At 38.1% G+C, this 144,179-nt stretch overlaps 1 long non-coding RNA gene across 1 annotated transcript; it reads right to left on the bottom strand.

Annotated features, from left to right (window-relative positions):
• Window positions 1-42,863: 42,863 nt before the first annotated feature.
• On the bottom strand, window positions 42,864-125,383 carry LOC123282290 (uncharacterized). Its single transcript, XR_011499367.1, has 4 exons — window positions 125,254-125,383; window positions 46,235-46,401; window positions 45,048-45,223; window positions 42,864-43,533 (listed from the first exon to the last, which is right to left on the bottom strand). It is a non-coding gene; the product is annotated as an uncharacterized lncRNA (long non-coding RNA).
• Window positions 125,384-144,179: the final 18,796 nt, after the last annotated feature.

The raw sequence follows: 144,179 nt of genomic DNA, 5'->3' as shown, positions 1-144,179 counted from the left end.
ATAGATGTATGTGGATGGACATCATTATGTTTCATCTTTTGTCTCAGCTTCTCTACAAACAAGCCAAAATTACCTGTGGCTCAAACGAAAGAGTATAAACACTCACTTATGAGACTCGGGGTCAGTTATGCTAAACCCATCTCTCCACACGAAGCTCTGAAATCTTCTTGTGAAGTTTCTACTTTATGGATCTTACATCTATGTAGAACTAGAAAGATAATTTTTAGTTGTTCTTTAGAGTGACTGAGTAGTGGGGAGAAAAATGCTTCCATAATGGAAGTGGACCTCAGGAGCTACAAAATTGTCCTGAAATGGTAAGAATTTTCTTTCCTTGTCTCAGAAACTTTTCTTCTTTTAGGCTACCTGAGTGTAGGCAATAAATAAGATGGCTGAGGCATAATGATATACTTAGACAGGAGATGGCATCTTTGTATACATGATCAAAATGGTAAAGGAACCAACCATAGGACAATAAGTGCATCTGGTCACTAAAAGTTCCAATTCTATAAGGCACCTGGAATTCAGCACTCCCTGTGGCCCGGCCCTATATTGAAAGCTTTACATATACTTCCCATTTGAATCCTACAAACAACTCAATGAGGTAGGTGCAATCATTATTGTCCCCATTTTATAAATGTGGTGATCGAGTATTTAAAGGTTTGGGCATCTTCAGTCCAGCAAGGGAGACAGACATTAGACTAGTAATCACACAGACAAGTACATGATTTTAAGCTGTAGTAACTTTAGAGCTATGGCCAGTAAAGGATAGATGAAAAGAATTGGAACTCTCACTGCTTACGTTTGAATCCTAGCTCTGCCACTTATTAGCTGTGAACTTGGGAAAGTCACTTTAAACAGTCTGTGCCTCAGTTTTGTCATCTATAAAATGGGATAATAATGGTAACATGTGTGGATTAAGAGCATTTGTATACTTTAAGTGCTTAGAAGAATATCTGGCCTATAATAAGCCCTAAATATATGTTAGCTATCTTATTATTATTCTCTTACGTATGAGAAAACAAAGACAGAGAGGTCAAGTAACTTTGTCAAGGTCACACTACTCATGGTAGGGAATAAAGACTTGAATCTGTCCATGTCATATCTCAAGACCTGCTCTCTTTGGTTGTGCTCCTCCTGAAACATCAGCCCTAACCAAGGGGAGAGGTGGTCCTTCTGGGCAAAGTGGGAAGGGAGCCATGATAAGATGAAGAAGCAGTGTGGGTGGAGGCCCTCTTGCTGTGATCTCTGTTGCTACGAATGGCAGGAGTGACGATGTCAGTGTGTGGATGTCTCCTCGACATGAAGGGAAGATGCCCTCCTCTGACCCTTTGCCATCCTCTAACATCCCTTGCATTGTCCCAATCCCAACCTAGTCTATATGAAGCAGTCTGGGGCACAAAATGCACCCAATTCACCATAATTGTGAGTAACTGCTTTGGCAGGCAGGTGGCTAATGTGATATGGTCTTCAGTCCTCCAACTAGGGCTCACTAAAAGTCTCAGATATTGCGTGACTACTTTCTTCACTAAATCTAGATGACTTTAAACCATTTGAAATTTATTTCAAAAAGTTTCATTTCAGAGCCTAGTATGTTTGACTTTTCTTTCAGAGTAATGTGACGGTTGATCTAAATTCTCGATGTTAAGTTTATAGTTTTATTAGATGAGATGAATAATTAAGCAAAACTTATCTGGAATGAAATTCTTTTACTTGAGTCTGTCTTTACTCCTAAATTTTCAAAAATAAAATTTTTCTTCATGTAGTTTCTTCCAATAAGTCAAGTGCCTTATGCAGTGATCCTAATTATTTTCAGTGTAAATATAATATTCTTTAGAGTATATTGCCTTTGGATGAGATTTGTTAGGATAGGATTTGTCTTCTGCTTAAAAGTTTGTAAAATTCCCAAGGGGTGGACAGAGAGCATGAAAGCAAGAGAGAGAGCGAGAGAGAGAGAGCATTTCTATTTTCCATAGCGCTTTATTTTCCACCACTTACTAAGTATGATGCCATTTAAACTCTCTGATCTTTGAATTTTCATCTGTAACATTCTTTGACATCTTTTCAGGGTTATTGTCAACTCCAATTAAATAATGTCTAAAAAATGTTTTCATAAACTCTATATAATTGTATAAATAATTACTATTCTTCAGTAATGTAAGTACTCAACAATACTTTAGTAAGTAAGCATATACAATGGAATGAAGTTGTCTAGTTGACAATTAAGATTCAATCTTAGTCTTTAGAGAATGACATATGGCTTTGATGTGATAGGTATAACAACTTTGCATATCCCACTAAGACGTTCATTTATGTTTCTGATATTTGCCTATGCTCAAACTACTGCTCAAAACATAGTGATCCACCACAGCAAAAGAATATATAGCCACTCTCTTAAAGGACTTACAAGAAAAACACGGACACGCACAACCACAACACAAAGTTGAATGTCAAAAAATGCCATAAGGTGAGGGCTGTAGCACAGTTCTGTGAACATTTTGCATGGGATTGGGGGCCAGCAAATTACTTCCAGTTGGTAAGAGCAGAAAATGAAAATGTCCTGCCATCCTTTGTGAAGAAGAGGGGCTTGCCAGGGCTATGACTGTAAAGGTATGAAATGTGGGTGCTGGAGATGAGGAGAGAAGGGAGGAAAGGATGAGTAGAGAAAGGTATTCTAGAAGAAATGGAGTCTGTGAGCAAAGACATGAAGGTGGGAAAATTTTAGACTGTTCTTTCACAAAGGATGATCTGGGGATTTCCTGATTTGTAAACTGGTGAACAATTTGCATGTTCTTTCGTGGGTTCTTGTGGGAAGACGGAATGATGTGCAAGCTCATAGATTTTCATTTTTATGAGTAAGAGCAAATTATTGCTGACTGAATAAGTGAATGACTAAAGATGACTAATATTTGGTATATGTGCATCCAAATTTGTAAGTTGCTAGAATTTCCTTAAGTCTATAACTCTATCCTGCTAAGGAGTCTAAGTGCCAGGATCAAGTTTCTACTGTCCTTGTAGACATCCAGATAGTTGGATGTCCTCCCACTCCACCTCCCCTCAGTTTTCTCCAGAGGTAAAATAGTCATTTGTGCATCTTAGGTGTTGTCTTATGTTGATCCAGGTTTTCAAGTTTTGCTCTTTTATTATTAATTCTTTTTAGACATTCATGTTTTATGTTTTGATTCTTGTATAATTGCTGGGCTTTTACCCTTTTGATAACTATTAAATTTCTTCTATGTCTTATCACCAACTTATTTTCTTCTGGACAAAGGGAATGGGTGACATAGATGGGGCTATGGGTCCTTTGTCCAGTCATAATATCTCTCTCCTGTCCTGTGCATAGCATTTGTTTTACCACCATGTCCTGCTGCCCTTGGGCAAATCTTATCTTTCATGAAAGAAGCTGATGTATAGGTAAAATATAAAGCTCCTGATTCTCTGGACTAGGGGCTGGCTAATTATGACCCATGGGTCAAAACAGTCTGCTCTCTGTTTTTGTATATAAAGTTTTGTTGGAACACAGCCATGCCCACTCATTTACATATGATCTGTGGCTGATTTGTACTACAATGGTAGAGTTAAGTAGTTGCAACAAAGTTACAGAAATCTTAAATGTTGCTCTTTGTCCCTTTACAGAAAACATCCTCTGACTCCTGCTCTAGATCTTAGGAATGAAGCTATTTCCCAAATGGAAATCTGATAGCTAATTTGGGGGAAAAAAGTCATATCTGGGTGTTTCTAAGAGGTCAATCAGAGTCGGTTGTGGTAACTCACTGAGTGTTCCTTCAAAGCTCAGAGTGATCTGACCGCTTTCGGAAAGACTAGTTACACATTCTCTTTCATTCTGAAAGGTCACAATCAAATCTTTGTTGATGAAACAGAAGTACACAAAATACAAGGGATTACTTGATGAGTGGTAAAATGTACCATCTTAAAATTAGTAATCCTTTAACTTTTCAGAGTTTTCCTACTTTTTCTAAATTCCTCCCTTATTTACATCATATTGGGTCATCCTCTAAATCGACCTTTTTGTCAAGAAATTAACTCATCCTGAAATTCCCCCTGCCCACCTTCTGTCATCCTCCTCCTCTGCTTATTCCTCCTTCTCTTCTGTTTTGTCATGCATACACGCGTGGCAGATAATACTCATATGTCTTCTTGTACAATAGGATGTCTAGGTGTTTTTTGATAGCCTTGAGGATGATTACAAATCTTTGGGGTTAGAGCCCAAGTCTGGGTTTAATCCATAGGATATTATGTAATTAATAGAAGTCTGGCATAAGCTTTCTTCACTTTCAATAGAAAAATATCTTAAGCACAATAACCTTGTGAAGTATCTACCTAAGATTTCAGGACATTGAGTGGCTTCCTCAAATGTTTGTGAATTGGCTGTGACTGCAGCTCCAGCTGACACCATGCTGTTCCCCAGGGTTTTCAGGTAGGGTGCTCATTTTGTTCACATATGTTCTGACTTCTTACAGTGATGTCACCAACTTTCACCCTGAAAAACATTGTAGGCCACTGGATTGAATAGCTGAAAGTCAATTTTATATTCATATCATTTATGTCTGACAATTCTGTAGCTAGATTGAGTATATGACCCAACTAGTTCCTAAATTGGGCTTAATCTATTATTTTAAAATTATTACTTTAGTAATTTTATGTTACACACAGTTCACCAAAATTGTGAAATATTTCAGATCATATTGGGAGGTATTTCTGGTTTATTGGCCATGTCAAATGGCCAAGAAAATTGTTTACTTTTCACTTGAATTTTTATTTAAAAATTCAAATTTCAAAACCAGTCTAGATTTCCCAGGGGGTGTTTGCTTAAAGTGGATTCCATTTAGAAATACTTCATATATTTCTAAATTAAAACAACTAACCTGCAAAACAAAAATTTCGGAATAGATTTAGATTATTTTGGCTGATTTTTAAAAAGTGTGCTACATCTACTTATATGAAATCCAACATTAAAATTAATTCCCAAAACTTAGAAACCCAGAATTCACTCTAATGGTGTTTTGTGGTTAGGAATAAAAGATGCCCCAGTAAGGAAAAATGCATGGTTCTAATTATTGTGGGGTTTTTTTTCTTTTCTGAGCTGTGTTTTTCCATGACACTTCAATATTTCTTTTGCAAGTGGTCAGCAATTTTATTAACAATTGTCCAACCTACTCAAACAAAAGCAACATTATCAAATTATGAAGAAAGTCTTTGGAGAAAAAAAATTAGGCTATGGGTAGGTTACTCAAGAGGTTTGCAAAATCATCAATGTTTGAACTGCCCTGAACTAAACTGAACAATTTTAAGGGAAGTGGGTGAGTGACTTCTACTTTCTAAGAACAGCTTCCAACTCCAGTTTAGGAGCATAAGGAAATTGAGAATATACTTGATTTTGCAATACAACTATTGTCTTTGCTCAGGATTATGAAAAAGTAGAGGATGCAATCAAAATAGAGTGCAAATTACTAGAGTAAATACTTAAATTACAAGCTTGGCTCACACTAGTTTTCAAATCTTTGATTTGGTGAAATTAAATTTTGAATGCTACAATTCTGAATTTTCACGACATTTTCCTGAAGGCTTTGGAGTAACAAATGAAATTTTAACACTGTGAGTGACTCTCATCTGACACTTCACATGGCTTGTTCTTGGAGTTCACAGATTAGCTTCTTTTCTCATGGAGTCTTTGCTCCAAGTCTCCTGGCTCAGATCCATGCTCCTCTCCATGCTGAAAATGACCCCTCTGTGAACTTTGTGCAACTACTGTAGATGATAAAGGATGAGGAAGAAGTAGAGATAGTCGGTCCCTTTCTCAAGCAAGGGAAACTGACCCCCATGGTTCTGGCACCAGCCTCGAGCCTATCAGGGCTCCTGAGGACTTAACAGAGCAATTAAGAGCCCTGACAACCTCTTTTTAGACTTTAGGACATTAGCTGTGGACATATTACCTTCCAGAGTCTGTCTAATTGTACAACTGAGGCAAGACACTCCAGGTCATTTGCCTATATGTCCCTTTACCTGCCACTGATGTGGTGGCACCTGTGCAGAAGCTGGAATTTCATAGCCACATAGCATAACTGGAGAGACCACTCTCCAGCCTCAGAGGGGAACATCCATAAACACCCTCTTGGTTCAGCTAATAATGTGTAAGATAATGAAGTGGAAACTTAAGAGTGGTTGTGTGCATGTGTGTGTGTTTGTGTTTGGGATGGGGGCTCAGAAACCCAAAGAGGAACCAGAGCACAGACCAACTTTGGTCTTCTAAGAGCACAGGCTCAGTCATTAGCATTCCTTTCTCCCATAATCTGGAAGAGGAGATATCAAGGCCAGAATACTCCCTGAGTGATGAATGCCTGGCCCTGGGGTGGCCGGCCACTCACAAGACAGCTACTTACCTGCTCTCCCTCTTAGGTTCTGAGAACTAACTCCTAACCTCTGGGGCAGGGATTCCAAGGAATAAGAGGCATGGTTGGAGATTTGGTTGGAGGCCAGCTGGACTTTCTGCCAAGATTAAGATCTTCGAACAATTGGAAGAGACTTTGGTACTTTCTTACAAAACCAAACATACTCTTACCATTTGAACCAGCACTTACACTCCTTGGTATTTACCCAAATGAATTAAAAACTTATGTCCACACAAAAACCTGCACATGGATGTTTATAGAAGCTTTATTCATAATTGCCAAAACTTAGAAGCAACCAAGATGTCCTTCAGTAAATGAATGGATAAATAAACTACAGTACATCCAGACAATGGAATATTACTGAGCACTGAAAAGAAATGAGCTATCAAGACATGAAAAGACATGGAGGAAACTAAAATGCATATTGCTCAATGAAAGAAGTCAATCTGAAATGTCTACATACTGTATAATACTAACTACCCTCTGGAAAAGCAAAACTATGGAGACAGTAAAAGGATCAGTGGTTGTCAAGGATTAGAGGTGAGAGAGGGATGAATATGTGGAGCATAGAGGATTTTTAGGGCAGTGAAATTATTTTGTATAATATAATGGTAGATATATGTCATCATACATTTGTAAAAACCCATAGAATGTACAACACCAAGAGTGAACCCTACTGTAAACTATGGGCTTTAGCTGATTATGATGTGTCAACGTAGCTTCATGGATTATAACAAATGTACCGCTCTGGCTTGGCATGTTGATAGTGGAGGAGGCTGTGTGTATGTGGGGAATTTCTGTACCTTCTGTCCAATTTTGCAGTGAACCTAAAACTTCTCTTAAAAATAAAGTCTTTTTAAAAAAAACCCTCAAACAGTCTTTAAGCAAAAGCTGAGCCAGAGGCCCCAGGATGGGCGGGAGCCAATGCTGGGAGGGATGGGGAGGTTTGAGTTCTCATTGGGCCTAGGGAGCCTGAGGGAAATATCACCCAAATGGACTGGGCAGCTTTGTGTGAGGGGGTTGCTTTTCTTAATCTTTGTCAAAGGGAGTTGCCCAGCTCTGGGTAAAGATCCAGGTCCAACCTCTCAGTGGGGGGCATTGGAATTGGAAATACTTACTCTTGGCTGAAACAGATAGATTTACAAGCAGAGAATGTGGAAGGAGAACTGTTTTTGAGATTTTAATTTGTGGCTTGCTCCTCTTGCTTTCTTTTCTGATTCCCAGTGGGTAGCCAGGCATTTTGGATTCCCACGCCCCAAGAACTTTTGCTGGGGAGAATGCAGGAGCTGATGAAGTCAGGCTTCTGTTTGTTTTGTCAATTGCAATTTCTTCATGAAACCTGTGAAGGGTCCTGGGTAGGAAGGAAGTTAGGGGAGAGCATCCAAGACACAGATGCAAATGAGGATTCCTGATACTGGAAAGGGGGCAAAAGTCATGGCACTCACTTAGTGACAGCACCCAGGTCTGCCAAGTTCTGCCCCATAGCAGTACCCTGGGTGCAAAGCAAGACCACAAAGGGATGACTGCATGGCATGCTTGAGAAGGCTGCACTTTGGTATATGATTGCCTGGCAGAGATTTCTTGTTCTGGGATTGAGGCAGCAGAGCTGCCAACATGAAGAGTCCAGGCGCAATGGGACAAAGACGTTACTAGTGACCAGGGAGGAGTGTTTAAGACTGTAGGACCTTTGTCAGATTCAATAATAGCTGAGATTGAATTGATTCAGAATCTGTTTTACATTAATTTAGAGAAAATAAACACCGTTTATAGGACATTAGAAGTTCTGTTTGCAAATTCTTACTCATCACATCTGCCTACATCATGGACAATCTCTTACAAAATGTGACACAGGGCAGTTCCTTAGAATTGCTGCCCTCAAACATCTCCATTTCAAAGAATGGTCTTTGCTAAGTGTGCATAACTAAGGCGCCATTTCTTTAGCTCGTCCAAGAAAAAGAACACCAAAGACAAGGTCTCCATAGCCTCCAGTTAAGAAAATTCCTTGCAGCTTTAACGTGGATTTTTTTTCATGTTTCTATTTTTCCCATCAAAGTTTTAAAATTTTAGAGTATTGGTTTAGCGCAATAATGATGATGTTAATAGTCACTGGTGTGCCGGTAAGGCCACTGTCTTATGAAATAAAACAACAGAAGAGAAGAAACAGATCTCTCATGTACAAGCATCTCCAATAATTTATATGAATACATTACCCCTAAGGAATTTCTTACTCCTTAAGTGTGCACTGTGCATAGTGACTTCCTTCCAAAAAATATAGTTTGGAAATGGGGAAAGAGAGTAACTTTACAGTGGAGAAACCTGACATGCACTACCTCAGCCAGGTGAGCAAGGTTAACAGTAATAGTGACAAATCATGTTGATAGTGCATACTCTTTGTATGATGAGCTGAAAATGGCACTTTACTTCTGTCATCTTCCTTCTAAAAACCCATAACCCCAGTCTAATCATGAGAAAAACATTGGACAAATCCAATTGAGGGACATTCTACAAAATACCTTCCCAGTACTCCTCAAAACTGTCAAGGTCAACAAAAACAAGGAAAGACTGAGAAACTGTCACAGATAAGGGGAACCTAAGGAGACAAGATGACTAATTTAATGCGGTCCTCTGGATGAATCTTAGAACAGAAAATGGACATTGGGTAAAAACTAAAAAAATCTGAATGAGGTCTAAACTTAGTTAATAATAACTTATCAATATTGCTTCATTAGTTGCGACAAACATAGCATACTAATGCAAGATGTTAATAATAGAAACCGTGTGTGGGATCTATGACATCTTTCTGCACTGTCTTCTCAATTATTCTGTAAATCTAAACAATTTTTTAAAAAGTTTATTTACAAAATATAGCAGAATGAATCAGAGTGAAATTGACCAGTCTAAATGGATTCTCCCAATGTTGCACAAAAGTCCCAAAAGTTTTGAGAAGGACATTCAGATCATTCATTTCTGTGGATAAATTGATATAGTTTCTTTAGGTCAGAGAGCTCCAGCCCTCCAGATGAGATATTGTGGTGGGTAAGTATTTTATGCATTCCATAGTTTATTTTTCATAGAGCCGTATAAAATTAGATTTAGAAGTTACTTTTCAATTGTTCTAGTGCACGTCTTATTTTACAGAAATGCACTTTTTTTTCCATATCAGTCTATATCCTTGTGAGAATATAAGGCTACACAGCTAGGAAACTGCAGAATTAAAATTAGAATCAGGCCAGTCCTGTTTCCATTATACCATGCTGTCTACAATCAAGGTGGTATTATGATAACTCAGCATTATTTTAATACTCTATGATCACAGGAAGCTTCCAATCTACACTCAATAATACTAAAATACTTTGAAGTAATAAAAACCCAAATATTTTCATCACTAGTTTCTTCTTCTCTCTTTCATCCTTTAATATTCTATTATTTTTTCATTAACAACACATACACATAGAGTGAAAATTTAATACCAAAAGGCTATAACTAAGCCTCTGCCTATCACTTCAAACCTCTCTGTCCCATTTTCTGGAAGAAACCACTTTAAACTCTTTTAGGTGACTGTTCGTTCTAATAGTTGCTTCCATATTTCTAATAATGGGTTTATACTGCTGTATCTCAATTTCAAGATTTCAGATGTCATCTATGGATATTTTAAGATAGATAGGCATTTAACTTTTAACACCAGCACCACCTTTTCTCTTCTATTCTTTCAATATCTATAGCACTAATTTTAGTAAATTCAGTAGTGAGTGCAATTATGGGTTGCATTATGCCCTCCCAAAAGATATGTCGAAGTCCTAACCCCTGGTATGCATGAATGTGACCTTATTTGGAAATAAGATCTTTGCAGATATAATCAAGTTAAGATGAAGTCATTAGGGTAAGCCTTAATCTAAAATGACTGGTGTCTTTATAAGAAGAGGAAAACATCATGTGAAGATGAGACATATAAGGGGAATGGCATGTGACCACCTAAGTGGAGACGAGTGTCATGCTCCTGCAAGCCAAGGAATGCCAAAGATGGCTGGCCACCACCGAAAGCTGGGAAGAGGAAAGGAAGAGTTCTACTCAGAGTTTCAAAGAGAACATAACCCGCCGACACCTTGATTTTGGATTTCTAGCCTCTAGAACGGTGCAAATAACAAATTTCTGTTGTTTAGGTCATCCAGTTTATGGTATTTTGTTATGCCAGCCCTAAGAAATTAATACAAGTGCTTAGCTCATTTCCTTATGATGAATGACATCATACTTTCACTTGCATAATTTTTATATACATCCTTTTCAGAATGTTCAACTGGACCATGTGTTCCCTCAAGTCCTCACACTCTTCATGCAAGCCTCTGTTCCAGAAGTTTCTGCCCCTTGCTTCGATTTGACAGTTTTCTATCTAAACCTGCTCCATAATTATTACCTTAGGATTTGGTTTCACCACTTTTTTTGTATTGAAATCATTGTTTCCTGGGTTCTGTGTCTTCTTTTATTTTTGTTTTTGGTCCTCATTTTGCTGGTGTGCCTCTTCCAGTAATTTCCTAATGAAGAGTCATGGGAGGTAAAAGAGTTTTGAAGGCATTTCTCCCTAGGCATCTAGCATTGATGTTGCTAGTGAGAAGACTGTTGGTGTTCCGATTCTGTTTCTTTCCGTATAGCCTCTTTTTACCCTTTTGCTTTAAAAATCTTCGCATTATTCCTATAGTACTGAAGAAGTGTTGTGATGATTTGCTACCCTGTGGCTTTTTATCCAATTATGTGCTGGGTACTTCAAGTACCCGGTCTTTCTGGAGATGAGTATCCCTTAATTCTGGATCCCATTGGTTTCTTTTGCTGCTAATATTCCTATGGGTAGCACCCTTGTCTGGTGTATCCTCAGTGCTTCACACAGAACTTTCAGCATACTCAGCATTCAATTAAATTATTATTGAAGGAATGAAGCACTGTAATATCCTTTGAATTGATCCTTCAGATATCTGTAAAAGTTTTGATGATGACAAGTATACAAACAAACAGCAAAATCCAGACATGGAATAAGTGGCCTAGTTAATATTTGCATTAAAACAATAGAAGAAATAGGAGGAGAAGCTATATAAACCTCAGGTAAGGTGGTTCCAAAAAAAGAAAAGAAAAATTTACTTCCACTGGAAGAGGAGAGAGCTGACTTATTGATCACCTTCTTCAAGTATGGGTATCATCCCACATTACAGTGTAAGAAACTAGGGCTAAGAATGTTCAAGTAACAACTAGGAAATGGCAGAACTGGAATTTGAGCCCACGTGTTTTCATCTGTTCATTTATTTAACTTATTTTTTTGCTATGGAAGAGTTGCCCTGAGCTAACATCTGTTGCCAGTCTTCCTCTATTTTGTATGTGGGTCACCACCACAGCATGCCCACTGACCAGTGGTGTAAATCCATGCCCAGGAACCAAACCCAGGCTGCCAAAGCAGAACGTGCCCAACTTAACTACTGGGGCTGGCTCCTGTTCATTTATTTAACAAGTACTTTCGAGGCTCCATTCTGTGTCTGTGGTGTGCCAAGGCTGTTTTAAGTTACAAACTCATGCCTTTTCTCCAGTCTCTATTGTCTCCAAGCAGTGCAGGTAATGGGAACATGTATAGCCTAAAATAATATAGCAGGGGGAAACTGTGAAGAGACAAAATTAAAATTGAATACTGGCTTTTATTGCAAAACTTTGCAGTAACAATAGAACTGAAATGCAGTGACAGTGGGAGAAATAGAAGGGCTAATAGAAAAGTCTGATCATTCCAGGTAGAGCTTCTCCCGACCCTGCTGTCTTCATTGTTTCCTCTTTAGGGCACTCAACAGTGTTTGGGGGCATATCAAAGATGCTAAGAAGTACTAAAGAAATGAAAATTGTATAAATGATATGTAACTGTATTTTGCAAGTCTATTTTCTTACAGAGCTTCCTACCTTATTTATAGATTGCAATTTATATTACGCAGTAAGCTTATTGTGTAGAACACCCTTTGGAAAGCACTTTTTAACCAAGGGGTTGCATAATGCAGGTAGAATGTAAGCTTGCGAGAGCAGGCACTGGGTTTCTAGTGCCTGGCACAGTTCCCTGTGCACAACTGGAGCTCACTAACTAGTGAATGAATGAATGAATGGAAGAATTGTGAACAGCTTGGAAGGCTAATGGATATAAGTGATTATTGTTTTTGTTGCTTTGTTTGCTTATTTTAAAGGGTAGGGAGCTCTCAGAAAGCCGTTAAAATGATAACTATTAGGCAGCTGCTTACTTTCCCTAGCAGTATTCAGAGAGGATGAGATTAAATACTCCTTTGTTTGGTAACTTTTCTCTCAGGCCTCAGAGGTGATTTCACTTACCAAAATAAATAGAGGCTTCTCTTTCCCCACCGAAAGATATTACAGGTTAACTGATTCTTAAAACACTGCTTTTAAAAGGAACTATCCCAAATGGATCAAATTTGGAAGGTGTTTTGTTTATCTGGCACATGGAGAAGTGGCAGTCAGCAAACCCATATAAAAGAAGATGAAGATCCCTTATCTGGATGGAATTTAATTAAAAATAAACAAGAAGATGGCTACTATTTTAGGATAGCATAACCTCTTACTCCAGTTTAATTTCCTTTCAAGAAAGAAGATGATATGAAATCTCTACAGATTCCAGCGTATTAAGGCGTATTCCACATCACATTATCATTCCCAAGGGTTGTTTTATTCCCTCAACTTTCAATTCTTTTTTGTCAAGTCATTTTTCTTCAACACATGAGTTCCATTAGCTGATTCAGTTACATCCTGCCCAGTATCTCTATCTAGTTAATTTTGACAACACCAAGAGCTGGAACTCTAAACCAACAATTCCAAAAATAGTTTCTTTGAAAACAAAGATGCAATCACAAATAGATTGGATTGAAAAGTTCCCTGGATAATGTCTTATGAGGTTCCTTTAAAAAAACAAATGTAATGAGCAGACTCATCATACCAGAGGTTCCAAGAAGTAAACCACAAAAATGCATTTATCTCTTCTGTTGTACTTAATGTAAATTCTTAGCATGGACACTTCATTTGGGTCTGTCTTTATTGTACATCTTGCCTGTCTTGATAATATTGGACTTAAATGTCAGGCTCCCAAATGATGCTTTTCTGATCTCATATCACCATATGAGTGACAAGTAACAGTACTCTTTGAGATATGATCTTTCAATTAGAGAATATTTTGTATGAATTTGAGAAAACATATGCATTCTTTGTGGTAACCTTAAAGGCATTTTGGGGCACCTGTCTTTCATCCTTTCTGAGTAATAATAGCACATATTTATACATTTATGGAGTTTTTACTGTGTGACAGGTATTATGCTGTGCTTCTAACTTGTAGTATATCATTTAGTCTTGACTATAATCCTATGAGATATGGACAATGATTTTTACTATTTTACAAATATTGAAGTGGCAGAATGGGGGGGGATGATTGCCAAAAGTCATGGAGTTAGAATTATGAGTTAGTTGGCAAGCTGAGATTAAACCAAAAATAAAAACCATCAAACAAAACAGAAAGTTTGACTCCAGAACTTGTTCTCTTAACACCATATACAGTATTTCTTTTAAACCTGTTCCACCTAGAATTTTCTTCTAAATCTGACCCTAGTATCTGGGGGAAATCTCTTTTCTCACTCCCTCCAATTTTTCTCTCTTTGATCCACACCCTTCGCCATCCACATCCTCCTTTATTTCCTAATAAATCCCAATTGTAGCAGCAAGAGAATCTTCAATATCAAATCCAACAAAAATGACAAATTAGATGTTATTTTTTAAAAAGTGCCACTAACGTCCCCAGCCCCAAAAGCAAGCATTGCGTGTAGAATCACCATGAAGAAGCTCATTTATTTCCTAAAATTAAGCTAGGTTTTCATTAATAAATAGCATATAAGAAAAAGAGTTTAAACTATTTCTTTAAAAAAAATCTTTCTCTACAGTTTACTAGTAACACAATGGTAAGGCTGCTTGACTTTCCACTGAAGATGTATATAATGGGGAGTGGCAGAGGGGAAAAGTGGAAAAATAAATTGGGATCATAATGTGAGGAACCTTGAATGTCAAGTCAGGCAGTCAGATTTAACATTTACTGAGTAGAAAGACAGTTAGCAGAAAATACAAATAATTGATTTAATCCAATTAATGGTTAAAGAGACAATATATATCTTTTTTATTTGAAATTGTGTTTCCAACATGATCATTTTCTATGTTTACTACTCTTAACCTTATAATGAGTTTCTGAGAAAATAGGTAGGCTCACCTCATTTGATGCAATAGATATGATCTTGAAAAAAGAATCAATGAGTGTGACACTGGGCAATTAAACTTTTTGGGAGGGGGATTTTTACATCAGAGAAAATTAAACAGGAAAATGGTACAAATATAGCATTATTTTAAAATGAATTATTTAATAAAAATTTTCCTCTCATAAAGTGAATGTAGGAGAGACTGTTGACTGTTCATCAAACAGAGTTGGATTGTATGTTCCAGACTCCCTTGCAGTTGGGTCTGGACTATTAGTGAGTTCTGGTCAATGGACTGAGAACACAAGTGATGTGTCCTACTTCTGGGTCTGGCGCATAGAAACCTCCCATGCTCAGCCTCTGTGTTCTTTCCCCTTCTGCTGGCTGAAAGCAGATGATAGTGAAGCCTGATGTCATAGTGAACCATATAGAAGAACCATATAGTGAACCTTGAAGAACCATATAGAAGAGGGCCAACTCACTAAACAGAACCACACGAGCAAGGAGCAAACTCCATCATGTATTTGTGCTCAGTTGGCACAGCAGTTAGTCCACCTTAACCCATAAAGTATAAATCCACCCCTTTTCCAGTCACCCAGTTTCAAAACCTCAGTGTCATTATTTACTTCTCTCCCTTTAAATATTTTTTAAAACTTTTTCTTCGTTAATATTGTTGACATTGATTTCTTCCTTTATATTCCCAGTGCCACCCCTAAGTTCAGACCACTACCTCCCATATTTTAAGCATCAAAGAATATTTCCAAGCCATTTCTGTCCCTTAAATTTCTTTAATCCGTTCCATCCATCATCTTACCAGAACATTAAACATTGCTTTCATCATTTCACATTGAGGTTTACACTCTTCAAAGATGTACTATTGTCAAAAGGACAAAAATCCAGATTCTTCAGTAAAGATTTCACTTCCAAGAGGCAACCTACTTTTCCAAACATTTTCCGTCAATCTCCAACAGAATCCTCCTGATTCAGCTACTGTTTTCCACCTACGACAGACTCTTTCTCACAACCACTTGTTTGTTCCCACATTTCCCCTCCAACTGAATGTTATTTTCTTTTTCCCCACTTCTGAAAGTCTTAACTAACATTTATGTTCCATCTCAGACTCAGTCTTCTCCACGAATCCTTTTAAGCTCCCTCTTCTGGAAAGTTATGTTTTTCACCCCAGCACTCCTATAGGACTGATTGTTTATCCTGTTTATGATGTATTTGTAAAACACTTCCTTGGCTTGTTAATTACCTTTTCCTTCAATGTGAAAACAGGATTCAGTCTTCAAGGTAGGAGCTTTCTTCCTTAACAGGGTGTCTCATACACTTCAACACAACCCCTTAGTGTGCTTTCAACTCATAAGCATACTCATTTCCTCCGAGGCATCCACAACCAGCTTCCAAATGGTAGGTTTAAGAGGGCTTCTAGTGTCTATCCAAACTTTCTTCTCTCACATAACCTAGATCTTGGGGTTGAATCTAGGCTACCTGTTTAAGATGCAGTAGACAATATGACATATTTCATTAACTCTCTACATCAAAGAGAAAGCCCAAACATAGATCCTTCCATTTTTTCAAAGTCAATTTGCTCATTACTCTTTAGCAAACTCTAAGATAATACACCCATGGTTATGTGGGAGTGACAGCAGGACTCCATCTGCCTACGGAGTCTCCCTCCCCCAGAATAATAGATGTAAACACTTGACATATGTACATTCATCCATTCAGCTTTTTACCCAAAATTAATAAAGTTAGCTCCCAAGGCGAATTTCCGTTTCATTCTATAGAGATGGATGCTAGTATGTTTTTTAATTAACATTTTCACAAGTAAGAACAAAACAAATCTCTCATAGCCACAGCAACTAGTTACACTAACACTCATGCATACCCACAAACTTATTAGATTTCATGTTTACCATTTACTTATTAATTTAGGTTTACTATTATTGACAAATCATACCTACTGTTTATTGAGCACTTACTGTGCCCTAGTTATTATTATGATATTTTACATATTTGCTCTCTAGTCTTTATTGTAACCTCCTATAGAAGACACCATCAGGTGCTTACTCAATAATCGTTCTCTAGCCCACTTTTTCCTGCTGATAGAACCCCAAACTTGTTTGGAGAAGAAATGTCACCAGATCCAGAGAAAAAAATCACCATTTCTCTGAGCCATCATAAGGATCTAGTCAGTTTCTGACTTTCCTGCCTCGCTTCTAGCCCAAGGTGGCTGAGTAACACAGTCTAGCTAACAGGACAACAGCAGGAATGTGCTAAGCATTTCTGGAAAAGGTTTTGACTTACTGGTAAAAGGAGATAGATACTTCTCACCTCCCTTTTTCCTTTTGGTTGTCTTGCATGGACTGTGATGTCTGCTATGTAGCAGCCAGTGGCAGTTGTGAGGCAATACCGTTAAGGAAAGATCAAAATAATTGCAGAGTTGTCAGCTATTAGCCCCTGACTTCATGCCAGTAGCCACCTACCTCCAGACTCAGTTGTATTTGAGATACTTCTTCCAGCTAAGATCGTTTACATTTTCTGTTAGTTGCAGCTGAAAATGCTCCCCACTGATTCACCTTGCAAGATGAATATCATTACCCCTTTCACTGATGAGAAAACAGGGGCTCAAAGAATCTTGTGTAATAGTAAATGCTGTTTTTTAATTTAAGATATAAACTAATATATCTACTATGTTCTTGACATTGCACCAACTGCTAGAATAGACAAATATGACATAATCCCTACAAATATGGATTACACAATCTAGGTTCAGCATAAGGTTTCATCATAAACAAAAATTTGTTTTAAATTTCATTTTCCTTCTTCACATCTTGTCAATCTGAAAAATACAATGGTAATTTCAGCTTGATTATAGAAGAGCACAATTTCTGAGGAAAAAGAAACTTAGAGCATGTCTAAAAGTAAGGAGAGCCTAGTCTGAAAGCAATCTTACAACTATGTTTAGGTACTAAACTTATTAACCTGAGTGACGACACATGGTCTACCAAGAATTAACGAGAGCAGTTTGTTTGGCTTTGGTGAGTGCATACCTGAACCACAGAGATAAACTTACTTCCTATCCCATGCAATGTGTTTTTCTAGGCATTAGTGCCAATCATGATGGCTCAAACCTCTCTCCTGGTTTCAAAGCTTCCCTTTCTTAAGTAGGAGACAAACTGTCACTTTAATTTTTAGCAAATTAAAATCAAGTAGGGCTGCCTGGCCCCAGTTTAGAGAAAATTGTTTGCATAATAACAACTTATTTCCCCCTTTTAAATGGTGGACTTCTGCCTGATATCTAAATGCTTCTATAACCTTTTAAGAAAGTGGAGTTCTCAAATCTCAAGCTTATTGGGTTGCAGCTGGCACCTGAAGCTGGGGGCACTCAGAGAGCTGGTTAATGTCAGCAGCCATAGGACTGTCAGGAAAAACAGGCTGAAGAGACACTGTTTTACTATAAGTAGACTTGCAAGGCATTCCAAATTTCAGCTCCTCAACCCAATGGACCAAACACCTCTGACTACCTCATATGTGGCCTTGCTGAGTGCTTCCATATTCAGGGGTTAAAAGGATTGAAGCAAGTGACCTATAATGAAGGATGAATCGGGACAGCCTCTCAATCTCCTCAGAGGTACTGTGGTGAACTGGCCTCGGAAGGTCTTTGATGCTGCCTTTGCATACTGTACATGAGCTTTCTGCTCACTCATTTCCTCTGCACTTTGGTAGCACAGCATGAAGCCTACTATTAGAAACAAGGTTTACTGCTGCCTTGCAAACGTTTATTGGGTAGTATCTAAAGCATGGTGTCAAGTTATAGCAATGTGCAGTTCCGGGAAACTTTTTCAGAATTTTAGTGTTTCAGAAAATGGTCCTCTGAGAATTCTTCTGTTTCAGAGACTATATATATATATATGTCCTCACATATCATCTGATTACTTGGTAGAAATGTACTATTCTTCTTTCAAGAGAAATATCTATTTCTAAGATAGATCCTTCTTGGACTTTTCAAGTAGTGTGCCTCAGAGCCTCTGGATATTTGCCATTTACCTGAAGATATTACTTGCCTTTATTTATGCTACGTCAATGACAGGACTCACATTTTAATCCCCAAGATAATTTATTTGGCGTTGCTATCTTCTCAATCGAGCTGTAGCTCCTCTAGTTCAGAAGAAAATAGTACGATATCAACTCCAAGCGGATTTGTTTTTAATGTGGCAAGAGGAGAAGAGAATTTACCTTTAATCATTGGGCTGGGAATGTATACTGTGACATCTAACTATGGCTGTGCAAGTCCTCTTTTCTTTCCCCACATCTGCGGAAAGCCGTATACAGGGGCTTGCAAAGGAAATGTTTATTGATTGAACAGATGATGATTAAACAGATCAATAAAAGCTAAAAAATATTATTAATCTATGTATTTGTTTCTTATTTGATGTTTAAAAACTTTGCCAATTGATATGCAGTTGTCTTTCATAAACTATTTATAAAGCACCATACTGGATGAAGTAATGAACAAGATGTGGAGGACTTATTCCCTGAAGTCAAGGAAGACTCAGTTCAGTTGGGGTGAAAAATGAACACACAAGGAAAGTGAATACCATTCCAGTCCTTTGAGGGCGTGCTAACCCCTCCTGAACTTCCCATTTTGATCACTAGCAGTTTCTCCAATGAAAATTGTTCCCTAGTCCCACTGAGCCGCTTGCTCCTGCCTACTTCTGCCATCCTCTCCCTCACCCTCAGACTAGACTGGTGGTAGCCCCAGCTACCTCTTCTCTCCTCTTTCTTTCTTCCTTCTCCCATTTTACCTTCCTTATTCCAGGTTCTCAATTATCCTTTAGATCCAACTCCCAGCTTTGACTTTGATATCTGGTTTCTTTGGGTTTCCGTAGTGCCTTATCCTCATCTCTATTCAGGATCAGCACATTGTAAAAATTCAGGGAGATTTATTATTATTATTATGCACATTATTATTCTAGACACCACCACCCTAAGAAAAAATAAGCGACATCTGAAGAGACCATCTTCCAGCACCAAAATAAAGATGATGAGGAATAAAACAATGTTCTCCTTATTTACCAAATGACATAGTTGAAGGGCCTAGATTATTGCAATGCCTCAGTAAAGAAATTACTTGTTAGAACACTAGTTATATAATTAATATCTCAACTACAGTGCTATGGATTGACTTGTGTCCCCCAACATTCATATATTGAAGCCCTAACCTCCAATGTGATGGTGTTTGGAGATGGGTCTTTGGTAGATAGTTAGGCTTAAATGAGGTCATGAGGGTGGGGCCCTCATGATGGATTGGTGCCCGTATAAGAAGAGACACCAGAGAGCTTGTTCTCTCTCTCTTCTCCACGTGAGGACACAGAGAGAAGGCAGCTGTCTACTTATCCAGAAGAAATCCCTCACAAGACACCAATCAGGCTGGTGTCTTAATTTTGGACTTCTAGTCTCTAGAACTGCGAGGAAATAAATTTCTCTTACTTAAGCCACCCAGACTATGGTATTTTGTAATGACCGCGTGAGTTGACTAAAAGACATACAACCAAACAGAGCCCATTAAAGGTAGTCTCTGGTAGGCAGAAAGATTATCTTTTTAAATGGGTCACTGAAAGCTCTCACTTCATGGGTGGTAAATCTTAGATTGAGGTTCTTAAATTTCAGACAATAGAAACAAATGAATTAATACAACAGCTTCCTAACATCTTTCTGCTTCCAATGTTACTCCCTTCAACTGTTCTTCATGCACTGCATCCAGAGGTATGTGCTGAAAGAAAAATTTGGACCATATTTATCATTCTTCTACTTAAAACCCTTCAGTGGTGAACTATTGTCCTATAGTATAGACTGCCATTGCAGTTGACTCACCTGCAGTAATCTGGCTTCCCTGTGGGCCTTTGCATAGGCTGTTCACTCTTCTTGTAATCTCCAATTCCCTGCTCCTCTGTCTCCTCCACACTCTTTAATAACCAAATTCTACTCAGCCTTCAGAATTCAATCAGTACATCACGTTTTTGGGAAACCTCCCTTAGTTTCCTCAAAGTTTGGAAGATGTCTATCCCCTGTGATCTCAATTCATTATAAACATCTCCTTTAGTTCTCTATGTCTTAGAGTGACTGTTGACTGTCTTTCACACTATGTTATAATCTGTTAGAAGGCAAGAACTATTTCTTCTATTCAGTGTATACCTAGAGCTTAACCCAGTAACTGGCATTTCTGTGCATTCAAATTTTCATTGAGAACATGATCAAATGAGTCATTTATCTCCCAAGTCTTTCCGATTACTCTTGCTTCTATGACTCGTGGTCACAAGCTCAAGACTGGTCCCTACACTTGAGGATTGTATCTCTATCATCTGCGTGACCCTTAGATTTATATCCTCTTTTGCTGTATCCTCATCCTTGAGTTCCTGTTATTCTCTGGCTTTCAGATATCAGCACAGTGTGAGGAGCTGTTTATTCTGACATAAAAGTTTGAGACAGGAAAGGAATAGATCCAGGGAGAGTCTCTGGTCCTTCTGACTTTATCCTTCATTCCCAGAACAGGACAACTCTTTTCTTAGATTTTATTCTTTCTCCGTTTTTACTCATGTTCCCTTATCATAATTAGATGAGATTTATATGAATTAATTGCCTGGATTAATATAAATTCAGACAACAGAATCTCTTTCAGTACTTCTTAATCTTACCAAACAATACATACTACACAATAAAAAATTGCAAATATTTTTACTTTAGCCTATTCTATTGGCTCCTAATAGAACTTTCCTTTAGATGCTACTGTGACAATTAAAATAATCCAGCTATTTTCAAAACTATACCAGTAGAAACTCACTAGAAGTCTATTGACCCAGTCAAGTTTGATTGACTAACGGACTTTAATGTTTATGAAATTTTGTAATGTTATGTTTGATGAGAAGGTTTTCCTTAGGAGAAAATGCACTTTTCAAAAAACTGATCATATTTAAACAAGCTAGTTCTAGTTTCAAATATGGTACTAAAAACCAAACCAAAACAAAACAAAACATTCAATTTTTATTTAAGATGGTGAGAAATATGGTTTCTTTTTGTCTGGGATCTGATTCAAGTACCTCAATTCAGCTTCTTGCAAAACTAACTAAACTAAAACTCAAAGGAAAAATTTTAAAGATGATTTTTATAGCAATGACATCATTATATAAAATGTTGGCATTTCATATTTTCCAAACAGAAACTTGGAAATAACAGAATACAAGTTAAATAAAAAAAGTTGATACTAATCCAATTCTCTATTTTTCTTTCCATTTTTTTCTAACCAAGCTTTTTATTGCCAGCTTTTACTTTGCATAATAATATATGATGAATTGTCCAAGAAAGACCCAGTGGGTACATTTCTCTTAGAAATAAGCTTCACTGTGTAATATGAGGCCAAGTTCTAGGGCAACATGCTTATATAATCATGTGAGATTTTCTTTATTGTCAAATGATTGACCACCCTGGACATTTGTCAAATATGTAAATTCATGGAGGCCCTGGTCACCAGAAGATTGAAAACACAAATAACTCTATTCCATTCCATCCCTATTTTTATATAAACACCAACTCAAAACACATACCCTACTGGTAATAGTAATAGAAATATTATCTTGGTATATTAAAGCTACATAGTCAAGATTTTAGTACTAATTCATTTAATTACTCTGAATCATTATACACATGGTCTAGAACTGTGAAGTTTAAAATATTTTGCTGGAAAATTTTCTAAAAGAATTTTGAACAACACTGAATTCTCTTTACGTTTTTGTTAGACATACGAAATATTTCATTGTAATTTAAAATAATTTCCAAAAATGCAATTCTCATTGTAAATATTACTATTTTAAAATAATTTTATAAAAATGATCCCAAAAACTGAAATACATTTTCATAAATAATTTTCAAATGTAAAAAGGAAAGAGTTGTTGGAAATGCATCTCTTCATAGATGTATGGGGATCTCCCTCATTCAATTATTTAATGGATACAAGGATGAACACGATTTATTGTCAGAAGGAGGGTTAAGTGGAAAATAATAAGAAAAAGAAGAGAAAGCATTGGGCCACTAAAAAGTGTGGGACTTACAAAAGATTATTAATTATTTTTGACTAAGAGCATTATTTATAGGAGAATCCATAACATATTTTTATTAAGGTATGCTAAATCTAATAAATATACAGTAAAGACAATAAGTAGAACAAAGGTTGATATGAAAGTAATTTTGGAAAAAAATCAATGAAAATATTTCTCTAATTATTTCAAATAAACGGTTAAGAAAAGACAAAATGTTAACTAACACCAATATATATTTCTTTTATTTAAAATGTAATATTGATCTGTAAGAAATAATTATGAAACTTTTTATATCTTCCTTAAAATCATGCAAAATATTCAACTGAGCTACAGACTGAGACATGAAATGAATCAAAAGTATTCACCAGACTCTTTCCTTTTATTTGGAATGGGGAAAATGAAGAGAGGGTGTGTTTTAAAGTAGAGTTGAATTTCCCAGCATGCTTTTTATGCATGTTGACTTTTCTAATCCTAAGATAGTTAGATAGAGGACAGGTAGATAGATAGCTGGATAGATAGATAGATACATAGATGATAAAGGCACAGAGCCTTGCATGAGTTTGCTGCCTGGATGACATCAGACATTGCAGGATTGAATATTTCTTATTGATGATTCTTGCTTTGCTTCCACAAGTCTATCCCCCAGGGCAATGAATTCTTTGGCAATACTTGTGAAATTGAAGAGGGAGGTGTTTAAACAAAGTTAACACTATTGTGATTCTAGTATAGAACTCTACAAATATGCTGAATTCAGACTATTTCAACAAGGGCTCAAATAACCCCAATTCTTCAGCATAGGCTTTGCTCTTAGCAGCAATATAGTTAAGACAAGGAAAGCTATGAACCTCTAATGTGAGTTTATGGTGTGTTATTAAAGGAGATTTTTCAGACACAAATATTACATAATGTTCCTTATTTCCTGCCCTGGAGAATTTTACACCCAGTAGATTGTACCACAATACGATTCAGGATGGATGAAAATTATACTTTGGTACACAAGGAAAAGAATGATTCTGTAAAGGGGCCTGAGAATTGGAGAACCTGGTTGATGTTGTGAACACAAGAGAGTTCTCAGACATCAGTTTTAAGGAAGAGTAAACATATGGAATTTGAAGATCTAGAAATTTTCTCCCTTAACGCTATCTATCACTATATATCTCCTTGGAATGTCTCTCTAGATTCCCAGGAGTACAAATAGAATTTATTAGTCTATGTAGTCAGAAAGTTTAGAGGTAGAGCAGAGATCAGGGCTGATTTGATTTAATACCAGCTGAGTTCAGGAAACTACCAATGGAGGAACTTGCAAACCCCCGTCCCCTCGTGTTCTAGGGGTGTAATCAACCTTAGGTTATGGAGAGTCCTTCTTTCAAAATGTCAGCCTTCAACACTTCCCCCAAGCTGGATAAAACTAAGCTCCATTTGGGAGGGTGGTTGCCTTAAATATGATTCCGACTTCTTCCATCTGCCATCACTCCAAGAGAGAATAGAAGAAAACACAAAGGACTTCAGGGAGATCAGATAGCGGGTGGGTAAAAAGACAACTTACTTTTTAAAATACATTGTTTGTTATACTAAGAACTTCATTTTTACTGTTTTTTTAATCCTTATTAATTTGCAGTCTGATTTCAAGGTCCTTGACCAAAGAATCATCTCTCATGTAGGTCTTTCCCTGAGCACTGCGGAGTCAACTTTCTATCCCTTGCTGGCAGAGAGGACCCACTTTTTGCCAGGGATGCTGACTCTCACTAGTGCTGGCCCTCATCTGCTGTCACTACAACGGGATTTTGGCAATAGCACCTTAAACGGACCACAAGAAAATTAATATTAAAATGAAAAACAAAAACAAAACATGAAACATTTGAGTGTACATAAAGGGATTTTACTTGAAATGATAAAGTACCTATGAATGGCTTATTTTTTAAAATTATTTTATTGAGGTCGTCTTTTTTATCTATTTTTATTATGGGTTATTTTATTTATTTTGTATAAAAATGAGTTTAAATGGCTCTGAAGTTCATTGCCTTTTATATTTGATGCTGGCTATGGTGTCATCCAAAGGTATAGTGTGGCCAAAAACCTTCAGGTGTAACCCACTGCTCTTTCCACACTCTGTGCTAAGACCCCTGGATTTGATCTTGCGACCACTCCTCAAAGAGGCTTTCAATATCGGACACTATTCTGGTATCAGGAAAATTTTCCTTAAAAAGGAGCATGCTGATTGCTAAAATCCGCCCAGTGGAACCATTTTAAAAACTAAGCATTATGCTTGAATACAAAAGAGAGAAAAAAAATCCACTCTCTGTCCTCGAAATTCCTCTCTTATTTGAGGAGGATGGATTGGTACCTGCGAGATACTAAGTGATCAGTTAACTCGGGATGAGAAAGAACGGGACGAGCAATCATTGAGCCAGAGCAGGTGCTTTGCACACATTGTCTCATTTAATTCCACAGTAAACCTGGGAGGCACATGTTTTTTGTTTTATTTTACAGATATGAAAATGGAAGCTTAGATAGCTAATAACTGATGTGACGATGACTCAATTGGTAGATGAAGGATTTGAGATTGAAACCCAGGTCTATGTTGAGAAAATAACCTCCTTGCTGTTTCCTGGTGGCCAACACGTATGCCCTCTGGAAACTCTGAATTTCTTGCTGGGCTAACCTTGAGAGAAAGAGATATTGATCAATAAGCGTCAATATATGAGCTCTAGCTATTTGACGTCTGGAAATTCCTTAACCTTCCTATAAACTACTTTTATGACCTATAAAATGTTGATAACAATATTTTCCTTTTTATCAGTGAGCAGACAAAATTATGCTCGGAGACTAGAAAGTGTTTTATGACACATAGAAGAAACACCAACCTTAAAAATTGTCTAATCCGACATTTACGATTTACCGATGAAGAAATGAAGAATGAAGTGAATTAACTAAAACAAATAATAAATTAAACTCTAAGGATGACTGAGACCTTCTAGTTTCTATTCCAGTGTTTTTCAGTCTATGCAAATATGGCATTCTATAGTGGAGAATTTTGCCATTAATTTTATTACAGATTTTGCCTTTATCACTCATTCTTGACTCATAACCTACTCAGAGAGACTGTGTATAACAAACATCAGTTATATATGGTACTCTTTGCCATTTGATATTAATCTAGCTAATACATTAGACTTCTGAGTTTTAAGACTTGATATTGATGAGTATTGCCTAATAGATAAACTAATGTCTTTGATGGAGCTTTTAGTTTGTTCTACCAGATTTCATAAGTATGGTTCAAAAAGCAGGGTTCAGTAACATTCTTTCAGAAGTGTGACTTTAATTTAGTAAATTAAATTCATTACTGTGGGAAATTCTATGTATCGAGAAATTAAAAAAAAATGGTAATAACAAAAAACATTTGCATAGTATCTATAGTTTATAAAGTATTTTCACAATAAGATTTCATTTCATTCATTTCCTTATTCATGCTTTCAAAATATTCTCTAATGGCCAAACATACCCTAGGTCTAGGAACACAAAGATAAATATCACACAGTCTGTCCTCTCAGGACTTAGAGTCTATTGAACATGTTTGAAAACTTTTGGTTTACAGGTCCATTTGAGACTCAGATGTTTCCTGGAAAGAATGTACATCTGTGTATATAGAAGTTTGCCTGTAACTCTAGATGGTCCATGGGCCACCACTCCCTCCAACAAAAGCCAAGATTAGAAGTTCTAGGGATTCTTGACCTCTGGGCTCATAGTTCTAAAAAGCAAAACTGTACTGTAAGTAGAACAGGTGTTAGGAATATCACTATTTTGTAGAAGAATAAACTAAAGTTCACAAAGATTAACCAACTCACCTTGGGGCATATAGCTGATAGGTGGTAAAGCTAGAAAAGAATCCCAGTGATTCTATTTTCATTTTTTTAACCATAAAAGTAAGATGTGATCATGGTATAAAAAATACATATCTCAAATAGTTCAGAAAGATGCAAAATGGAAAGTGCTGGTTCTCAGTTCCGACTCCTTCCTACAACTCAATTGCATTGGCAACAGGTAACTATTATTTACATTTTCTTTTTTATTTTCAAAGGAACATTTGTTGACTGCATATGCAAGCATACCTTAATGAACATGGCTATATTCTATACACTGTTCCAAATTTGATTTATTCACGGAAACATTTTTCCGTATTAACACACATGGATCTACCTCATTCTTTTTCATAGACATACCATAATTTATTTGACACGTCCCTTATTAAAAGGAAGTTAGAACTATTCTATTCTGCTTTTAAATCCATGTTCTTTTCATCCTACTGGAAATGGAATAAAATCTGTTTCTTTGCACAGAAACAGAAGCATGTTCCATCTCTGCTTTAGTCTCCAAACAGCTAAATCTGATACAGTTCTCTCACTACCCCACCAATATTCTTCATATGGTGGACGATACAGAATGTCCACTGTCTAAATAGCTGCTTCCCCATCTAACTTACCTGCAGAAAGCCAACTTTTAAACTCAGTCTATATAAGGTAAGCATTTTTAACCAGACTGTGTTGTTTGTTTCCAGAAATGTCTATCTCCATATTTATTAAAGTATTTTGGTTGCTTGTGACAAGAAACAAATCTGTGTGCCTTATGCCAAGAAAAGGAATATACCAGTAAGACCGGGTCTGTCACAGAATTTGAGAAGGAAATGAACTCCAGGCACGAGTTCTCTCCAGAGCATTGTCATTAATGTGACTCATCTCAAACAACTCAGCCTCCATGTCTGCTAGCTCCAGAGTTCACATTCTTGGGGGAAGGACTTGTTATTACTCCAGAGCTCACTCTGGACCAACCAATTCTGTCCAGAAGATGGGAACACATTGTTCTTACATGGAGCTTGGTTTTTGTTTTTTTTAAATGGGAAAAAGATCTGAACAGAGATTTCTCCAAAGAAGATAGATGGATGGCCTACAGGCATATGAAAAGATGCTCAACATCATTAGCTATCAGGGAAATACAGATGAAAACTACAATGAAGTATCACCTCACTCTGGTCAGAATGGCTATAATTAACAAGACAGGAAACAACACATGTTGGAGAGGATGTGGAGAGAATGGAACCCTTGTACACTGCTGCTGAGAGTACAAACTGGTGCAGCCACTATGGAAAGCAGTATGGAGTAGCCTCAGAAAATTAAGAATAGATATACCATATGATCTAGGTATCCCACTAATGGGTATTTATCCAAAGAACTTGAAAACACAAAGGCATAAAGATACATGCATCCCTATGTTCATTGCAGCACTATTCACAATAGCCAAGACTTGGAAGCAACCTAGGTACCCATCAAGGGACGAATGGATAAAGAAGATGTGGTATTTATACACGATGGAATACTACTCAGCCATAAGAAATAATGAAATCCGGCCATTTGTGACAACATGGATTGTCCTTGAGGGTATTATGCTGAGTGAAATTAGTCAGAGGGAGAAAGTCAAATACCATATGATCTCACTCATAAGTAGAAGATAAAAACAACAACAAACAAACACATAGCAATGGAGATTGGCTTGGTGGTTACCATAGGGGAAGGGGTGGGGGGAGCAAAAGGGGTGATTAGGCTCACATGTGAGGGGATGGACTATAATTAGTATTTGGGTAGTGAACATGATGTAATCTACACAGAATTTGAAATATATTATGATCTAAATCTGAAAGCTATATCATGTTATAATCCAATGTTACTGCAATTAAAAAAATTAAAAATTAAAAAAAAGATTGGCACCTGAGCTAACAACTGTTGCCAATCTTCTTTTTTGTTTCCTGCTTTTTCTTCCCAAATCCCACCAGTACATAGTTGCATATTTCAGTTGGGGGCCTTGTAGTTGTGGCATGTGGGATGCCACCTCACCATGGCCTGATAAGCGGTGCCATGTCAGCGTCAGGTTCTCAACCAGTGAAACCCTGGGCCGCCAAAGTGGAGCTCAGGAACTTAACCACTCGGCCACAGGGCTGGCCCCAGAAGTTGGTGTTTTAACCAGAGAGCTGAGGCATGGGGTAAGGAGGTAGTTCCTGGGTAAAGTAGGCTTGTTGGATACAAATGATACATGTCCACTATCTCATACTCTCATAGCGGCTGGTACAGAGAGCACTGAAACAGCTCAGGGCTGTCATCCTAGCCAAGGGGAGGGTGATCCTCATCTTCTCAATTTTAACTCCCTGTCTTTATATCTGATGCAAAATTTGGTGTTAATTTCTTATTTGCATAAGCTCTTGCGCCTGCCAGTCATGGGGTCTAAAAATGACAGAGGGATTCTGATTAGCTACTAGTTAAACAGCCACCAAAGATTTTCCCTCTCTAAGGTCAGTACACCTCAGAAGGAAACAAATATGTTGATGATGTATTTCATCTGTTGACCACTGGTTTTCTCATAGGTAAACATACCTTTGCAATAGTACATATAGATTCATTTGTTTTATTTTGTTGTTGATTATACATGGGCTTCAAAAAAATTAGAAAAAAGCATGAAGGTCCTGAAAATAGTAATTAATGAGAGTCCTAAAAGCAAGAAGTTTTAGTAAAAATTAACCCATTGGATGTTTTTGAAAATGAGTCAAGTGGTTTTTGTAACATTTGCCACCAATTCTCCTCTTTTTGCTGAGGAAGATTGGTCCTGAGCTAACATCTGTGCCCATCTTCCTCTATTTTATATGTGGGATGCCTGCTACAGCAGGGCTTGGTAAGCGGTATGTAGGTCCATGTCCAGGATCCAAACCAGCAAACCCCAGGCCACTGAAGCTGAGCGCCCAAACTTAACCTCTATGCCACCAGGCCAGCCCCATGAATTAAGCGTTATTTGATAAATAAAGTTGTGGTGCTAAAATTTTATTTGAGGACATTGAAAAATATTTCACTTGTCCTTAGATATTCAAATCTTTAGGTATAATCACAGACAAAGCTTAAAGAAAACAATGAGTAATACTTAGATGAGAGAATTTGGTGTGAAAAGTCAAGCTAGAAATTGTTGTAGAAATCATTCTGCACATAACTGTTGGAAAAGGAGGATAGCATAGGGTTAAGAGCATACACTTGTAGGAGCAAATGTAACCTGGTTCAAAAATTGGTTCTGCCTCCTGTAAGCTGTGTGACCCTGACAAATTATGTAATGACAAATTATCTGCCTCTCAGTTTCATTGTATGCCAATAGAGATGATGATCATAGTGCCTATTTTATAGTGTTATAAGGATTAAATAATATTTGATAGATATACAAATGTTTGAAATTAGTAATAGTAGTGCATTCAACCTGTTCCATTTTCTTTCATTCACCAAAAAGATCAGGAAGACAAAGTTTTATCTAAAATGCTTGCTATTCCATATCTTTCTACTGGATTTAAAAAATTGTTTTTGCAATTCAGTTTTGTTTAGAGATCCAAACTTGGCCCAGAACTTGATAATTTTATATAATGTGATCTACAGCGTTAAGCCATAAAGTAATTTTGTAGATTCATCAGTTCTATAATGAATAACACGAAGTTCTCTGACCATGGCTGGCTCTTCAGAGATTTAAATGTGGCTCTTGGGTTAACAATTGGAAAGGATTATTCTGATATTATGATTAAGGTATGTCATGTCATTTGTAAGACTTAAACTACTAAAAATATATTTCAGCCTAGACTCTGGAGAATTAATTTCAAAAATAACCATAATAAAATTTACCATCTATTTACTAAAAGTCTTTTCCTATGATATAGAACTAAGCTCTAAATTTGAAAATATCTTCAGTGTTTGAGATAATTCTTCTAAGTTGAACTGAGAATAAATTCTAAATTTACTTAAAATTATTAAAATTTAAATTTCAAAATTTTAAATTAAAATTGAATCTTAATTTTAAATTTAAATTAAATTTAAAAAGTAAAACTTCTCCTAAAGTTTTATTTTGAAGGTCCCAAACTTGTTTTTAAGTAAATTACTCTACTTGTTGGTTTTATTTTATCAATTATTGAGATATTGCTATGGCATGATAAGAATTATAATCTAGACGCTTTCCAAACACATTGAGCAATTCTGATCCCAATTTATTCAGATAATTTATTCTAAGGTATATTATGGATTGAAAATAAACAACTTCTTGGAAAATTTGTGCCCAAATCATTTTATTTTTACATGATTTTAGCAAGTATAACTGAATCTTTGAAACCAGGAAAGAGATGCATCACATGAGGGAACACATATTTTTTCAAGCAAAGGAAAACCTGATAAGTGCATGTTAATGGTGACTTGGATACCCACCTTCAACTATCTTCCACATATTTGAATGAAGATACAGCCAGAATTAAAAATACGAGAGAAATTCAATATGTCCAATTGTATTGTTTAAAAATTGTAAAGAAATAATTTTTCCCAGATAATTTCAAGGAAAATAGTGAGAAGAGGATATACATGAATCCCATACTTAGGTAGAATTGGATAAGGCAGAAAAAGACCAATTCTACCACTTCACGGATGAGGCAAATTAGAACCCAAATCTTAACATCTGTTGGATAAACTCTTGGAAGGTGACCCTCCATAAATTACCTCCAGTCTCACCACTGGAAGGCATGTCGAGAAATTATGTTGGTGAATATAAATTAATTTCTACATGGCTTGAAAGTGTTAACAATATTTTGCAGGTACTCTGTAGCAGGACCTAACAGTGCATAATCCCATAAGACATGACAAGCCACATAACGAGTTGAGGGAAAACTATAAAAAGTTAGAGCTGTTTTGAATAAAAGAGTAATAGCAAGTAATAATGAACACATTCCTTATTTGACAAAAAAGAAACATTTGTCAATACATCTCTATAAAATCTAGATTTTCTCAAAAGGTTCATTAGCATCTGCAGAGGAGCCAATGACATTTCACTCTTTTTTATTTTCACTGATATCATCTTTTATGATCTGATGTTCCAGAAGCATTCAAGGAGACAAATAGTGTAGTAGACAACTTTTGGGGTATTCGCCCTATTTGATACCTCTCCCACAACCCACATATATATACATGGACTCCTGAAATCACATTTATTTCATGAGACTGTGTTTCCAGCCACAGATGGTTGGAATAGGAATCCCGCCAGTCCTGAATCATTCTAGACACTCTCTTTCTCCTTGGAGTTTGGAATTGAGATGAAGAGTACTAGACTCTACTAGTCCTTTGAACTGAGAGCACATAAACTCCAGAGCTATAAGACAACATCCTGTACCTTAAGCTTGGAGAGGCAGAGGAATAAGTCTACAGAGAAGTATGGATGAAGCAGGAGTATGGAGAGAAGCAAAATCAGAGACCGAGAGAGAAAGAGAGTTGCAGAGAGAGCTTTCTGTGATTCCTGGTGGTGTTTCTGTTGCTTATCTAGTCCTTTTTTCAGGCTCAACTACGCTGCCTACCTTTGGGATTTGTAAGAAACACTGCATTCTTACAATAATTTGTTTCTTGTATGTTGTATGGTCTTGTCAGGAAACCACTGTCCATGTGAGGAAACATTCATTTTTTTCACTCAACAAATATTTCCTGAATGCTTACTATGTCCAGAGTACTACGTTCTTTGCAGAGTACGAGCAAATGAATGAGGTAGACATGACGTCGAGTTCATAATCTGAAAGGCAGATATTAATAATAATGATCGGTAGTTGTATAACATTTACTTTGGGCATAATAATAACACCTGACCTGGTATAAAGGCATTGCAGAAGGCTTCCATGAGAAATGATGTTTAGATTGAGGCTGATAGATAAAAAGTGTGGAAATAACAAGCTTCACCTGTGTGTGAATTAGAACCCAGCCAACTTTGTTTCCCAATTAGAAATACCAAATACTGCTGGGAAGGAAACATTAAACTGTTTTTTCCCCACTCAGAAATTCTCACAGCTAATTTATATGGTTGAGAGAACAAAGAAAGAAAACCAAATGTGAAAATATCATTTAAAATGAAAACGAAGAGCAACTCCCCTCCTAGTAATCCACTATTCTAAGCATCCAAGAGTTTCTTTCAAACTCAGAGGTAAAAGTAACACTTAAGGTGTTTAAGACAACCTAAAACCAATTTGACCTCAGTGGAGTTATTATCTCTTTATGCTGGATGAAAGGAAATTACAGAAAACCGAAGCTTGCCGCATGAGATGTACAGCAAGAATTAGATAGATTTTGTCTTTAGGGGAACGAGCTTCAACTTGATTAATCAGCTAATCAAATGTCTTTGTTTAATTTTAGTTACCTTATCAACTCAAAGCAAGACTTTCCAGAGCACACCATCTGTGTAAACATATCAGTTATAGGTGAGGGAAGACAGCTTCCTCTCTGCGCAGGAGTCTTTGCTTAATTTCTTTTTTTTTTTTAAATTATGGCTCAGCTAAAGGACACATCACGTAATATTTTTCTATCTGCATTTCCTTTTAACAAAAAAAAAGACACTTACATTTTTGAATGCTAGATTAGTATTAATGATTAGCTAGGTAATTGCAGGCAGAGAGCATGTCAGACAGAAATAGCTGAGTGAAGGTCCCGAGGCAGGAAGGAATGTGAAAGGTTGTTATACTTGGACAGAAGAGCATGAGGGGGAGAGTGGGAAGAGAGACTGAAGAGATAAGCAGGGGCCAGATTATGCAGAGTTTTGAGGCCATAATAAGAATTTGGAAATTTATCATAACAGCTGTCAAAAGGTTTAAAGCAGAGAAATGATATGATCAGATGTGCATTTTAAGACAATGTATTGGAGGGAGTAGATATAGGAATTTTTGTTAGAAAGTGACTGTGTTAGTCTGTATGGCTTGGACTAGGCTAGTCATGATGGTTAAAATAGAGAAAGGGGGAATGGATTTGAAAGAGATTTAAGAGGTAGGTTTCATTGACGTGGTGATTAATGGGTCCCAACAAGAGAGGAAAATTCACAAAGGTTGGCCATGTTTGTTGGTTGTGCCATTTGCTTTGACTGGAAACACTGTAGAAGAATCAGGTTTGGGTCAAGCTCACTTTTGTTCATATTGAGCTTGAAGCTCTGTGAGACCTCGAAAAGGAGAGGTCAAGTAGGCAGGTCTGGAACTCAAAAAGCATACCTGGGTACAATTTTTAAGTTTAATGTTTATCGGTATCTAGGTGGTACTTGAAGCAATGAATATACTTGAGATTTCTTAAGATGGTACGAAGTCAGAAGAGAGCAGGCCTGAGATAGTCCCACATTGCTGCAAGTTTTAAAGGCCCAGTATAGGAGAAACCTAAAAAAAGAGCCTGAAAAGCAAACAACCAGAAAAATGAGAAAAGAGTAACTGGAAGAATTCCAGTTGTATGTCCAAAAACACGTTGTGGGACAAATTTCTAAATAATTGCTGAGAACGTTTGAGGAATCTCAAATTTCTCTTCCAGTTACAGAGAGATACATTGTGACAAATCAGCCACCCATCAGCCACACGGCTGGTTTTGTGGAAGAGTTGTGCCAGAATACAAGTCTGCTTTCTCTTCGTGCGGAACTCTTTCTTCTCTACAACAATCTAATAGCCACTCTTTAGTGCCTCTACTCAAAACTTCGTCAGAAAGTCAGTGAAAGGGTATAACACTTTGGAAGAATGGAAATGCTAAATGGCAATTGGCAGAGGAGGTAGGCTTCAGAATTCCTAATTCACATTTGAGCTATAGAATGTCCCCAGGTGGCTCTGCTATCTCCCACTTGTTGCCCAATGGGAAAAGGAGATTAAATTACTCCTGGAACAGAGTTCAGGAAACAATACGCCTGGAGTCTACCTGGCCGCCAGAGGGCTCCAACCATACAGGTGGTTGTCACAGAGTTCCCAGAGCCTACAACAGTGTGTTTCAAAGACTATCTGTGAAACTAATGTATTTTTGTGCATTTCAGTCTTACAATAGAGTTAGTGTTAGAAACACTGGCTGAGAAAAAAATAGGTGAAGTGATTATATTTCCCTCTGCTTGGAGGTCTTTTCCCAACTGCATATAATTTACACAGGTTGGCAACTTACAAAATTCTTCGTTAGCAAATTATAGTGTACAATTACTTCTTAACTCTGTTTGTCTTTGTTTCTTTACCCTCTTGTTCATGGGAACAATTTCATCCTTCTTTCCTTCTTCATGAAGTTTGCAAAGACAAAAAAGAAAGTAAACCAAAGCAGAATATGGGAAACCCTGCTCTTTTCCACCCTTATCCTACTAGTCTACCAGAAACACTTTCCTAAATGCTTCTTAAAACATATAAATGTAATATAAAGTTATTTTCAGAGTCCCAAATCAGGACCTATCCTCTAACAATGAAACACAATTTTTAAAAGTGAGATAGGTTGTCATCATGTATTGCCCCCAAACTCCTCAAGGATAGGCCAACCATATCAGAATGCATGAGATTTGCAGCCCATCTACTGCAAGTTTTTGAACAATTTTTTGAGTGGCCTTGGGATGCACATTTAGGGATGGGACTGGATGAACTGCAAGAGGCAGCCTGTGAGTTTAACCTTTCCACTCCATCTCTGGGCTATACCTACTGGACTGATATCTTGGGATTCCCGGGTATAGAGAGTTGATTCTGGCTGCATATTCCTCTTTGCTCTAAGAAAGGTGAGTCCTCTAGGCAGAGAGTGAGATAAGAGCTTTTCCTGTTTTCTTTTTAAAATAAGTTGGTTCTTCTTTAGAATTAGAGTGTTTAAAATTCCCAGCAGATCTCTAGAGAGTATATTTACCAGCAACTCACAACTTCACTGACATGCCCCCCGCCCAGTCTTCAGGGGATTACAGAGGAGAGCAGGCCCACCATTCAAGCTGACAGCCAGGTGGTATGGCCTGGACAACCCAAGATAGGTAGAACCTCATTTGGACCTGTCGTACAGGCAGCAATATGTGCACATAGAGAGTTATTGTGTAGCCTCTTTCCTCGTCTCTTAGTGATGAAACAGAATCGCACTAATAACATCAGAATGCTATCCAGTCAATGGATGAGCTACACATATTTCCGTCTGATGGATTTCTCTTTATTTTATCATTGCCAGGTCATTTAGGAGTGTCACTTAGGACTTCCATGTTTGTCATTTCTGTACATATTTTGGGGCACCAAAATAAATCATACAATATAAATGAATACTTTGAAGGCTTTGAACTGATTCATATTTGTTAATCTCCTTACTAAATGTGATATTACACTATATTCGATGCTATTTAAAAAATTTACAAAGCGTGTTTCAAACTCTCTTTTGACAAAAGATCATAATCAGATAGTTCACTTGATTTCGGGGTTTTACTCTGTACATTTTGCTTTAATCAATTGATGTCACCTTTGATCTGACAAAATTTTGAAATAAACTAGAATATATAAACAGAGGAATCAAATATCTCCTCCTAAAAGCCACTGCTGGGATGTCTCCCAAATCCGTCTTGATTGCCAACAGAGGCATTAATCAAACACAGTTTGAGGGACACGAAAGAGAAGAATATTTTGGGTAATTGAAATAGCCGGTGGTGGATATCCCTTGCTAATTACAGTACAAATAGAAAGTTTTAAAAATTGGCAAGAGCATCATCTCTCAACAGTTTCTTTTACCCATTAAAAACTTTGGCATTGGGATAATGGGACTCTAAGGAAGATTTCTCTGCACTGCCCCAACTGTTTTATTTTCTTCTACCTTTTCCATAAATTAATCATGAATGAATTTTTGGAGTCACTAGTAAAGACTAAGATGGATGTTTCCATTCGTAACTCTGGTCTCATTTCTTCATAAAGTTTTTGTTAGTTTTCAAGTAAAACTTGTTCATGTAAGATGTGTGGGCTGTGAAGGAGGGGGAAAGGGTAGGGAAGAAGAGGGAAAAGTTGGCAGGGAAGAGGAGGCGGTGGTGAGTTACCATCTCAAGAAGACTTTCTACTTAAAGAAAATGCTGTAGTCCTAACAGAAAATGAATCATGTGTAAACGGGAATGACATCATAAATCATTTCTCTTCTTACAAATGTCCAAAGCCACAGAGTCTGTCTGCTGCTGTATCTATTCTAAATCAAGCTCACGTGGAATATTCCATGGGCTAACTGTGCCAAAGAGAATCTGACAATAATACACATTGATTTGGTCAGTGGAATATATGCTACCACAAAAATTGAGACAGATTGGGCAGTAATAAACTCTGGAGTTATGCCGTTTATAATTCTTTGTGCTTCTATTAAATATTATGCATGGATCCTTATGTTAGTTCCAATTGAATGTTATGGTGAAGCACTGACTGAGTAGATTTGTTTGCCATGTGGGGTATAGGCATCTGTTGAATATCAGGGAATGTAATCAAGTGATTTGCCAAGAACTCCATCAGAGATGTGTCTTGTGCATTTTTCTGAGCTGAGAACACCATCTAAAGTACACTGACCTACAGTAGAACAGTTATATATCTGAATTGGGGAGCACAATGACCAGCCCAAGCAGTTAAACTGTCATAAATGTACTGCTACATTTCTCATTTATCACAATTCCAATATGACTTATAATTCACTTTCAGAACTTTGAAATCCCAACTCAAACTATCTTTGAATTTGATTTTTTTCATATCTCAGGACTCAAGGGGCTGATGTGAATTTGGAATAAAGTATAAAGTGAGTGTGTATATTCTTTAAAAACAAGAGAACACACTTTAGTAGGAAGGATCTGTGACTCGAAACTATCCTAGCCTAGAATGCAATAGTATGACAGTCCAGAAATTGAGACCTAGTCCATATAGGACCAAAGAATGAGTTTTTGTTGTTTAACTTAGTCCATAGTCCAGATAGCCTTTCTAGACATGAAATTTAAGAAACATATACTGTTTCCATCATACTGTCATATAGATGCAACTACAATCTGATCTGGGCAACAGAAATATTGCACTGAATTAGAGTGGCACTTTTGGTCCACCTTTGTTTAAAGTTGTCCAGGGTTTTGAAATAAATCTATTTTTTGCACGCGTATGTTTTCTATTTCTCTGTCTTGCAGCTACGTGTAAACATCTAGTCATATAATCGTGTTTTAGAGGTGAAATTTAGTTTCATACATAATCTGTCTGACGGCTGATTTCAGCATTATGTGGAGTGAAGTGGTTGGTAGCTTTAAGTATATATTTTCTTGTCCTAACACAGGACAGTGTGGGATACAGCTTCACCGTGATCCTGTGCCTCCTGTCATGAGGAGTGGCCATCCACCCCAGTGTAGTTCTCCCAGAGATTGTGGCTCTCCAGTTCTTTCCTGGGCCTAGAGAAACTTGCCTTCCCTTTGAAGGAAATATGTGTCATGTAGTGTCAGATTCTCCGCTCAGCTAGGGCAACCCTCTGAGAAATTATGAAGCAGAGCATGTGCCTTCAAAATGCTCATCTCTTTTCCTGTGCCTCTTCTGTGCATCCACGCCTGCCAGGCAACAGTCTCCTCATGCGCCACTACAGTATTCTCGTCAGAAAGGAAAGGTGATGTAAAAACCCATTCCTGGCTAAGCTGGTGGAGCCTAGACCTGTTTACCCTATCCCAGAGGGAAGAGGGCTGCCCAGGAGAGGGTCATCCAAAGCGTGGGCCCATGTAGACCATGTAATTTCCTTTATTACAACTCCCATTGTACTGTATTGTCTTCTTCCCCAGTGGACTATGACCGCGTCATAAGTAGGGTCCATGATTTAGTCTTTTTTTTACATCTCTAGCATCAGCACAAGGTCAAGGTTAAAGTGGGGCTTCATTACTGTTTGAATAAACAAACAAATGAATGATCTCTAATGCCAATTTCAGACAGAAATCTCCATAGCCCACCTCAAATACTTTCATAATTGTGCTCTTTTATTTCATGTTCTGCAACTACCCCTTACCGTTGCTCCAGTGCGAATGCTCAGCAGAATCCATATCACTTTGCTACCTGTGGCCGACTTTGGCTGTTTTCCCAGGCCAGGAAAAAAATGAGTCAAGAATGAAAAGAAACTGTTTCCTATTTTGTCCTAAATAGGAGTGCATTTCTGAGTTTCCTCTTGGTTAGGAAATAGAGACTATACATAAGACCACATGACAGCCAAAAAATTGTTGTGAAGGAAACCAGTTGATATATCTGATTATGGGCCCTCATTTCTTAATTGAGTCTACAGGTCATCATCTTTTTGTTTTCTGTTTGACTTGAGTTCTGTTTTTTTTCATATAAAGCAGAGGTTGGCAAATTATGACCCTTGGGCCAAATATGACATGGTGCCTATTTTTTGTCAATAAAGTTTTATTGCAACGTATCCTCTCATTTGTTTTCTCCCTACAGTAGCAAAGTTGAGTAGTTGTGATAGTGACCCTATATGCATGGAAAGCCTGAAATACGTACTATCTGTGCATGTACTGTCTGTATATGTACTTAGAGAAAAAGTTTGCCAATCCCTGATATACAGTAAATCTAGTATCAAAATATTTGTATTGATTTTTGACTTCTTTGACCTTTTCAAGGAAGATTTCACACCAAAGTGTAATGCTTATGGAGTGAAAGCTCAGGCAGTCCATGGTCAAATTCTAGTTTCACTTCTTGACCTCATACTTGGCCTCATACAGACACCATGGGGATGTCTGCTCAGATCTCCTCCAAGAGAACCTGCTTCAGGGAGCATAACTGTTAACAATCTCCAGATACCAAACCTCTGGATTCAGCACCGTGCTGGTGCTGAGGCCAGGTTTCCTTCCGGCTGCTTCAAGCTGATAACTATACATAACAGGGCTCATGGTGATGCCCCATTTCTGTCTGACCCAGGAATCTCCCAGTGAGCATGTTCACTTAGGGATGCCCCATTGGCCTGGCTGAAGCTGTCAGAACTGTACTGTAGTCTGAGCTCTTCCTACTCAATCCTTTCTTCCTTCTCTCCTTTCACAGTGTCCAACCTGCATCATGGTCTGAAGATGCTCCACACCTACTCCTGCTCCCTTTATTTCATTTTGCGCAGGTATTTCCTCCAGTAAATCTCTTGTGCATCTAAAGCTGTCTCAGTTTCTGCTTCTTGGGGGACCAAAACTGAAACATTATTTACCCTTCTGGGCTTTAATTTCCTCAGTTATAAAGGGAAGCTAGAAATGCTAAAAGCATCATAGAGTTTTTGTAAGGATTAAGAAAATAATGTAGGCAACATTTGGAGCAGCTTTGGCATGGTTCTCGGCACCCACCACACATACCCTCTACATCCATGGCCTTTGGGATAGCCAGTTACTGCCTGTAAGGCCCCCTCCTTGCCTCTTCTTCACCATGTGGGACTGCTCTCTGAACCCCGCGGGCATGAACGTTCTTTCCCCTATTCCAAGCTCTTTTCAAAATTAACAACATGTCTTTTCAGAGAGTGATCATAGCGTAACACTGGACAGAAGTGACATGCATGACATATTTTCTGACTTATACGGCATGAACCTCCATTAACCTAGTCTCAAATAATTATGTGTCTAAACAAACGATGAATAGAAATTTAAAAGGACGCCTCATCCCACTCACCACTCGTATATATATTTGCTTGGACTTTTTTAGCGATAGAAGTAATAGGATGGAGGGTGAAGTCATTTAGGATTAAAAATGCAGTTCTGTCCTCGAAAGCCTGACAGTAACTTTGATGACACATTTCCTGAGACAAACAGAAACTCTCCTGAGCCTACCATGAAAAGCTTGTAGGTTCAAAGCAGTGAAATCCCATGCCCCCTTTACAGTTAATCACAGCAAAAACTTCTTGAAGCTTTGCCAAAGGGTGATTGAATATCTCAGGCACACAAAGGGGCAGTTCGCTTCTCTCCATCCTGGGACTGTGTTCATCTGGTCTGAGATGACAGAAGCGGTGCTCTCCAGGAGTCTCTGCATACCCCTACTTTCCCTCCCTCATGCCCAGGTTGGAAGACAATTATTGGGTTATGCCTTTTTACCCTACTCTCTGCCTAAGGTGACTCAGCAATCAAATTGGGACAGTGGCATTGCTGAAAGTTGATTAAAATTGGAAAAATAGTGAATAGAGGTTAAAAGAAGTCACCAAATGTTCCTCATGACATTTTTTTGCATGACTACTTAGGTCATTTACTGGCAAATGTAATAGTCAGATTTAAAGTACCAGATAGATATGCATACTATATACAGCGGGATATTAAAATAAAATGTATTCTATGTTGTTAGTTGGCTTCCAAGCAAAAATGGAAATGGTTTGAATTAAGAATTTGCGTTACCCTTCAACAGACCAATATTTAACGGTGAACAAGCTTTCCTCCTTGGTAAAGTGATTCACTAGACATTAGTTTGTCAAAACTGCTTACTGCATTTGTTTAAAATTCAAAAGTTCTTTTAAAGTTTTAATTCAAAACAGATCATCCAGCTTCACCTCCCCCTGCCTCCCCTCCACTTTTATAACCCTCTGGGTCTTGGTTGACTGAAAGGCCCTTGCATATACTCTTAAATATTCTGACTCCACAACCTCACCTCCCATCATGCCCTCTGTGAGCTCCAGGAGCAGCGGTGCACTTCATCAAACACACCGGGTATCACTCAGTTTCTGGGTCTCCACATGTGAAGCTTCCTGTGCTGGAGAACCTGCTCTCTCTCTTATTCCTTTTTACTCTCATCCCCAGCCATCTCCATCACTTTCTCCTGAATAAAATTTCCTTGTTTCCTTGTCTTTCCTGACTCCACTTAGTTATCACTTCCCTTGAGCTGTTTTATTACACCCTTCTAGCATGAATCAGAGACCTTACGTGGTTAGCAAACTATGGCCAAATCTGCTCACCAATGGTTTTTGTAAAGAAAGTCTTATTGGAACACAGCTATCACCACAGTTTATAAATTGTTTATTTCTGTTTTCTTGCTACAATGGCAGAGTTAAATAGCTGAGACAGAGACCATTTAGTTAGCAAAACTGAAATATTTACTCTCTGTCCCTTTACGAAAAAATATTTGCCAACCTCTGATCCATATCTTTTGGAATCTGGCTGTTTTGGAGACTGGAAACCTTATATGCAAACATACAACTCTATAATGGAGAGGAAGAGGTGAGGATTTGAGTCATTAAAACTTTTACTTTGCAGTTTTTTTTTTTTAATAAAAAGGGAAGCGACTACTTTAAAATATGATTCACCAGAAGTTAATGTACAATTAGTATTTCAGGGAAGTATCTATTATATAGAACGAGCTATATACTAATTAAAGGAGAGGCAGTCTCTAGCTTTTATTTCTACAGGCAACTCTGTCTTTTCTATTAAATTGGGGATATCTGGGGACGTTTTAAAAATTCTCACATACACATTTTTATTGTGGTAAAATATATATTACGTAAGATAGAATTTTCCTTTTTAACCATTTCTAAGTGGACAGTTCAGTGACGTTAAGTACATTCCCATTTTTTGTGCAGCCATCGCCACCATCCATCTTCAGAACTTTCTTCAACTTTCAAAACTGAAACTCCATACACATTAAAAAATAACTTCTCATTGCCTCCTTCCCCCAGCACCTGCAACCACCATTCTACCTTCCGTCTCTAGGAACTTGACTACTCTAGGTACTTCATATAATTAGAATTGTATAGTGTTTGTCCTTTTATGCCTGGCTTGTTTCACTTAATATCCTTGAGGTTCATCCACTTTGTAGATGTGCTAGCAGTTACTTCCTTTTTAAGACTGAATAATATTTCACTGTGTGTTTATACCACATTTTGTTTACCCATTCATTTATTGAAGGACATTTGGGTTGATTACACCTTTTGGCTTTTGTGAATAATGCTGCTAAGACCGAGGCTGTACAAATGTTTATTCAAGTCCCTTTCAATTCTTTTGAGTATATATCCAGAAGTGGAATTGCTGGACCATATGTTAATTCTATTTTTAATTTTTTTGAGGAACTTCCATACCATTTTCCATCGTGGGTGTGCCATTTGACATTCACGCCAGCAGTGCGCAGGGATTCTAATTTCTCCATATCCCTGTCAACACTTACATTCTGTTTTTTGAAAATAGCCATTCTAATGGGTACGAAGTGGTATCTCATTGTGATTTTGATTTGCATTTCCCTAATGATTAGTGATTTGAGCATCTTTTCATGTGCTTATTGGCCATTTGTGTATCTTCTTTGGGAAATACTTATTCATATCTTTTGCCCATTTTTAATCAGATTGTTTTTTGTTATTGTGGAGTTGTAGGAGTTCTTTATGTATTTTGGATATTAATTTCTTATCAGATATATGATTTGCAAATATTTTCCCCCATTTGATGGTTTCTTTTTCACTCTATTGATTGTCTCCTTTGATGCACAGAAGCTTTTAATTGTGATATAGTCCAATTTATCCTTTTTTTTCTTTTGTTGTCTTTGCTTTTGCCGTCATATGCAAGAAATCATTGCCAAATCCAATGCCATAAAGTTTTTCCCCTATGTTTTCTTCTAAGAGTTTTATAGTTTTAGTTCTTACATTTAAGTCTTCGATCCAATTTGTGCTAATTTTTGTTTAAGACAAGGGTCTACTTTCATTCTTTTGCATGTGGATATCTAGTTTGCCCAGCACAATTTTTTGCAAAGACTGTCTTTTTCTCATCGAATGGTCTTGGCACACTTGTCAAAAATTGTTTGACCATATATGTGAGGATTTGTTTCTGGGCTCTCTGTTTCATTCCATTGGTCCATATGTCTGTCTTTATGCCAGTAGCTCACAGTACCACAGTGTTTTTCTTACTGTAGCTTGTAGTAAGTTTTGAAATAAGAAAGTGTGAGATCTCCAATTTGGTTCTTCTTTTTCCAGATTATTTTGGCTATTCAGGGTCCCTTGCGATTCTACATGAATTTCAGGACGGATTTCTCTATTTCTGTAAGAAATGTCATTGGGTTAAATATACTTTTTCTGAAAGAACATCTACTACATGCACCAAAATCTTCCCTCTGTTTCTTTCCCAATGTGTGACTTCAGCATTTTCTTGTATTCTGCCCAACTAATGATATTTTATTTGCCTGTCATGTAGTCCCTGTGCCTTGTCTAAATTAGAGTGGTGGACCCAAGAGATCAGGTTGGCATCACTTTCCTTGGGCAGCCACTTCTCAGTTGGGTTGCCATCGCTCTTTGGAAGCTTTTTCCTTCTCTCTGTGCAAACAGACCATAGACCTCTGGCCCCCCACATCTCTGTGCTGCTGGATGGAGCGTGAGAAACTCTCACTCACGGTTGATGTAAACATGGTCATATGGCTAATAATGCCTCTGTATAGCTGGTAGGAACGCAGCTGGAAAATATAAAGATTCAGCCTTTCTCTGCCAACTGGATTTTAATGACCAAACCACAGAGGTTTGGACTATTTAAATAAAATAGGACAAATGGAAGAAAATCTAATATCCCTCCAAAAAAAAAAATCCCACGTGATTTGTAATCTGCAGGACTGTAAAACCAACGTTATATTTGAGAGGAAAAAAAGTGGAAACATTTCTTGGATATGCACAGCAGACACTATTTGGAGTTTCAGTATTTGACCCAATAAACTGTATTATTAAAAATTTGCAGGCAGAAATCTCTTCCTTTTTCCTTTTGGAGGTTTGGTTTGGTTTTATTTTTTTAGCTGTCTTCCAAAAGGAATTCCAAAGTTTTTTGACAATTTTATCATTTCTGACTTAAGCCTGTTGCAAATCTCTCTGAAACAACTAGGCCCAAGGGTGGCTCAGGCAGCTGCCTGAATTCCACGCAAATGTAAAAAGTCTCTTCAATTTTAAGTGCTATACTTTGTCGTAATAGAATCCAGATGCTTAAACCATTCAAAGATTACCTTTTACAGTGTGAACAGAAGCATGAATGTAAGTGTTATGTTAAAATGTAGTTAGATTCCAATTGTACTAAGCTTTTTGAGTGTAACTTCTGAAGGAGAGTTGAGGCAGAGAAGCCTAGGGAAAAGGGAACCAAAAAAAGTGGGCCTGGGAATATCTTCTCGTGCAATCACTGGAGAGAGTCATAATCAGATTAAGCTGCTGCAGAGTATACATAATTAACAGCAAAAGAGACCAAGAGGCTTCTTTTGAGACTGCTGTAATAAACTCAACAAGCAGGAGCAAGTAATTCAAAGGGAATTCCCATTATGAGGCGAAACTGAGCCCCCACAACTCAATACTCTGTCAGCTACTGTAACTTATCTTTACTTCCCAGTGGAGTGAGAAGGGAAGTTTCCTATAGTTTCTTACATGTTGTACATGTAGTGCAGGTGAGCTCTCAAAGTCTCATACCATTTAATTTACTGTTGATACGCTGACACATTCCCTGGTTTCACATCCACGTTCAGGGATGGCTACACACACAGCAACATGCATCAACACCCAATTGTCATGTCAGAATAAGTGACTCACTTTTTCAGCCATCAGAATGCCCGATGACCCAACGATAGACTCATCCATGGTACAGCCGACATAAAAGTTTGCATGGTACAAACTGCCCAATTGTTTTTGCCTTTAGGACAAAATGTTGGGGCACTACTTGCAGATTCTTAGTGATCAGTCTGTGAATGGTTGAGCAGATTGCTTTCCTAGAAAAAAAATGGGTACGAATAATTTTTACCATTTTGTATTTTCAGGTGTCATCAAAGGACATGCATGATATATTCACATGGTTTGTGAAATTGTTTTGGCTATGTCAGAATTGAGAGTTCATATTAGAGACCAATGATAAAGAATCCTACTAAAGGTCAAAAAAGGTGGCCTTCTGAATTGAGAGATTTCTGCTGAGATTCCAGTTACTTCACTAGGGATCATGGTTGCCTCATTCAGAAAATGAGGAAGTTGGACAAGATTTCTAAGCTCTCCACTGCTTTTAATATTTTGTGTTTCTAAAATCCTCAAATCAGGATAGATTCTCTGCATAGGAAGAGAAGTATTTTTTATAAATATGATCACAAAAGTTCAATGTCCCAAAAGCTGTAAGCTCCTATTGCCTTGCCTGCTGGGTTGCTTGAATTTCTGTCAGGAGAGTAGTCCTTTGGAATAAGATAGGTACTGTATCTTCAGAAGATTTGATTGAAAATGTAGTTGTGCTATCTGGGTAGGGTAGGACTAAGTTAATGTGGAACTGGATCCTTAGAGATGGAGCTGAGGAACCAGTAGTCCAGGTATTCAAAGAACGAGGATACTTGATGGAAAGGTCAGATAGTTGGCTTCAGACATTGGTGGTGGAGGAGGCTGTGAAAGTGGGAGTACGTAAAAATATTTATTATTAATATTATTTTTATTGTTGCGACTTCTTCGTGAATTTAATAGTATCCATACAAAGAAGCCAAAAGTTACTGATAGAAAGTTTTAGTCAATGAACTTGTCTTGTTCTCGGGAAAAGCAGAATAAATTTACATCCCAATGTCTCCAGGAGGGCAGTCCTTCCTCCCATGTGGTCATTTCTGTACTATCTGAGGAAGCCTGTTCCTTCCTAAGGGACACAAAGACAAGTGCTTGGTGGAGACCAAAACCTGGTAGGGAAACAAAGAGTTTGGGTCCACAGATCATGCTTCTATTTAGGCCTTTGAGTTGTGACTCCAGATAATGCATACCTACAGTTCAGTGCTGGAAGAAAGGCTGGGGTGAGGAAATCCATCTTTGTTGATCAACATTTTTCTGCCCAGAACTTTTCTAGGTGTTTTCAGTAGGTATTTAAGGTCCAGAGAAATTAAGCAATATGCCCAAGACGATACAGTCAGGAATTGATGTTCCTAGAAGCCTGAGAAAGAGGTCAGAAAGTTAGAGTAGTCAACTGTGTTAGTACAAATTCATTTATTGGCCCTTTATCTATTTTAAGTATTTGGAAAAAATTAGTGACGGCTCTGCTCCCTTCATCAGTGCAGAAACCCATCTGCTGGGGTAGTATGTCCTATGGAGAAGCCTAGAAGGAGAGGTGTTGGAAATTATTGCTTCCCTAGAGATATAGCCAAGATATTTCTTCTCTAAAACACGCATCTGAGAGGCTGTTCACATTCTCAGAAGTGTGGTGCCAGCTTTGGACTCAAAGCTCTTCACAATATGGCCCCAGACCAGTCGCCAAGTTTCATTTGCAGCCTTCTCTCTCCCTATGCTGCTTGGTGGTGCCCGTCAAAGTTGGTACTTTCATGCTCCTTTATGTGATGGGACAAAATATTTTAATCTGTGGGAGTCCACAGCCTTCCTGCAGAGAGGAGACTTGATATCACTTCTTCCCCCATTTTGGAGGGCCATTCTGTTTCTGGATTTGGGAATGTAGAATTGGGATATAGGGCAATAGGCAAGTGCTTCAAGTACTTGGAAAAAAAGGGGATGGAAAGAAAAGTCCAAGTCCTCTGAATCAAGCCCCAGGAGAAAAGGAACCAGAGCTGAAGAGGGTCAACAATCATAGAGCTTGCAATGAGAGGAAATGGAGAAAATGGAAGAGGGAGAAGAGGGAGAGATGGATGAGAGAGAGAGAATTCTTCTCAGGCAGGAGAATGGGAGCTTCCTCAAGTTGTAAAGACCTGGAGGACTGGACAGCCTTGGGGGTTTTGACAAGAGTTGCTGTGAGCAATGCACTTAGATCTCCTTTAATGTTTTTAAGAGCTGCAAGTCAAGATGAAAATTTCTGCTCTTAGTATGCTCCTCGGAATATGGCTCATCCCAGGACTGACCCACTGAGTCATAGTCACACTCGCCATTGCTTATGATTTTCCCCTGCATTAAATACCTTTCTTTTTTCTACCAGCAATAGTTTGCTTTCCCTTCAAAGGCAGGCTCAAATATGATTTCCTTAGAGTATTTCCCATTGCACCACTCTACCTTGGTCCAACCAATCAGTCCTCCCTAAGCACTCCAGAAGCATTTTTCATTATTTTTAAATTTTTACATTTATTTATTTCCCTTGGAGAAGTCAGTTTATTTGCATAGTTTCCAGAAATTTGATTTAGAAATCATTTAAAACTTTTTAACTAATTTTTATTTCCAGCAAAGCTTCATGCTAATAGTTTTAAAAGTCAAGGAGAAGTAAACAATTTATAAAGTCATATGTACCATACCCCACCCCTCCGTACCCCTAGTTCTGCTTCTCAGAGGCAAGCCCTGTACTTGTGTTTTTGGTTTGTTTATTTCTATTTGTTTTAAATTTTTAATGATAATCAGAAGTACTTTTTAAGTTACCTCAATTATGGTACTTATTACAGTCTGGCACTTTATATATGAGGATACATTTGTCTTGTTCATATGCTTTCACTCCATCAGTTTTGTATTCCTAGATAGTATTTTGCAAGGTGCCTTGAGTGTTGCATATGACAGGATATATTGCACTGAATTGAATAAATCCAGATTCAGTCTGGTCCCAATCAATCCAAATATTCAAGTTTGTGCTGTACACTGGCTTTGATGCACTAACATTCACACAAGGTTTAAAATATTTTATACAACTAGAATATAGAGTGTTAGTAGAATTCATTTTTTTCCGTCCTTTTATATGCATGAAGACAGAATGCTGATGCGACAATTTATAAGTCTAAAGTAGTCTTTTTTATTGTCTCCATTTCATACGTGTCTGAATCTGTTATTTGGGAAGGTTATATAAAAGAAACAAAAAGAATATTTAAAAAATATTGTCCCATTTTATTTGGTTTCATTACTAAGGAGATTTGTATGCCCACCCTGTTCAAAGTTAAATGAGCCTGCTCAAATCCTTTTGAGGCTTAAGTGGAATATAAATAAAGAAAGAAGGAACACACTCTCTGTTCTTGCTGGGAAAAATATTAGTGTGGTGCCAGGTTTGTGATAGTAAAGTGAAGTGATTCACCGGGTCATTACAGGGACTGCTATCCAAACTCTGTTTTTGCTTAATGATGTAGATACTTCAGGATTGTTACAGTTTGAATTATACACATGATTGCTTCAATTCTCCTTTTTATTTTGGATAATTGAAAACCTTGTCTTTGGGACCACAGCAGACACTGTTGGTGGCCTCGCCAGCAGCCTTAATCCCGTTTTTTCTTTCTGACAGAGCTCTCCAGCCCCCGCCATGTTTTCCCTTGGGAATCCACTGCTCTCTCATGTGATTCAGAAGGAGTGACTATCTCCAGGTCAGGAGTAAAGTTAAAATGAATATGCCAATAGTAATTGGCCTCAGCATGGTCAGAGATGTAATTCTGGCCAGGGAGACACAGGGATAGTCTTCTGGAGGGTAGCTGGGAAAGATTTCCTTTACTCCTAAGTTATAACAAAAATGATAAAAGGAAGAAGCTATCTTTACACATTGTAGTGCCTGGTTTTGATGATTGGAACTACCTAAGAACAAAGCTGACATGCTGAGGATGACAGAATAAAAAATGTGGAAAGATTCGGCATCCTTGATATTGTCTTTGCATGCCAAATTATGCGGTCCTAGGGTTACTCGACCTTAGTGTTAAATGCTGGGTGAGACGAAGAATGTACTTCATTGTCTAAGACAGATAGGCTTCTATTGTTTGTTATTTGCTGCCAAAGGCCTGGTAACTGATCTAGAGAAATAGGGATATAAGAGAAGTAGAAAGATGTAGTTTTTATCAGATTATAATTTCATTAGAGAGTAAATCCAAAAAGGAAATGAATGAAGAAAAATCATAAAGTCATAAATCAAAGAGAGGGTCTTAACTGTTTTTGTCCATTTGAACACTTGTTTGTATGATTAAGTCTGTGTCTTCCTTCCCAGACAAATATTTTTAAATAAATAAAATGCAAAGACTCACACACAAAAAAATAGATTTAAAGTTTCCTAGATTAAGAACTTCAGAAGGATACATAATTCTATATGACACTTAGCGTTCTTTTTCATGGAATTAAGCTCTCAGAATCAGCATGACTTGTGTGCCCAAGCCCAGTGACAACTTGTTCCATGGCTAAAAAGTGAAAATTTCAGTCAAACCAATTATCTTGTGTTTCAAACAATAGTATAACAAATTTAACTTAAAAGATTCAACTAAATGTAATCAAGTTATTTTCCAATATACACACTACCAAAGTCATTACCAAGTGACAAGAAATTATTTTATTTTCCCATTTTTTGAGTATAAAGACACTCATAAATAAAGGAAGTGTACTTCTGTCCGCTTTAGCTGAAGGAGCTGTGTAGTAAAGTATGTTATCGGTCACATGTATATGCTATCTCTCCTCCCCCATTTATGAGGACTATGCACATGAGTTTTTTTCCCTAATAGCCTCTTTGTGGGAAGATTATACTTCCTGCCCCAATGATATCAAGCTTGACCATATGACTTGATTTGGCCAACAGAATATGAGCAGAAGTGAAGTGTACCACTTCCCAGCTGAGCTTTAGAGCAATTATTGTGGTTCTACCATCATTCTTTTCCCTCTGTCATGAGAATATGATGTACCAGATAGGGGTCCCTGCTTTAGTCTGGATCCTAGAATGATGAGGACACATGGAACACAACCTGGTCCATAGGTGACAGGTCACACGAGCAAGAAATACACCTTTGTAGTTGTAAGTCACTTAGATTTTGGAGTTGTTTATCACCAAAACAAAACTTAATGAGAAGTAATTAATACGAGTTGATATTTATGAGGAATCATTTTGATTTCTCCACAATTATCCTCTTTTCTGTTACCTTGCCAAATTCGTCATATTTCTAACTCCTTTTTGGTATCAGATATATTGTTTCTCAAACTGCAGCAGATTGGACTTTTAAATTTTTTAGTAAGATTTCCTTTCTCCCTGCTTTCAGGTTAGTGAGTTGTACAGCTATTATCTTTATTAGACAAGATTTGAGTGGGTGGGAAATTGGTTATACGGTTAGATAGATCACTCCCACCATGGCAACGTGATGTGGACTTAGCCTGAAGCCAACATGTCTAGATGAAACCTTTTGGTTGGAGAATTAACTAACCAGAATTGAGATAAGGCCATATGAACAAAATAAAAAGCCTGGATTAAAATTTAAAATGTAGTCAATCATCTTGATATTTTTTATTGTCAACACACCCAACCTCCAGATACTGAAGTTTAAAGTTATCATCATAGATGGTCTTAGCCATATTGGCTGAAAGTTTATGGCTTCACTAGATCACAGCTGAGGCTCCCAGAGAAGCCATCAAGACAAAGATAACAATTTTCTAAGAATAAGGGAAAATTTTTAAGTTGAAATTTCACTGCTGTCCTGGGAGGTGCTGGCCCTGATTTTCATTTATCATGGTCACATCTGCACTTCTGACTTGTTTGATAGTCCTTCTTTTATGACTAAACATGAAAGGAATTTTGGTTTTGTGGAATGCTGTCAAGAAAAGAGAAGAGGGGGTCTGTTCTGGCACCATTCCCAGGTCTAAACTTGGAGGTATCCAGGGAAGAGCTGTTATTAATTGACATTGACAGTCAAATAAAATAGATCAACTCCTGGTGATCCAAGGCTCTTTATTCAAGTTCCAGGCATCATAGGTTCTTCTATTCCTCTTGCTTGAAGCTTTCCCTTGTGTCATTTTGTTCTTTATTAACACTTCTTTCAGAAAAGTAGAAAGTGTTTGCCTAACTTTGTTAAGTAGCTCAGGCAATAAATTAGCACGGAGGATGCTAAACCATTGAGATTTGAAAATTGTAGATTAATGTCATGTGTGAAAGTGTGCTGCTCATTAAGTAATGGCTGAAAATCACTCACATAGACACAACTAACCTCCTTCTACCTTGCCCAACTGATGGTCACTTACTCATCTTTTAGGAAATGATTCCAGGATCACCTTTCTGTGAATCCTTTCCAAACTCTTAGTCAATTGATGTATGCTTCTTCTGGACAATTTTAGGACCCTGTACCTACCTTCATCATACTTTTACTGCAGCACTGTTGTATTGTGCTGGCTTGTTTGATATATCAATACAGTGAAAAAATAAAAAATAAATATGATATCTAATGCAACTATTAGATTTTCCACCAAACGCATATAAACGAATCTAAACAGATTGTTTAAACACTTTTTGAATATAGAAGCACCACATTTAACTGAATTTTCCAACTTTTTACCTGTCAGTTGGTTGTGGTGGTTTCATATAGATATAGCTTAAATAGACAACTTGACTCTTGGTGGAATTTATAAAAATGATACACTGATTAGCTCAGGAACCTAAAATTAAAGACAATATACTTTATGTGGCTCCAATACAAATTCATATGTGAATAAACTCAAATAGAGACTATATGATGATAATTGTTCATGAAAGAGGAAAGAATGATTCTTCTATCGAAGTGAGATTTACTTTCTCTTATTTAAATTCTGACTTGTTTGTTCACAAATATTTATTGAACCATTCCTCTGTGCTTGGAATATTAAGGGGTTTATATTTTATCAAGGGAAAACAAACTAAAAAGTAATCAGAAAATCAAGATCAGATGGTGATAAGATCTCTGAAGACAGTACAAACAGCAGGATGGAAAAAATGACTGAGAAGCTGTGGCTGCTTTAGAGTGATTGATCAGGGAAGGCATAGCCCAAGGAAATCACATTTCAATTGATCTTGGAATAATACAAAGGTGCCAGCTATAGAAAGACAAGATCAGAGGTTGGCGTGCAAAGGTCAAAAGGTGAGAAGCAGAATGTATTAGGGAACGGAAGGTAGGTGGATTGTGGAAGTTGGTGCTTTGGGCTGCAAGTAACAATACTCAATGCAAACAGATTTAAACACTAAGGAATATTTATTATTACACGTAAGAACGTAGAGTCAGAGTTGAGTTATTCAGTTGCTCAATGACATTATCAAGAACCTAGTTCCTTTCAGCACTCAGTCTGTCTTTGTTCTTTGTCTACGTCTCCTTATGGTCACAAGATGAATCCATAGTTCTGACCAGGAATCACATGTTGACCCAGCAATGTTTAGCTGAAGAAGAGATCATCTAAACCTATTTGGTTCATTTTAAGGGGTAATTTTACCAAAATTCTCTTCCCCTGTGGCCCATTTGAATAGAATCAGACCAAATTTCAGGACCTAAGTCAATTACTGTCTGGAAGACTGGGATTACCATAAAGAGTTTAGAGTAGTCAGGATTTTTTCCCCCTAAACCATGTAAATCTAGATGTTACCTTCACTGAGTAGTATCAGAAAAACAAACACCACGGAGTTCTGCTAACAAAGAAGAAAAAGCAGACTGGACACTGGGCACTTCAGAGTCTGCTCAGTAGGTCAGTGTGGCTAGAATTAGGTGAGTGAGAGAAAGAGGAGGTCAAAATGAAGTTGGAAAAGTGGATAGGGGCCAGTTTATGTGGAGCCTTCCAGACCATGGTAAGAAGGGTAAGTTTCACTTATTCTAAGGGAAATGGGAAGGCACTGAATGAGAAAAACATGATCAGGTTTGCACTTTTAAAATCTCTTATGTAGATCTGCACTGTCTGACACATAGTGTGAGCCACATAGGTAATTTTCAATTTTTTAATAGCTACATTAACAAAGGTAAAGAAAAGGGCAAACCTAATCTTAACCTGTTTTATTTAACCTCTATCCCAAAAATATCTCTTCAACATGTAACCAATATAATACAAAAATTTATCAATCAGAAATGCTGCCATTTGTGACAACATGGATGGACCTTGAGAACATTATGCGAAATGAAGTAAACTAAGCAGAGAAAGACGAATATTACATGGTATCACTTATTTGAGGAAAACTTAGAAACAGAGTTATAAGAGTGGTTGTCAGGGGCCTGGGAGTGGGAGAAGTTAGGAGAGGTTGGTAAAGGGTACAAACTTTCAGCTATAGGATGAATAAGATCTGAGGATTTAAGGTAGTACATAGTGAGTAGAATTGATACACTGTATTATATCATTGAAATTTGCTAAGAGAGTAGAACTTAAATGTTCTCACCAAAATAATAATAATATTAAATAAATAAATCTGTGAGGTGATGGGTGTGTCAATTAACTAGATGCTAAATGGTAGGAACCCTTTCATAATGTACATGTATGTCAAATTACCACAATGTACACTTTAAATATACTTTTATTAGTTAATTATACCTTAATGAAGCTAAAAAAATGTAGAAAAAATTATCAATTATTTTACCTACTTTTTCTTTTTTGTGGTATTAAGTCTTCAAAATCTAGTATGTGCTAGCCACATTTCAAATGCTTAATGGCTGCATGTAGCTAGTGGCTACTGTTTTGGACAGCACCAGTGTAGATAATGAGTTATGGAGCGGCAAGAGAGGAAGCAGGGAGTAGACAATCATGGCAAGAGTCCTGGAATGAGACAGTGGTGTCTTGTCTGTGAACAAGAGATGAAGTCAATGACTTTGATGGATATATATTTGGACATAAAGACAATTAGGCTTGCTATTATTTCTGCCGTTTACTAGCTGTGTGATCTTGGACAAACGACTTAACCTCTTAAAGACCAGGTTTTTCCTTTGTCAAATAGGAATAATATAGCATTCCTTTCCTACAGTTGAGAGAGTGGGATGAGATAATCCAGGGAAAGCACTTATCAGACTCCTGGAACAGATTCAGCTGTTGTGTTTTTTTTTTGAAGATTGGAAACTGAGCTAACATTTGTTGCCAATCTTTTATTTTTTCTCTTCTTCTTCTTTTCCCCAAAGCCCCCCAGTACACAGTTGCATATCCGAGTTGTGAGTTCCTCTGGTTGTGCTATGTGGGACGCTGCCTCAGCATGGCTCAAAGAGTGGTGCTAGGTCTGCGCCCAGGATCCGAACTGATGAAACCCCAGGCCACTGGAGAGTGCGCAAACTTAACCACTCGGCCACGGGACTGGCCTCAGATTCAGCTCTTTGAAACATGTGAAAGTAGTGTAAATGAAGAACTCTAAGACATCAGAGGAGGCAGAGAGTATTTCTGAAGGTAGTGATCGAAGAAAGTCACTTTTAAACAGAGCCATGAAGGATAAGCAGACTCGAGACAGGCAGATGTGATAGAAGCAGGTGCCTCAGAAGGAGGTACGGAGGTAGCAAATCTCAAGGTCCATGTAGGAAGTGGCCAGTAGTTAGATTGGGACCAAAAGAAGGTTAAGTACAGGAGAGCAATGAAAGATATGGTTGAAAACGGATATGGCATGGAATAATCAGAACCACAGCTAAAAAGTGAAATTTTATCATACAAGTAATGAGAAGTTTTGTTCTATTTTAATCAGAGTCGTGACATCAGAGGGCTATTTTAGGAAGATCAACCAGTTCAGTAGTGCTCAAGAGAAATTAGAGAAAGAAAATATTACACTCAGGAGAACTAATCAAGAGGCTATTGTGATTGTCCAGGCCTGAGACAAAGGAATGGGATAGACAGATGAATGCAAAAAATATTCTGGAGAAACATTTTATTGCTACATTGTTTTATATTCCTTTGTCCCAAATTCTTTGTAGAACTCCAATTTTGCTTACATAACACCAAGTTCTTCATTGTTTTCAAAAGTTAAAGGCCATGCAGACCAACAGAACAAACATATCTAATGCAAGTGTTAAAAATGGGTAAAAAAGAGGGGCCAGCCTAGTGGTGCAGTGGTTAAGTTTGCACTTTCCGCTTTGGTGGCCCAGGGTTTGCCGGTTTGGATCCCCAGTGTGGACGTGGCACTGCTTGTCAAGCCATGTCCCACATTTAAAGTAGAGGAAGATGGACAAGGATGTTAGCTCAGGGCCAGTCTTCCTCAGCAAAAAGAGGAGGATTGGCAGCAGATGTTAGCTCAGGGCTAATCTTCCTCAAAAGAAAAGGGCAAAAAAAGATTTAAAAGTAAGATTTATCCAGCACTGTTGGGAAATTAATTATCCATATAAGTTAATCTTCCAGGTCACTGAAGCTTTTTTCTTTAAACACCAAATATTTTAAAATTTTAATTATTTTGGTTGCCTACACGTCTAGTTTAACATGTTGTGTAGCAACTGGCTAGTAAGGGAACAGCATGGAAAACTCATGTGCATGTGTATGTATGTGTGTGGTAACTTATTTTAATGGAAACAGCATGAGATTTGGGTTAGAAATAGACATACTATCCTCTTGCTGTGTGACCTTGGACAAGCCGCTTCGTATCTCTGGATTTCAGAAAGAGGAGATTGAAGTAAAAGATCTCAGAGTCTTCTCCCTGCTATGACATTCTGTTAATCTATCAAAACAGAGAAGAGAGAGAAGTTTCAAGGGGATTAACATTTCATTTTGGTATCCCTTAGTACATTACTGGCTTGAGAAAACTGGCCAAAATAGAAGGACAAAGCATGCATGCATATCTCTCTAAACAAAGCAGAGATTAACTGTTTTAGGAAGGCGTGATTTACTTCTCAGAAATATAAAAATTGACACTGAAAGACCACATTTGCCAAAAAGGAATGTTTTTGAAATCAAAGATTCTCGCCAAGCTCAATCCCTCTAAGATTCAAGTTCTCTTTCCCCCTCACTGTTGTCATAAATAATGTGAATAATAATTTTCCCTTAATAACACCTTTCTTCTGGAGCCATTGAGTGTTACTATTGGAAAAGCAACTTTTTCTGTTTCTAAGAAATAAGGCTTTACAGAGAAAGCTCCTTGGACATCAAACCATCTCTTGTGCATGTATTTCACAAGTACGTTGCTAAGTTGAATGTGAAGGAGCTCAAAGCCTGGACTTAAAAGCTGAAGAGAAAGTGCATGGTAAAGCACATTCCTGCATTCTCTGAGCTCTCAACACTGAGAAACAGCTTGAGAGGTGCAGCAAGCTGGAAACACAAAGATGCATATACTCCCTAACAGATAAAGCTGTTCTGATCAGTGGTTTGAAAGAAAGGTCAGCTTTAAAATTTCTCCTCAGTTAGGCTCTCGCGGTGAAAGGAAAAACATCTGACAGGTAAATCATACTACCAGAGACATGGAAGGAATCTGAAAGAGTGAAGTAGTCCATTCTCCCCCCATCGGCTCGAATCTCCAGTCCTCATATAAAAGAAGATAGGACACTGGGAGCCTACCAGCCTGTTCTCTAACTCAGAGGTCAGAGGGTTAATGGCTATAAACCTGTGCAAAACAGACTCTTAGCTAGTCTGCATCTGCATCAGAGAACGAGGAATCATATTACACACATGCACACACGCTTTGCACTAGCCTAGGTTAAGCTGTTATGAGAAAAACATGTTCTTTTTTTCAGTATTTTGTTGCCTGTGCAGAAAAAGAAATTCGAATTTTAGTTTCTAAGGAATCTTCATTATTAGAACGTTTCTCTTCTCTTTTATCATAAATTCTCATTTTGTATTTTAATCAATTTTCACGTCTTTTCTATTCACAAGTGGAAAGAACAAGGTAAGCAGAAGCTTGTCCCCACTAGAGAAAGCTGTCCAGACATCACGAAAGTGTGTTCTTTCTCGACGAGAGCCCACTCCTCTGGCCATCAAGGAGCATGTTTTGAAAACAGGCTCCTCATGGTTTTATGTGAAAATAAGGGGTTTATGGGTCTGGTTTTATTAAAAGTGGTATGAATCTGCAAAGAAATGTTCTCTTCTATTTCCTTTTCCAATTCTGAAATAATATTGCTTGAGCACGTGTATGCATATGTGTGTATGCATGTGTGAACATACTTACACAAATCTTTTTCTTTCCAGTCTCATTTACTTAAACAAATATACTTGAGAGTTTACTCTCTGGCTGAGACTTTGCTGGGAGCTGGAATATGAGGAAGAATAAAAATAATTGTGACCTCGTCTCTCATGGAACTTGAGCTTTCATATGGGGGCAGATGTTTGTTAAATAACTACATCAATGTCTATGAGTGCCAACTGCCAATAAACATTTTGAAGGCAAGCCTCACAGTGCTGGGAATCTGAAGGGAAAAACGGCAAACTCTGAAAGGAGATTGTCTAATCAATAAATTCTTCACTAATAAGAAGCAGGGATAACTAAAATTTATCACCAAGAAAGTCTCATCATGCAAGTTTTCCAGCACCATTCCAGAAGCTTACTAAAGTGGGAAGGGCTTTAGATAAGCTTTCAAGATTCTAAACCTGAACTTGGTATGTTCAAGTTCCCCCAGCGCTATGTAAAGATCTTGCTGGCTACAGTCCATGATCAACAAGGCTCTATTGGAATTTCTGACACGTGGAGAGACAGGTTGACAATCCTGACTGAATTTTCCAAAGTTATGGTTTTACATTGTTTTGGCTGCCATGACAGTTCTAAACGAAACTTACAAGACCTTGGGCAAACAGGCATGGCTGACTCTCAGAGGGAGGAGATTTCGATGCAGCTGCTCTGAGTAGATACCCACACACTCAGCTTTCTGCGCATTATATAACCGGATGTCATGCCCAGTTCCAGTCTCGTGGCCTTTTCATAACCAGCCCTTTTATGTGTTATGTGTAAAGTTTGAAATAAAGCCGTCTTTGACCACCATGCCTCAGAAACGATGGTTTTGCTTCCAGGTGTGTCAGGTAATAGAAAATTTGAGGCTTGCATTTTTTCTTTACAATCAGTTTATATCCCTTCATTGACATTTTCATTACTTTTGTGTGTCTGTTTGTAGATTTTTTTTCCCTGCATAAGTACATGGGATGTTATTTGTTATATACTGCATGTTTATTTTAAGAAACTGGATCATTAAATCCACATGCCATGTTTTAGCAAATGACCTTCAGGTATAAAATGAGGTGAGGGCTGTTATTTTTAAGAAGAAAGAAAAGCTTTGTGAAGAACCATACTGGGTGAATTTTCCAGTATCTGCTTCTGTTCTCTCCATTGTTCACAGAAAAACTGCTTGTCTGATCTCCAAATAATGGTTGTTTTATGCTCTAAAAGAGCTCAAGCCCCCAAATAATGAGGCTGATGTAACACCGGGAATAGTCAAAAGGGGATAAATCGCTGATGTAAGAAAACTCAGTTTGCTTTGTAGATCCTTTAAGAGTTTGAGTCTACAGTGATGTTTAGAGGTATTTTCTGCACTGCTGGGGTAAGCACAATGCCTTACAATGATCTGGTGATACCCATAACATGATTAGTAATTAGCCAGAAATGTAAATGGCAGCTCAGCAAATCTATTTATTATGTTAAAAGTGAGTTTAATTGCCAGGAGTTTGTTTTGCTTTTTCACTTTCTTCAGTATGATGTAAGATCTCTCCAGCTGGAAAATCTCTTATTTGCTGACGTATGTGGAGTTTGTAATGTTGTCTGAGCTTTGGCTTTTGTTTCCTACCTTGGTTTCGTGCCACTGATGAATTGTCTTGGTCAATAAAATTCTCATCTTGTAACTACTGGGAAGGCCCAGCATGGGCCCTTCTGGCACAGCTGCTGAATCTTATTGGTATGTGTAATAAGTGGTCACTTCTTATCAACCAGCAACTGAAATATGCTATGTAATAGCTGCTATTTTGCAATAAAGATATAGTGGGATGCATTTTGCCTCTTTCTGATAAGTTATTTCATTCCCTGCCTGACCACATACACAAGTGGAATTAGTAGAAGTCTGTTTAAAAAATTAAAACTATCCCAACCAGTCAAATATGTGGATAAAAGTTGTACTCTCTGATCTCCCACTTCCAGGTCAAGCCCTCCTTATCAGTAGGAGTATGTCTTTCTTTGAGAAAATAAGATTATTATTATTTGCTTTAGAAATCCACAGTCCCAATCTGCAGTAGATGCTCAGAAGAAGATAAACAATATGCTATTGCTAGTAAAGAAACAAACACATCCCTCTGGTTATACAGAGTAAGGTTCCTTCCTAAAGTGGCCCTGAAGAATCCCCAAACTTCCGTGACCTTCATGCTTCAGGTGTCACCTTGGAAGATACGTAGTGAAATGTGGCTTTTAGGAAGAGCCCACTGTGTCTGGAACTTACAGCTGTGCGCTCATGTGTATAAAAGAATGCTAAAAAACTTACAACCTGTTTGATGTAAGTCCTCATAAAAGTGAAAGACATATAAGTGTCAGTGCAAGGAAAACATGAACAAAGCACAAGCTAGCATAATAAGTGTAGATGGAGAGAGAAAATGGAGTTGGGAGAGTGAAGGCAACCATTCTATAGTTACAGCTGAAAACCTCCAACATCCGCACCCACCCTATCCTCGTACTGACTCTAAAGGGATGGTATGACCCATAAAAATAAACTCAGGTCAGGGGCAGCTCAGCCAGAGGTGCAGCACAGTACATCCTGTGGGTGGGTCATAGACTGGGGGGGACAGAGAGCTCTATGGCATCTCCTAGAGCGTTGGCCTCAGCCTAACTCCTGATCCAGGAGACACCAGCTGATGCACTCTATGCTCAGGACTCTCACTGATAATAAGTATTCAGTGGGGGCTTAAGGTGATTTTAAGGGATCTGGAAGCCACATAGTTATGGTTCCCTCCCCTCAACTTGTATACAGTCTATATTTGGATTCTCCGGGAAGCAGATCTGAGATGTAGGCAGGAAGTTTATTAGGAAGAGCCCTGGAGAACAACACTCGTGAAGGAGTGAAGAAAGCAGCATGAGGATGAAATGCCATGAGGATGATCAGCATGAATTCAACTCTTGGTGAATTTTCAGGAGTTGCAACACAGCTCTCAGCCAATTAATTGCATCAGGAGCTGGACGGCCATACAAGGTTGTTGTATATTGGGGTGGGAGTTCCAGGACTTTATCCTTGCAAGTCAATCAGTCGCTAGAGGCAGGATGTCTCTAGAAAGGGGCCTGACCTTGGGCAAGGCAAGTTTCTTCAGCCAAAGGAAGTCCCAGAGAGGGACTCAGTTGAGAGCTGTCGGCCACCAGTGCTGGGGAAGTGAGGGCTTCAGTACTAGAGGAAGCATGTGTGTGGTGTACTCCTTCAAATCACATGCAGAGAATGATCATATCCATTGAAGTACACATAAGTGCTTTTTGTGTGGCTCATGTGGACTTTTAAGAATTGTAGGAATTCAGATGCTGAGCTAAAAAATGAGGACAGGAGTACCCAGGGGACGCTTCATACATCAGACAGTACTTGAGAGCTAATTTGGAAAATGGGAAGTTTTGGGATAAAAACAAGATGGGAGAATTTAAGGAAATACTAAATTTCCAGTGAACAACATGAATGAATGGAAAAAGGTGGTAATAACCTTGGCCTGCCAGTGGCATTTAAAATAGTGGTCTGAAAGAAATATGTATATTAGAGGAGTAGGGAGAAATAAGATCATCTAAGTAAGATGGGATAGAAGAAGGCAAGCCTGTCTTGGCAGAAATATCATTATTTCTATTATTTTTTTAATGACTGTAATGAAATATATTTTATATATAATAAAATGCACCTATTTTAGGTATATAGTGCAATGAGTTTTGACAAACGTATACAGCCATTTAACCACCACTCAAGAGATATAAAATTCTGCTCATGCCCCATGTCCTTTTACAATCAACCTTGTTTTTCTCACTACAGATCAGCTTTGCCGGGACTGTAATTTCTTGTAAATGAAATCATACAGTCTACATTCTTTTGTGTCTGGATTCTTTCACTCAGTAATTTTTTTTTTTCAATTGGTTGCTGCCATTTTATGTAAACACAATGGATTTTTATGTATTCACCTCGTGTCCTGAGCCCGGGGTAAATTCACTTATCAGTTCTAGTAGTTTTTTTGTAGATGCCTTGAGATTTTCTATGTGCATCTTCATGGCTTCTGCAAAGAAAGATAGTTTTACTTATTCTTTTCCAATATGGATGCTTTTCACTTCTTTTTCTTGAGTAGAAGTGAGTGAGAGCTGACATCCTTGACTTGCTCTTGACTTAGGTTGAAACATTCAATCTTTCACTATCAAATATGATGTTAGCTGTAGGTTTTTACCTCTATTCCTAATTTGCTGAGAGGTTTTTTGTTTTTGTTTTTGTTTTTTTTAAGATTTTATTTCTTTTCCTTTTTCTCCCCAAAGCCCCCCAGTACATAGTTGTATATTCTTCGTTGTGGGTCCTTCTAGTTGTGGCATGTGGGACGCCACCTCAGCGTGGTTTGATGAGCAGTGCCATGTCCGCGCCCAGGATTAGAACCAACGAAACACTGGGCCGCCTGCAGCGAAGCACGCGAACTTAACCACTCGGCCACGGGGCCAGCCCCTGCTGAGAGGTTTTTTAAATATGAATTTGTGCAGACAAAATGTCTCGTGCTTTTTTTCTTTATCTTTTGAGATGATCAAATGATTATCTTTCTTTATTCTGTTTATATCGTGAGTTCCATGGATTGATTTTCAAATGTTAAACCTATTTTGAATTTTGGGGATAAACCCTACTTGGTCATGATATATTATAATTTGTATGTGTTGTTGGATTCTGCTTGCTAATATACATAATCCTGATATGGATTTTTGGATCTATATTTATGAGGACTATTGATCTCTAATTTTCTTGTGATGTCGTTTTCTACTTTTCCTATCAGGTTATGCTAGCTCCATTTTGAAACTGTTTGTATAAGATTGGTATTATTTATTTCTTAAATTTATGATAGACTCACCAGTGAAACCATCAGAGTCTGATGTTTCTTTGTGAAAATATTAGTAAAAATTAAATTTTTGTATTAGGCAAAGGATTATTCAAGTTTTCTATTTCTTCTTGGGTCACTTTGATAAATGATTGTTTTCAAGGAATTTGTCCATTTCATCTAAATTGTTTAATATCTTGGTGTAAAATTGTTCATTATATTCCTCTTTTCAACCTTTTAATGCCAATAATAACTATAGTATTGTTCCCTCTTTCATTAATAATATTGGTAAGTTGTTTTTTAAAATTTTTTTCTTAATTGTTCTAGCCAGTAGTTAACCAATTTTATTCTTTCCATTGATTATTCTCTATTGTTTTCTGTTTTCTAGTTCATTGATCTGTTTTCTATTTACTTTTGCTTACTTTAGATTTAATTTGATCTGCTTTTCCTTGTTTCTTGAAAAGAAGGAGATTTAAATAATCAATTTTAGACCCCTTTATTTTCAAATATAATCACTTAAAGTTATGCATTTCCCTCTAATTTATTAATTCTCAAATGTGCTACACAGACCTCTAGAGTCCCTATGTCTCTCTCAGGGGTCTGCAAGATTCAAATAATTTTCATGACTATATTGAGAAATTATTTGCCTCCCTTTTTTTTTTTTTACTGTGTTGGCATTTGTCCTGATGATGCAAAAGCAGTGATGGATAAAAGTACGGACACTTTAGCATGATTTAGAGGAGTTACACCAAACTACAAGAGTAGAGGTTGTAGTACTTACAGCCATGCAATTACAGTGAAAAATATGCCAGTTTCACTTAAAATGCCTTTGGTGAAAGGGTAACAATTATTAATTTTATCAAATATCTACCTTTGAGTACATGTCTTTTTTTAAATTAACTTTTTATTTTGGAATACTTTTAGATTTACAGAAAAATGGCAAAGATAGTACAGGGAGTTCCTATATACTTCACATTCAGTTCTGCTATTATCCTTATTACCATGCTACATAAAATATATATTATTTTTGCACTAGATAGTATAGCCAGCCCTGGTGGTCTAGTGGTTAAGATTCAGCACTCTCACCATCATGGTGCAGGTTCACTGGCTGTGTATTGCAGTGATGTTGAAAGCTTTTCACATACGAGCAGCAGTTTTATACACGGTGGACAGGTTTCAGAGAGCCTCTGTCTTAAAACAGATTAGGAAGAAGGATGTGGCCACCCACTTCCAAGAAAATTGACATGAAAATCCTATGAATAGTAGCAGAGCATTGTCTGATATAGCGGCAGAAGGTGAGAGGATGGCATGATAAGGCTGGGCAGAGTTTCCACTCTGTTGTATACAGGGTTGCTAGGTGTTGAAATCCACTTGACAGCACTAACAACAAAACAATATATTATATATTATATATATGTAATATATATGTAATATGGTAATAATAATTATATATAGATTATATTATACTATATGTTATTATAGACAATTACAATATATTATATATAATATTAGTATATTATCTATGTACTATAATTAAACATATTATGTATACGAATATGTATGCATATATTAAACATATATATGTACTATATATTAAACGTATATGTTTATATATTATATATGTACTATGTATTAAATATATACATGTAGTTATATAAAATACAATATATTTTATTAGTGTATTATATATGCACTATGTATTATAATCTATAATAATATGCAGCATACGACATATACTATATATAATATAGTATATAAGCACTATATATTATATGTAATACAATAATTATTATTATTTTTCCTGAAGAGTTTGCAAATACAGTATTTTCAGAAATATTAGCCTGTGCCCCCATGGGAAACAATTTTATCAACTAGAGTGTAGTGCTCCCGTATAGTTTCTTTTCACTTTAGTCTTACATTCATTTCCAAAGTTACTTAAATCAGAGTCTTCCCCCTCTACCCGCTTCAATGAGGTTGTTTCATGTGTTTGTAATACAGTTAAATGCTTTTGTCACAGTCTGCATTCCAGTCACACTGTGCATTCCATCCTGGGATTCCCCAACCTGCTACATGATTTTTTTTTTAATTGTCATATATTAAGGTCCACTCTCGGTGCTGTAAATTCCCGTGAGTTTTGATGAAAGCATAGTGACGTGTATCCACCATTATAGTATGGTACAGAATGGGTCCACCACCCTCAATGTGCCACTGTGCTTCACGTGTTTAACCCTGCTTTCCAGCCCCCTGGCAAATGCTGATCTGCTCACTACCTCTATAGTTTGCCCTTACCAGAATGCTCTATAAATAGAAACACGGTATGTAGCCTTTTTGCAGTGACTTCTTTCACTTAGCACTGTGCATTTAAGGTTTATCCATGTCTTTGCTTGGTCTGGCAGCACATTCATTTTATCGCTGAATAGTATTCTATCGTATGAATGTACCAAAGTTTGTTTTTCATTCACCAATCAAAGGACATCCTGGTTGCTTCCAGTTTTTGGTGATTATAAATAAAGCTGTTATAAAAATCTGCATGCAAGTTTTTGTGTAGACATAAGTCAGTTGGGTAAATACCTAGGATCGTGATTGCTGGATTGTATGGTAAAACTATGCTCAGCTTTGTAAGAAACTGTCAAGCTTTCTTCCAACACAGCTGTAACATTTTGCATTCCCATCAATAACAAACTGTACACATAGATTTTGTTGCTCCACATTTTTGCCAACAACTGACAATTAGCCATTCTAATAGAGGGTAGTATTTCATGCTGTTTTAATTTGCATTTCTTTAATGACATATGGTGTGGAATATTTTCAATATGCTTATTTGCCATTTGCATGTCTTCTTTAGTGAGATGTCAGTTCAAATCGTTCATCCTTTTTTTAATTGGGTTGCTTGTTTTCTTATTGTAGAGTTCATGTCTTTTCGATATTCTTTGTGGTGAAATGGAAAGCATGCACGAAACCTGCTGCTGCGTGTGGAAGCACAGTGGTTGTCTCAAGGTGAAGCACTTGTATGATTGAGTTGCAAGGTGAACTAGCTGCTTTTTGTCAGAGAACACCAGTTTTACTTGGGAAAAAAATGACAAATTTTGTATAATTGGCAGTCATTGTCTCAAAAATTAATGAAGAGGATCTGTAACTTCAAGAAATCAATTGATATTCTTTGTTGCCCATGAAAATACTTGAACTTTCAGGTGAAAATCAGAATTTTGCAAAACTTTATCTGCCACAGTGGGCTTTAAAACTTCTTTCTTATGATGACATTGGTAGTGATATTAACAAATGTAATTTTTGATAGCATATCAACATTCAGGAGAGCTGCTTAATTCAGTGTACTAAAATTTTCCAAGTGACCAATGTATAATTTAACAAAATTACACGTGGGTAAAAGATCCATTCAAAGTGCAAAATAGGCCAATAAATTTTAATGTAATTAGTATAAGAAAAACTCATTGATATGGCTTCAGATCTTGCTTTGCAACTCATCTTCAAAAAACTATTACTTTTCAAGTTCTGACGTACTGTCAAAAAGAAATCCACAGTTGCCTGTAAAGGCTAATAAAGTATTGCACCCTTTTCTAACTGCAAGTCTATGTGAGGCTGAATTTTCTTCATATGCTTCAATCAAAACAGCCTATTGCAACAGATTGAGCACAGAAATACATATGAGAATTGAGCTGTGTTCTAACAAGCAAGACATTAAAGAGGTTTGTGAAATGTAAAACTGCCATTCTCATGAATTTTTTGGAAGATACCTTACATTACTTTTGGAAGTTACATTAATTGGAAATGCATTTATTATTTTATTTCAAAATTAATAAACATTTTTAAATCCTCAATTTTAATTTAATTTATAGGATAAATATTGGTAAATATAATACACATAAACAAAAATCTGTTATAGTTGTCAATACCTTTTTAAGAGTGGAAAGGGGCCTTCAGATGAAAATGTTTGAGAATCATGGTTCTAAGCACTACTTTGGCATCATCCCATACATTTTGATATATTTGAATTTTCATTTTCACTCAGTTCAACGTATTTTTTAGTTTTCTTTCTGATTTTTTCTTTGTCCTGCAGTAATTTAGAACTATGCAGTTTAACTTCCAAATACCTGGGGATTTTCCAGATATCGTTCTGTTTTTGATTTCTAATTTAATACCATTGTGGTCAGAAAACGTACTCTGGTTTCAATCCTTTTAAATTTATGGAGACATATTTTATGGCTCACCATATGATCAATGTTGGTGAGTGTTCCATGGACTCTGGTAAGAACTTATGTTTTTCAGTTTTGTGTCTCCTATTCTACATGTCTTCTTGATTGACTCTTTTGTTGTTATTTAATATCCTTCTGTATCTCTGGTAATATTCTTTGCTCTGATGTCTAATTTTTTTTTTAAAGATTTTTTTTTTCCTTTTTCTCCCCAAAGCCCCGTGGTACATAGTTGTATATTCTTCGTTGTGGGTCCTTCTAGTTGTGGCACGTGGGACGCCACCTCAGTGTGGTTTGATGAGCAGTGCCATGTCCGCGCCCAGGATTCGAACCAACGAAACACTGGGCCGCCTGCAGCGGAGTGCGCGAACTTAACCACTCGGCCATGGGGCCAGTCCCCTGATGTTTAATTTTTCTAAAATAATATAGCCAATTCAGTTGGATCTTGATTTTTTTTGTATAGTCTGACAATCTCTGCCTTTTAATGGAGTGTTTAACCCATTTATATTTAAATAATGGTCTACAAAATTGGTTTATTTGCTTTCTATTTATACCATATCTGTTGTTCCTTTTTTAGTCTTTTTTTCTCTTCTTTGGAACTACTTGATCATTTTTGACATTCCCTCTTATCTCTATTATTAGCTTGTTAACTAGTAGGTCTTTGCATTTTTGTTTTGTTTTTAGTTGTAATTTTAGGCTTGTTGTCCAATGCAGTAGCCACCAGCGACATATGGCTCACTTTCTTAGTTCAATTCCTTAGGCACACTAACTATATTTCAAGTACCCATTACTTCAGTGTGGCTAAGGACTACCATATTGAATGGCACAGATATGGAACATTTGCATCATTGCAAAAATTCTATGAAATAGCTCTGCTCTAGGGTTCACAATATGTATGTTTAGCTTATCACAGTCTATATTCAAATAACATCGTACCACATCACCTTTAATGTAAGAATCTTCAAACAATATTCATCCATTATTGCACTCCTGTCCTTGTGCTTTTGTCATACATTTTGCTTCTGCTTATGTTTTATTCCCACAACATATTATTATTTTGGCTTTAAATGGTCAAATATCTTCTTTAAAAACTAGCAAATGGGAAAAAGTATTTTATTTCATGTACACATTTACCATACATAGCACTCTTCTTTTCTTTGTGTAAATTTGAGTTCTATCTGTGATTGGTTTCCTTCAACCTGAAGACATTCTTTAACCTTTATAGTCTGTGTCTGCTGGCTGTAAATGATCTCACCTTTGGTTTGTCTAAAACATATGTGATCATTCTTGTCTTTGTTACTCAGAACATAAAGTGCTGTTTTCCTCTAGCTGTCTTTTACATTTTTCCTTTGCCATTTGTTTTCTGTCATTTGATTATGATATGCCTTGATATAGTCTTTGGTTTTATCCTGCTTTGAGTACATTGATCTTCTTGAATCTATAGCTTATGGCTTTAATCAAATTTGGAAAATTTTTTTCATTCTTTCTTCAAATATATTTCCTCCACTCTTCTGCTTCTGAAATTGTATGATGGACTGCTCGATATTATCCTATGGGTCACTGAGGCCCCATTTACTTATTTTCAGTCTTTTTCTCTCTTTACTTCAGTTTGGACTATTTCTACTGTGCCATCTACAAGCTCACTGATCCTTTCTTCTTCAGTGTCTAATCTACTGTTATATCCATACAGTGAATTTTTAAATTTCAAATAGTGTCTATTTCAGCTCTAGAGGATTTTTAAGAATATTTTTATTTTTCTCTTTGTTACATTTATGTTTTCCTTTAAACCCTTAAACATATTTATAGTACTGGTTTTAAAGTTTTTGTTTGCTAATTTCATTTTTTCTGTCATACCTTGGTCTGTTTCTATTGGGTGATTTTTTTCTGTTTCTGGGTCATATTTACCTGTTTCTTTATATTCCTAAAAATATTTGATGAAATGTTAGACACAATGATTTTTGTGTTGTTGAGAGTATGTATTGTGTTTCTTCTTTTAAAGAGTGTTGAATTTTATTGTGGCAGGCAGGTAAGTCACTTGGGGGGGGGGGGTCAGTATATCCTTTTGATGCTTAATTTAAAGCTTTGTTTGGATGTGTCTAGTATAGTCTTTATTCTACAGCTAGTTTTGCTTACTCTGAGGTATGATCTTTTGGGGTTCCTACCAAGTGACTTGTTCAACAAGGCAACTCTACTCTGGTTAATCAGAACACAAATGTTTCCCAACACTGTGTCACTTTTAGAAATTGCTCAACTCTCTAACAGTTTCTCTTTCTTTAGTAGTTGTTCTTTGCCTGGACTCATGGAGTCTCATCCTGTGCATGGCATTCAAGCTCAGCATTCAAACAAACACTTAAGGAACCCATATACAGATTTCTGGAGCTCTGTCTCTACTTAGTTACCTCTTAACTGGTACTCTGTTCCAGAAATTCTAGTGGCTTCAACCTCTTTTAACTTTAATCTCAGTCTCCTCAGCTGAGGGAAACTACAATGATCTGCTTGGGTTCACCTTTCCTGTGCCAAGATCTAGTAAATGCCTCCAGGCAAAAATCTGCAGTAATAGAAAGGCTTATATGATTTGTTTCACTTCTCTTAGACAATATATTCTTGTGCTGACAGCTTTTCAATGTCTTATAACTGTTGTTTCTTATATTTGGTCCAGGTTTCTAGTTGCTTAGAGCAAGAGGGCTAGTTGGTACCAATTGCTCCATCACAGTATGAACCAGAATTCTACATTTAGTTTTGATACTGTATGAAATAAAAAGTAACTGAATGTTTTTGAGAAAAACAGTGGCAAGATAAATATAATATTTGAGAAGGATCAGTATTGAGAAAGACAGATGAATTATATGGTGGACAAATTAGGGTAAGAATAACCATCTAGAGGGTGGTAAATCAAACATCAGGTGATTAAAGTCTGATCTGGGCTAATGGTAATGACAATTAACTTGTAGTTACAGATAAGAAAACTTGTCTCTAGGGTTATTATTCAACAAGGATTGGGCTGGCGATCTTTTGGGGTTCCTACTAAATGACTTCCGTGTTCAACAAGGCAAGTCTACCCTGGTTAATCAGAACACAAATATTTCCCTCCTGAGAGGACACCTGCAAGAAGGGAGAGTATTAACAAGTGGTAAAGTTTACTGAGCATCTACTATGCTCTAAGTGCTTTTAATATTTCATCTTATTTATTCCTCAAAATAACCCTGTGGATGTTATAATTCCCAATTTATAGGTGACAAGACCGAAGCTCAAAGAGGTTAAGTAACTTGGATAAGACAAGTCAGTTGGAAATGATAGTGCCAACCTTCAGCTTCTGATCTGGATGTCTGCAGACTCCAAGCTCCTTCCCATATAGAGTGAAGCAAATGTAGCTCTTAGAAGCTGTATTTATATTAATGGAGAAATATTAACAACATTAGGATTAGAGTTTACTAAAACCTGAAACACTCTACCCAAGTACAATTGGAATTAGAAGTTATAAAACCTTGAAATCTCCTACAAAGCAGCACCCAAGTGGAATTTGGAGGTGACTCTTTGCCATTTATATGAGAGGCTAGTTCATTATAGTTATTATGGTTTAACTCCAACTACCAGATAATGTCGTATTGCCAATGGCATGTTCATAGATTGCGTGTCTAAGCTTTGTTTATTCAATTCCCTAATTAACCATTTGCTTAATTAGCTTGATGGTCTGTTCTTTTATTACGAGTTCTTAGTACATCAAAATCATCTTTGCTTTAAAAACTTAGAAATGATTTTGAGAATAAAAGAGAAAATAGAGGCATGATTTACTATTTTGCTAGACTCAGCAACAACTTTCTGAAGTGTTTGTCTTTCTTTACAAGAACATTAACCATCAATGAAATGCATAGTCTGCAGATAGAGTGACCAACACGGGCATTCTCTATGAAGTAATTGGTTATTATCAGACATAAACCAGTAGCCTTTATGACATAGACCCTGCTGTTTTAACACTGGACCAGTAATTAGATGGATCTTCATCAGAGCAGCTTAGCGATGCTCTGTCTAGAGGGACTTCTCTCTGACTATGTATCCTCAATGACTTTTTTTGCTCTCTCTTCTCTGTTAGTCCTTCTCTTTTCTTCTATACCACTTGTACTGCTAGATCAAAGTGGACCATCTCATCCCAACAATGACCTACCAGTAAGTTCCTTCAGCAGCTGGAGATCTGCAAATGGAAACGTCCTGAGAAAAAAATGTCTATTACATATGTCTTATCTAATCTGACCACTGTCAAATATATTCTGTCGGAAAGTATCAACAAGAGGCGTTTGATTAATACTAGATAACAATACAAACCAGTGGCTATGATATTACAGAATCTTCACTAAGAGATTCACTAGGGAGATCTTGAAGGCCTTCGATACACACAGGAGAGGCTGAACAAGGCTAATGATCTCTTTCTTTTCTTTACCTATGGTTGGTTGTGATATTTAAGAGCAAGATGAACAAACACTTAAGAAAATGACCCCTGACCCACTGGGCTCTTCACCTTCTTGAAGAAGCCCTGCCAGGAGTCAGTTTCCACAGAAAACGCCAGAAGATGGGTCAGACTCATCCCTTTCACCCCACTTAGCTGAGCTACAGATGTTATTCATACTCATCACAGTGTCTAGCCCTTTGACAAAAGCTACAGAGTTCCTTGGCTCAATAAAAATCATGTGTCATCAAGTTCCCTGGGTTAAGTGCATACTACTTAGAAAAGCATTTCCCTTTGTCTATTTGTTCGATGAGATGTTTGGAGACCTCCAACATCTGCATTTCAGTTGCAGCCTGTCTTACCCTATTCCACCATTACCAAATGCCCTTCTCTTGGCTCCACTTCATTCTCTAAGGTGCTTACTTGCTCTGCTCAACTCTCCACTTTGTTATCTTTTGGCAACTCTCAACGCTTCCTTGAGTCCAGTGGAATGTCAATATTCTCTACCCAAAATGCAGAATGCTGGGAGTAGAAGGAGGAGGCAGTGTAGCTTCACACAGTTTTATTATTTCCTGCCCTCGGTCTCAATCCCAAAGGCTGAAGATTATTTCCAAATGTGCCCTGCAGCCAATCCCATCATTACACGGATATTAGGTCCTACAACCCAGCATTGTGGCTCAGGCATCTCCCTGCCTCGTGAGACCGTGTGCGGGTTAAGTTTTGACATTGAAAAAAAAATAACAACCTTGTAGAACTGATTGAAAACATATACAGTGTGGCAGAGCATGCATGTGGATCTCAGCTTGTGGCTTCATCGATTTGAACAGAAAACATCAGCATCTGGTGCTATAAAAAATTTATTTAAAAAATAGACACCTCCTTTAATTCCTGTATGGCAGCATGTAGAAGCCATCTTTAGGCACACAAATTAGTCTGAAAGAATGTCAGTTTACATGTAAAAATTCTGCTATGGAAAATTATTCATTTTTAATATGCAGTAGAGGCTCATTCTAACTCTAGTCTCGGGGGTCATGCAGTGACATTGAAGGCATCACTAGATAATATAATGACCAATTTTATTCTCCTCCGAAGAAAACCCAATTGTTGTATGAACAGAGTGGAGTAAAGGTGTTTCTAAGGTCACGTTACCATTTTTTTCTGTGTTATTTTAGAGATTGAATCAAAACAAATCTACACAGTAAGAGGTTTAAATAAAAACAGTAGGATGAATAAGAACATATATAGAGGGCTTTTCCTAATCTAGGTTTAACAGATGCTCCTTGAGTTTCCTCAGACACACCACATTGTTCCAGTACTCTGTGCTGTTCCTGCATATTTCCCATTCTCCCCACTTTGTTGTCATACTGCCCCCTCCATCATCACACACATACACACATAGACACACAGACACACACACTTTTGGTCTTCACTGATGTTTTCATCCTGTCTATCACAGGATGAGCTTAGCTGCCCTTATTTTGTGCTTCCTTAATGTTGTGTTCAAGCCTCTCTCATAGCATTGATGCGCTCCTATTGCCTCTCCTCCCTGTATTAAAAGCTTTGTAAAGCCAGGGACCACATCTTACTGCATTATCAACTCGTAGCTTAACTCCTAACACAGAGTAGATTGTCAGGAAATGCTGAACTGGATGAACTATAAAAGTACAATCATTCTAAGAAGGACTTCTCTGGGAATGCTTTCAAGAGAACTAAGGGTCAAAACTGTGGGACTCTCTAGGTAAATGATTTTTGTGCATTCAGTCTAGTGACAATGTCACCTCTTTTTACCTTTCTACAGTCTTAGACAAGTTACTTAACCTCTCTAAACACCAGCTTTCTCATTTATGAAATGTTATCTACCAAATAAATTCTTGTGAGGCTAAAATGAAATAATTTATGTAAAGGACAGTAGCATTCAACATTAGCTGAGACGGTAATAGGAGAGATTGCCTGTATTTTTAAAAATGATGGATACCAGGCTATCCAAATTTTAAAAACTGAGGCTTTTTGTCTTTTTTCATTCCAAGTTATTAGAGACAGTGCCTAGGAAGGACCCGGCATATAGCAGACCCTCAGTCAATATTTGTTGAATAAATAGGTGAGTACTGGTTGCTTTCCCAGGAGTGCTGATGAATGGTACAGCTTAATGCACACTCTGGCTCTTCTGAACATTTTGAAGACAGCTTGGTGGATGTTTAACACGATATCGTGAATTGTACAGTAACCAAATTTGATGATTTTATTCCCTGAAATTGGTGGTTTATTGACTTGATTAGTAGAGTATATCAGTACTCAAGGAGAATGAAATGGAGAACGGAGGAGATACAAAAAGAAGGCAAAAGGCATATTCTTTCTTGAAAATCTATCAGACCTAGATGGAAGCCCTGTATTGAAGTGACCCAGGGAAAGTAGAGGGATATACTGAATGACTTCCAGAGGCTGCTTTCAGCACTAACGATCCATGAAGGAGATTTACAGACCCACGTGAATTGACCCCAACCTAGCCTTGGCTTGATGCTTTCCCCTCACTTTGGCCAACCTTCTCACTTCATTCTCTATGGCAGCTACTTCCAAACCCCTCCTGCCCCCGTTCTTCTGCTGCTGGAAATTACCCCTGGACCATGGCCTAGAGGGCGTGGCTGGCCCCGTGGAGGTGGGATGTGCTCGATTTGTACATCAACTCAACGGCTCAGCAATACACACAATGTGAGCAGAGCCAAGTTTGTTTTACGGACAGGCCTCCCGTGCAAAATTTGATTTTCCCCTCTTTGCTGACTTGGCCCGTCTGACAGTGGTCACCCCTGGACACAGGAAGCTCATATTTGCTACAAAGTCTCTTGGGAGACCCACATGGCCTTCAGATGAGCCATGCTCCAGATTTCTCATTTTATTTTTTTCTTTTCCATGGGAATAAGAACACTTCTTTGCCAAAGGACATATTTTAGGATTTTCTTTTGGCTGTTCCTGGGGGGGAGGTTCAAGGGCCTGGTGATTTTTTCACTATGCATCAAGGGGAAGCTGGACCCTTTTGCAAAAAAAAAAAAAAAAAAAACAAAAAAAGGGTAAATCTCTGTTTCCTTTCTCTCCAGGAGCTTAGAGGTTGATCCTGGGCCTCCAGCTTTTGGTCCACCTTTATTTCCTAGTTTACAACTTCTCTTCTCTTTTATGGCCTTCCACTTACGTGACTACCAGTCTAGGTGTACCAATATGGTCATATACACATTAATCTCTGAATTCTCCACCACCTGCTTTTACAGGTTCTTCTCCTCCTACTCACACAGGGTCTTCTGAGGGGTTGGGTCCATCAAGAGGTCTTTCTCTGACGTCAACCTTATCATTTCCTATTTATTTCTTGTGTGCATGTGTGTGTATCACATGGCTGCTGAGCACCAAACCCTTCCTGGACCTTCTTCTGTTGACTTCCCCAGGGGACAGCCTTGCTGTGTACAACCCCATGTCCCAGACTTGGCTCACTAAGACTTCCTCCTTTCTCCCTGGTCCCATGGGCCAGAGGAACTGACAAATACAGACCAAGATAGATAAACCTTCATAGTGATGAAGCAGAACAAATAATGAGTGTGAGAACAAAGTTGAGGGGTTTGGAAGGCAGGGACAGTGATGTCAAGAAGTAATCAAAATTTGTCTTTGAGGCACATTATAGCCATGTCGTTTCAATGTTGCGTTTCTTTCAGTTTCCCTTTTTTTGTTCCTCTGAATGCCAGTTACCACCCTATGTGTTTGGAGGAAACAGAAGACGGCAGGTGAAGGGATATGAATGGGACTGCTCTTCATTCCATCTCACCCGGTTGCCCCTCCTAACCTAATGAGGGCTCATCCAGCACAGGACCTCAAGCTAAAGTCTCTGTGGGTGTTCTCATCTACACTTACCTTAGAAATGTGTTTTCAGCAGCACATGTGTATACACTTTCTCTTGATAGTTAATTAGAGTTTAGAGTTCTTTAATTATATTTTAGAATGTGAGTTGATTTATGAATTAAAAACAAAACAAACAAACAAACAAATAAATAGCAGTCATGGGCAGCAGAACCTGCCTGGGTAAAGGAGAGGAACAGATGGAGCCAGGTTCCCACCACCTTCCTCCAGGTGCATGCTCAGGAACACTGCCATTTTCTTCATTCACTTACACGTCAGATTAATCTTATAGGACACCTACTCCATGGAAGACACTGTATGGTACTGTGGGGAGAAATACAAGGTATTCTCATGAGCGTTTACATTAGAGGTGATTAAATATACATGCAAATATGCGTACCCACAAATAAAGTAAGGGTTAGCTGATGGAGTGCATGTGAAGACACTCTGTAATCTATACTGTTCTAAATATAAAAAGAAATATTCCTATTTGTGAATTGAAGTTTGTGTTTTACAACTAAGTGCTATAAAGAAGGTTGTCACTTCTGACTATTGTGGTTAAGAAAAATACTGTGGAAAAGATCAAGTGTTAGTAGAGCTTTGAAGCACATATAGGATACATATGGGTAAGATTTTGATGGGTAGAAATGTTAAGAAAGGTGCATCTTAGGAAAACAGCCCTGTAATAAAGACACTGAAGGGGGAAGTTTTCATGTGTATAAAGGATACCGTGGGTTTGAAACGGGAGACTTTCAGAAACATGTCAAAGGAAAGATTGAGCGGATTTAGTAATTAACTCCTCATAGCGGGTAAAATAGAAGGAGTCAAGGAGAATCCCAAAGATTTTGTTCTGGAACCTCTGATACCATTACGAGGTCTGGGAAAGACAAAAGGAGAGCTGGTGTAGGGGAGAAACGTGATAAATTTGGTCCTAGGCATATAAAGTGCAGAGTAGGATGGGACAGGTTGGCATTAATATTCGGGACACAATGGAAATTTGGGACTGATGCCGAGAAGATGTTAAGGCTATAGCCATCCGTGCGATGGACCTATCTAAAGCCATAACAATAAGAATTCTGGCCAAGGACATTAAAAATATACGTAAGGTATAAAAGGACAAAGCCTGGGGGAAGACTCCCTGTTAGTGAATGATAGAGGATAGACAGCTAGTGAAGGAGAGAGTAAAGAGGATGAAAAGAGACAAGGAACCAGAGTAGTGTCATTGCACAGAAGTTGAAAGAGGAGCCATTTTTAGAAAGGGGGATAGTTTACAGTGCCAAGTACTATAAAGAGGTAAAACGATGTGGACTGAGAAGAAACTAGGTCTCCACTGGTTCCCTTTGAGTGAACAGCTTCAAGCAAGCGGTAGAGGGCAAGACCAAGGACAGTGGCTGAACTCATGAGTAAGGAAGAGCAGCAGCCAGGAACAGTATTCCTTTAGAACTTTGATAATTAGGAGAAGGAAAAAGATGGTGTGTATTTTGAGAGGGTAGCCGATTTCAGAAAAACTGTTTGCTTTGGCTAAGGACTGACCTGAGCAAATTGTAGGTAAAGGGGAAGCTTTCCACAGGAAGACACAATTTAAGACTCTATAGAATTTACCGGAAATCTCTGATAAAGAGAAAGCATAGGAAGGCAAATGTGATTGGAAACAAAATTACCTGTGGAGATTTTACCATCAGAAAAGAAGAGTGGGGGCCGGCCTCGTGGCATAGTGGCTGGGTTCAGCACACTGCTTCAGTGGCCTGGGTTGGCAGGTTCGGAACCTGGCAAGGGACCTACCACTCATCAGCCATGCTGTGATGGTGATCCACATAGAAAATAGAGGGAGACTGGCACAGATGTTAGCTCAGGACTAGTCTTCCTCAAGCAAAAAAGAAGAAAGATGATAGGTAACAGATATTAGCTCAGGGCAAATCTTCCTTAGCAAAAAAGAAAAAGAAAAAAAGAAGAGTGATTGGTTTTTTTCCCATCATAAATGAAGGAAGGAGGGAATGGCTAACTAATAGGTAGTTATAATGAGACAAAGGTCAGACAGAAGGAAGATGAGGGAACTCTATAAATAGGAGAGAAGCGAGAGTTTAAGATGATTCATTATTGATATCCAGACTCACAGAGAAGGGCGAGACCTACTAAATATCTCCAGATTCGTTAACTTGAAGAAGGCTATGGATCAGTTATGATTGTTGGTGGGTTTAAGACAAAAATGCATGGAGTTAAATTGGAACACATGTAATGCAGGTATAAAGAATTTTCTAACAAGAAGTATTAAAAATAGCCTTGTTATTTTTCACCTGCCTGAACTTAATTTAAAACTTTGTTTCAGTAAAACAAATCTACTCAAAAGATGTCAAATGTTCCTTATAGAGAAATTGTCAAGGTTTAGATTTCAATCAACTTTTTATTACAATGGCTTATGAATCCATTTAATTTAGATTTTGTTTTAAAATAAATTTGATTCATTTTTATTATAAATTCTACATAAATCTAAAGCAAACAGCTTGTCATTCATGCTCAGACCTATAAAAACAGCCTCTTGTAAGTCCACCTAGTAGAAAAAAAAAGAAATGATAAGTGCATTCTTTAACAATGGTTCTTTGTGAACTATGTTTTCATTAGATTTTAATAATAAAAAGGCCACTTGGTTCAGGACAGAGGGTTATAATAAATGCAGCACATTAAAACAAAATAAAATATATATTACCCAACTGTCTAACACTGAATCTGACAATTTATCAAGTGAAACCAAAATAATAAACCCTACTTTGAGAAAAAAAGTAAAATAAAATTGGGCCCTTTCTTAAAAGAGAGCCATGTTGCTTATGGGACACCCCACATCAAAACAACGTAAGTGGGAAGAAAATTTGTAAAAGTTCAAAGCTGAAGGAATTTCTGAATATGGGCATACCTCAGGTACATGTATTCTAGAACTAGCATATATAATATGCTATTAAAAGTAGTGGAATCTGGGAATGCATATTCAAATTATTAACCCTATACTCTATATGAAGTGTTTGAGTCTATACGGTGAAAAATATATCAGACAAGCTGGATATCTATTATTAACAAGACAAAAACCGAAGAAATAATAATAATAATTTAAAAAGCTGTATCTTGAATCCACACCATGTGTGTTGTTTGTCTGTGGGTTTTGTGGTGCATACACAGTGCCTCTCTTTGGAACATTCAGCTTGGATGGGTAGATTGGGCAGACACAAGCTCATGGAGCATTAGTATCCTACAGGTTAAGGTAAATGCTAAATGAGTTCAGACAAGGGTTAGTGCATTTCAGAGGAAACCCTGGGATCCAGAGGGGGTAGAGAAATGTAAGCTTTAACAGGCAGAAGGTCAGGTGAATAACTCATTGCCCCATTCTGTTATAAAACATAGTTTCCTAGTTTATATGAGTATAGATGAAGGCAGAAAGACCTAAGTTCTAGTTCTAGTTTCGCTGATGATTTTCAGGCAAGTGATCCTCTTTATACCTTCATCTCAGCTGAATCATCCCAATATCACAAGTTTACTCTTAGTTTAAGTGGGAAACTCATTAAAGTTACTGAAAGTAATAGATTTAAAGAAAAAAAAAAGGTCATTGACTCAACTCCAAGAGCAAGGATGAATTTAGATGAAAGGAAGAAATTGTGAACTTGAGTGGGGAGAATGGGAAAAAAGAACTGGAATATAAGTTAATGTCACCTCCTCCCCCGACACACACCCATTGGCATCCCCCTTTTAATTGGCTGGTTGTGTTCATTGCTCATATTGGATATAAACAATTAGGGAAATACTTATTGATTGTTGTGTGAAAACAGAGAAGAGATCTAAGTAAGTTAAAGTGGTTTAAGTCTTAGGTTAAATCCAGAAGAGATTCTGGCACTGGAATATTGAATTGACCCATTTCTAGAACTTTCAAATAAATAGTGAGCTACTAAAACAGTCACAGAGAGATTTAACTGAACTCAACACTAACTATTTTCTATCACTTTGTTGATACCCCAAAGTATAGTTATTAGTTACAGGAAATTCTGTACAAATTGTTGTAAGCTGTGCATTTTGTCCACTGAATTATATTAATTTTTATTGTAAGATCAATAGCTCATGCTATGTATTTTTTCAACATGCATAATATTCGAGATAGGTGGGTTAGGTTTCCCATGTATGCACTTTTGAGATTCCTGGAGAAAGAATCTAAGAATCCTGGAAAAGAATGCTATAATTGTAAATTCCTGCATTGTAAAAGAAGAAATTGGTTAACAACACAAAAAAATCAATGGTGAGGAAGCCTAAGACCCTGCCAATACATGGTGCAAAAATGCAGTGGGGTTTTGGGTTGGTCAGGTTTCCCAAGCTTGCCTTTACATATTTGGATAAAGTTAAGTGCTTTTTTCTCCTTAATTTTTCAACCCTGATGTATTTGCAGGGAAATTTGATCCATATGTTTCTAATTCATTTACTCCAACTCATCAAATGTTGTTTTGTAAGACTGTTCTCTGCCCCAAGTTTTTCCAAACAGTCTTAAGAAGGCCTCTAAACTAGAAATGGGAAGAGATACAAGTGGTACCCATTGCCAAACCTAAATTTTCTTGAACCCCGTGTTAAGTAGAAGACTAGCATCTATTTTTAAACTTGGCAAACCATAAACACTATTCAGCTGCTGACTCAAGCAGAGTAAAACAACAACTCACTGTTATTTGTGTAAATTGTGGAGGTAAAAAGATTTTTCTTTCCTAAAAATCTATGGAAAAGGATTCAGTTCTTAATAATAACTAATAAAACAACATTGCATTTAATTTTTTCCTAAAACTTGCTCATAGTTATTACCATCTTTGCTTCCCACCATAATCCTATGAGATAGGCAAGCTACCCATCTCCATTGTACCCTTGAGGAGACTGAGGCCCAAAGAGATTAAGTAACTTTCCCTATATGACATAGGGATGTTGTGGCAGAAGACTTGAAACCCAGTCCTCCTGACTCTAAACTCTTGGTTCTTTGGACAAATAGTAATGTCCATGTCTCTCCATGGTTCACAGAGGGTGAGACAATATCCTGATTCAGGGTAGCATGAGTGACCCAGTGCATAAAACTCAATATGAGTATCACTAAAAGGTCCTGTTAGTAACAGAACCAGACAAGATACAAGCCCCTTTTTCCAGGACACCTCTGATCTTCATGTGGGGTCAGGCAGCCTTATGACAACTGAGTAAAGTTAATAGATAGGTATTTACGCTTAAAGATTTGGTCTAATCCGATTTGGTCTAATCACTTTATGCACAAATTTATTACAAAGATTATAGCAAAGATTAATATGCCCCTTTATACTATTAAAAATGATTACATCCAAGATATCACTTGATTTTCAAAACACTGTCTGAAAGAAAGACCAGTAATTGTCTCTATTTTACAAATAAAGAATCTAAGATATGGAGTTACTAAACTTTCTACATTAAGAGCAGAGTTCAGATGTATTACATTTCCCACACTTTACTGAGAGGAAGCAACATCAGGTCAATCTTCAATATTAATGATGATGAAGATGATGATGGTAATTACCACTGGGTTTTTATCATGTGTCTGGTACATGATCTCAATTAGTTGTCACAAAAGATATTAAGGTAGATATTTTCACCCTAGTTTTTAAAGTTGAAGAAACAAGCTCAGCAAAGTTAGGTATTATATCACTTAGGACTCTATTCTTTGTAAGCGACAGATAACCAAATGCAAACTGACTTAAGCAAAACCAGAATATTTTGATCCATATAACTGAAAACTCCATGGGTAAGGCTGGCTTCATGTGTAGTTTCATTCTGGGTTGCAAATAATATCATCAGACCTCAGATTTTTCTCTATTTCTTATTTTTTCTTTTCTCTATAGTTGGTCTTAATCCCAAGACCCACATGAAGTCAAGATGGTAACCATCAGCTCTAGATCTTTTCTTGCCTCAATAGTATGCACTTGTCCCTGGGTGATATTTGTCCATGTTGAATCACATGTTCCTCCCTGATAAAATTCGTAAAGGGTCCCTCTGGTTTAGGTCTGGGTTTCATGCTTACCCTTGAAATTGGGGGTACAGCATGTTCTATCCAAACCACATAGAATGAGAATGAGGAAGAAGTGATCCCTCAAGAAGATTTCGGTTGACTATTACCAAAATAACAATAAGAGCAAGAAGATGCTAGGATGCGAACTAACTACAAATGTTCACTACTAGTGGCATGCCAAAGGTCAAACAGCTGGAGTGTGGCAGAGCTGAATTCACATTCATGTCTTTTTCATTCCAAAGTCCATTTGCTAACCCAGGGGTTGGTGAATTTTTTTCTGTAAACAGCGAGTTAATAAATATTTTAGGTTTTGTGGGCCATACAATGTCTGTTGCAACTACCCAACTTGGCGTTTGTTGTGTAAAGGCAGCCATGACAACATAGAAACAAATGGGCATGGTTGTGTTCATAAAGCTTTACAAGAAGAGGTGAAGGGCCAGACTTGGCCTGTGTGCGATGGTTTGCTAGTCCCTATACCCCACTTTTCATGATCTTGATCAGCTAAAGCCCCCACATACAGAACAGAACTGGAACAGCCTTTGTGATGGGAGTAGGTGAGTATATTGCCTAGATAAAGGGAACAGTCACATAGCTAACAGCTAGTTAAGGTGAGCGCCCCAAGTGCTTATGATCCACTTTCTGAGTAATCCTCCGTAGGTTCCTGATCCAATCAAATAAATTACAAGAAACAGAATCATTTGTAGAAAACATTTCATGGGTTAGACTATATTCTATACTATACAGTTATTTTCTATATCACAATTTTACCACAAGCTTTCCTCAAGTGTTCTTATTCCCTGAATAATTTAACATCATTTCTGACAATCTTTGTGGTACACAAAATAATGGATTCCCACAGATGTCCATGTCCTAATCCCCAGAACCTCTGAATACGTCACCTTATATGATAAAAGGGACTTTGCAGGTGTGATTAAGCTAAGGATCTTAAAATGGAGAGATTTAAAAAAAAAGATGAGTTATTGATTTAAAATTACCATTGAGTAGAATTTGCAAAATTAGTTTGTAAATTCTGAATAACTCTTTGTAAATCACGTTTAAGAAACTTAAAAGGAAATCTTAAGTGTAGTAATACAAATCTTTAATGTAAGAAAGCATAAAATTGCAGAATTTACTATTAGCAAGCTACTGTATTTGTTGAATGTATTTAGTTTTGCCAAAGAATTAAATGATTGTAAGTGAATAGTTAATGGAATTGGGAATGTGTATATATTTATATACACACACATATTGTGCTCTCCCCCTTTATAGAAGTCATAAAAATTCACTGTTGTAAATTTCTAAAGTATTGAAATGTGTAAAGAATAAAATACAGAATTTTCTAGGAAAAATTGTAACATAAAAGATTAAAGGCAAGTGAACTCTAAGAAAAAGTTTTAAAAATGGGGAGATTATTCTGGATTATCTGAGTGGGCAAAATACAAACACAGGATGCCTTAAGAGAGAGGCAATTAAGGATAGAGAAGGCAATGAGATGATGGAAGCCGAGATTGGAGCAATGTAACCACAAGTCAAGGAATGATAGCAGCCTCTAGAAGATGAGAGTGGAAAGGAATGGATTCTCTCCTGGAGCCTCCAGAAGGAACCAGCCCTGCTGACACCTTGAGTCTAACTCCATAAAACTCATTTTGAAATTCTGGCCTCCAGAACTGTAAGAGAATAAATTGTGTAGGTTGTGCATTGTGATGAGAAACGAACATTCATGGACACTTTGATATTGTAATGATTTTATGGCAGTAGCAGAGGTAGGAATAATAATAGTAAAAAAGGCAAGCAAATTAGCTAATGCCTATGAAGGACATAGTACTGGCCTGTAGGACTGAAAAATGGTAGCTATTATTATTATCAGTAGTTGTGTCATTAATAACAGTAATAGTATTGGTATCAGTACTAGTAGTAGAATTAACCATTTCTTGAGTACATACCATTGCTAGATACTGTCCTAAATATTTTCTATGAATTACCTATTTTCATCCTCATGTAGTACAATGAAGTAAGTATCATTACTCTCAGTTTGTGAATGATGAAAGTGAACTGAACATTTGTGCCCTCCTCCAAATTTGTATGTCAAAATCCTAACCTCCAATGTGGTAGTATCAGGAGGTTGGACCTTTGGGAGGTGATTAGGTCATGAGGGTGAGGCTCTCATGAATGGAATTAGTGCCCTTACAAAAGAAAGCCCAGAGAGCTCTTTTATCTCTTCCACCATGTGAAGACACAGCTAGAACACCATCATCTATGAACCAGTAGCAGGCTCTCACTAGACACCAAATCTGCCGGTGCCTTCATCTTGGACTTCCCAGCCTCCATAACTGTGAGAAATGAATTTCTGCTGTTTATACACCACTCATTGATGGTTTTCTGTTATAGCAGCCTGAGCAGACTAAGACAATGAACTTTTGGAAATTACATTGTTTGCCCAATACATTATTATTAGTAAGTAGTAGCAGTAGAATTAAACCCTGGTACGTTTATTGATAAAATCCAGGGTTTTTACAACAACTTGATTTTGGAGCTATCCTTCGTATGCCTCCAAAATTAGTCATTGAAGCCTGTAGGACCTGGGCTGAGAGGAATTGGATTCTCTATGAAAGAAGATATCATGGGACACCAAAGACACACTTTGCTGATGTTCCTCCTGTGCTAAGAACTTACATTCCTTTGTTGACGTTGTTCCCTCTGCTAAGAATATCTTTCTGTTGCCCACCTAGTGAACTCCCAGGCATCTTTCAAGGTTATGATCAAGCATTCCCTTCTCTGTGAAGCCTTTCTTGGCATCACCACCTCTTGATTTCACCATTCACTCTTTTGTGCCCCTATTATAGGCTGACAGTTCTTCTGTAGCAGGGTCCACATTTTACTTGGTTGTGCTTTGGTATGCACCTGTTTCCCTCATTAAGATATAAACTTTCTGATATCAAGAAATCTTCGTATTGGCAACTATATATCCAACTGTATTCTGGGCACAGAAAAATGTTCAATGGATATTTATTGGTAAAAGTACAAGTGAATGAGCAAATACGTAAATTCATAAATTAGTGAACTATTTTATGTGGAGGAGGGGCAGTTCTCATTCAAGAGATAAGTTAAGAGGTTTTAGCTCTTAGTGCAATTTATTTTAAAATTCTATGCTACAGAGCAAGTGTCTAAATACCTTAGTTGTGCTCAAAGCATAATAAGAAAACCATCAATGTACAACTAGATACCAAAAAATCAATTGGAATACAATACAAATAAATTTGTTTCTATCACCAAAATTACTGCTTCAAATTAAATATTACACTATGTATTTATTATTAATTCTAGTGTTTTTCCTCAGACCAGTTAAAAGGAAAGCTCTACCCGGGAAAAATTACTTCTATGTAAATGAGAAAATATTGTGCTCTAAGATATGGAATATCATGTCTTTGTAACGTGTGCCCTGGATCTGTCACTTTTGTAGTTACCTTAATAGGTAATTCAGCAGTTCTTACTCTGAGAACTATGAAGTACACAAGACCGGTAACTTGAGCCAATGGGTAGGAACAGGAGGGGATAGTATCAATGGAATCAACTCAGAATATTCTAAGATACACATACACAAATATAGACATAGGTGGTAATTGAAAATAGAGCTGAAGAAGAAACAAAATACAAGAACTAAACTAATCAAAAATATTACTGTGATTAGTATTCTTTTAATGTAAAAATATAGTTTGACGGAGAAAATTGGACTTGACATATGACAGTTTTTTATATCCAGAAGAAATATTTTGCTAAGTGGGTTTGGGTGACGAGGAAACATGTTACAGCAGAACCACTAGTGAAAGTATGAGAAAGAGGGGATTTGGAAGAACAGACAAGGGTAGTGGGAATTTTGAAAAGTTTCTATGAAATGTGCAAATCCACCTTTTCTCTCATTAATTTTTCTGTGCCTTCCACATTACCACCTATGCTTTTGGTATGAGTGAAGTATGGGTAGGTTAATGTGACAAAAGGTTTGGGGGGCTTAACGCAAGCTCTTTAGGGGGAGAAAATATAGTCTTCACACACAGAGAGCCAACATAACAATAATAAATATCTTGCATGTTTAGTTTTTGATTCATCCATCCAAAAAACAATTACTGGGAACCTATTTTGTGCTAAGGACTATATTAGATACCAGACATAAAAGATAAAAAATTTCACATTTCTTTGAGTTTATGGAAATCCAGACATGGCATAATCAGTTTTTATACAAAATACCATGTGAATACAGGTTAAAAAGAACACACACACAAAAGCTCTATGGCTGGACCAGAATGCTTCACAGATGAGCTGTCATTTGTGCCAGAAGAGTAGAAATTTCACTGAAAGAGAAAAGGAAAATTCATTATAGATATGAAAGAAAATTTGGTCAATGGCCTAGAGTCATGAAAATAGGTAGGGTGTTAGGGAAGAGCAAATAATCCTACATCATTAGACTATTGGGGTATAAATGGGGAGCAGAAATGCAGCAGGCTACAAGACTGATGCTTCTAACTGTCCTATGAATTGGTAGGAGAAGATATTAACCTCACATAGATGAGAAGAGAAACTCAGAGTTACGAGGGTGGCTCAAAGTCACAAGGCCGGAAAACATTGAGGAACATTTTCTCTCTCCCACTCCAATGCTCTTTCCATTGTACTAACATTTTCAAAAGTGTGCTCAAAGAAGCCTTAGGATTCCATGATAGAGTTTCAGGAGTCACAAAAGCAGGCAAAGGGGAATCTGAATTAACAACCATGAAACTCCACGTGAGCTTCTGAAATCATGGGCTTTTCACATTAGATATCTTTGAAAACCATCCTCCACACCATAAATAAAACTGAGAAACATTGCACTGAATCAATCTTCCTCAAGTCAAGTGCATGGATTCGTAATTAGATTGTGAGGTAATTAATAATCAGGAGTAATGTTAGCATAAACTGAAAGAGGACAAGATGGTAGTTGTCTCCTGGGTTAGGTAGTAGCTGGTGACACGTGAGAAAGGCTAACTCAGCTGGACAGTGAGAGATAATTTGGTGAGCTTTGCTAGAAGGCATTCAGGATACTGTGAGAAGAACAGCCAGGCTTGAGAATGAGCTGAAGGATCTATGCAGAAGTCTAAATGACAGTAAGCTAAAGGTAAAATTTAGGTGAAAGATGTTGCATGGCCTTCTTCATTGCTGATGGAATTGTACCTCTCGAATGTGCCACCATTAATTCCTTGAATTGTGGCTACAGACTGACTTGTATGACTTCCTTGATGTTAACAATGTGGTAGATCGAATTGTTGGCCCCAAGACCTAACCCCTTGCTGTGCCTTGTCCTTTGGCATATGACTCTGTAGTTCTCCTCACTAGAATCAGAATGTACTTTTGCAGTCCTTGACATTGGGTTTGGCCAATTGACATGATTTGGCCAATGGAATATGGGCAGAAGTGACATTTGCCAGTTCTGAGAACAGGCCTTAAGATACATTGTATGTTTCCACTTTCTCCTCTTTATGCCTCTGCCATTGCCATAAGATAAACATGTCCCGGATAGTCCACCATTCCAAAGATGGGAGAAATATGTGGAGCAGACACAGATCCAATCTGAAAATTGGAGCTGTGCCTAGTGGAGACCTACTTAGATTAGCTGACCCCCAGCTGATCAGCAGATGTGTGAGTGAGAGTAATCACTGTTGTATAAAGACACTGAATTTGGAATGGCTTATTATGCAGCTTTACTTTGGCAATAATTGGCAAATACACATAGCAAGACTAAGTCACAAGAGGAAAATTTTCCCATGGCTTCAAGCAATGAATGTCACTATGAAATTTGGAAATATAAAGTCAAAGAAATTCAACCAACTAGCCAATGCTGAGATTCCTGTATTATCAAGTGGTCTCCAAATTCTGCCAGACTAAATGAATTCCCAGCTTTATGGCATATTTGAAAGGGTACAAATTATAAGCCAAGAGGATGAAAATAACTCTTAACGGGTGTGCTGATGCATACCTTTAGATGATGGAAACTAGCTGAGAAGTCTTTACAATAGCAGTAATGCTGGCCTGACTCCTGCCAATTGCTAATATGTGACTTTGAGCAGGTTTGGAAGCCAAGAGGTAGAAACAGAAACTGTGCATTATAAAAACAATGCCTGTTGCCTCAGAGCCAAAGAGAGCCTTGGCCAGGCAATGGCCTTCTCAGCACTTGGACCGTGGATCCATGGTGACAGATGCTAATGCAAAAAATGGGGACATACAGCTGTTAAGTGACACATAGACATGTCAGTGGCCAAAGCCAACAACCTCCCTTCTCCTCAACTGGTGAGTAAGCAAAAACATTTTGCTTTACAGAAAAGTAACTATTTCATGTAATGTATTTAGAAGTGTGTGTTCATAGGTGTCTTCTTCTTAGCTTAGCATACAAATTAATCACACATTAGTTGATATTTTTAACATATCAATCATATAAAAGCATCACTATCTACATGGAAGATAAAATCAGAAATAGGTTGAAATGTATCTTATGTTCAACACAAGAGCCATGAAAAGAGTTCACAACTGGATTTAACTTTTGCACTAGAAACAATTAGCATTGATGTGAAAATTACAGTCATTCTTTTTTTAACACAGAACATGATTATTTTACAAAGCCGGGTCTCTGTTCAGATTTAAAATATTTTGTGTTGGTGTAGCAGCATTAAATATATTGTCTGCAGTATCTCACCCTTACTCTATAGGTTATGTCAACATGAAATTCCTGAAAGTAATGTCAATGAAACATGAAATTAATTTTGTGTGGCTTACTAGCTTTTGCCAAAACAGCAGTCGTGTCTTTAAAGTGGTTACTTAAAATGCAGCTATGTTCTGTCTATGGAAAGTTTAATTTTCCTCTTAGGACTTGGTCCTTTTATTATTCCTCTTCACACAACTGAAGGATATCAAACCCCACATGCTTTCGTGGCATTTCGTGCCCGAGAGATCTGTAAGTCCATTCCCAAGTGGGAGCCTACAGTAAATTTTAACATTTATCTCCTGGCCTCTGCTATATAAATGGCAACTTGATGCTTTTTATGAAGAGAGAAAGAAGGTCAAAGATACTGTGATAAATCAGAGTACTGAGGGTGAAGAGGAGATTACCGGAATGCTTTTGGGGGAGACAGTTAAGCCACTTGAATGCCACAGGTCCTGTAGTTTCCCGTGACAGTCAAAACCTTGAAGCTCAAGTTCTTATTATGCACTAGCATCGCTGACCAAGAGGGAGAAAATTGGACATTGACTTCCCCTTTGATGGCAATCCCTTCCTCCCACTCCCATTAAGCTTTATCAGAGTTGGTTGGGGAAAAATGGGTGGCATGCTAACTTCAGTTGAAGGCTGACTGAATGTTCCAGAGAAAACCAAGTCACGTCCTTGGGGGAAATACATAATAAAAAGGCAAAATAGAGGTGGCTCTTTAGAATGCTTCATTCACTCGAGAAGAAAAGGATTTTTAAAAAATTATTTTATTGAGGTCATATTGGCTTATAACATTGTGTAAATTTCAGTTGTACACTATTATATTTCAGTTTCTGTATAGACTGCATCGTGTTCACCATCAGTAGTCTAGATTTTATCTGTCACTATACACGTGTGCTCCTTTACCCCTTTCACTCTCCTCTCACCCCTTTTCCTCTGGTAACCACCAGTCGGTTCTCCTTATCTATGTATTTGCTTGTTTGTTTATTTTAATTATATCATCATTTGTCCCCATATAAAACTTTTTACGTATCTATTTGATTAATGACATTACACTTGGAACCATGGGAAAATGTTTAAGCTAGAAAGAAGAGGTTTCTCAGAAATTCTACTTTGTAAGATATGCACTGTCATTGCTACACGGTTGACAAAAATCAAATCATGATGGTGACAATCATATTTTACAATTCATGAATCAAGGAGTATTTATTGAGGATAGAGTATGGATCAGGTATAATGCTAGGACCTTTCATATACATGATTTTATCTACTTGTCACATTGTCCCCATTGTAAGGATGGTATTCATTTAAGTAAGTATAGTTAAGGAACTTGCTGGGGTTACAGCTGCTAAGTGTAGAGTTGAGACTGGCACCTAGATTGTTTTACTCCCGTTATAGGTTATGGTAATGGTCAGATCAAGAAATCAAGACTAACTAAGGAAATGTTGAACCCTAGATACTGAGAAGGAAAGGAGACTAGAAGAATGTTTGCACTAAAGTTCACCCAAATAACTTCTGCTCTGTTCCCAAAAGGATTTAAGGTGACACGAAAATGCATATGGTATAAAGACATAAAATGTGTTCGTAGTAAGAAAACAATCAGTTGTTACATATAGGATAGAAAAGAAGATGCTTATTGATGAGTAAAAACATGCAAATAGAAATAATTTTGCGTTTCTCATCAATCCCAGGTACTCAAACTTGGGATGGTGGAGAGAAGAAGGGAATGACAAACAACAGAATACTGTTGCTGTTGGTAAATAATGACGTTAGTACCCTTAGTCTGTGTTGGGTACAATTTTGATTGAGTTTTCTTAATGTGGTTTATTTCCATAGGAATTGTGCCCCAATTTACAGCTGGTTCCATTTATGAGGATGTGTATATTATATCATAATATATTTTCTTATCAAATATGAAATAGGATTTTTCAGATGTGTGTTATGTTCTGAATGACGACTCTATTAAATAAGCATAAAGAGAAAAGAACGCTATTGAAGCTCAGAATGAGAATGGAGGAGGACTAGATTGGAGGACTATCATCAGCTAGAAAGAAAACCTTTCCTCAGAGATAGATCTTCTAGGAACACTTGACTGTGGAGATAATGGCTTATGAAAATTTTTCCAGGCAGGCAAAAAGTGCCTACAAAAGACTGACTGGATGAGAGAGATGTCCGTGAAGGAGGAATCAGAATTATTGCCAGCCCTGATGTCAGGGGCTGGAGTGGAAATAAGAAAGAAGCCAACAAGAAGAGGTATGTCTCCTCAGTTTATCAAAGAAATATACAGCAAGAGCTCAAGCTGGTCTGGGTGGAGAAGTGAGGAGAAGACCTTTAAAATACCTATCTACAGCTGGATACAGACCAGAGGAAGTATAGGATAAAGATACTAGTCTTGAAACAGAATCTCTAGATTAAAAACCGATTTTCACTATCCATGGAGGAATGGGTGTAGAGGTCATCAACAACAGAATATTTTCTTTGTTTGGGAGCCCTGGACCCATTTGTGACACCAAGTCTAGTAAATTTATTAATTGGATGAAATCCATTGTCAGTGCCTCATACCACTCCAAGCACCCAGTGCACCACATTTCCTCCTGATGGTTTGAACTTCTCCCCAATCTTCTTGTGACTCACTTCTTCAAGACCTCAATTGCTTCACACTTTCAAATCCTTCTTCTCTCAGCTTGCCTAATCAGTGTTTCTTAATTCACTTGCAGCCATGAGACAGCATACAGAATAAATTAACTTTTGAAAATAGTGAGTGGTATAGTATCAGTTACATTCTCTAAGACCTTTGGGGAGTTAAAGCCTTTCTCCACCTCTAAATAATAATCCCATTCCACCTAGGAATGGGGAAGGGAAGCAATGACGTAGGTCAAGGTAAGGCTAACTAATGGCACTCAAGCCAAGGTGTTGGATTATGAAAAACTTGTGTTGTTGTTTGCAATGCTTGCTTGACTGGGGACTTAGCATTTTCCTCTTTTGGCTTTGGTTCTCTTTTTACATGTTCTGTGCTGATTCTCTGCTTTTATTCTTCCCCATAATGCTATTACAGTCCCAGGGGAGAGCCAGAGTGGGGCCCAGAGGAAAGCAGACTTAGAGTGGAAGGGTTGGGGGGGGGGGGGCGCAAAGGATTTTTTTTCCCCTTGACATATTTGTAAAGACTCATCTTCCTTTTGCTTTTGTCAAAGTGGTAAGACCTTGGGTGTCCAAGCTTCGTGGGCCCAGGCTAAAGGAAAGGGGCCAAAGAAGCTACATAATCTGCTTTGAATCAAATAGGCAAAAGGAATTCCCCAGCTAACACAGGGCCTAGGCCACTGACCTGCATCAAGAACCCTGGAAAGGAGTTGGTGACCATATCCTATGGTAATAACCACTACTGGGATAATAATAGTCAACAGAAAAAGGATTTGAATATCCAGGGTCCCAGCCATCTCTCTACCTTCTTCCTGGAGCCATAACTAATATGTCACCAATCCCTGCCTGGATTGGCATTTTAACTGGGGAATTTTCACTTTAACCCAAAGAAAACTTCACATGCCTATTTCTGTCTTTAACAGGGACTTTCTCATTTTAACAATCGCTCCTCCCCAAAACAAAACAAAACAAAACTAACAAAGTAGGGATTTCAGGTCAGGAGGATTGAGATTTGGAGTCAGAAAGCCTTTAAAACTCTGAAACTGCATCATTTGGGTGTTTCTTACTTTACGTACAAGAAAACCAATCCTGGATTGACATATCTTTAGGATTGCATCACTCCCCACATTTCCTCCCAATTCTATAATCCCAAACTTCACACGGGATTAGTCCGAAGAGATGGCGTTGATTACCACTGGGAGCCAACACCTCTGCTAAAACCGCATGGATTAACAACATGCGCTAAGCAAGCTGAGGGGATGGCTGATTTAATTCACTCGAAATTAAATTAGAATTCTTTCTGTTTCTCATAGGGCAAGGTGAAGTGAGAAGCAAAGTGATGAAGGAAAAAATATGTATGTGGTTGGTTAATTGACTTGTCCTCATTTACAAGCTACAATCCATTGTTTTTATTCTTTTCATATGTTCTTGAACTCTTAGAAATTCTCAGAGGAACAATGCCATATAAGTACAAAACCATGATGATACCATATTGCTATTTCTATTATTATTAAGCCTGCTTATAACTGTCTTCATGAGTCAAGAGAAGATGGGGCTATTTTTCTTAGCATGGAAATCTTCAAAATATCAAGGAGGGGGTGGTTTAGACAACGTCTCAAAATTTCTTTTTCAGGAGCTATGACTTAACAATGTTGTTGCAAAGAGCAAAAACGGAGGGGTGGGGATAGGGGGTGAGTGAATCTATATGACAAATCTTGTAGTACAAGTGTTTGTGGTTAACCGAGAAACACATTATGAGTCAAGCCTTTGGAAAGAGGTGAGTAATTAAAGACAAATGCTATGACATAATCATTTACACGCAGCAGAAAGATTTTAGATTAAATCTGGCCTGACCCACTGCTCAGCAAGTGTTATCATGGATTCTTGAGAAGTACTCATTTATTTACCTTCTAATTTGACCCATATGTTTTATTGAAAACAAAAATTTTGTATTTCCCATAGGAAATAGCCCGAGTCCAGCGATGGTTAATAAGGTTGGTGTATTCAGGAAGAGATCTCCTGTGTATACCAACAAACACAATGAACAACATGTCGGCTCCAAAACACCTCATTTGGAAAAAGCCAAGGAGCTTTGCTATAAGCACTTTTGCTGGAATGAATTCTCTTATATTTATGGGGGTTAGTACGTGCACCTCTAGATAACTCGGTAAAACGTCAGTTAAACCAATAATTTTCCCACAATAAAAAAAATTCTATTTAGTGACTTTTTTGCTTTGCAACTCTTCAATCTGCCCCCAAACACACACCTGTGAGCGCACACACACACATCCTTTTCGGCCTCACCCTGTATTTCAGTCACCATGTATATCAGTCTGATGTCAAGAAACCAGTTTTTGGAGCAAAAGGCAGGTTGTAGCCTCTTTCTTTCTTAATCCTAGCGCTATAATATGAAACATGCCATGGAACTCCAGGAGATGGCTTCATGGTTTTCCAAATGCTATTAAATTTTTGCTGCTGCCTTTATTAAATGCAGGAAACAGGAGTAGGAGGGGGAAGGGATGACAGAGAGGGTCTGAGGCTTCACCTTTTGTTCTTTTTATTTGGGATTGTGGGATTGATAAGGACAGGCAGGTTTTCTGCAGAACGAAACAATAGTAAGCTCTGTTTGGTGAGCTGACCCAGTTTCTCTAGGCATCTCGGAACGTTCAATCAAAGAACTACACATTTGTCTTGGGGAAGAAGGAGAAACCATGGTAACACTCATCCCTCTCAGAGAGAAAGAAACTTAGAATTCAGGGCCTTTAACCCATAAGTTACAGAACGAGGACTGAGTATTAGAAACTGGCATCCATTTCCCTTGCAGGATAATAATCTCCTAGTAACAACCAGATGGCTATGTTCTGTTCTCTGGCAGGGTAAAGAATGAATGTATATTCCCAGAGAAACACACATTAAGAGTTGGTGGTAAAGAGAGCAAGGCTTCACTGGCCAGTTACTGTGTTCTTGGGGGTTCTTGGGAGTTGATTTGTCAAAACATGACAGATGTTCAGAAAGGTGAGGAGGCTTAAGTGAGAGCCTTTTTAAAATTATCATGTGAACGTATGTGGGTGTGTTTGTGTGTGCACGTATGTGTGTATATTTCTTCCCCAAAGATGAAAACATACTTCCATAAATATTGTTATATGGGATTGGTAAAAGTGACTGGAGGAATTTACTGTACTTTTCTCTAGGTTCTGATTATTGTTTTTGCCTTTGCTCTCATCCTTTCTAAATCGCCTTGGTTATTATTGATGCTTGTATTATGCATTGTTGAACAAACGCCAATCCCAAGGGAACCACGGTTCTCCCTGTCCACTGGTCACTTTGGTACCTGTTTTGTTTGGAGCAGTAGTAACAGAGCCCAGAGTCACAGTAGTGAACTCATGAGAGAGATGGATAGGAATTTCATTATAGCACACGTCACAGGCGAGGTACGCTGCCCATTTCAACCATGATCAACCTTGCTGGGCACAGGCAGATGGGAAGAAGATGCTCCTCTGCCTTCTTGTCTATTTGGCTCAGTCCCTTTCTTCCTCACCTCTCCTAAAGCCACCTGTTCGGTAGAAGAGACTGACTTCCCCAGGGAGCAGGACTATTGTCAGTCAGTCTGTACAAGGGTCTGAGTCCCACTCACCTCTCTCCTATTTTCCTCCCTCCCCACTAGGTCTTCTAACCTAGATTTTTTTTTTTTCCCAGCATACCCCAAGTTCCATGACTGACCTAACCATAATCCATGTGTTTTCACATGCAGCTTTTGACAGTGCACTTTGTGGCTTTTCCCAAAATGTTGCTGCATCTCAAGAAAGGACAATCAACCTTCTGTTTATACATTAAACAGTCAAGCTAGGTCTCAGATTGTTTAAGTAAATAGTTGTGCTTGCTTTATTTATTCATTAGGAATCCATGAATAAAATAAGGTCTAGATTTCACAAGTATCTTTGATCTTCAACTCTTGCATTTCACACCAGGAAGCCAATTTCTCGCAGAACTTTCTTAATTTAACACCTAGGACTGAAGAACAAAGTATTACTTAAACAAACTAGCATTTAGAATGTAGTGTTAAAATCTAAAACTGAGGCTAACTTCAGCTTTTCTATTTTTCCTTTGCTGCAGTATTTATGCGTTTGATTTTTAATTTGAACAAACATCCATGCACATAAGAGATCAGAAACAACAGAATTCTGAATATTTGGGACAGAAAACGCTCAGTGAGGAAGGGGAAAATAATACACAGGAAATGTAAGCCTCCTGATTTGGTTTCTTTGCAGATACAACACAATTTAAGCTTGGAGAAGACTGTCTAAGCCATCATCTTTGTTACTTAGAAGTTTCAAGTAAACAATTTTCTTTGTTTTGCTTGACTTTTGGAAGAATGCTTAAAAGCATGAAAGACAAAAGTAATGCCCAAGAAAGGAAAAATACATCCCGTTATTAATGTTCTAATGTTATCTGAATCCAAAATCACTGCCTGAGGTTTTTCATACCTTACTGAGTGATTCACCTCATTGTCTTCAAGAGTTTGCTTTCTACTACTATAAACATTTGTTTATTTATTGAGGCCAGTATAATCATCACACTGCTGCAGCCCCTTGTCCTTTTTATTTTATTTATTTATTAATTTATTTTCTGTGAGGAACATTGGCCCTGAACTAACAGCTGTGCCAATCTTCCTCTATTTTATGTGGGATACCGCCACAGCGTAGCATGACGAGTGGTGCGAGGTCCACGCCCAGGATCCAAACTTGCGAAACCCAGGCTGCCGGAGTGGAGCGTGCAAACGTAACCACTGCCCCACCGAGTCAGCCTCCCCGCCTTGTCCTTTTTTAATCATGCTGGATAAACTTATCAACTGGGCTAATAATGGAGCTAAGAGGTTGGGTTTTAGATAGGTGTGCTAAGTGACTAGCATCTTATTGGTAAGCTCTGTAATCTTGGGGCTGTAGGAGGTTTCCCAATGAATATAAACACGAGTGAAAGTAAACTTGGTCATAATGGTAACAAGGAAAGTCATCCTAAAGAGTGAGGAGATTTCTAAAGCTCAAAGTTGAGTGAGAAACTCTGGAAAATACCTTCTTCACAAATATTTCCAGGCCAGTTCTCCTTGTTATTCCACAAAATACTACTTAGGTGTGATGAATGGATTTAACTGCGTTTCTATTATGCTCCAGATTTTGTCCAATTTTATTCAAGGGCTTGGGGCTCCAGTTCAGCAAGAAACGGCACTTCTAGTTTCCAAAATTTCAAATATTTTGAGAACCACTACTTTGGTCTGGGTCTACTACCCAGTGACAACGAATGATGCAATTCTCACTCACATTGTGATTTTCTCTTTTACTCTCCCTCTTCCTCATCTCTTTAAATGAAACCTAACTTTTACCACTAGGAAACTCCAAGGAGTAGCCCAAGAATCAATCTCCAGAACTTGTTGAATGAGTCTGGCTTATGCTCCCACTACCTTAGTATTCTGATGGTACCACTGGCCATTTGGGGCTCCTCATGCTACTGAACCAACATGCAGAAAAGAGGATTACTATTTGCTTGGGTGATTGATCCTGACGACCTGGGGGAAGTCAGATTGCTGCTGTACAATGAGGACAGGAAGGATTATGTGTAGATGTTAGGGGATTCTCAGGGAACCTTTTCGTGCTTTCACACCCAATAGCAAAAGTTAATGGAAAATGACAGCAACCAAAAGAAGGCAGCAGCACCAGTGAGGACTGAAAGTTTGTGTCACCTTAGCAGGAAAAGAACCAAATTAGCTGAGGAGATGAAGGAAAAGAAAACATGGAAAAGGGAGTAGAGGGAAGAAATTATATATGTCTACTATGGCCTCATGACCACCTATAGAAACAAGGACTGTAGCAGGCATGCATATTTTCTTCCTTGCTTATTGTAATGTGTGGCATATATCCTAGTTATTTTCCTCTCTTTTCCCTTCCTATTACTTTGTGTAAAGATTGTTGTAATGTTGGATCATTTTAAAGTTTAGAGTTTAGGTTACAGAATATTCTGATGGGACTGTAACTGGATTATAGAATAGTGAACACCCCTCAGCGATGGATACTGTCCCTGTTTCCTAGGGATGGAGACATTGACTAATGAAATTTTGTGTCTCCTCTTTTTGGGGAGAGGGCAACAGAGTTTTCATTTGTATGAAGGATGGTTGAAACTTATTAGAGAAAAGTATAAAGATGTTCTTCCTTCTTGAAGGCTCAACTATGTGTAGAAGGTTATGTGTCAATGTCAGTAAACAAAGATTGGATCATGCTGCTTATAAACTCCTGCCTCTCTCTCCAATCCACCATTCTATGCTCTGCTCCATGATACTGGGGCTGGGACTCTGTAAAATGCATTTCTCCTTTGTCACCTGGCTTCTGCCAGTAAAGGATACCAGAGGGAGATTAGAAGACAGGAATAGGGAGAAAACATTTGCTCCTCGCTGTTCCTGCAGCATCTCCCAGAATTGGCCCTTTGCCCCAGGCTGCATGGTTGGTTGCAGTCTCCAGCTTCTTTCAGAACCAGTCTCAGTGAGTCCCATCAACAGTCCCAATGGAGCCCCCATTCCCATTCGCATATCACAGGTCTGAGTTCCGGCTCCACAGGGACCCTCCCCCAAGCACCAGATGAGTGGCACTCCCTCTTCAGGTGTCTGTGTCCCAGCTTCGTGAGGTCTTTCCTCTGAGTTCCTGAAGGGTCTACACAAACCCTCCTCGGGTCTGAGTCCAGCTCCACAGAGACCTCCTCTGAGCTTCTTAGGATCTAACTGCTAAACTCTTCCTTTGTTCCCCAGGCTCTGCTTCCCACAGTTACTATCTCTGTGATACCTCAGTGTTCCCGGTTGAGTTCTCCAACACCTGTTTAACCAGTTCCATATATTACATTATCTCTGCTGAAATATGGATTCTATTTTTCTGATTGGATCCTGCCTGGAAGAAAAAAGAGAACTACTGTAAAATCTTCCATTTGAAAAAGGACAGAGTGGGAAGCAAACTCGAAAACGTCACCAGTCTGGAGCATATATTCCCCTGGGAAGGAAAACAGGGCTCCCCACACTGGTACTGGAGTGAGCTCCTTGGCCACCCCACCTGTTAGCCTTCACATCTGCCATTCTGGGAATATTTCCTTGTCCACTTTCCCAGGGATGCTTGGGGGTTCTCCGCTTCCTCTTGGTGAGTGTTTGAGGACATGGTGATTTCATTAGGGAATGAGCAATCTCAGAACTTCCTTCATTAGCTTTGTCTTTCTCTAAACACACAATTCCCTGATGACCTTGGGCGAATTTCAATCTATTTTATTCACTCAATTCAAGGGCTAGTAAGCAAAACTGGAGCTATTGTGGATCACAGTCTTTGAGCCTGGAATTTGGCATGGACGTTTCTCTTTCTTAACCAAAGACCTTGGTTCTCTTATTATTAGTACTTATTAAGTGTAGGCTGGGTAATGGAAATGTATCAGTGAATAATATGCAGTCCTTGTTTTAGACAGTCTCACAGATGATTGGGAAGTGGGTAGGATGGAAGAAAAATGAACAAATTGGACGTTTATCTTCGCTCTGGTGATAATGTGAAGGAGAAACCACAGTTTGGGGGAGGGAGGAAGGTAACACTGATGTCAGCACGAGGTGCTAAGGGGATGCTTCAGTGCTTCAGTCTCAGTGAGGCAGGGAGGACTTCTGAGTGAAGTGGCACTTGAGGTGACAGTAAGACAAGGGGAATGAGGAACATTCCAGATGATGGAAAGTCAAAGAAATATGGCTGATATTAATTGCTCCACAAAATTGGGCAAAGGGAGAGGGGATTTACATTTATTTTTTACTCAAAAGAAAACAGTCCATACACAGCAGATTAGCCAAGCTTTTAGTATCTCCATCTTGCAGCTCCTCTTTCTGAGTTTGCTAAAACTCCAAAGGCTTCCACAGTCCAACAGGAGGTCATTGCTCTGACTTTAACACCCAATAGTGAAGAGCCTGAGGTTTGGTCAGTCCGTTATTGCTTGTGCTTCTTGCAGCCACTTGGTGACGCTGCTGACAAGTGGACCTACACAGTCCACAAAAGACGATGATGAACCAGAGACCTGTTCCTATAGATCTTAGAAATTGGAGGATCCACCCCTCAGAACCAGCCTCAGTGGAGTGAGGGGTACCTAAGCTTAAAGCTCTTAATCTTTGGGTCTTTGGGTCCTGTAGAGTTTTTCTTTGAGATGACAGCTACTGCAGGAGCATGATGTCAGGAGTGAACCAAGCATTTATCCCCTGCAGACCTAGGATTTCTGATCCCTCTTCCTTCCTAAGCACTCATACCAAGAAGGGTCAGGCAGATTTTCTTTTTCAATCCTGGAAATAGGTTCTTTTTACCCATCCTTTCCTGGACAATCAGGACAGCTGCATACTTCCTCATGGCCACCTCGTCTTCTCCAGAGCATGTATATATAGCCACACATATATCTTTGGATTGGGAGCACTATACTTGATGTCTAAAGATTCTTGACTCTTCTAAAGATGATCAAAGTGACTTGCCATTACCCCTTTCAGCAAAGAAAAAATCTAAGTTAAATCATTAGTAGGACATTCCTCTACAGAAACGTTGTAAGGATTGTGAATAGTTCACGTGAATAGAATACAGAGTTATTTTGGGGGGAAGAGTAAAACATTAGATAGTGAAAAATGAGACATAACAGGTACACAAGAAGGTCCTTAGTGCCGTGAGTTTGGACTTACTTCTCAAGTGGAGAATCCATGAAGTGACAAGAAGTAGTTGAATTTTGGAAAGTTTGCTCTAGCCCTAGTGAGAAGGACTGATTGTAGAGGGCAAGCTTGTAAATTTTAAGAATAAATTGGATCATGACCTTAATTTGTTAGTACGACACTTTATCAACTGAGCTAACTGGTCATGATCAAGCTTGCAAGAGCATATGCCCCTAAAGGATGATCATATTGGATCCTTGAGATAGTCCTGTCCTTATGGGTATTTTGGATATAGTTTATCCCCAAATTGTCACTTGTAATGCAATTTTTTAATTTTATTCTACTACTATCAGAAGTTTTCTTAAAATGTTTATCCAACCATATTTGTTATTGAACACGTTCATCTGAAATATAAGAATGAATTTCAGTTATTTCACCAGCTATTTGGGATCAGAATTGCCCATTCCTAAGCTTTTGAACACAGAAACGCTGTCTGAATTTGTTTATTCCTAAATTTTTCTCTTTCTTCATTTCTCTCTGACATTTTGCCAATATCTTCTAATACTTTTATAATATTTGTAATTACCAGAACTCCCAATAGTTCATATCTTGGAATAGAGTTGGGTGAAACCAGCTGTACTGGGGGTTTGGTGAACATCTTGAACTATTTTTCAAATTGTGTTTGGGGTTCAAGGAAAACCAAAACATATTTTCATATTTTACCAAGAACTTTCTTTCCTCCTCAATTTTAAAATGATGTCTATTTTAAGGGAAATTTAATCCATATGTTGCTAAATTCCTTACACTTACCTCATCAAAATTTGGTTCTGTAAGAGCTATTTGATGTGCAAAAAGCCTTGGGAGTTATTTTATGAGATTTTTTTTTAAGAGGAATTTTTTTCTGAGAAACAGGAAGTCAAATTTTCTAGGGGAAGACTGACTCAAGTGCACCTTTTGCCAACTGTAAATTGCCTAATCAGCAAAAAGACCTGAATTTCACACAACATTATGACATCTAAATTTATATGAATCCTGGTGATGTAAACATTAATTTTTTTTCTTTGCTTTTGCACGTCATCTTAACTATCTTAACTATTCTTGCAAGGTACTAATTTCTATAATAATATTGTCACACTTTTTAAACTGAAAAAATCATTCCATCTTAATGTAAATTTGAGATTCCCAATAATATTCAAAATTTCTATATTTCTCATTTATTCTAAGATTTGCTTATATTACCATTGAAGCTCATAGGATCCACCCCTCTCAAAAAACAAAAAACACAAGTTATCAAAAATGTAATAACTATTCTTTCTATTACTCATATACCTCTATTAAGGCACTATTTTTTAGACAGCTCTCAGTGAATCACTTACATCAGAATTACCTATAGTATTTTGTTAAAAGTGAAGAGTCAAAGACTTCTTTCCAGACCTATGGAGGCAAAATCTCTGCTTTCAGAGATCAACAAAAACATGCTAGGCCAAGGTTGACAATATATCATCAAATGAAATAATGCATCTGAAAACCATAAGATGCTATAAAAATTCATTCCTTTAACTAACATTTATTGAATACCTACTATATACAAGGAAATAGAGGAAACAAATGTTTCTGAGTGCTTACTATAAGCCAAGCATTACACAAATACGTTACTTCATTAAACTTCCCAAACCGTTGTAAGGTAGATATTCTTTTTTTGATTTTACAAATGGGGAAAGCGTGTGGCCAAGAGAATTACCAGCCTACTCAGTATCTAGCCTCTCTTTCTTCTTGATGAACAGAGTACAGATTTTCTCTGCAGTGGTGATGTACTCCCTACAATGGCAATATTTTCTAGCCTTCCTCATTGGTTAGCATGGCCCTGTTACACAGTGCTGGCCAATTTGATGATGGCTGCAAGGAGACCCTGGGTGTGGCTTCTAGGAAAGCTGGTTAAGAGAAGGCATTTCTCTTTAGTCTTAGCCTTTTTCACTTACCTGTCCTCTTCTTGCTTGAATTTAGAAGTAGAGTAGCCATCTTGTGATTGCACGGCAACCAACACGAGGATGGAAGCCATACTTTAAGGGTGGCTTTTTTCAAGTGAGAAGAATAAAATCCCTTATTTGTTAAAGATAAAGCCCAACACAGTCCTAACTGATACACTGAGTTTAAGTAGTTTGTCCTTGGTGACCCACAACTTAGTCGTGGAGGTAGAAAGTAAACTTCTTTCCATTTATCCAAAGCCTATGCTCTTTCACTTAAGATTTTTTTTGTATGCCACCATTTTCCAAGGGTCAGTGTGCAAGGCCTTTAGTTAGATCGTAAGAAGGGTTGTAAATACAAATGAGACAGGACAAGGAGCTCTGCCAAAAAGGTACAGATAGGCAGGCAAAATGAGGCATGTCTACAATAACCTGCAATACTAAATGGAAGAAGAGATGCTGGAAGGGAAGAGAGAGACCAGTTAAGTGTGATTGTATTATTATTGTCCTTAATAGTCATTTTAAAGACTATGATCAGCTGTTGTAGTCATAGTGATAAGATTTCCATTTAGTACACTGTCACATCAGGGCTTCCTCTCTAGAGGTCTGAAGGGGACAGAGTAAACCACAAGAAGAAGAATTGTTCTCTTCCTCAACCCAGCCTATTCCTTTCAGATACAAATTTAACCCAACACCACCTGACATCATGCACTTTGTCTGCTGTTAGATGCTGGACTAAAAGCCCCAGGAGTTCTAGAAAAGATGGAGAAGGTACCAGAAAAAATGCTTTAGAAGAAAGAGGTAGAAAGCCCCTTGTTTCTTCTCCTTTATGACAGTTCTCTTGAAGATGTGGACAGGAAACACGCCACAGCATACTCTCTGTGCCCAGGTTCTGCTTCACACACTCAGTCTGAGGTCTGCCTGGGTGTGGCCTCCTCCAGGGGTCTGACTACAATACCATGCACCTGCTCATTGGAAACAGCCTTCACTGAGACCTCACCACTTCTCCAACTCCAAAAGCAATGTGATAACTGTTTGGTTTTTGTTTTGAGGTGGAATGAGGAAAGGAGAGTCATGGACAGCTTGGGATGAAGGGTGATAAAGACACAGAGAAAGGAATACTTTGGGCCCCTGGAAAAATTTCAAAGTGAAGTGTATCCATGCTGTCCTCTCACTCATTCTCCTGTACACCCTGACTCTTTCCCATCACTCAACAGCCCTTGCCTGCCACCCAGAGAAGACCAGTGTCTTTCTACTCCCCAGAACACTGCAATGTGTCCTTCTCCTCAACTCCCCAAGGCACAAAACTTGGGAAGGTACCTTTCCTCAACTTTCCAATGCACCAGCATTAATCCTTAATCCTTCTCTTTCATCACAAGCCTCTTCCTTTTACAGCAGCTTGGCAAGTGTTCAGAAAGCAAAATGATTACCCTAATTTGCACCAAAGTAAGAACAATCAATTCCACCATAACCTTCCAAGAGGTTTTCCTGGTTTGAAAAATATAATTTTTAATGTATAAGATTCAAAATATTGTTGGAGGAAGTTTCTTTCTAAGCAGTAAAATTGCCTATTATTAAATATTTATTTAGCCAATTCTATTTTTAGTTGAGGGTTAGATGAAATATGGGAAAGGAAAATGCACAGTACCAGGCACAAAGCAAGTGCTCAGGAAATGGTTACTGGTTTGTCTATTTATTCAAACTCTCACCATTAATGTCTAATGGCTTGGCAGTATAATAATGATGCATCTCTTTAACTATGAGTCAGATTAAATTTATTTAAGCATTTTATCCTATGTAAAATCTGTATTGTCTACCATATCCAAAATACTGTACTAGGTTCTGAGGGAAAGAGATTGATAGAAAGATGAAAAAGACACGGCACCCAAACTTAAAAGACCTTATGACACAGTAGGGAAGGCAAACCCATGTGTAAATGAGACCAAAGATCAGGACTGGTGTGGGGGTGGGGACAAGAGTACTGACATTGTGCTGAATTTGGAATGTGCCAGACTCCCAATTCCCAACTAGAACATTGGTGCTACTGACAAATGTTATTTCAGAATAGTAGATTGACGGTCAATCTGGGATCTATAGATTACAGCATGTTCACATTTTACCATTTTTTCAGATAACATTACTGCTTGTCACAATTTTTTAAAACTCAAGGAAATAGATTGCTCTTCCCACTCCCTCTCTTCCATTATGGAGTCATCATCTATGACTGATGGAGGAAGACTGTGGTTAAGCACAAAAACCTAAGTGGCAGCTCCATGCCCAGGCCAAGGAAGAAGAAACAACTCAGGCTACAAAACTAAGGAAAGAGTATTCGCTGCAATGATTTGATCTGAAGGACAAAACTATAGGATGGTTAATATACAAAGGATAAGCCAAAATGATATTAGAGGAGGGGCTGGCCCCGTGGCCGAGTGGTTAAGTTCGCGCGCTCCGCTGCAGGCAGCCCAGTGTTTTGTTGGTTCTAATCCTGGGTGCGGACATGCACTGCTCATCAAACCACGCTGAGGCAGCGTCCCACATACCACAACTAGAAGAACCCACAACGAAGAATATACAACTATGTACCGGGGGCTTTGGGGAGAAAAAGGAGAAAATAAAATCTTAAAAAAAAAAATGATATTAGAGGAGAAGCCAAAACCAATCAAAGCTAATGTTTACTCGCTCTGTCTATGTGCCAGGGACTATGCTAACTGCTTTACCTGCATCAACAAATTTACTTCTCAGCAATCCTTAGACATAAGAACTATGATTTTCCCTTTAATGAGGAAATGGAAGCTACTAAGAGTTAAATAGCTTTCCCTAGGGAACATAGAGATTAGGTGGCTGGACCGAGATGCTAACTCAGCCTTTTCTGACACCAAAATCCAGTCTCTTAACCACCTGCTATATTGTCATTAGGTTTTGTGATGGGGGCAAAGAAATATGAAAATCATGGCGATGAGTTTTATTTCGCTTTGCTTTTTTCTAAAGATTTTGTCATTGTTTTCTTTTTTCTCCACTCCATAATTCATAACCTGGCCTTTGATCTTAGTCATTTACTCGATCTGAGTTACAAAGTGTGCTTTGAAGTCCAGGCTTGGACAAAGCGAGATAAGGGCAGGCTCCACCACTCTCAAAGCATTCCTGTTTTGTTTACTTTATTCCTAGGCCTTGGTCTTTTGGTCTCTTTGTTCCTGCTTCCAGGATACTTGAGTGCTTGCTTATGACAAGTCTTCCAACTCATATCAGCTATTCAGACCTATAAGCATCTATTTGGGCCCTTATGAGTTAAGAGTCACAGGTCTTGGAAAGCACTGGAACCCCAGGTAGGGAGCAGCCTAGCTGTGTGTGAGGAAATGAGTGAGTGAAAACTGTTGGATTTACTACTGAGCATCTTCTTAAATAAGCATGATATTTGTTTACCCTGAAAACAGTCAAACATAATGACTCCTTTCCAAAGGGCAGCACTCTGATCTTCTCAACAATGCAGTGACTGGGGATATAATCGCACTTTGGTTTACAGATGAGATGACAGACTTGGAGAGTCTCCTGCACAGGTCAATGGTAAACCTGGGACTTAACTTCAGGTATTCTGACCCTGAGAAATATTCTTTCCCATAGAACACACTATAACTACCATTTAAAAATTCAATTTTGTCTGAATGAAATAGGCCATGTGACTGGCTTAGTGTTAGCAGGGCAACTTAAGTGGATCAAATCTAAGACTAAGATACCAAACCAAATCATCTAGCATATGTGTGTGTGTATTTGGCTCCTAATTACTTGTCTATATGACAAGCAACAAATGAGAGTAGCTAGAGTCTAATAAGTTAAGGTATAATTCCCAAATTTTTAGACGGGTATTTTAGAAACACATACCAGAAGTTACAAATTCACACGTCCCCCAACATTATCATCTATGCTCTTATGCCAATGATGCTGTGTATTACTTAGGTAACACTGGCTACTAGCTAAGGTTACAGAACAGCCACACTCCCAAAATCTCAGTGGCTTCACAAAAGAGATGTTGATTTTTCATTCATGTAAAATCCAAAATGGGTGTTCCTCATCAGCTCTCCTCTGGTTGTGAGGAGGGACTCAGGTTCCTTCCATCTCATGTTCTACCATCTTCACCAAAGTCATCACTGAACAGAAAAGAGCATGAGGAATCTTGTGTGGGAGGTCGTCATGGGCCATAACTAATAGTAGTGTACATCAGAACTCAGTCACGTGCAGGGCAGTTGGGAAAACTAGTCAAGCTGTATTCTCAGGAAGAAGAAGAAATGAATTTGGTGATCAGGTAGTGGTCTCTGCCACATACTTGCATTGTTCAAGATCTAGTTGGAATTTGCATTTTAAAATTACTTTCAAGGCAGTTTTGGATCCTATAAGAAAAATAAGCAATATTTTATATATACATCTTTTAGAGTGTCTATGACCAAAAACTTTATTTCTAGGTTATCAACTAATGTATTTTCTGAGCTTGGCCCTCATATTAGTAAGGGTTCTCCAGAGAATCAGAACCAATAGGATCGATCTATTCGTCTGTCTTACCTATCTATCTCTCTCCTATATATGAAGAGGTATATATAAGATAAGATATATATGCATGCGTGCACATATTTATATATATAAAGAGAGAAAGATTTATTATAAGGAATTGGCTCATGCAGTTAAGGAGGATGAGAAGTCCCAAGATCCACAGTTAGCAGCTGGAGACCTAGCAGAGTTGATGCTGTACTTTCAGTCCTAGTTCAAAGGCCTGAGAACTAGGAAAGCTGATGTTGTATTTCCAATCCAAGTCAAGATCCAGGAAGAGCAAATGTTTCTATTCAAGTCCAAAGAAAGAGAAAAACCCATGTCTCAGCTTGAAGGCAGTCAGGCAGAAGGAATTCTCTCTTACTCAGCCTTTTTGTTCTATTCAGGCCTTCAACTGACTGGATGAGGCCCACCCACATTAGGGAGAGCAATCTGCTTTACTCAGCCCACCAACTCAAATGTTACTCTCATCCAGAGACACCTTCACAGACACACCCAGAAAAGTATTTGACCAAATGTCTGAGCACTTTGTGGCCTAGTCAAGTTAACATGCAAAATTACCTATCACAGTCCTTCCTCCTCCACTTTTTAGCTACTCATGGAGTTATTTTATCTTTGTACAAGATAAATATTTGCCAGAACTAAAGAATCCAAAGAATGTAATGCACTTGCTGAAATCAATTTCCAAAGAGATTTTTGGACTTTGGACTCTCAAGGTCTATGTTGAAGAAGATAACCTTCATGTGTACATATTTATATGTTCTGCATGACTCTATGAATTCAGCTACATATGGAGCGCTTTTTGTCTTCCAGAAAGCACTAGTAATAGCTAGGACTATCAGAACATCCAAAGATTAGGTTACTCTTCCTGTATGCCGATAAATCCACCCAATGCGGTATCTCTAATCTGGAGATGGGAGAAAGATACCATCAACAACCCGAGGTTAAGTCAGAAAATACTATCTAAACAAAGAGGAATTATGGAAGTGCAGTGACAGAAGTGATGATGATAGTGGTGGTGTTGAAGGTAAGGGGTTATTACTACCGAGAACACGTAGAGATCCTCATTTCGATCCCAATTATAGATTCGTCTCACCTGAGGAATCAGTCTTGTGTTTCTTTCATATTCTCACAGCATCTGGTACAGAATCCAACTCATAGCAAGTGGTCAATAAACTTCAGTTTTCAAACTTGAGCTTTTCAACAAATACCTAATCCACTGAACACCATATTCTGTATTGTGCCATTATTCTGCATAATCAAGTTGTGCATATCAGTTTAAGCTATGCAGTTATTTTAGTGTTTCCCATCAGCAATTATGGCCTTCACAATAATTCTGGGAAGTCCTTGGAGGTACCACCCAATTTTGTGCCCAAACATCTTTTCTAGAAAAATAGAGAGGCTTGGGGAAGAAGTGTCTTTAGCTATTTTGTTTCATGAGTGTGTCTTTATTCACTTCTGCATAATTTTCTGCCTCAGGCTAAAGGCCCATGAGAACAATACCTTATATTCTTCCCATCCCAGTTAGAGACCACTCTACACCCTGGGAGAGAGGGAGCATATTTGCATCTAGAGTTCCTAATGGTTTGTTTAATTACTTGTGATTCATGTCAAATCATACCACCTGGCATTCCTGGTGCTCTAACACTTTTTCTTTAGTAATCTCTCCTTATAAGGCACATACCTTGCATCTCCAGATCAGAAATTCTGCCCTTTCTCATTCCTAATTTGTTGAGCCAGCATCCACAAAAGAACAATCCACGGTCCCCTCAGTGACATGGCACAAGTCAGCCTTGTAGGTTGTGGGATATGCCGAACTAGTGAGTAATGTCTGGGAACTCTTTGGCTGACTTCCTCTTGTTCAAGGACAATTTTGCGTTCTCACCAGTTCTCAGAATGTTTCTCCTTTAGGAACAACATCTGAAACTGGAATTTCTGAAACCTGCAGTACCATATCAAGCCAACCCTCTTCCCTGATAGGAAAAATGAAAGTCAACTTTGCTCTTCATTATCCTGACTGGCCCATTATGTTGTGACCTTGTGTAGGCCAGCCTTTAATTCTCTTAGAGGTCTGTGTAGATGATTTGGCATCTCAATGTAGTGCTTGGTGCTTTCATGGAAATCCAGGGTCTGGTACCTTCCATACACTCCTTGGCCATCACTTAGTGATCTCTCCTTGGATTTCTGCCTTACTTACTTTCACTACACAATTTAGAATTTAATTATATACGACTTTATATTTTTGGACTCTTGTTTTTCAGTCTAAACTCCTAATTTCCTAAAGGTATGGGCTGTATTTTATGTTTCTTCTGAATCCTTCTCAAAGCATCTAGTATCCTGTCTGAATAGCCTAACAGTCACTCACTAAATAGGTGCCATGATGATGAAATCATACTAATTGCTTTTGATGACATACCAGATCTTACACATTCAAATGAATGCTTTCCTTGGCAAGACTGCCACCTGAGGAGGTACCCATGCCAATGATGTTATCAATGGTCAAAATAGTTTTTCAGTACCTCTCTCTGTTTGAATGTGTGTCAGAATCTGTGACACTTATTTAATGTTTGATATTTAGCACCTACTATAATGCAAGACACTTTTTTCAGTGGGTACCCCAAAGATTATTAAGGTAAAATTCCTGCTCACAGACAGTTTGCATTCTTATGTAGAAGACAAGAGTGTAAACAGCAATGATACAAGGCAAAATGTGTCAAGTAGCATAAGGGAGGTGCAAAGGATTATGGGAGAACAGAAAGAAAAGAAGAGGTCATTTAGAGCCTAGCCTGCAGGGTTCTCTGAACTTCAGTGGCTGTAAATCCTTATTCTATAACTGGTTTGGTCTTAGGAGCAACTACCAGCTATTTGGAACTAAGTGTAGGGAATAAACTAGGTGAGTATACTGCATAATGCCATCTTCTAAAATTGAAGTGGAGCAATAAACCATAGCCCTAGGTTAAGAAATGGTTTTGAAAACAGCTGTTTCTTCAAACAGAAGAAAGTGATGACCAAATGAGCCAGTCAAGTATCAAAACATGCCTACAATGTCAGTGACACTTGCCTGGCATCTAACTTTTGACCATCCATCTGTATGCCCCGTCTGTAGCTCAATTTCCTCGTTTGTAAAAGTAAATAACATAAACCAGATCAAATTTTTCAATGGAACTGTGAGAATATCCAGAGGTCATGGACTTCCCTATGAGATTTCACTTGAATAAATATATGGCAATAAAATACTATTTGAGAATTGCTGGACTACATAACTGCTGAGTCCCCTTCCAGCTCCCACATTCTACACTCTGCACAGCAGATGAGGAGCATTGCCATTAAGTGACAGGAAACAACTAATTACCAGCTGCAGATCATCTGTTCTATGACCAAAAAGTCCTTGGGAAGCCAAGACTTCAGGCACAGCCCTGCTTCTCTGTCACTGTGTCCCCTGTCACCCTATTGTACTTCCCTCAGAGTATTCATGGCTTTTAAATGTGTTTACTTTTGAGTTGTGTGTTTTCCCCACTAGAATCTAAGATGACCCATGAAAGCAAAATTTGTCTATCTTGTTTACAGCTGTAGCTGGAGTGACTAGATCAGTGTCAGGCACACAGCAGACACTCAATACATTTTTGTGGAAAGCAAATGAGTGATATAGATAAGGATTCATGGATAAGGCTTTAGAAGCAGACCTAAGGAAGATGATAAAATAGACATTTAGTAAAGATATAGTTCAGCACTTTCTATGCCTTGGCATTGTGTGAGGCACTGAGAACACAGAGCGAATGGACCTATCTTCAGTGAACTCATTATTCTATTTGGAGAAATGAAGCAGGAATGTATGGAACACTGTACACAGGAGAAAAATTAGACAGCATATCAAGGGAGATCCCAGAGGTGCTGGCCCGGTGGGATAGTGATTAACTTCATGAACTTCACTTTGGAAGGCTGGGATTGACAGGTTCAGATCCCAGGCACAGACCTAGCGTGACTGGTCAAGCCACGCCATGGCAGCATACCACATAAAAGAGAGGAAGACTGGCACAGATGTTAGCTCGGGGACAATCTTCCTCAAGCAAAAAGAGGAAAGTTGACAACAAATGTTAGCTCAGAGCCAATCTTACTCACCAAAAAAATAAAAAAGAATCTCAGAGATCTCATCAACAAATAGTGAATTGTTTAGCAGGAAACCATATAATGAATTAGGCATTCAGAGGAAGGGGAGGAATTCCTGTGAGCTGGAGTGACCTAGAAGATCTTCAAAGAAGAGAAAAATGTCAACTCAGAATAGAAGGACACGAATAAGTGAGCATCCCAGGCAAGGATTCCAGGGGGGAAAGAGCAAGGGACAATCTGATCGGTGAAAAGAGGAAATTAACTCTTGATAATCTACTGTGTGCCAGGCTCTGGGCAATGTATTTTCAGACACTCTTCTCATTTATCTCCACCACAATCCTGAAAGGCAGATAATGTTATCTTCTATTCTATAGATGAATATACTGAGACTCAGAGATGTAGGAAAACTTGCCTAGATTCCCAAACATTAGTGGTGGAGTCGGGATTTGTACACAGATCCCTTTGGTGCCCAGTGATGCCACGTTCTTCCTACACCTCACCACTCACAGGAAGGAGTCTCTGATCTGTGGGAAGCAAAGGTGTGTGTAGGAGAATGGTAAAACAATAAGGCTGAAATCAATCTGTTGTTAGAATATGATGATATTCTAGACTATAAGGCAAGCAAAGATATTGAAAATTCTTACCCAGGGGAGTGACTCTTTGAAAGTGTTAATTTGGAACATTTAATCTGAATGGATTGAAAGTCAGAGATAGAAACATGGAGATTAGTTAAGAGCTATCGTAACATCTCTGAGTTGAAGCAAATGCAGATGAAATCAGAAGGAAAAGGAACAAAGGTGGACCTGAGTTTAAGAATGGGAGAATTATTGGCTCATCACGGGGACAGAGTCAGAAGCAACACGCAGCCTAAACACTGCTGGTCATTCCCTTTTGCCACGGCCACCTCCCTTTCATCCTATCTGTGGTCTCTTCTTCTGATTAGAGTCCCTATCCTCAACATGCACACACACACTTGTGGTCCTTTCCTTTTGCTTATCTGTACTTGTAGTTTTTTCTCCAAAATAAATACAAATTATTGTGAAATAAAAAGAAAATTTAAAAGAGAGAATTAGTTACTGGCCACGTTTTGCAAATGATAAAAAAGTGAAGAGAGGCATTTGCAATACATCAAGAACAGAAAATGAGGAAAAAGGTGAATTGTATATCTCAAGATAAATAAATAAAGAGTTCTGTTAGATAAAAAGAGAAGGGTACACAGAAATTTTTGAAGAGTTAGGAAACTTTAAGGAATTTTAGTGAAGAGTTATACTATCTTGACTGGGAAGTAGCTGAAGTTATGATAGACATTTATGTATACATTAGAAATAATAAACGTACCTGCCTCCACATCCCTGAAACACTACAAGATTAAGAGGTATAATGCATGTGAAACTACTTTAGATTTTTTCTTTTTGAGGAAGATTAGCCCTGAGCTACCATTTGCGCCAATCCTCTTCCTTTTGCTGAGGAAGATTGGCCCTGAGCTAACATCTGCACCCATCTTCCTCTATTTTACATGTGGGATGCCTGTCACAGCATGGCTTGACGAATGGTGTGTAGGTCCGTGCCTGGGATCTGAACCGGCAAACCCCGGGCTGCCAAAGCAGAGCGTGCAAACTTAACCACTACGCCACTGCACCAGCTCCTACTTTAGATTTTTGGGGGAGAAATATTTATTGAAGCACCTTTTAAAAGAAAGGAGCATGGTCTAAGTGGAATAAAAATAAACTTGCATTTTCTTCACACCTATCATCACAACTTCCCTATATATTCTAATACAATTTTCATTCAATATAGTTTTTATTTCTGGACATTTGTCCATTAATACTCACTCATCTGTTTATATATCAGACATAATCTTCACCATTCTGTATCATAATTAGGTGTTTTTGTACCTGTTTTCCTAGACTAATGTGGATGCCTTGGGGAAGAGGATGTGTTTATTTATTTTTGTATCCTTGGTGGCTCAAGCAAACAAGATGCTTAATAAATGAAGTTAATGAATGATATATAATGTAAATGATGCTGTGACATTTCGTTGCTTAAGAATTAATAATGTTCAATTACTCTTGGAAAGACAACTCTTTTTGATTTGATGTATAACAACCAGTAAAATATGAATATTATTGAAGAGAGGAAACAAACATTTAAATATCTAAAATGTAATTTCCACCACTGGCTTATTCTCACTGAAATTAGAACATTTCAGGATAAAGACTTTCATAGGTTCACAAAGTCCTTTCTTTTCTTTCCTATTTTACAAATCTCTTTTCTATCTGTTCATGGGTAACAAGTAAAAATTTTTTAAAAGATGTTTAAATATGAAAGGAAAATTTTATGTTAAAAGTAACCATTATATTCACCAGATAATCATAATCCTTCATGTAAGTGCCCTGAAAGATAAGAATAATTCACATTTTCCCCAATGACTATATTTATATACATACTAGAGGATAAAAATATATGTATATATATAACATATAGTATATCTATATCTATGTAGTTATATAGATATGGTTTTTTTACTTGAAGCTGCTTTATCTTGATTATACATATACAATATTTAAATGAAAATTTAAATTGAAGTAAACGCAAATTTCTAGAAAAATGTTGGCTAGTGACAACATTTTCCCTTCCATTCTGAACCATTGATACATTTTGCACATGTGGCTGCAGTCTTCGTGTTTTCCCATCTACATTTAGGCCAGCTCAAGAAACAGCAACACACTGCAGTGGGAAGAGAACCAACTTTACAGTCAGATATTTCTGGACTTGAATTGCTCTGCTCCATTATTCAGAGATTGCGAGTCCTTGGACAAATCACTTCACTTTTCTTACTCATACTTTTGCTGTCTGTTAATGGGGATGATGCTCTCCCATACCCGCCTCCACACCTGTCACCTATTAAGTTCTCAGTAAATATTAGTATGCATGTTCTCACATCCCCACATCTAAATCTCTTTCAAAAATATATAGAAATCTCTTTGAATCCATTACTTCATATGATGCCTTTTTTTTTAAGCCTTCCTTTATGGTTTCCAATACTACACATATGTAACAAGGCATAGAACATATTACTAAGATGTAATAACCTATAACAGTGTCTGCTCATCCTCGTAGGCTGAACCTCAAGTTGGCTGCCTCCAACTGGCTATCTGTTGAAACACTTTATCCTCTTATAAGGGTGAATCCAGAGTGCACTGAGTAATGCATAATAAAATTAGTTTTGGGAGAAAGGAACCAAGTTTAAAAGAAAAAAAAAAGGGACTAGATAAGCACAGTAAAATAATCTGCCATGACTTCATTGTGAAGTAATGACTTTTACCAAATAACTGCATTGTAGTTTTATCTTTCCAACCAAGATTGTGTTAATGCTCTAAAATTAAATCTCTTGTGAAAGTTATCTGGAATTTCTCAACAAGTTTTTAAAGGGGTTTTATTTTTTCATTGGAGGTCATGCCTCAAGAATTTGTAGGAATTCCGCCTGGAAAGTAATAATCAGTGGAAACTGGCAGTCAAAGCTAATTTATATTACTCTTCCAGATAAAAATTCCTTCCGTCTTAGACCTGCATTTCAAAAAAGATTATTATCACTCTGGAGAGAATACATCAGTGTAGAAAAAAGAAAGAATGACCTCAAAGATGTCTTTGCTGCCTCTGTGCAACTCCAGGTCTGCTTCTTTTTAAAACTCCTTTTCTAATCCTCTCTTTTGAAATGCTTTGAGTCTGTTCTAAGGAGGAGGATGACAGAGGTATGCCTGAGGAGAACTCTCAAAATGATGTTCCCTAATGTGCCTGCTGTGGGAGTTCATGACACATCTTGGGTGGTGGGAAAAAGGAGGACAGAAGGAGGAAATACGGGGGAGAGTTTCAGCAATTGGACTAAGAGGAGGAAGACGTTTTTTACACAGCAATATATTCTCATTCCCTTAGTGGCTAGAGGGATTGGTTGTTCCCAAGTCAGACCCTTCGCCCTTCCTTTAGCTGTGTTTGTGTTTTCATATGCGTGACACATTCATGAGGGAGCATGCTTAATGGAAAAACCTTGGCTATTTTTAATGACAGATCTAAATTTAAACTTCAGGTCCTCCATTTACTACCTCTTCCATTTCCAAGTTACTTAATCTTTCTGAGTCTCAGTCTCCATATCTATAAAGTGGATTTCATAGAGTTATTAGGAGTCAACTTGATGTTATATGTAAACCATTCAGCTCAGCATTTGGTTAGTACCACATAAAAGTTTGTTGGAAAAACAAATGAGTAAATAAATATTAGTTCCTTCTACTCTCTCCATCCCATTCAGAGAATTTGGGATATTAATCCAATGTGGAAAATTTGAAGTCTATTCAAGGATCCAATCAATGAAGTAGAAAAAACACTAGCACTCTCTTTGGTGACTCTGAAAATTGAAGCCACCAGATATTTTTGAATCAATACCAACTAAAATCCACAAAAGAGATATGCCAAATCATGATTTGTACGACTAGAGCCCTACCCATTTCTCACGACCAAGAGCGCACACCTAGGAGGCTGAGAATAACTTTCAAAGGCCATTTTTTATTCATAGAATTTCAGTCTGAGTTACTGCCAAAAACATACATGGTATCAAAACCAAAAGGCCTGCCTTTTCTATCATCCCAGATATGTATAATAAATGGGTCAGACCCACCAAACTTCCAGCATTCAACAGACCAAAACTGAACAGAGGAAGCATTCCATTTACTAAGAATTCAATCACTCTTATTGAAATATTTCAGCAGTTGAACTGAAATCTGCTAGCCTCATAAATACAATTTGTACGATTCCAAAAAGCATATATTTGGGACAAGGCCATTGTTAATCCTATGTGGTTTTTTCAGTGGGTAGGTAATTCTTTAACAGTAGAAACAGAAGACGGATTTGCTTCCAATTGTGAGCTCATTCCTAAGGTCATAACTGAAAGCTGAAAGAGAAACAGAGTCCAAAATAAACATCAGTTTGGACTATAAAGCATTTCTCTCGGAGGGTGCCTAGGTTTATATGAAGGAATTCCACCTCAAACAAGGAGAAATCTAACTCACTTTTCCCACTTATTAGTAGGCACGTCTAGTGTCTGCTTGTTCACATTGATCCTTTCCCCAACCTCAAATCCATTTTCCTAAGACCCTGGCTTAAGAACCACGTGAACCCAGAGTTCTACTGACTTCTTGCACTTTCGTTGCTCTAGAGGGGTAAAAAATAGAGTTATAAACTATCTGTAGCAACAGTCACTAACATGGTTGGCCAGAAATACTCAATAAGAGAGCCAAAAAGTTTAATTTGTTGTAACCTATGATTTCTTAGTAAATATTAACTAATGTTGGAAATATGCATGGATTTACTTCCCTAGGCTGTTTGAACCTTTTAAATCATAATTTTTTAAAACAAAAAATTTAAGCAAGACCTTAAAAAGTGACTCATAAAGGAAGGGTGTTTGGTTTGCTTCCCTCACCTCCTCCAAGCTACCCGTCTTCAGAGTGATGTTTTTCTTTCATGAGCTTGTCCCCTTCACTTATGTGCCTGCTTGATGAATAATTCCCTCTGTGGTGTCTCCAAGACCCTGAGTACCCGTTTGGTTAAATGCCCAAGCAAACCAACCACCAAGCACCAAGGCACTCACCTTCCTTACTGTTTGCCTCGGTCATGACTGTCAGCTAGATGCCCAACCACACCAAGATTGAAGACTACCATTTAACCAAGTGCAGACTCCAGGGCCCCTTCACAGGGTCATGACTGGGACGTTAACCAGAAACTTACATGTCCCTTAGCCCCAGAAGGCACCTTCCTGGCCAAGGCTGCAGGAGCTGAGTTGATCTGGAAACAGCTATCTGTATGGACTATATTTTTTAAAGTTATTACTTCTTTCTGATTGATTCATTTATTCATTCATGTATTTTCAGAATGCCAGATGCCACTTTTGTTGTATCCCATGAACACAAAACTACTTTAGAATTTAGAAAATTTTCACCATGTGTGTGTTAATCTGTGACTTATCAGGTATTGATTTCACCACCTATACACCAACTGAAGAAATGAGGGAAAGGACCACTAAAAAAAAAAAAGAGAAAAAACAATTTCAGAGGCAAAAATGTTTACACGACATAGTGCACAAAATGAATAGGTCAATGTGTCTGGAGCTTAGCATCCATTTATTGGAGAAAAAAGGGATCAGCTGGGGAATGGAAAGCTGAGGGGGTTTCGGGGAGGTGCTGAAAAGAGCCATGGCAAAGATCTTCCAAACGCCATGGATTTTGGACCCAATCCTGTAAACCAAAAGAGAACCGAAGGAAGCACGTGGTGAGATTTGTGACGTGGAACGATAGTGTTAGCTGCCATTTGGAGAATGACTAGAGTAAGCCAGTAGAGAGGTTCTGGCAGTGTGGAGGCCCTGAAACAAGGCAGTGAAGAGAAATTGAAGAGGATCTGCTGGGGAACTTAAGGGAGATAAAATCAACATGACCTGATGACATACCTCTTTTGGTATAGACTTATTTTCTGATAATGAATGTGGCCTAAAACAGAAGGTCTCAAAGCTGGGGGTTGAGAATCTCTTTTAAATACTGAATTTGTAACTGTGGCAGGGGATTTGTCTGGTATCTCTCTTCAGTAATGCATGACTTCAAAATTAAATCCAAATCATATCAAATCAAACAAATTCACAATGATGTTCTTGTGTGGTAAGAGACGGTGGTACAAAGATGAAAATCTTTGAAAGATGAAAGATTTCATCAAAGATGAAATCTCTGCCTTTAGACATTTCATAGACTAGTTCGACAGTTCTCAATGCTTATGTGTTGTGAACAATTGTGAGGTGAGCCGTAATTAATTTTTTTTTTCTTTTTGGTGAGGATGACTGGCCCTGAGCTAACATCTGTGCCAGTCTTCCTCTATTTTGCATGTGGGATGCCGCCACAGCATGGCTTGATGAGTGGAGTGTAGGTCTGCACCCGGGATGGGATCTGAACCTGTGACCCCTGGGCTGCCAAAGTGACACACACAAACTTAACCAGTGTGCCAATAGGTGGCTCAAAATTAAATTTTTTAAATGACAATATAGGGCAGTATATGTAAGTATCTAATAGCAGTGATGATAAATGTTATAATGATAGTTAACATTTTTTGAGCTGTTTCTTTGAGTCATGCATTGCATAGATTATCTCATATAATCCTTAGGAAACAAATGAAAAGGCACAATTTTCTCCACTCTTGTGAAATAAGCTACAGGGGCACAGGAAAATTAAAAAACTTCCCTGCAATCACATAGCTGTAAGTGAGAAGGCCACTGTGGACTCACAAGTTCTGTAGTGGATGCTGTGGTGTGCTGCCCAGACCTTTTTTCAGGGCCAAGGAAGGTACTTATTCCTCTAAGAGCAGGGAAGGAGTGTTGACTGCTCATGATTCTTGGTCTCTCCAGGAATCATCCTTGGGAGAAAGAAGCTGCTTCATCTAAGATTTAGCCTGGGGCCGGGGGGGCAGGGGTGACGTACAATGGCCTCAGTTGGAAAACTCTGAAAGGATCATCCCAGCTCCAGAGCTTCCAGAAGGATTGGCTGGAACCTCTGTGACAACTGCATTCTCCCACTGCACAGTATTACTTCTTCCCCTCCCCCAAAGATATCGATCTCAGCAGCAGTCTTCATGAAACCTCCTTGTGCTCTGGGAACCTGAACTGTGAGAAAGCTTGTGTGCTTAGCTACCAAGTCGTATAGTAGAAGAGTCATCACAAAGAATTTGAACTAGACATGAAAGAACGGCTGATTTTGAAAGACGAACATTAGGTGCTTCAGGCACAAAGAATAATGGAAAGAAAAGAAAGTACACTTGGGGAACAAGGATTCAAAGAATGACAAGAGCAGGGGGTTCATGTAGTTATCAGAGGTAAGTAACGAAGGGTTGTGTGCAGGCTGCTTCTTGGATGCCAGCGTCAAGAGCTTCTTTCTTGCTCTCTTCTCAGTGAAGAGCAGAAGAGCTATATGATGTAAAAAGTATTTTACAAAATTAAATAAGGCCTCTCTGGACCGGATGGAATAGAATGAGAGGGACAGACATGAGTGACATTTTGTGCTAAGAATCTACAAGAATTGTTGGCTAATTGAATAAGAGAAACCATGAAAAAGTAGGAGTCATGGAGACTTGAAAGCTTTGAGTCTGGGTGAAAAAGAGAAAAACAAGTGCCCTTCCAGAGAGACATTAGGTATCTGCCCTCCCAGGGGCATCTTTGTGGTAGAGTTAGTATGGATATAAATGGCTGAGTTCAAGATCATTGCCCTCCTATCAAATAGTTAATCAAAATTCTCCTCTTTCATGAAATATTACTTGAATAACGTTCTCCAGGAAATTCTCCATTTCAATGGTGGCCTTGAGAAGAAGACAATGAGAAAATTGTTGAGTTTCTTTGGGGATAATCTGAAGTTTGAGTATTTTTCCAAGATTTGGGAGCATATTTCAGGGCCACAGAACACACTGCTCTGTGTTACGCATGTGACACATGGAGACTGAGCAAACACAGAGGACAAGACAGAGAGGTTATATCTGTAATACAAGGGAAGTTTTCATCCTCTTATCCAAGGGCATCTTTTCTCTACTTTAAACCTTAGATTATTATTAACCTCAGATGCCATATTTGAAATGCAAGCTGCTTCAGTAGATACTAATCTTATTCCGGATATATTGTGTATTAACATACTCAAGCTATTAATTTCTGTATATGCACATGTCTAGCGGCTTGGTCATAATCAGTTACTAATCACTTGGTGAAATCAAGTAAGAAAGACATTACACAAAAATACTGTTTTGTGTTTTGTAATCAGCCTTCCAAAGGCGAGTTCTTTCTGGCTTCCAGCCATAGGAAACAAGATGTTTTATTTCAATGTGAATTTCCTGATTCCATATTTAAATAAAATGACAGAAAATGTGACAGATGAGGAAAACAATGACTCCAATGATGTGATTGCACTAAATTGCAGAATTAGGGGAGAAAAGAGGGTTGAGGGAAGAGAGGCTATATTTTCAACTGTGAGCCAGAGGTGTAATACTTAAAATTACAAGTTTGAATAACAGGACTGTTTTGTTCCAATCTCTTTTATATAATATCATAATCAACTCATTGTTTTGGGAAAATACCCTATACCTTTCTATTTTTGCTGTCTCTCTCACCTCTTCTGTTTTTTTCTCTCCAACTTTTGTATAGTTTGCTCAGATCAGAGGTGTCAAAACTCAGTGGAGAACAGGTGTTCTTATTTCCAGCTACTCTGCTGAGGAAGCCTCAGAATCTCTGAAAGGTGCATGTCTACTTTGAGATGTCCCACTCCAGATGTAAACCAGGAGACTCATTTTTTTATAGTCTGTGAAAGAAATGGTCAGAGGCAATGGCCCTAAGTTTCCTCAAAACCAAGTTTGTCATACAGAAGTTATTTTGAGGCAGAGCTCCAAGATGGCAGAGCACTCAAGAGGTCCCCATGCAGTAGGGGATAGTAACAAGACATTATCAACCCAGGCCTTTTGAGAGGAGTCAGAGAAGACTGGGTGTCTAGGGCACCCCATCCACCCATCTAGGGGAATAGTCTTTCTATGAGTGCCCAGGAACACTTGCCTCTCTCTCTCAACACACTAATTATAATACACACATTTTTATAATAATAACCTCCTTATGCCCCCTCCCCGCCCCCCCGAGTAGATGAGGAGCAGAGGATGTACCTTATTCAGTGTTGTAGCCACAGTGTCTGGCATAGTATGCATCAGTGCTCAGTGAATATCCTAATGATGACTTCATTTTTTAAATCTAGCTGGATGCAGCTAGAAGAGAGTTGAGAGGGTATAAAAGACAGACTGTGCTGGGGAAATGAAGAGGGCCAAGGGGTATGGGTCCCAATTTCAGGCTTAGGACTATGAGAGAAGAGTGCACTGCAGGCTCACAGGGCACCAGCAAGGGAGGGTAGCTTCAGTGCCCAAAAGGTTGCTCAGACCAGCAGAGAGTGCTAGAGATCAGCTCTTCCTAAACCCGTTGATTGGCTCTCAGGTTGTGTGGGTAGGACTCGGCAATTCTTACTTGTTCCCAGTGGGGAATGTGACATTGCTGAGAATCTAAGATTATCAGAGGGAATTACCATGGTTGGCAGAAAACTGTTCTGTAGTGGACGACTTTAGGGCAGACTGTCTGGGCTGGGGACCAAACTGGAGTCACACTTGAGACCTCACGGCGTCCACACTCCCAGGAGAGATGGGAGGACACTGGACCCTGATTAGTTCAGACCTGGGGATCACAGGCAGCAGACAAGGCATTGCTGCAGTAGCAAAGGAGCGAGAAGCCTGTCCACGAGCCCACACCAGCCTCCGCCACACACCCCGGCACCTTCTCACAAAGAGCAAGGAAAACGAGAGAAATGTACTCGCAAGTGCCTGGGATATGTAGACTATTTGAATTATTTTATTAAACTATAACCAGGTCCTGGAAAAAACCAAGCAAACTTTTTATTTTGGCTTTACTCTCCAACCCTACTGTCAGTGGGTGGAACTTGTGATGACAATGAGAACATTTCGCAACAAAATATAGAAGCTGCATTTTCCCCGCACATGTAAATGGTGTATGAGGAAATTTGTAACCCTGCAACAGATCATTTTAATTTATAATCTAGCTATCTAAAAGAAAAAGACTTGGGTTAACTTAAAACCTAAACAGAGAGCTCAGGGGCTGGGGCGGAGCTTTTATCTTTGAGTGGAAGTAAGATGAGTTGGTGACATATAAATGAATCCTCACCAGCTCTAGTCCCACCAAGGGTCAGAGGACGTGGTGAAACCTGAATATTTGGGGAAAGGTCGGTTAATGCTTATCCCATGAAACACAATAAGCATTGTTATTATTCTTAGAGAAAAATCATTAGGGAACTCAAAAGATGGATGTTCCCAACAGAACAAAGGACAGTAGAACGTAGAGAAGATTGAGAGCGGGTACTTATTTTCGCACCTTTGTATGCTGTTTACTTCTCGTACCTCCAAATCATCCAAGCATATACACAAAAATAAATATTTTCTTCCACATCTAATAGAATTCAGAAGACTGAAACAAAAAATATCAATACATGGATTAGAGATCATTTGGTCTTGTATCATATAAGCTACTGAGAATTTATTAAACATGCAAAGAGTATTTGAGTATTTTCCTCTTTCTTGTGTATTGGTTTTTTCTGACATCAAACACCGTTGTATTAAATAAAGTATTAAGTACAGTTATCTAGCAAGTTACTATACATCAAGTGAGATTTTAAGCACTTCATACAAGTTTACTTAGTTGATCAACAACTGTACGAAGTAGGTGCTATGAATTCCCCATATTACAAATAAGGAAGCAAAGAAAAGGATATTTAGCAACTTGATTGAGATTTTACAGCCAAGAAGAAGCAGATTTGGGATCTGACGCCAGGTTTTCTGTCACCATAGATTGTGTGCTTAATTCCTACATAATATTGCCTGTAAATAGAGTGAATCCAACAAAACTTTGTGAGTACCTACCACGTGCAAGGTGCTATGGAGGATACAAAGATGTCTCATGCAGGTGTGGTCACAGCTAAGACGTAAGCTCTAGAGGCACACATTCTAGAAGGGGAAATATACAACATGTACAGATGACACAGCACAACAGAGCCACAGAAACGCCCAATTGTTTATTTAATATTTTGCAGCAGGAGAACCAAAGCACCACACTTCAGCATTCTGATGAATACTAACAAGAAAACCGAGGCGACCTGTCGTTTGTCCTAGGCAGACACTTCTCAACCATTTGGCACTAGCAAAACAGAGCCAAGCCTCCAGGATCTTGCTGCTGACCTGCAGCTCTCACTGAGTCACAGAGTTATCTGGCCATGGAGGATTTTGGATCAGTAGGATTGGCCACAAGATGCTATTTCTCATTCAATTAAAGAAGAGTTGATGAATAGACACGTTCCTCTGAAATAAAGGAGGGTGGCCAAGTGGCTTCAGTATCAGAGTGACTCGCTTGAATTTAAACCCAAGTTTGGTCACTCAATTGTGTCATCTTGGGAATGTTTATGTAACTTTTCTGAACTGCAGTTTTTTATTTGTAAAATGGGGATGACATGAGTTATTATGGGCAGTAAGGAAAACAATGGACTTGAAAGCGTTTGGCAAGACCAGGAGCTTGAGAGAAAGAAAAACAGCTCGACCAGAATGTGGGCAACAGAACTGAGGATGATTCTTTACTTGAACCAAAGACTCTTCACTCCACACAGTACTTCTTTCTGACCACTCCTATGGTCTACAGCCTATTAGCTTATACACATTCAATATATTATTTTCTTGAACTAGTTTTCTTAACATGTTTTCTCTGCTATTAATCTGTAAGACCCTTAAGCACAAGAACTGTGAATTCTATTTCTTTTATATTCTCTTCCCATAGAATCAATAAAATCTCTCCACAGAGCCTGCATTCTGTGATAAGAATACAAATATGTGGGATTTACCATTTGCAGCACTATATATCGAGCTTTACAACTTACAGAACAATTTCACATGCATCACCTCATTTGATCTCACCACACCTCTCGTGAGCTTTCTTGGTTCTCAGATCACTGTGATTGGGCGGTCGACAGACTAAGTAATGATCAGGTTTCAGCATTAATCATGTTCTCTGATACTTATCAAATTTTTCTTTGCCACCTTATTCTTCTCTCTAACCTTGCGCCCTCAGAAATGCATCTCAATTACACACCCTCGGGTCTTGTACCTCCAAAAGAAGGTTCAAAGAGCCAAAGAAAACCAAGAGAGAACACGTGCCAGCACAGTCTTACACTCCCTCCCTCGAAGGAAAACAGCCTAAGTTTATCATCCAGATTCTTTAAGACATTAACTGACCCAATTTAAGCAAAATGGTTTCACTGAGAACCTGCCTAATGGTATTTTACAACAAATGCAATAATTTAAAAGCATAAGTTGATTTTAAAGCTTAAGTCTACTAAAATTCTCACAAATGAAAGACGAAGATTTTTTAAATCTTATCTGGCAACCAATTTCACTAGCATCTGTGTAACCTGGGACTGCAATGGAAATAATTCTGAAAGAATTTTCTGTAGATTGGTTAACTTCATCTTAAAATAGTTAAGTTATTTTCATATAGGGGAGATTGGGAGGTGTGGGGAGCAAGTCCTTGTTCTTCCTGATCTCTGTTCCTGCATCCATGAGACAGAAAGGATTATTGTGATGTTCTCAGGTAAAAAAAGGTGGGTCCAATAGCTTCTCTATAGAAATTCCAAGGTAAGAAATCCAAATCTTACTCCTCAGAGAGCAAAATGATGAACTAGCCTAGCTGAGCAAATGCATGATAGATGTGTTTTGCTGTTACAGCCTGTCATTCAACTGAAAAGATGATAAAGTGTGTTTTTCGTTCATTTTGTGTCCTCCTTTCTCACTATCTCCTGGCTTCAATTCTTTTGCAAATTTAGTCAATACAGAAGGTGAGTGGAAGAAAACCACTGCTGGGAAGCGTCAAAAAGCACAGGTGGTGACCCATGAAAATCTACGATGAGTAGCCAGAACAGTTACCACAAAGGACAGGCAAAGCTTTATGGAGCAAAAGCCATTAGCTGCTTTCCCGGAGTTGAAAGTTGGCTGAGCAGAGAAAGTAGAGTACATTTTTCAAAATTCAAGATGGAGCTCCACTTCCTGATGGGAGGAGTGTCACGTGACTTGTTCTGGCCAACAGAAAGCAGCAGAGACTACACTGTCCCTGTCTATGCTGTAAGAAGGCGTGAGGCTGTTTTCCCTCAGGGAAGAGGGAAACTCTTCAATTAGGCACATTATGCAGAAGGAAGACAAAAGGTTCGGCGAGAAGGAGTTTTAAGGAAAAATACCTTTGATTTTTTTTTCTTAGTGACCTTGACCAGCCCTAGCAAGCCAGGGATAGCCATCCTTATGAAATTGTGATGGTTTATATTCATAAGAGCAGGGAGGACATGTTGCTTGTTTTGAAAATTTAAACTGAGTTTGGTTTCAATCAGAGCTGAAATTCAGCTGGTATTATGTTTGTTGTTAAATATTAAAATATTTATCTGCCTATCGGTATATAGCTCCTGCCTCTAGCTCCTCAAATGATCTCCAGGCCCCAGGAACCCCATTTATCACTTCAGGGGAGGCCGTTTGCCAGCCTCCTGCAGCTCTCATACACCAGCCCCCCTTCTCTGCTCCTCGGTGCAGGAGACAGCTCCCCTGGCAGCAATATAGATACACTGGTGGGCAAATCTCCAGTGGACATCTGGTCTACATAAGCCTCAGCAACCTGGAATTTTGTGGGAACTGTAGTCTTCCAAGTACACTGTGCTGGCTGGTCTGTATGTATGTGTTTATCTATCTCTAGCTCTATCTATCTATCTATCGAAAGAGAGATGAAATTCACATGATAAAATTGACCGTTTGAAAGTCCATAATTCAGTGATATTTAGTACATTTACTCACAATGTTGTACAACCACTCTAACACAATTTCTCACCCCAAAAGCAAACTCCTACCCTATTGTACCCAAAAAGTAGTTACTACTCATTCCTCTCTCTCCATTTCCTGGAAACCACCAACCCACTTTCTGACCCTATGGACTTGCTTATTCTAGATATTTCATATAAATGGAATCATACAATATGCAGCCTTTTGTGTCTGGCTTCTTTCACTTAGCATAATGTTTTTCAAGGTTCATCCATGTTGTAGCAGGTATTAGCAGTTAATTCCTTTTTGCTGCTGAATAAATCCAGCAGCCAAGATGTCTGGTTTCCCATCTAGACCAAACTGTCTGGATTCCAACACCCGCTCCCTTACATACTGTGGCCCAAGGCAAAGTCCTCAAGGTCTTTTTGATATCAGTTTCCTCATCTGTAAAATGGAAATAAAAGTAGACCCTCTCTCATGAGGATGTTGTGAAATTAAATTAGTTAATATATAAAAAGCATTAAGAAAAGTGCTGGATGATATTTAGGACATGTGTAATGGTTTTCTCTTATTACTCATTCTGTGAATAGGATGAAAGAGACAGAGTGGTCCTTTGGGGATATCTAATCTCTAGTGGTTTGGATAACCAGGCTTCTGCTTTCTAAGCCAGGGGAGCAATTTGATTCTGAGTCTCCACTGTCTGACTAGTGCCCAGGCACAGAGCATGTATTTTACCCACTGTATCTTCGGTCTTCTGGAAAAACTGATCTGTATGAGACCTTGACTCCCAGTACTCAATGAGTAAGGCAGTACTCACAGATCACAAATGCAGCAATATAAATTTTTAGTTGAAAATGTACAGCAGTATACAAGGTAACTCGACAGTTAAACTATCCTACAGTTCCTAACGAACATTGCCTCTCCTCCGCCCAAATGATGTACAGGCAATTGTCAGTCACTACAAAGTTCTCTGTAAAAAGTTCCATTTTGATTTTGACCTATTGTATCGTTAGCTTATTTTAACCAGAGTAATAGGTGTAGAATTTAAAATTCAAATAGCACTAAACAGCTGATGGTGAAAAAAGGATTTTTCCACTTTCCATCCCTTCCCACATCTGAGTCTTGCTTCCAAGAGGCAAATACCTCAACTGCTCTGTTTCTCCCCGCCTTTGACTCCATGTTTTTAAATAATATGCCTGCACTACTGTTTTTCCATTGGTAATTTTAAGTATAAATTATCAGAATTTAAATCTCCTTCCTAATTCTCCTCAACACTATCGCTCAGCCAAGTTATACCAGGATTTATATCATATCAATAGTCAGAATTACATCACAAATGACATGGCAAAGAGCATGCACTGTCGTCACTTCTTTGTGAGGTCACACTAGGTACAATTAAGAGCACCAACTCTGGAACCAGACTCCTGGGTTATAATCCCAGCTCTGTCATTTACTAGAAAGGTAGCATTGGACAAATTACTCACTCTTTGTGACCTATTACTAATTGTTTTCCACATTCCAACATCTCTAACACAGACTTATCAATAATCTATTCACTCAGACAGATCAGTCCTAGCTTCCCCCTAACTTACCTCTTTCTTGGAGCCCCACTTCCTCTTACTCCTTTACAGGAGGATCATTTTCTAGACTCTGCAGTCATTGTGGAACTTCCCTCCATCTCTCTCCTATGTTAGGTAACAATTTCTGCATCTTCTTTCTTGGTTTACTCTATTTGACTGGAGCACTTTCACTAGTAGCTTCCTACGAAAGAACACGGGATTTTTAAAAAAATTTCCCTCATGATACAATTATTTTAAATAGCAAACGTTTTATCCTTATACTTGATTGATAGTTTGGAAGGAAATAGAATTCTAAGTTGAAAATCATTGTCACTCAGAATTTTCCAGGCTTTGTTCCACCGTCTTCTAAGGTTCAGTTGCTATTGGGAAACTCAAGACCGTTCTTCTGCATTTGACTGTGTTTTTCCCCTCTCTTTTGGAAGCTTCTAGAATCTTTTCTTGATCTCAAATGTTCTCAATTTTACCATGACCTACCTGGGGTTTTGTCTTTTTTCACTCATTGTGCTAGTTAATCCATGTGCCCTTTCAATAGGGAGATATATGATTTTCAGTTCTGGAAATTTAGAAAATTGCTTCTTTGATAATATCTTCCCTCCATTTTCTCTCTTCTCTTTCTGGAACTCCTAATCGTTAGATGCTGCACTCTGGAGACTGATTCTTTGGCTTTTCTTATCTTTTCCCTCCCATTTCCCTTTTGTTTTAATTTTGTTCTGCTTTTGAGAGTTCCTTGACCTTATCTTACAACCATCTATTAATCTTTTAATTTTAATTTGTTTCTGGACTTAGGCCAGTGAGTTGAATAAATTTTCAAAGCTTTGCTAGGATATTTTTTAAATGACCATGATGATTTTCTGGTTTTAAAAGGTGAGGTAAGATATATCAACTATTTAAGCCAATTTGTTAAATGCCTTCAGGTGAGCGGACATCTGAACACGAGTCATTTAGTGAGTGACAGTGAAACCAACTAAGGAACGGCCTCAGACACAGCAGGCGTGGGAAGCCCCAGGCAGGCTGTGCCCTTTGGTTTTCCAGTTTCTGAGCCTAAAATGTGGCGCTTCCCCTAAATCTCCGGATCCTGACTGGAATTGGCTGATCTTCGTGTGACATCCTGACTTGAACCTGCTGTGCTTCTAACCTCACTTCCTGTTTGTGTCACCTGCATGGAACCAGGCCCAGGTTTAGACAAGCAGAAAGATTTCTTTTTAATTTTAGTTCTTTAATTTTTAATGGATAAGAATTCTTCCTTGTTCTCTGATCTTTTTTTGTGGTGACCTGTATATATATTGTAGACTCAGTATTTTTTTGTGTATCTTTGAGGATATATTATAATTTTTTAAAAAAGCTTATTGGGGCCGACCTGGTAGCATAGCAGTTAAGTTCGGGCACTCCGCTTCGGCCCAGGGTTCACCAGTTCGGATCCTGGGTGTGGATCTATGCACTGCTCATCAAGCCATGCTGTGGCAGATGTCCCATATATAAAGTAGAGGAAGATGGGCACGGATGTCAGCTCAGGGCCAATCTTCCTTAGCAAAAAGAGAAGGATTGGCAGCAGATGTTAGCTCAGGGCCACTCTTCCTCAAAAACAAAAGCATAAAAAATGTGTATTTCTGATTTCTGCATTGACCCTGATTCCTCTAGATCTTGTTTTTTTTTTTGTTTTTTTTTAAGATTGGCCCTGCACCAACATCTGCTGCCAGTCTTTTTTTCCTTCTTCTTCTGACCAAAGCCCCCCAGTACATAATTGTATATTTTAGTTGTAGGTCCTTCTAGTTCTGCTATGTGGGACGCCACCTCAGCATGACCTGACACGGGGTGCCATGTCCACCCCCAGCATCCAAACCGGCGAAACCCTGGTCCAGCAAAGTGGAACATGCCAGCTTAACCACTTGGCAAGGGGGATGGCCTCTTCTTTGTGTATTTGATTTGTATGTGTTTGTTGTTGTCTCATTTTGTTGGTTTTGGTCTCTATGTCCCTGTTACACATTTTTCTCGAATGCCTCTGTCTAGTATGTGTGTTTTTCCAATACCACCAAGCAATTCTCACTTCTGCCCCTGACCAGCTATCCCACAAATTTAACTCAATTCTGACACTATTTACCTAAAGATAGTGTCAGATCCTACTGGTTAAGGGCTCAGTCCCACAAGACTGTCCCAACTCCCACTTCAGATACCAATGGCAAGTCCAGGTCGTCACCTGTACTTCCGACCACTTGAGCGGACAAATCAGAAGTTTCCGTGACCTTCTTCTTTGAGTTTGCTTAATTTGCTAGAGTGGCTCACAGAACTCAGAGAGAAACAATTTACTTACTAGATTATTGGTTTATTATAAAAGGATATAACTCAGAAACAGCCAGATGGAAGAGATGCATAACGCAAGGTATGTAGGAAGGGGTGCAGAGTTGCTAAGCTTTCTCTGGGCAAGCCACTCTCCCAAAATCTCCAGTGCTCACCAACCTTGAAGCTCTTCAAACCTGTAGTTCATGGGTTTTTATGGAGGTTTCATTACGTAGGCCTGTTGAGTAAATCATGGCAATTGGTGGTTGAACTCAATCTCTAGTCCCTCTCCCCTCCCTGGAGGTTGATGAGTGGGGTTGAAAGTCCCAGCCCTCCAATCACATGGTGGGTTCCCCTGGCAGCCAGCCTCAATCCTTAGGTTACCTAGGGGCTTTCCAAAAGCCACTACATTAATATAAACTCAAGTGTGCTGAAGGGGGCTTATTATGAATTATAAGACATCCACTTCACCTTTATGACTCTGAAGAGGTTTCAGGAAGTGAGTCAAACTTTTAGGCCCATCCTGATCAAGGGGATCCCAATGTAATGTCATCTCAACCGCCATGGGTAGTTCCCACAAAACTAATTAATAAAGTCTCACTCACTTCTTTACTATTTGCCTTTTTTAAATGTTGAAGTCTCTTTGCGGTGGGTCCTCAAAGTGGTGAACTGATGTTTTGTCAAGTTGGCAAGAAATCGATGGATAGGAGAGTAGATTCTGTTCAGTACTTATTTGTGGTAATTATTCGATGCGATTGAAATCAACTTGTGTGCTTTTCCTAGATTAAACATATGCGTTGTTCAGAATGTGTAATGTAGTAATAAGCCACTCATTAATGTGATTCCAATAACTGTAAAAATTAGTCATCTTCCCTTCATCCTCTCTCTTCCGTCTGTATACATCTCAGAAAAATAGGCAAAGTTCACTTGACAGGAAGAATAAAATGCAGTTTCAAATGTGGGAAAAGCAGATATCCACTTGTCTAAATGAGGCGTCATGAAGACAGTGGGGATAATAATATTATGATAATAGCTTCTATTTAATGCGTGAACGGCTCAAATATTTTGCTGAGTTTTAAAATGATCTTTTTTAAGCATCAAAAAGCCTTATGTAATAGGTATTATCTACATGTTTACATGTAGAAATGAGGCTCAGGAAAGTTATGAAGCTCAGGAAAGTTCCAGAAGGGATTTGGATGACAGTCTGAACATTTCTAAAGCCCATGTATTTGATATTGCTGTAGAGAGTGATGAAAATGACACTCATATATAAACTTGTAAAAAAAATAGTTGGCAGTTTTCCTTGGGAATTATCTGTCTCCATAGTGTTCATTCTATTCTGCCACCTCACCTCAGGGAAATAAGTTAAGATATCTAGTATATTTGTAATCCGATTTTCAAATATCTTGAGCTCTCTTAAAGCTGAAAGCGTATTTGTAATTTCTTCTCTCTCATTTTTTTTTCTTTTTTTGATGTGATTTTCAGAAATGCCTGTAGAGATTTTGGAGTCTTTTCTTATACCTCTGATGACTCAGAAAGTCTTCATTTGAAGGAAGCATAAATCTCACTGTGAAAAATCCTCATGACTTTGATTTTCTCTACACAGTTGAAAATACTGTTTACGACAGGATGGCTGTGCTACAATTAAACAAACATCCTATAAAGAAATTCAACTTGTCAAAACTGGCTTGTTAAATAAGCTTGGAGCCATTATCTGAATAACAAACTAGATCTGAACTTGGATAGCAAACTTCAGTTTTATGGGTCTTCCAATGACCTCATTGTTATAATAAACGAGTACATCAGGTTTCCTTATCCATCAGGAAAGTCCTACACTCTGTGTGTCAGATGACTCAGAAAACACACAAACATGTCCCATTCTGAAAGATAAGCAGGTTCTGGATTTTCTCCATCCTGCGTCCTTTATAGCTATACGTCAAAGCAACATCATCTTGAAGTTGGCTCCTGACTGGGGGAAATTGCCTCTCTCTCAATTTATCTGGGAATCAGATCCCTTACCTCACAACGAGTCTCAGTTCTTTCTTTTCTTTTTAGGAATATGCTAAAAGTACCGGCACGCAGTCATACAGGAGCATCAGTCCCATCATACAATCCTCTTCCTATTAGGGATCTCCCACCCACTCACCGACTTCTCCCTACCACAGATGGAATATCGCCTGGATGTGAGGATCTCGTCCCAACTAGTGCCATCTCCCAGCTGCCAGGAGAGGAGGCAAAGATGCACAAGATCTTCATTGCCTTCCCAAGGCTGCATTGAGAAAAGGCAGTCAAGTGAGAGCATTCTTGACAAAGGATTCCTGGAAAGTCCCTATGAGCCATACCCCCTTCAAGACTGTGTCTCCTTTTCATGCCTAGGTCAGGACTTCTCAACCTGGGGGTGGTTTTCCCATTCCCCACCACGTCTGAGGATATTTGGCAATGTCTGGACACATTCTTGATGATTACAAATGGGGGTCACTACTGTCATCTAGTGGGTAGAGACCAGAGATGCTGTTAAACATCCTACAGTGTACAGAACAGCCCCACGATAAGGAATTTCTGGCCCCAAACATCAGTAGTGCAGAGGATGTAAAACCTAGCCCTTGGCCCAGAGGCAGGTAGACAAAATGATGGGTATCATTTCTTCTTTCCCAATCCACAAATCATTGTTAAGTGCTTTTATGCAGCAAAGACTGTGCTCAATATCAAAGGAGATAAAAAAGAACTTCACTGAATTTAGAGAGGGAAGAAAGGATGGTGGGAGAGAGCACCGACTCAGGGACCAGGCCCCCTAAGTTCAAACTCCAGCTCTGGCACTTAAGAGCTGTGTGAAATTCGGCAAGTTCCATATCCTCTTTGAGCACCATTTTCTCACCTGTAAAATATCCCCAAATAATAATATGTACTTTATAAGCTTGTTGTGATAATTAAATGAATCATTATATATAAAGGTACTTTGAACAGGCCTGCCACACAGTAAGTTCTCTCTCTTTTTTTCTCCCTTTCTTCCTAACATTTAAGATGACTGGGACACATTAGGAGTCCCTCAGAAAAGAAGATGCCTGGATCCCCTACAAGATGATGAGACCCGGCGGCAATGTAGTCTATTGAAAAGAGCTCAGAGTTAGGTGATGTTGCAGTGGTGACATTATTAGGAGCCTTGGCAAAACGACTTACGCAGTCCAGGCCTCTATTTCCTTATGTGCAAAATTGGGGTGTTGGCGCTTGGCAAATCATAAGGTCACCAGGAAAATAAAATGAGATAATGTGAAAACAATTTGAAAAATTATCGCAGATTTGAAATTTTAGGATAATATTTCTTATTATATATTTTACATCTTCCTGCATTCCCAAATCTCTTCCAAAGCTTAAAAAAAAATTATCCATCTCCTTGAAAACGGTCAAACTGGAAAAATTTAACGTATTTGAAGTCCTAAAATTTGTTTCTGGACTTAGGCCAGTGAGCTGAATAAATTTTCAAAGCTTTGCTAGGATATTTTAAAAATCACGATGATAATTTTCTGGTTTTAAAAGGTGAGGTAAGATATATCAATTATTTAAGCCAATTTGTTAAATGCCTTCAGGTGAGCGGACATCTGAACACGAGTCATTTAGTGAGTGACAGTGAAACCAACTAAGGAACAGCCTCAGACAGCAGGCGTGGGAAGCCCCAGGCAGGCTGTGCCCTTTGGTTTTCCAGTTTCTGAGCCTAAAATGTGGCGCTTCCCCTAAATCTCCGGGTCCTGACTGGAACTGGCTGATCTTCGTGTGACATCCTGACTTGAACCTGCTGTGCTTCTAACCTCACTTCCTGTTTGTGTCATCTGCGTGGAACAAGGCCCAGGTTTAGACAAGCAGAAAGATTTCTAAATCCGCAGCCTTGCTCTCCCTTTCTCTCTCCCTCCCTAAGCACATGCTGTTTTCTGTGATCTGTGATCAAGGGAACACTTCAGCTCCACTCCATTTAGAACACCAAAATTTACTGACCAAAATCAATGAATAGTCTCAGCTCTAGGTGAAAGGAGCTGTCGAAATGCATCATAATGGACACATGTCCACCTCATAAAACTCTCAATAGAAATTCCAGAGAAAAGGAGCATGACCCCGTGTAAAATTAATTGTTCCAATTGGGGATTACAGAGGATTAGGTAGGGGTAAATCTTATGCTGTGCTATGTTGTGAGTGTTCTGCCAGGACAGAAAGAGCCCCTCCTCCAAGGACAAGTGCCCTTCTCAGATGTTAGGTTTATTTTCACCAGATCTCTTACATGCACCATTGAAATCCCCCAGCTTGCCTGTTTGGTCATCACAGTTCATTTTCCCTTGGGAACTGGATAGGAACAAATATGATAGTCATTGTGGTGATTTCACAAGTCCATGGGACAACTTGGTATTGATGTGATAAAAGTCATTCACCATCAACCCCACCACCAGGACAATAACTGGGGTGAGACATCTCATTTTCTATACCTGAACTCTTGTAATTCTTCATGGCAAAGTCTACCATGTCCTGTACACGTCCTTTGGTGGATTGCCCCCCAAAACCCCCTGCCCCGTCCTGTCTTTACTCCCTTTGCAAACTGATCTGTCTGAGTGTTACAAAAAGGAGTCTGAACTGAATTTCCCATCCAATATGAAACATGATCCCCACTCAAAGCAAAATCAATCTTTATTTGTCACGTCCCCCAGAGGCTTTGAAAACTGTATCATTACATTTATGTAAATATGGTAATTTACACATGGTCCCACCTCCAGGGGCAAGGAACTATGCCACGTGATCTAAGTCCACAGTGACCTCTCAGAGTTTCCATTAAGATACTGGAAGGGTTTCGCTCAATTTATCCTGTGGCTGACTCAATTCTATGTCTTAGACAATGGATGCTTTTATAAAGAAAATGTTCTTGGCTTGTAAATCGTTATTTTTTTTTTTGAGTCCACTGCAAATGTAAAAATTGATTTCCTTCTCTGCTTTTTCTTAATTCCAAATAATGCTGTGTGTACTACTGCTGCCTGCAGGAGCAGGAAGGCCATAATTTACCAGATGTGAGGCTATTAGGCCTCCATTTCCTGAAGCAATGAATTAGCAACTCTTTTTCCCTGTCACAGAAAATTGTCACCAAAATAGTCCAAGACACAATGGCAAGTCCAATTAATGTTCTGTTTCTTCAAGAGGGCCCAGCTGAAAGACGAATTGACTGAGTGAGAGGCAAATTGGAAATTACCCAGCTCCAAAGGTTGGGCCGGGGGGGGGGGGGGCAGGCTGTAGTAAACATTATTTTCATTTTATATATTCCATATCATAAATGTTTCAAGAAATTACATCAGGATTACCCTTTTCTATTAGTCAAGATGAAATATCACCGATGATGTCTTTGATTTTGCTTACTCCAATCCTTGGGGGAAAAAAGACTTAACTTGCGTTTTTAAAAAGTAGCACAAAGTAACAGCAGAAAGGTAAAGTTCAAGGGTACAAAATTCTGTTTTAGTTGGAGAAGTGTCTTGAGGGCGAAGAGGAAAGCTAGAGTCTGGAATCCTGAGTCTTAAGATAATTTTAATATTTTTAATGTTGTTTTAAATTAATATTCAATGTTATATTCATGTTTTAATATTTATGATGGTTAATAACTTGAGAAGAAACATACAGTTTTATTTACCTATAGCTCACCTTAGTAGATAGTATATTCTTGACATACTCTATGGAAATGTCCTTAAGATTTATGACAGATTTATATTTTGCTTTTAGAAGAAAATACTGGCTGAAAAGGACTTTGCTGTTTTCATTCAATAAAAGAAAATCTACTTAAAATATGATGAGGAAAATAGAGTTAATATGATATAGTCTTGTTTCTGAATATATAGAAAATTATGGATGCTTTTCCCTTGTTGTTCATTTAGTTAATAATCATGTCTAAACCATATGAGATTACATTGGATATTCACAAGAGATGGAGGACACAGTCCTTGCCCTTGAGAAACTGGGGACACCAGTGGGGAGACTAGAAGATTGTTCCTGAAGCATTTGGAGAATAATTATCAGGCAACAAAGCCAGCATGGTAGAGTTGCAGACATTGGAGTCAAGGGCACTTGAAATGAGGGATAGCTTGCTGTGGGGCAAGAGCAGTCAGGAAAGTCTTCTGTTTCTTTTCCTAAGAAATTTTCCAAAATAAAAAAGAGAAGAGTAGGTGAAGGCAGGGAATAGTGTTGAGGTCCAACTGTAGGAAGGGAAGGAGAGGAGAATAGAGAATCCACGTTGAAAACCATCTCTGGAAATCCCAATATTTGCCTTTCGATTTATGCAAAGGTTTTCATGAGACTGAAGGGGCAAAAAGAATGATTTACGAAAAATAACTTATCAATGGGACAATACTGAAGAAAAGAGAGTTACCCTTTGAAGAATAGTATATAAAACTCAGGATAACAATTAAAATCATTTTTTAAAGCCTGATAGAAAAGGAGGACGTGTGAACTTTCGAGGGTTGTTATGGATCATTATCATATGATAATGTCAGGAAAATCCATCCCTTTGCCTGTTCTTGAAGACTATGAATCCTTGAAACTCAACATAGGAGAAAGAGATGTGCCAATTAATTCCACTTACAGTCTAAAAAATAAAATAGCAAGTCTTTCATGCTTCAAGATTTCCTCTGGTAAATGGTGAGGGCCACGGTGTCCATTTTGTAATTTCTGGGTCTCCTGTACCCAACTCTCACGCTCTGATGAATTAGTCAGGCTGCTGGTCCCCTACGGAAGCTGTGTGCTTTCCTTCTTTTGGCTATTTGGGCATGCTGTTTTCAGTGCCTGAAATGACTGACTCCACCATGCCACTTCATTGCATTTCCTTCAAAGTCCTTCCATTTTCAAGATCTGGCTCAAATTCTACACCCAAGCTCCTCTCCGTTCCCTTTCAGTGAGTCAGCAACACTTACAAAACACATTTTAAAAGCATGGTAGGAGATACAGAAAGGGAGAAAAATGTACAGCTGTAGCTCACAGAGAAAAAGTTCTCTTTGAGAAGAAAGAACATACAAAGGGAAGAATACTTTGGAATACATGTTCAGTGGCGCATCGTGAGCCCAAAGAAAGAACATAAATACTGAAGAAATTAAGCTGCTTCGTTTAGAATCAAAAATACGTCACCCCTTTAGTCATTAGTCATTTAATTCTATCACACCAGTAAATTGAATCTTCCTAAGCTGTCGTCATCAGGTGCCTAAGAAAAACACAAATAAATCAAAGTCAACACACTTTTATTTATTTATTCAGAGTTTAAGGAAAAAATGATATCACAACCTGGGTTCTGATTATGAATGAAGTATATTGAAAAAGTCTTACATCAAAAAGTGTGTGTTGGCAGTTCCACATGACATCATAAGATAGATACAAGAAGGATTTTATGTTGATACAAACTACTATTTTATTGCAGTTCTATCAAATACATTAAGCCTCCTCTTAAGGACTTTAACAAATGTTTACCTTTCCTAGGCAATTACTCAACTTTCCAGTCATATAGAAAGTGAGCTCATGTGGAGAGAAAAATATACTAAAGAATCCGAACACATAATATTAAAAATCAGAGAAACTTTGTTTTTTGTTTGTTTGCTTGTTCATGTTGAATAAGGAGGTACAGACTTGAACTTGAGCATTTTGTTAATTATAAAGTTTCTCTCTTTATTTGAAACCAGCTGTACACTTTGCTCTCATAATCCATCCACCCATTTAAATGCAGGTGTTCAAATGCTGGGGTCATCAAACCCTGCCAAGGTGGGAAAAGGCGTGGCTATACTGTTCTCACCTGTTTAGACCATCCAGAATCAATTTTTGTCTGTCTGTTATCATTCCTGGGAGAATGGAATGGCTGTGATTATCAAGATATTCTCCCTAGGATTCTATCACAGCTCTTGGTAGAATTTCCACTCCTTGGAACATTGCCAAAATAATCAGTAATGCTGTTATTGATCAGATTACTCGATCGAGGTCAAGTTGGATATAGACTCTTTCATTTATGGATCCTTTTATTCATTTATTTTTCAAACATATCTAAGAAGGTAAATAGAATTTCTTACTCAGAGATATGCATTAAAACAACAGGATGAAAGATAGGACTCCAAGTCTTCATTTGTATTTAGTGCAAGATCTAGGAATCCAGATAAACAGCTTCATAGAGTAAGATCCATTCCAGCCTCCTTGATCAATGATGCATCTGCTAGGCATCTAAGCTCTGATACTGGACTTATTTTTCTCTTGATGCTTTCAAGATGTTCTCTTTTTCTTTGGCTTTCAACAATTTGACTATGGTGTGTCTAGGTGAGGATCTCTTTATGTTTATCATATTTGGAATTCATTACACTTCTTAGATTTATTGATAAATGTTTTTCATAGTGTTTGGCATGTTTTTAGCAATTATTTCTTCAAATATTTATTCTGTTCCATTCTATCTCTCCTCTCTCACTGGGAATCCCCAGGACACATATGTTGATATGCTTGATGGTGGCACATGGGTCTCAGAGACTTTGTTTAATTTGTCTGCCATTTTTTTTCTTTCTGTTCCTCAGGTTGGATAAATTCTATTGATCCATCTTCAAGTTTACTGATTCTTTCTTCATTGATCTCAGATCTGCTCTTGGCCCATCTAGTGACTATTTTATTTTCATTATTATATTTTTCAACTCTGGAATTTTCATCTGGTACTTTTTAATAAATTTGATTTCCTTATTGATGTTTCCCATGTTTTGAGTCATTGCCAGTATATTCTCTGTTGATTCTTTAAAGTGTTCTTTGGACATCTTAATAATAGGTGCTTTGAAGTCTTTATCCAGTAAATCCAACTTATAGGGTCTCTCAGAGTTTGTTTTCATGGACTGTTTTTGTCCCCCTGAGTATGGCTCATATTTTTCTGCGTTTTTGCATGTCTCATAACTTTTTATTGAAAATTGACATTCTAGATAATACATGATAACCACTCTTGTTCTAATTTTCTTTTTTATTTTCTTCTGAGGGCTTTTGTTGTTGTTGTTGTTTTGTTTACTTCTTTTTTCCTTATTTTGTTCTTAAAAATTAGTTATCCCAGACTTAATTGGCAGAACCTATCACTCCTGTAATATGTGACTACTGATGTCTCTGCTCAGATTTTTAAAAAAATTCTGATTTTCATTTTTTGGCCTGGCTTCCTAGAGGGAAACCCTACGTCTGCATAGCTTAGTGGTCAGTCAATAATTGATGACAGGTTGTGCTCAAACACCTCCAGTCTATAAGGCTTCCACTCTCTGGGTGGAATCTGTGGATCTGTGTTTGGTTTGGGGAATGCTTTCCAAGTCTGGGCAATTTTCAAGTCTGCTCCAGTTCTTCCTTTCTGCTGGGCCCTCTCAGATCTCCACTTTATGAGTACAGGCTTGCAGACAGCCAGGGATGTATGGAACGCTTATCAAGGCCCTCAATGGCTATCTCATTTCCAGGATCTCCCTGTCTGGTTCTCTGGTATTCAACTCACATCCCAACAGGGACTGCAACCTCAGAGTAGAAGAGCTGCAGGCTGTTCTCATTTGCTTCTGGGTGTGGGTTTTCCTCCCTCCACTCCATATTAAGTCAACCCCCTCCAACAGCAAAGCTGCTGGTTCTCACAGACTGCTTTGGTAGATTTCCAGATCACTAGAAAGATTGTTTTTGTCAAATCTGTCCAGTTTTATGGTTGTTTTAGGGAGAGAGGATTTGCAGATCTCTTCATTCCTCTATATCTGAAGTTCCACCTCCTTCTTAACACTAGAATTCTGCTCTTTTCAAGAGATTTTAAAGGTTTACCTTTGGTTTACCTGTGGTACTGGGCATCATTACTTGGCAGGTGACACCCGTTACTGCACTGGGGAAAATGGTCGGATAACAGGCCAGTATTATCTTACCATGAGTCTAGTAAGGGAAGAAAAGGACTAGGCATTTTAGTTTTACAAAATGTTAAAGATGAACATTAGCTAATCAATTCCGTATTTCTAAATTACTTGTATGGTCTTTTAATTGACACTATTTTTCAAATGCTTTTCTATGCACAGAGAGTCAGAAAGAAAAAAAAACACAATCTTTTAATCTCATGGAGCTGGACTCCTACTTAGGAATATAGAAAATACCTGTAAAAAAATGCCTTCAGAAAAGAGATACTTTAACAACCATGAATCAGCGAACAGAACACACGTTCAACTCCGCTTGTGTTTAAGGGATTAGCACAGGTTAGCTCCCAAGAGAAAACTCCTCTGGTCCCACTGGTTTTTTTAAAAACCAACAGAATCTTTGTAAAATGTTGTTTAAAAGTACCTAATAAGTGAAAAAACAGCAGCACCAAGTGTCTACAAGACAGGTAAGCTTTTCTTTTCTTATCTCTTTTCCCTTATCATAGTACTGCTCAGCATCTCCGGCTGAGGGAAGTGCCTACTTTGCTTTTCCGCTGCCGCCCTTCCATCTGGACTTTGCAGGTGACTTGAAGGAGGTCTGAATTTAGCCTTTATCTTCCCTTTCCCATCAGCAATATCTAAGTTTGATTTATACTCTATTGGACTTGAATCCTCAACCAAGCATTATATCCCATCTAAATAATATTTTTTAAAAAATAATATATACCTTTGCCACTTTGGGGAGATAATAGTTTGGTGCCTTTATGATTTCTAGTTGCATTTCTATTTTTCTTTATTTTTGAAAATGAAATGGCAAGACCATATTTAGAAAATGATGGTTTCTCTCCCAAAGAGATTTTCCGCTTCTTCATAGTATGACACATTTATAATTATGGTTTATGATCTGTTTATAATAAAGATGCCTTATAAAAAGTAAAAATTCAGTTTATCAGCTTAAATCTTTAGGAATAAAAAGCTGAATGGGGGAGATAGGATGTGCTCCAATTATCCCTTAGGCTGACATATTTATAAAACAAAATCATCGTGCCATAAAGTTAGCATAAATTGGTCGGCCTGGAGGTAAAGCACTAAGAAAAATATTTCAAATGTGGCCACTAAAATGTCCTTGCATTAAAGCATAGTTAAGATATTAATCAGATTTTTAGTCCCTGCCTATTTATCCCTTCTGAGTAAGAAAACTGAGGTGACTATTATTCTGTTATGTTGTGCATTACTGCACTCTTTCCACTACCTGTGAAGTCTGCAAGCTGAATCATTTTAAAAGAATTAGTCACTATGTTGAGATTTCTTTCTTTGGCATGTTTCCATTCCATGTTTTGCTCTTGCTGTAAAGCATTTTCCCATTCAATGGCAATAAAATACGTTCAAAATATGTACTACATAAGTGAAAACAGCTAGTTTGACTTAAGTTTCTCTCTACTCCCCAAAGCCCTAAGCACACCTTCTCCCTCTCACCCAGGAAACAAGAGAAATTTCTCAGCTTCTACAGCCCATGCCCTCCAGTTTCTGATATTCTTTCTTCTCTGCCAATAATCTCCAGTCTTCCCATTCAGATATACCTGGGCACACAACACCTTTCCCAGCCAATAAACCTTTGGAAGAGACTGCCAGCCATAGCTTGTCACAGACATCGAGCTGGTGATCACTGGGACTACGTCATCTATTGACAATCAGCCAAAGGAAAGGAGGTTTAATTACAATGGAAGTAACCAGGTTGAGAATAAACAATTACTTCACAGGCAACCTGGACCACATACACTGCTACTGAGGCCCATGAGCACTTTGGGGGCCAAGCCATAAATCCTATAAAGCCCCCTGCACTTAGCATAGCACCTAGCAAAGGATGGGCTGTGGATTTAATAAATATTTGGTTAATGAATGGTTGAATGAAGTAGATGGGTGACTAAAGAATAACGAAGCCTCTTTCACATAAAATTGTAAGTTTTCCTGGAGTAATGTAGAAAAACACTTGCATTTTCATAGGAGCCTAGACTGGAACTTTTTCAAAATCTTCTTCTGGCCTTTGTAAATGGACTTTTTTGGTGTTTATTTATCAGTTCATATAACTTTCTTGCTCAAAACCTGACAATTGTTTCCTGTTTCATTTAGAATAAATGAAGTACTTATAGTAGCCTATAAGACCTAACATGAGCTCACCTGCCCTTCCCTTTCTCATCTTTTTGACTTCACTTTTCCTCCTTTTTCTTGCTCCCTTCCTCCACCCACGTTGGCCTCCTTGTTAGTTCTTTGATGCACCAGGCACATACGTGCCTTAGGGCCTCTGTGTTACCTGTCCCATCTGCCTGGTTATTTGTTCCAGATATGCACACGGCTCATTCCTCACCTCCTTTAAATGTTACTTTCACAGGGAAGACAATCCTGACGATCCTATTTAATATCTACCCCCTCTGACCCACTTATACTTCTCTGTGGTTCTCCTTAGCACTTACGATCTCCTAATATAATACATAACTTGCTTATTTATCATATTTTCATCTGTCCCCCACACCCTGCCTCCACCTCTATGCTAGAACGTAAACTTTGTGAGGTCAGGAATGTTTGCTCATTGCCATACCTAGAACAATGCCAGGGACAGAGTAGGTGCTCAGTAAATATTTGCCAAATGAATTGTTAAGTGAAATTTATTAAGTTTTTTGGGTGAGTTACTGTATTAGAAGTTGATGCGTTGTGTTTTAGTTGTTTCTAAACCTGGCTACGCATCAAGATCACATGGGACCCTGGTTAAAATAGATTCCTGGGTCCTCCCACAGAAATTCAGTTTAAATGATCTAGAGTCAGGTTTAGAAATATATGTGCAGGCCCCAGAGGATTCTCACGGAGCCCCTATTTGAGAGCCCCTGAATGATGGAAAGAACATGGCACATTCAATCTAGCTTCAAATCTCCTCTCTGCAGTTTATTAGCAGACTGGGTGATCTTGGGCAAAATTGTTGAAGCTTAATCTCTAGGAGTCTGTTTCCTTATCTATAAAGTGGGAACAAATGTTTAGTGAATAAATGGTAGCATGAATGGATGGATCAGAGGCTCTCAAAGGGATTGCCTATAAACGACATACCACAAGCAAAGGAGGTATAAGTGGCACACCACAAGCGGACCTGAAACACGAGGCATTTAACCGATATTCATTTCCCAGGTCCCACTAGGCAGAGTTACAGTAAACAAATAAGCAGAGGCCTATCCTGTCCACATTTCATCTTTCTTGGTTTGGCAAAGGCTGTGTTTACCGGCACTTCATCCAGGCTTGAGTTATTTAATCTCTGTACTTGAGTAGATAAGGGATGTCTAAGGCTGGAAGGTTATTTTGTTACTGTTATTAACTTTGGCCACAACTCCCATGTCATTAGCTCTTTGGAAAATGTTCCAAGTTTATGTGATGGGTACATTTTGATATGAATAAGTGAGTGCTATGTTGCTGGGGTATTAATGAGTAGCTGTGGTTGAAATGACCCTGTGTTCTCTTGACTCTGATTGTGTCACTCCAGCAGATTCCTCTTACAGTTTGGGAAACAGAAAAAGAGAATTCATGCACTGGTTTAAGAAGAAATTTCAGAGTTTATGAATGCTCATAGGTAACTACTATACAAAAGCTAAAGTTTTCCTGCAACTTTGGAGCTTATTTTCACAGCATTAAGTAATTCATCCATAAATTCACTTTGGTTCTTCTCTGACACAGCCAATGACAGGGACCATTTTCACAGAATTATTTACCTTCCATATACTTTCAATTTTATACTAATATTTGCACATGCATTTTATTTAACAATCAGGCACTGCTTTGCAAAAATATTTTCGTCATTATATAATGGACAATTGTATTTGTATTGTATCATGACAACATTTACTTGATTATGATTCATCTCTTCCAAAACTTCTTGATGTAGGAGCAGGTATTATGTTCTTTATTTCAAGGCTTTCCTGAGACCTGGATCCCTGACTTCAGCATGAGAAGAATGTAATAAGGCTTTATTGTTTTAGTGCTTGGCTTACCACTTTTAATCCATGTAATCAAGGAAAGGAACATTAGCCAGGAAAGTATAGAAAGTGCTATATATACCCCAGGGCCACACCCATGATGAGTCAGCCCTCCAGACATCCTTTCTCTTTTGCCCCATTTATTGCCATTAACACTCTTCACTGAAAGTGAAATTAGCGAAAATTAGTAAAATTAGCACAAGTGAATTGAAATTTTCAATATTAACTTTTAATACAAAGACAACCGGCTGCCTGAGAAAAAAATATTGTTTAATATGCTCACCCAAACCAACAATAAATTATATATTTTTAAAAGGCTGTTGGCAAACTAACATGTGTAAGGCACTAAAATCATAATTGGCACTACCGTTTTGGCCCTATGACCAATTTTACATCAGGGACTTATTTTCCAGTGTTTTCCTCTGAGTTGTTGTAATCATTTGCTCTAGTAGAATCTAAATTGAATGGTATGCACCTGGTCCCTCTTGGAGCTCACACAGGCATTGTAAAATGCAAAGGAAAACAGCGGGAGGCATTGAAGTGGTTCACACACTGACCTTTTAAAAATCCGATGAGAGAAAAGAATATCTAAGAGCCCAGGTTAGTTCAGAATCCCACCCACACTACTCCAGACTGCCACACCTCAACCCAATCAAACATTGCCATCCACATGTCCCAACGGAGTCAGACCCAAAGTCAAGGGGGTCAGCCCCAAGCCATGGGTGTAAAGCTATAAGGTGAGGATGAATTCTACTCTGGAGTCTATCACGTTATTTTGCCCCAGTTGGTAAACATACTTAATGTTTGCCTTTGCAGAGCAAATCTAAGTTAAATAGAAAGGGCTAACTAATCAAAACTTTTTCTAGTTTTTCATTAAGGACTTCACAGGAAAAATGTATTTTCAACTGACCAAAAACTCTATCAGATGTGCCCAGAAAAAAAAAGATGATGTATCTAAATCTCTCTCTGTCCACCCAAGTGGTGGTTTGAAAACCCAATTTCTCTTTCTTTTTTTGACACCATGGACAATAGTAAATATTCAGCTGTTAGTACCTAGCTGACCCTTTCTTCAATAATGTGTGATGCAGACCTGGATACGGGCTTGCTCTTGAAAGATTCTGGCTCTGGAGATATGTATCGCAATGATTAAAAGAAAAGAAAAATGTGGGAGGCAACTCAATGAAACAAAGTAGCTGATATGTATAAATCATCACTTTCACTTAAACAGTGGAATATGTAAAGACTAACAAATCTGCCTAAAACAGATTTGATTAATTAAACCAGTGCCCTTATAACTTCTAAAGAATATTAACAATTTAAAGTTTACTATAACTCAGATCTCGGAAATTCTTCCACCACCATCCTCCCAATCTTTTTTTTTCTGTGTTAGTAGCTAGTGCTATATACTAGTAATTTCCTTGTACCTTCTCCTCAGACCAGTAATAGGAAATGAAGCCAACTAACTATAATATTTGTTGAATTGTCACACCTGTCCTGTAGTCCTAGTTAACAACACAACCCCAAATCATCCCCATTGAAATCTAAGCTTGTGCAGATAATCACCATCAAGTGGTGACAAATCAGACAGAAACATGAGGGATTTCGATTTTAAACGTGGATCTCTGATTTCAATAACTATGTAAAAACGTAATTGAATTCTTTTGAACCTTGCTTATCATGTTTCGCTGGGGTTTGACAGTAACTAGTTTCTTTATTTTTATCTTTTTTCTCTAATAATGAAGACATCTAAAGCTATTCCTTTTCCTCTGACTACAGTTATGACTGCGCCCCACAGGGTCTGATCTATTCTCTTTTCTATTGCTTTCTGTATGGTTTACAGCCCTTTTTTATGTTTTCTTTATTATCCAAGGATTTTTGAAGAGAGTGTTTCTTAAATTCCAAGTATTTGTGACCTAGAATCTTAAGTACTTTAAAGAGAAGAAGATCATCCTTTAATAATTTTTTTTAATGATTATGTTCCAAGAATGTGGTCCATAGAATCTAATTTTTAAAAGCTAAAATTAAAATTTCTTTGTGGTCAAGAACATGAATGCTTTCTACAAATGTTACATGGACATTCAGAAAAATGTATCCCCCATTTGAGAATGTAAGGCTTTTTCTCTATATATACACACGTACTAAATAAAGTTGTTTATTCCATTATTTAGTTCCTCTATGTGAGCACTATTTGGAACCTACTAAGTCTTTCCAGTCCTGTGAAAAATATATTTTATTTTTTATTAAGGTTTTCTTGTAATTCAAATCATTTTGCTTTAGTTATTTTGCTGGTGTGTTGTTTGGTGCATATAAGTTATGACTATTATTGTATACTTTATTAGTCCTTCTTTATCCTGATTAGTCCTTTTAACCCTTGTCTAATATTTGTATTTCCACTCTTTTTTTCTCTTTATTTGTCTGATATCTCTTTTGCCCTTCTTTTAAAATGAAATGTTTTTCTCAATTTTTTAAATTATATTCCTTCTGACACATAGATTTGGAGTTCTTTTTAATACCAATTTTACTGTCTCTGACTTTTAATGGGAGAATTCAGACTAATTACACTTATTGTAACAATTGATAACTTTATCATTTATTTTAATTTGTTATTTCCTCTTCATTTTTCTTTTTATTTTAAATTTCTGCTGTTGTGAGCAAATAAGTACTTGAAAGTTCTACCATGGCATTCCATTGTAATAACATTAACATTTCTATCTCTAGTTGAATAATCATACACTCCTACTGGAGTGTTTAAAAGAATCAAGCCCACTATTCTCTG

Source organism: Equus asinus, chromosome 30 (assembly GCF_041296235.1).
Source record: "Equus asinus isolate D_3611 breed Donkey chromosome 30, EquAss-T2T_v2, whole genome shotgun sequence".
NCBI lineage: Eukaryota > Metazoa > Chordata > Mammalia > Perissodactyla > Equidae > Equus > Equus asinus.
This window is presented reverse-complemented; position numbering and strand designations above follow the sequence as displayed.